Here is a 106,779-nt window from a genome sequence, read left to right as displayed (position 1 = left end):
TTTTTTTTTTTTTTTTTTAAAAAGGGACCTTAAATGAATGGGCTGCTATGCGCGATGACCGCACTAAACAAAAAGCCACAGCACCGGACAAAGAAAACAGCATCCAGCTCGAGGACCAATGAGGGGTTTCTTTCACTTTTCAATCACTTTTAGTCGTGCCCGGGATTAAGAGAGGCTCTTGACTCTCTCTTTCACACAAAACCAAGAGTGCTTGTCAGCAACTTGAAGGAAAAAAAGAAGGGAATAATACGTGAGTCCAGGTATCGTGTTTAATTGGATTAGATGGTGTCATGTTGAAGTCCGGAGCATGACAAACAAGAGATAGACGGCAAGACGGCGAGGATAAATACACCCTCATGCAACTCCAAATATTTCAGAAAACTAATAAAATAATATGTTTTAAAGGAGTTTTATTTCTTTTTTTTTTATTTTTTATTTAGATAGAAATTTTCTCATAAATGTCTGAATCATAGGAATAGTTCATGCCTCGGTGTCCGTCCATAAAAAAAACAGGAGTGAAACACGCTCAGGCTGAGCTCTGTGCCACTTTAGAGGTTTGTATTGATTGGGTTGTGTTGTTGGCTGTGTGCTGCGCTCATCTGTGCGTCAAGCAGCGGCAGCAATAACAAGGTGCGCGCAGCTGTGTGTGCAGGTGCGCGGCCTCCACCTGCTCAACGGCACAGACAGGGAGAGAGGGGAAAAGGGGGAGGAAAAAGAGAGAGAGAAGAGAGAGAGAGAGAGAGAGGAGAGGGAGGGACAAGGGGGAGGCCGGGGCAGATCAAAAGCTTTGGTTTTCGATTGTGCAGTGAATGAAATGGGAAATTATCGCCGAAGTCACATCGGTGTGTGTGGTTCAGATCCACCAGCCTCACGATGTGGGAAAAATAAAAAAGATAAAATAAATAAAAGCAGGTTGACACCAACGTTTTGACGAATCAAACATGTTACAGATCAAACTGATGCAGGTGTTAAGCTGAAGAGGAACCGCGTGCATGTAATATCTGCTTTTAAGCTTTGAACTGTGAAGCCTGAGGTTGACGCACCCGGTTCACGCGCTGCAGCCTATCAAAAAAAAAAAGTTCAGAATGCTCCAACAAAGTTATCCGCCGTTTTGCACAATTCTGCTCAAAACGCATCATGAGAAACTTCGAGTGAACGCGAGGATGCTCACATATTGATGCTGCTCAGGTAGGATACAGAGAGTGGACTGAGGAGCAGGGTGGGTGCGGGGGTGCGGAGGGGGCGGGCACAGGGCACACACATTTTCTTTGCCTGAGAAGTTACAACCGTCCTCAGATGGATATACATTGCCTGTATGAGAATTTGTTATATGTTTAATTCAATTTTGAACAGATGAAAAGTTCGCAGCTCCTTCATTTGGCTTTGGATTTACATTTTACTGACTCTAATGAGCAGCTTGAGGCAGGTGTGAGGTTTGTGCATCGTCTGTATGGCCCTCCTCAGACATGTTCATTTTATGAGGTGCTGCTACTTTTTTTTTTTTCTCTCTCCCTTAAACTGTCTGTGTCAGCCGCGTAAACTTTGTCTGTCTGGTGCGTTCAGGGACAACAAGAGGACAAACAAACAAACAAACAAGACTGGGGCTTTTTTTTTTCTTACGCTGGGACGTTCCGGAATATTGTGACAGATTTAAAGCTGCCAGTCCCTTCCACTGAAGAAGCTGTGAATACGAAAAAAAACTAGGAGGATAAAGTGGGCTGGAAATAAAACAAGAAACTTTGGCTTCAGTGAAGCTGAAAAGCTGAAACAGGAGAAACTTAAAAAAAAGAAAAAAAGGAGCCAGGTCTGACGACAGATGGACACTTGAGGTAAAAAAAAACGAAAAAGTTGCAGAGACTTTTTGTCGCTGTGTAACGAGTCTCATTACCATGCCCCCCCCCCCCCCACCCCCCCCCCTCTCCCCTGCCCCCCACCTTCCCCGACACCCTTCCTCACTCCTGCCAACAGCAGACAAAGCGGGCGGGTTTTTTAGTGGTCTCCGCCGGGGCCGGTGAGCCTTTGATCTGGGCCCGTTAAGGAGAAAGGAGTCTGGGGGGAGTCAGGCCAAGAGGAGGGCTGTGGAGGAAGGTAAAGTCACCTCAAAATATTTTACCTAACTATTTTACGTAGAATCTAACTACTCCTCTTTTTTTTTTTTTTTTTTTTTGAGACGACATAATGATTAATTTGCCAACAGTCAGGGTGACATGTTGCAAACCTAAAAGTCTGTGGGTCTGTTTTATTAGGCTGCGTCATATCTTCTTTAGCCAACTGCAGATCATATTTATCCGCCAGGTAAACACACCCAGACAGTCTGGACCCTCCACTCTGCAAGAGCGCCTTTAAATACAGAGGCCTCAACAACTTTGGTGCAGAGTCTTAAAATTAAATACAATGTATAGACGCCTCCCCGCCCATCACCCTTCAGGACAGGCCTATGGCAGGTGGGCTGCAGCTACTGCGCCCCAATATTTGAGTGAAGAATGAAATATTGTGCAAATTTGCAGTGGTTAAAAAAAAAAAAAAAAAAGTAGAAAATGTATTTTGCACAGAAAAGTGTTATCATTCAGCTTTACATCATGATCACAGGCCAGCATAGGTGTGTTTGGCCGTACTGCATCAAAAAGACACCATGTCCTGATATAAAAGTGGTGGAGAGGGAAAAAAAAAAAAAAAAAAAAAGTTGTGGGTTTAACATCTCTGATCCTGATTCACGCCACGCAGCTCTGTCCCCTCGGACTGGCTTTTGCTGACGGAGACACTCAGACAAAAGGTCTCCTCAAATGAAGTTAGTAATGGTCCACATGTGCCAGATCACTCATGCAGCAAAGACAGGCCGCGGTGAATTTCATATCATGCAAACGAAGTGAATAAAAAAGGGGAGGCTGGACATGCGCCTGTCATCAGTGGGCGAATAAAAAGGTTTTCTGCAGTTTCAGAGGGAAAATATCAAACACATATCCCTCTGACATGCAGGATAAAATAGCTGATAACTGGATGAACACAGAACGCTCGCCTGTCATAGCAAAGTGAAATAAAAAGTAAAAAGGTGGAAGATTTCTATGTTTTTTACTATTAATCCAGTCGTTCAAAAACATGACATGCCACATTTTACTCTCAAATTACATTTCAAAAAAAGGTGCAGTCCGTTTTCTTCTATCTTAATTATTTAACATTTCTACAACGGCAGAAAGGCTTATCTCAGAAGAAAGTAAAAGAACTCATTTCTTTTTTTCATTTAAAGTCTTTTACCATTATTATTTTTGAACGCAATAATTGATAAAGAAGAAAACATTTTGTTGTGTGCCTGAGGGCCATGAAATGCTGAAAATTAAAAAAACTGATTATTATGGTCCTGTCACCATTTTCTCAGCAGATGGAACCACTCTGAAAATGTTCTAATTTATTTAAAACAATGTTCCTAAATATTGAAACAGAGTTAATTAGTGTAAACTAAATGTTTTATGTTGATCAGCTCTGCACACACATTTGTATTTCAAGCCATTTTTTTTTTTTTTTGCTAATGGCTCTACACTTCTCAAACTGTGCTGCAGCTACAATAACGAGGTATATTATTGCTTTAGAATAATCTTTTGCTGCAATTAGTTTGTCATATATTGTCATTAGAAGTCTATTAAAACATCAAGTCATTATTTGGGAATCCCCGGGCGGGGAATTAGAATAAAACCATCTTTGCCACACGGGTCCCATTTAGATTAATGGAAAAATATGTAAAACATTTCGTTTTAATTTTCCTCTGACAGTGTTTTGCATACATGCATTTTCTCCGCCTGCGCTGTCCCTCATAATTTATGAAAGCAATCTCGACCAGCACATTACCGGGCTATGAAGTACTGCTCGCAGCCTAATTGATTCCCGTCACAATTTTGTGAGGTTATAATCGTGTTAATTGTAATTTACTCTCTCAGGGAATACCGGAGAGATGTATTTAAATAAAACCGCCGAGCGGACTCTGAAGATTGTATCAGTTCCACACATAATAGAAATGTCATGTAGAATTACACAGCGGAGGCAGACAGGGATGCATTCCTGTAATCTACACAGATGTCACTGAAATCTTGTACTTTTTAATGTTATTATTATTATTATTCTTCCCAATTGTTTCTGAATTGCAAATTCGTCGAGGTGCAGCGGAAGCTGGGAGAAACGAGCTCTGTAAAGACCAAAGGACAGAGTTTGCTTCACCTTTATCCAGAGAGGGGGAGGGGTGAAAAAAAAAAAAAAAAGGCGTGAGTGGAAGTGGAAATCAAATAAATGCAAGATTATTGGGTGGAACGAGAAAAAAAAGATGATGTAACCTATGTGGCACATAAACACCCAGAGGATGTTGTGTTTTGCTTAAATGTAAGCTGGCCAAATTATTTCTCCTAATCATTCTCAGAAGAAGAAGAAGACGAAGAAGAAGAAGATGCAGTAGCAGAAGAAGAGGAAGCAGAAGAAGAAGAAGAAGGAAAAAGAAGAAGAGTACTTGTCCTTTTTTTGCTTCGTCTCTGCAGGGCGCCCTGAGCTGCTTCCTCCACTTTGAGATCTCCCTTCCTGTCTGTGGGGGGACACCTGTTGGTGCAGAGCAGCTTGGAAAAGCCAAGTTGTCCCATCAGACTGGTCTCCTCCACCACTACCAGGGAGCCTGTGTTCAGCGCTGAGCCGGATATTCACAACCATGTGAAAGTGAATGACTCTGTGCAGCCTTTCAGTGCTGCTCCACTAACAAGGCCTCTCTGAATTATTCTGTGAAACATTTGAGGGGTCAGAACTTTAAAAACGGAAATATCATTTTAATGCCAAAGTATTAAATGTTGAAAAAAAAAAAAAAAAATCTGACAAAAGCTATTTTTCTTTGATTTGAAAAAATATTCCAAAGAAATAGGTCAAATTCAGATTTAATTATTTGATCAAATAAAATACAACTCTGACAGTACTTTAAGTTATTCATGCAAGAATTAAAGTTGACTTTTTTCAGATTGGACTGCAACAAGATTTAGCTGCAACAAATGATAAATTAAATTTAAAAAGTCACAGTAAAGTTTAATCCTCATAGCTTTAATGACAAAACAAAAACAGGATATATTATCATTTCAGCAATAGTACACACTACTCACATTCTATGAATGACAAGCAGTCGAAACATCTCTTAAATATTTTACCATTTACTTGATCCAAGTTCAAGATATTGCATCTATTCTGCAGACCGTCACAAAATGGCTCTGCCCAAATACAGTGTGTGGATTCATTCAATCAAAGTAATCCATAATAGCAGTTTTATCCACCGACCTCGGGGTGTAATAGTAGTTTGGGTGAAAAACAAACAAACAAGCCGCATGTAAATTCACGACAGAAAAAGTGAGCCAGGGGTGAGAGAAACATGTGGCCAAATGCCAAAGAGACAGCTTACTGTTCGAGTCTTTGGCCGGGCGCAGGAGTGGTTTCGATCTTTTTGTCTGGCCTGGCCTGGCACAGACCACAGTCCTGCCCCAGACACAATAGATCATACAGTAGGTGAGGGAGAGAGAGAGAGAGGGAGAGAAGGAGAGAGAGAGAGAGAAAGATGAGTGGATGAGGTGGGTAGGGGAGGTATGGTGCCTTTCATTACCATGGTCACCAATGGCACTATTAACCATTCAACACCCCCCCAATTATCCTCCCATCCACAGTCAGAGAGACAAAGCCTCGGTCCTGGTCTGCTGGAGCAACATGGCCTCTAATCTGTCTCACTCCAACATCACACCCACTTCACTGTCTCTGGAAGTCAGATGTGCACAGGCGCTCCACAGAGCCCCTTTGTTACTTTCATTTGTGACAGTACAACAAACTACTTTACTGAACTCGTCCAGGAGGTCATTTCTATGAATGTGACCATTTATCATTGTTGATAAAAATGAAGGGAACTCACTAGAGACAATAGCTTGAAAAATCCAAGTGAACCGGTTGTGGTAAATGAGAGCTCAGGTGGAGAATCCCGCTGCAGCGTGTGTATGTGTGCGGTGTTTATTTTTCGTACAGGTCATGGTGTGTCTGACGCCACACGCCTTCTCCATCAAGACCACAGGCTCACAGCTGCCACAGAGTGAGCTGCGTGTCTTTACTAAGGAGACGGACACAAAAACGCTAAATCGTGAGTTTACGCACTTCCATCTGTGGCTTTTTTTTTTTTCCAGTGAGCGGGACTTTGATGTTTGTGAGTCAGGCCCTGAGCAGGGGGCTGAGGCCTGACTGGAAGACTGGGGCCCAGTGAATAGAGCCACAACAGTGGCTTGTTGTGTTTGTTTACCCTTTCGCCCAGCTGCCTGGACCGTGGAGATGAGAGAGCATTCATCACGACCTAGGAGAGATGGGAGGCATGGGCACACGCGCACACACGCACGCACGCACGCACACACACACACACACACGCACACACACACACACACACGCACACACACACACACACACACACACACACACGGGAGAGTGACATGATGGCGCACACACTGCAGAGAGTGCCAAGAAAGTGTCCACTCAGGGCAATAATCCTCCACACTCGGCTTCCAAAGGTTTGCCGTTGTTCCTCGCTATGTGCAGAGTTTGTTTTGTTGAACACATCCCAGGGTACAGTGACAGTAAAACTTCACTGCAACTGCCATGACAAATTAATTCAATGAAAATATTTCAACAATGATTAAAACCTTGAATTAAAACCAAAATTCCCACTGTTCTCTTGTGTCAGGCAACAAAGTTAATTTGTTTTTTCAACTTCTACTTTTTGTCATGAGAACCTGCAGCATTTCCGTTTGCCGTGCGGTTCCTCCCGTCTCCTCTCCGGATTCTTGTTATTTCTCTGGCACCGCGTTGGAGAGCGTTATGATGTTCTGTGCCTGCTTCAGCGAGGGCATGTCAATCATGCTGCCGCGGAAGGTGAACGCACCCTGCACAGGTTTGCAACAGAAACGAGAGCAGAGAGAGAGAAACGTTAGACCAGGCAGTCACAGTAACTGCACTTTGAATGTTTGGCAGACACAGGAAGTAGATTACTGTGTGAAAAAAAAAAAAAAACATAACAAACCAATTTATGAGAGAAATCATAACACACATATTGTGTGTGTGTGTGTGTGTGTGTGTGTGTGTGTGTGTGTGTGTGTGTGTGTGTGTGTGTGTGTGTGGTTGTGTGTGTGTGTTGGGATGTAGCATAAAAAGTGTGAATTTCTGACTTTTAAATCTGTCATAAATTCTATGAAACAAAGCCGCAAACAGGATGTTGCAGAGGTAAATGTAATTCAGTAAAGAAAATGTTTGAATTGTAAAATGTACTGGAAGAAAATACTACTTCGACACATCAGGTAAAGTGTCATTTAACAGTGCCATGAATGGGGAAAAAAAATAATAAAAACCTCAGGTCCATATAGTCAATGTCTAGAGGTGAGAATTATGAAAAGCAAGCACCTGTCGTGTTGTAAGACAAAGAGACTGACCCTGCTCACTGTTCAAACCATTACACACACACACACACACACACACACACACACACACAACGGCAGAGGGATGGGTAGGATATGAATCCCTCGGGCGATGCTTAGTCGGAGCAGCCCTGGCAGGGAGAGAGGTGTGGGCAGATTGTGTATTACCTCAGCAGATAGCCCACAGAGCTCAACACACAGGATCCAACCATGCACTAAATTAGGAACAATAATATTGTACACTTAATTTGCCCAGCTCCCCCCCACCATCTCCTATGATGTCTCTGAGAGTCACCCAGGGGTGTACAGTATGTATTCTTTGGAACTACAGAGGTGTGTGAGAGGATACACAAAGGAACAGTCTGAGTCTCGGAGCGGAGAAAGACCCCTGTCATCTCCACACACAGTCAGCACAGATACTGAATAATGCTGGGGACACACACACACTTGAGAAAGTTTTGTATACAAAAAAAAAAAAAAAAAAAAAAATCCTGTAGATTATTCAGGGTCTCCCCCCGCCTCTAAATTTGTGACAGGATTTACAAAAATGTTTTGTGAGGCCAGTGTTTCCTCTAACTGATTTTGGGAGAAACTGATTCTTCTATTTGAGAATTAAAGTAACATTTAAATGAGGTAGTAGCTTCAGTTAAATAACTGGAAATATCCAGTAAACAACTGCAAACAAACTGTAGCAGCAAGTCAGCTGTAGGTATTTCTGAGTTTTCTGCAGTTGCATACAAAGTGAAATTTAAGGCAAATAATACAACTGTCTTTCAAGTTATACATGGTGATATAAAACTCCTTTTTATTCCTGGAGTTTGTTCATAAATTGTCTCAGCAATGAGCTAATGTTTATCTATTTTAGACCTAAATATTACTACAAGAGAGAGGCTAAAATTAATATTTAAATTCTAAAAAAAAAAAAAATCTTTTGGAAGAGGATGTTAATGTTACCTTGCCCTCCTTCTGATGTTGATCAAAATCTGCAATCAGCTCTTTTGCCCACTGGACCCTCTCCTGACTGGGGGAGAACTCTTCCTGTACAGCCTGGACCTGCCCTGGGTGGATAACCTGTTTACCTACACACACATACACACACGCACACACACACAGAAAGTGGAAATTAAATAAATGAAAAAACAATGTTTTTACTTGTTGGCACAGAGCTATTATTCACCCTCCCATATAATAACAAGAAATTGTTTCTAATGAAAACTATTCTGTACAGAACTGGATGGAAAAAAAGAAAAAGTCTGAGAATGAGAGAGGGACTGCTGCTGGCACTTTATCCCCGTTAGAGAGAGCAATAACAACACACAGAGAAACGAGACAAGAGTAACAGGAAATGCAGAAGACTAAACCATATGTGAGTACATGTGTCAGTATGTTCAGTGCCACCGAAGTGAGTCAGAGGGACATCGTGACATCATGAAGGATACTGAGTGTCTGCTGTCTCCTTGCAGCCCCGCTGTCAAGGAGAGACTTTGCTGAACGCTTAGTTAGACTTCGATGTGCGACAGAAGTTAACTAGAACAGCGCGCACACACACACACACACACACACACACACTCAAGTAAATTTTTTTTTTTTTTTTTTTTTTTAAAATGCCAAGGACATCACACAAAACCAAACACCTGTAATTCAGCAAACAAACAACAAACCAATTTCATTTTATTCATTCAAAAAACTGAACAAGTAAATATGAAGAAAATCATTGTCTTTTCTATACATACATTTCTATATTGGTTCTATGTGATTTCTATGTTCAGTATACACCAATATTTCAGTATTGGCACACCTTCCCTCAGACAATTTCAGAAATGACATCTTGTATCCAACTGAAACAGAAGCCCAACATGGAGTTAAGGCTCTGGCACAATCTTCACCCCCCACCCCCCCCCCCCTCCTGCTCCCACTCCCTCTCAGTTAAATGTGGGCGAACGCCACAGACATAATCCCGTGTACATTTGCAGATCAAACTTGTAGTGATAAGTTAAGGTTATGAAACGTCTGGTGAGAACGACGGCTCAGCGGCAGCCAGCAGGAACTCGACACTTTAGGGCTTAGCTCTGTCGCCGACAACAAATCCTTCAAGGTGGCTGAGCAGGCGGGCTGCACGAGCAAAAAAAAAAAAAAAAAAAAAAAAAAAAATTTGGCCCAGGAGAGAGGAGGAGAAGAGGAGATGGGGCGGGGGGGAAGAAGAGGAGAGGCAAGGAGCGGAGAGGAGGAGAAGAGGAGAGGCGAGACAGGGGAGGAAAGGGGGAGGAGAGAATCCACTCCCTTCATCCAGCTCCGCTCACCCCAGTTAACCTCAGAAAAACACACACCACAGTTACACAATCAACACGCTGTAGTTAAGTGCTCCAGCAATTACTGTCAAGAGAACATAATTCATAAACGGCAATTTAAATAGATACCTTTAAGGGATGTGTGCACGCTACAAAATATGTTCAAGAGCCAGTTTGTGTTTGTGTTTGTGTGTGTGTGTGTGTGTGTGTCATTACGAATGCATGATTGCTGATGCGCGTTTGTTTGTGTGAAGCAGACAGACTGTAACTGCACATTTTCTGTTGGACAAACAGCCTGAGGACTCCCCAGGGCCACACTGGAGATGAGTGTGAGAGTGTGTGTGCGTATGTTTGTGTGTGTGAGTTTGTGTGCGCGTGCCTGTGCATCACCTTGTCGGCAGTATTTAAATCAGAAGAGTATTCTGGGTCTCCTACGTTTTCTATCTGAATATTGTGTATTCTGTTTCAACTCAACAACCTCAGTGTGTGTGTGTGTGTGTGTGTGTGTGTGTGTGTGTTGCTTTCTATGAGGAATGAAGCAAGAGGAGTGTGTATTCCCTCCTCTGCCACCTGTTTTACTTCTGGGCTGAAGACAGGAGCATGTTTCCACACTGAAACTGGCAGGCTTAAATATACTGTAAGGGGGTCTCTCTGTACGTGTGTCGGCATGTGCGTGTGTGTGTGTGTGTGTGTGTGTGTGTAGGACAACAGGAGAATGACAGAGCGAAGAAACAAACAGGGTGATTCAGGTGCCCTCCAGTTACAACCCATTGGTTCTCTTAAAATGCATCATTCATGCCCTCCAGCCAATCCCAGCCTGCCATGTGGTGCTGGCATCTCATTGGAGGATTGCTATTTAGCAAAGTGCTCTCAGGCGAATGATGGGCAGGGTCCCGGGGATGGAAGTGAAACATGTTCCCTGAAAGCAGAGAATTTTGTGGAACCGTTTTATATTTTCTGGGAGGCAAACATATTTACTGGGATCATTAAGTCAAAAGCGCACAGTTTATAGTTCATAAAACAAGGTGCTTATAAAAGGAAGACGCTGCACTATTAAATCTCCTAATTAATTACAGTCCTCCTCCACAGATTTGATGTCAGTGTTTTGCAGGATTTTGCCTTCACACCGTCCTGTTTGCCAGCAAGAAGTGCCGGGTGCTTGTGTTTTGTGTTTCACCAGTGCGTTCTCAGTGTCCTCAGTGCTAATGGGTGCTGTATGCGGCTTAGGTAGTGCCAAGGTCAATTACTGCGCAGGTAGAAGCTTTTGGCTGCACCTTATTATTGCTTAAGCACATTCGGGCCAGTAATAGCTACTAAGATTATACTGCACAGAGTGCCCATGGCTTGTAAGCCACTAATCCAGTGCTTTGAATGGTGCTTTCCATATCAAATCTAACCCATTTATTTCATCAAGCGGCTGCTTCCCTTCATTAGCTTTTACCACATGTAAACAACACTGAGTGCTTTCTTTGATCAACTTCTATTTGCACAAGTATTAACAGAAGAAAACATTATATTTAAAATATTGGCATTCATTTTAAGACCCCCCCCCATGCTAAACATATTAAGCAAACTGTCATGTTTCATTGGGTAAAAATGCTATTATAGAACTGCAAAAAAGACAAATGTTAAGTTACATGAAAAGAGCCGAGTAATTCTGATATAAACACACACACACACACACACACACACACACACACACAAGCCTGCAACACCAGAGAATAGAGGTGGCAAATGAGGTCACCTGGAAAATCAGTTTCTGTATGAGACAGCAAGAGGCTCACCTACAAGATGTTTTGATGATGTGAAGTGCAGGTAACACGTGTGTCTGGGCCGGTGCAACATGGAGAGTGTGCTCAGGGATTTTAGGATTTTGAGCCAAGTGCCCATTTTTCTCCATTTCTTTGAGGTGCGAGAGCTGACTAAAGCCTGACACTGTTGTGTTCTTCAGTGATACCACATTGGATGACAAATTACAAGAAACATTACAGCATAGTTAACAAAACAGTATATTATGAAATGTAGTTGATGTGGTTTTACTCCACAGGAAAAACGTCTCATTTTGAATTTATCAGATTTCAAGGGGTGAAAATACCAGGACGTATCATCTGCGTTGGAGGGAAAAAAAATGAGTCAAATATCCACTTTGGAAAAGGCTGTCCTGCCTTCTGTGGTCTGTTCCATGCAGCCGGCAGGGCACAGACACACAGACACACAGACACACAGACACACACAGACACACACAGACACACACAGACACACATTCTGAAAGCGTTGCCTGGCTACAGACACACACAGCACGCTGTTAAAGTAGATGCTACCACACTTTGCTAATAACTCCCTTTAATCATTCTTGCACACACTTACACATTTGCATACGAGCAGGTATGCACACATACACCGGTGCAGACACACACCACTCATGGCAGTCTGAAATGTCAGACAAGCATTTATGACTGCAGTTTTGTTCACAATTCACTTCAGCAGCACTGAAAGGGCTAAAAAAAAGACAAAGACAAGCAGCCACAGGCAAAATGGTCATTTTGAGGTCAGATCATCAATACGATGTGCAATACAAGTATATTCCAAACAACAACAAATGAAAAGCCAGGGGATGTTCTGAATCCGCACAGTTTATGCAATATTTTAAAAAGGTAAAATAATTTATCAACCAACTCATTTCATATTCTCATTTGGAATGAGAGAGAAGAGCAAAACACAGTAACAGAGGGAAGGAGCAGTGATAGTCTGAATGCTGCTTGCAACAGAAAGTTGAGGGAAGTCTGTGACTGTGCCACAGGGAGGAGTGAAGAATATAATACAGACACTGACTGGAAAACTAACACAGACGTGTTGAGATCAGGGATGTTTCTGAATGGAACAGGGGCACGTTTCAGATGCAAATAGTGAGGAAGCTCACCTGTGAAGCCCATGAGAGCTCCCTCTCTGGCCTGCCGCCTCAGCCCTTCCACATCTTTGTAGTCGATGTAGACCAGGTCGATAGCCTGCAGCCCGAATGCTTTGGTGGTCACGACCACCTTCTGCCTGGCGTAAAGGAGCTCCCTGGCATCCTCAGTCCGTGTGGCACCTACAGGAAAATGATGGGGTTACCACACAGCATGCACACTAGGTCACATGTCAGTCACGATCTCAGAGACGCAAGCTGATGTTCAAGGAAATAAGGTGAGGGTGAGAGGAGGTTATGTCAGTCTCTCTTCTTTTCATATCAAACTACACAGCTAAATCTGACATTTGAATGTTTCTTCTGTCATGAGAGAATATGTAAACCTTCCCGGCCGTCAGCTCAAATCTCTGGATTTTGCTGATAAATTCAGTTCACTGTATAAGTCATGGCCATGGAAAATACTTGTTTCTAATGGTTGCCTCTGAGCTGTACTGATATAGAATATAATGGACTTGGTGTCTTCACCTCCATCTGATTTATTATTTCAGGACACCTCAACTTCTACTACATCCACAAATCATCCTAAAAAAATACTACATTTGTAACTACTTCCCTGCAGTCGTCTATGTATTTATAAAAAACACGCAAAGAGTGAGTGACCTGTTCTGTATCTACACACTGGCTGTTAAACTTTTGGATTTTACTATGCAATACAATCTGTTGGGTCTACGCCACAACTCCTGCGGGAGCAAGAGGGAGCATCACAAGTGTGGCAAACAAAGACAGAGGAAGTCAAGCAGAAGGTGTAGCAGCTACCTATGCTGGCACAGAAGTCATCAGAGCCAAACACCACGCCGTCATGGTGAAGACCAGCCCTGGGAGCAAGGCGACGGATTTCCTCGCACACCGCCTGGAGAGAAGAGACGTACAATTAGCATAATGCAGGCTGACGAAAGTGACACGGATGCAAAGAGGGAAAAAAATGTTGGACATCTTGGCATAAATACTGCTGAGTAAATCTAATTATAATATAGTAGTTCAAACAAACTGGGATTCCTTTGCAGGCAGAAAAAAGCATCCAGAACAGACATCAACACATTAAATTATCTGTAACAAACGTCCCAATAAATCCATATCTATCAGAAGCTAACCTTCATTCCAGCTTTCTTTCCATAAAGACTGATATCAATGTACTAACCCACTAAATATGTCATCTGCAGACACATACAGGATACATACATGACAGCAAAACCAACACAGTTAGGAACTGGCCCAAGGCACTCTGTTATGAAGGTGTTCAATACGTTTTAAGAACCATAGCAGTAAAGTGTATATCCTGTCAAGTACAGACCTGCCTGTTTAACTCAGACTTTTAGCTTTGTTTGCTTATTTTACAACCACATATTACCCGATTTAAACGTCATTTTGGCTTATTAGAGACTGTATTTTACTTAGGCAAAGTGTACAGCTACTTTGTGTTAAGATATTAATTACAGATGTCTGTTTTCATTTCTTAAGTGGGAAAAAAAAATGATTTTGCAGGACATTTGGTTCGTGTTTTTCAAAGAGAGACGTTGAAATCGTATTGATACATGTACTGAAAAATGTCAAATAATAAATAATAACAAGCCCTACTGCTCAGATGAGCTACTGGCCACAAGTATTATCCAGTAAGGAATGCAAAATTTGAAAAAAAATAAAATAAAAAAAATAAATCTGGAATGTGATTGTCTGTGGTGAAGAGTGTGAAACAATAAGAACACGTCTCCTGCTTTTGTTGGCCTCCAAATTAATTTCACCACTAGCTGTGCCAGAGCGATTTTTTTCATGCTTGTAACCTGGGGTTCAGTCTGGGCAAAGATACAGGGTGTTCTCAAGAAAGCACACAGAGGCACCCCCTGTCATCAAAACACACATGCACACACACACATGCACACACACACATGCACACACGCACGCACGCACGCACACACACACACACACACACACACACACACACACACACCCTCACCACCACAAACACAGTCACAGAATTAGAGTGGGGAACTAAACGACAAATCAAAAGAAGGAAGGACAGCTTGTTTCTCCCCAAATGCTCAAAACCATGCCCTTTTCCCCATGTAGCTGAAGGTCGTGCTGTACTATAACAGCAACTGCTTTGATGCTTGCCAAAATATCATTAAGAACTTTTCCACTATGATGATATTAAAACAGTTCTAATTAAAAAATGTCAGCGTGTCTGGAAAGGGATAGAGAGAGACACACAGACAGACAGTCACAGAGAAAGGAAACAAAAAAAAAAAAAAAAAAAAAAAAAAAAAAAAAAAAGGCTCAAAAGGCTCATTTTGAGAGACTGTCCGAAAGCTTTGAATCCCTTTCATTTTGGACACGTGGAGTGCTCCGCTCGCTGATGCAGTCTTTAATCTAAAGTGAACAATGGAGAAACAGCAAAATGTCTTAGGCAGGCAGTTTTTGGGGGGTTTTGTTTGTAATTTACCTTAAAATTGAGCAGGCCCACAGCGGTTTCCACAAAGGTGACCAGGCGAATGGGTTCTGTCAGTGCCCGTCCTTTCAAGTTGTGCTGAAACCTGTCAACAAACTTAACACACAAGGACAATCTCGTGCGCAGCTCATTAACAACACCCACTGTTTCTGTGAATAGGAAACAATAAACCTCCAAATAACCACAATGAATTAATTTGTTCTTACTACTTTGTGCAATCACAGTCGTCACATTCATTAGATGTTTTGAGCATTGTTTTGAGCACATACGTATATTCTCTGTGGCGTTTGCTGTTATAAAACATGATCAGCTTGAATCCATTTGATAATGTTCTTAAAGAAAAAATCATGTTTTAGAAGATCATATTTCTGTTCAAGTTCCTGCTTTTCTTTAGTGGTAAAGTGTCAGTGCTGCCCTCAGTAGATTAAATCAACACATTATTAGTTATATGAAGGAGAAAAACAGGAAGCTCACACTGGGATACTGAACGATTTTGTCAAAGTGAATTTAAAACTGGAAGAAAAAATGTTCAGCAGTAACAATGGTAAACGATATGACACATCTTTCAAAATCCACTGTGGGGTAAGACAGACCGAGGAGAAAAAAAAGGAATCTTATTGTTCAAAAAAACTCACTTTTGATACGAATCTTGACACCTTTATTACCTACACTGTTCCCACTGCAGTCCTTATTCAGAGACACATCTATGAGGGTTCAAATAGCAAGAAAAGCGAGCACAGGAGAGCAGCAACAAAAGCGAGTGAAATGAAATATTTTACATTATCACCAGGGTTCCCCCATCGTCTGAAGTCTTCTGCTCTACCTTCCTTCTGAGGCTCTGCGCAGCTACAGCATGTGCTCCCCTGAGAGAGTGTGCACTCATGTAAATGCGCACGTGCATGTGCGAGCACATGCATGCACACGGCAAACCAAAGAAGAAACAAAAACCCGAAAAAAAAGGGGAGAAGAAACAAGATTTGGGATCTCTGTGAGTGTGTTTTACTCCTACATTATTCTGTTTTGCCCACCCCCTCCTCCTCCTCCTCCTCCTCCTCCTCCTCCATGGTAGGGAACAGGGAGACTGGAGCAACAATCAGAGTATGATGTGACACTTTGCTGAGGCCTTTATTCTGCATGACTCCTGCTAATATGCAAGTTCACCTAAGTAGGGCTTTAAAACCAAGTTTAATTCTTTGAAGACCAAAGCATTCCAATTTTTTCCAACAGACCAGTTCACAGCTAGCCCTGGACTGCCAGTGGGGTAGCCCAAATTCCTAAATCTATCATCTGGAAACACACAAAAGCCCCCTTCGTCAGATATTTCCTTTCAAAGCCAGACCAAAAAAAAAAAAAAAGCGAGTTAAAAAAAGCTCAGAGTAGAAATGTCTAACTCCATGTCCCCCCTTCCTCTCCTTTCTCTCACTCCCTCTTTGACACACCAGGAAAAAGACAGATATAAATAACCTCAGGTACAGCACTGCTATTTTTCTAAATGAAGAGCAAAATAACCCCCGCGCTCGCACTCACCACTCTTGTTCTCGACACTGAAAGAGTGGGCCTCCATTGAAGGATTTCAAAAATAGGGGCAATTTTAATCATCTCTCCATTCAATCTCAGTTGGATAAATCATATCTGAGAGATTTGCATAAATACAAACCATCAAAGACTTTTCATCTTCAAAGAGGTTTTCAAGACCCAATAGGCTTTGTACTGTAATCATCTGAGGTCACAACCCTGTGGGAGCAAGGCTGCTATGGCAACATAAAAACTAACGCTGGGGGCTTAGCATAATCCCCCCCCCCCCCCCAACCCCCCGTTCCCCCCTCCTCCTTCGCAAACACAGGAAAGGGTGGGGTGGGGGGGGTGTCCGAGAAGGAGTGTGAAAGGAGGGTGTAGATAAACCTATTTCTGTGACAGAGGAAACTAGGTGTATGTTGCCTAGCTGATGTTACACACAGAGATTACCACCACGACACTGGTGCCACGCAAACCCTGACAGGGCTGCGGCGAGCCGAGCGCGCTGTTTAGATTCTGCTGGAGGAAAACAAATGACGGCTCAATGCCGCACCACCGGCTAAAAAGCCTCCAAGGCTCTTTGATTACATGTTTCTGTCCTTCTGCTGTATTCTCCTCTTCAGCTATTATACACTTTGAGGGCCTGATTTACACTGCATAAGAGCTGCTATAGTCCTCGTTCATTGTTCTTCTGGTGCATACAGCAACCATTAGCTGCCAATGGCTCTCACAACTAGGACCCTTTAAAAGATGTTATTCACTACTGAATTGAAAAAAAGAAAAGAAAAAGAAAAAAGAAGAAATAACACCTCTCCTTTGCCATTCAAAGCCACGCTACAAACAAGCCCTCTGACAATTTCACCACCCAATCATGAAAAGAGAAGGAGGGAGAGATGGAGCTGGAGAAAGGAGGCTATAGTGGGACAAGTTTCAATTAATTTTCTTCAAAAGGGGGCCAGATTAAATGTTTCCGGCCTGCTGAAGTGTTCATTTCACAGAGGGGAAGCGGAGAAAGGGATGAGGGGAGGGGACAGGAGGAGGAGTAGAGGAGGAGGAGCAGGACAGGGTGCGATTCTTTTGGTCCCAGTGCACACCAAATAGTGTGGTGGGCAAAGAATGCACATGGCTCCGAATCTGTGTGAGAATTGTCCTCAGACAAAGGAGGGAGTTACGCCTGTTATAGCCCAATAAGGCCTGTCAGTCACACAAGGGCTGGGGGAGAAGAGAAAGGCAGAGCTAAAGATTTCCACACAAAGGGAAACAAGCAAGTCCATCTTTTAGCAACAAATCAGTCCGGAGGTTCCTGTGCTAATATCAATAAAAAGGGAGAAAAATAAACAAGTGAGGGATTTACTGCACAGCCTTACAAGAGTGGGAAAAAAAAATCTGACACATGCTTACAACACTGACACATGAATACACACACACAGACAGTGAGAGAGGGAGAGGGAGAGAGAGAGAGAGAGAGAGATGCACAGAGAAGCATGTGCAAAGCAGACACAGCAAAAGCAGGGAGGGACAAAGATAAGATTAAATGGGCATACATGAAAGAATCAAGGCCCAGAGCTCCAAACTTGACTTTGTTTCAGGAGCACACATGCACCTGCCGCAAAGCAGTAACACACTGCCAAAACACACTGTAAATCAAATGTGAAAACAGATTTACAGCACACTTCGAAGGGAAACGCAGCAACATGAAGGGCTGACTTCAAGAAACTTAAAATAAACACAAAGTATTTCTTGCCACAAAGCAAGGGTATAAAAAAAAAAAAAAAAAACAATTATCCAGCCAAGCAATTATCCACATTTTAAAGCTCTCAACGTGTTAAAAATAATAATCATGATAATCATGATAACAACAGGAGATGGTTTTTTAAAAAATATTTCATGCAGAACTAAAGTGCCGTCTTTTAAGTGAGAAAAAGTAGCACAAGGAGAAAAAGGGCTAAGCTGAGGGAGAGAATTAGTGAACACCTGTCAGCAATTACACAAGGAAGAAAGAAAGGGCAGCAGGAAATAGACGTGTTCTAATTAAAACCACTAGTTAAAAACTTCCTGCTCCTGCCCAGGACCACGTCTGAGTGTATATTATGTGTATACATTTTATAATACACACACACGCACGTATGTATATGCATGTGTGTGTGTGAGAGACTGTATGTGTGCACGTGTAGACTCGACACCCTCCCATCACCCCTGATAACTCCCCTCTCTCTCTCTCTCTCTCTCTCTCTCTGACCTCTAAACAAATCTTAATTTCTCCTCTTGCTTAATCAGCAACAACTGTATTCACACACACCAACAGTAAAGGAGGCAGACGGCAGCCAGGTTCCTCACGGTAAGTGAACCATATGGAGCTGATCAGAAAGGCCTGCATTAATGATGTCACTGTCTCCTGACCTTTCGGGACCTGACATCCGTACAGCGCCCCTTTATAGAAAGCCAGAGGGATGGCCAAGCCCAGGCAAACACCTCTTAACTAGGGCGCAGGCCCAAGTTAGTATGAACAAATTGCAAACGGTAATTAATAAGAACACAGAATGGGAATAATATTAGTGGACAATCATTACAATAACCACTGCAGGAGAGCAAAATTTGCAATATCTGATGTCAAATCTGGTCAATTAATTTGTGACACGTCTATGTGATCTTTCTCATCACTAGAACCTCAGTAACTGGAACAATTGCCTTTGGACTTTGCAAAATGTGTGGACAGTTGAAATAGATTTCCAGCATAAAGAATGGAATGCAATGCATGTTTGCTGCATATTTTTTTATTCAATATACCTTGTCTGGCTGAGTACTTTTGACTGTGATTAAATCAATTCATAGTCACAACATGACACTGTTCAAGGCAGTCTCAAGTAATTCCAGCAGTGGCTAAAGGCACCTTTGTGTTGTTACAGAAAGCTATCGGGCTTCTGAAGCTAATCCGAAGAAATGTCGTCCGTTTCTTGAGCTGCAGCCAAGAAAAACACTCTGTCTGTCCCTGAGTCCTGCCACAGGGATCGATTCCCACTTTTACTGGGAAATATATGGAAAAGTTTGTTATGATTGCTTTGAAGATTTCCGTGGGTTTCCTATTACTTCATGAGTTTGCATAAGAGCACCACTGTGTTTTTTAAAAGACATCCAGAGGTGAAAGAGAGAGATGTCTTGTGTATTTTTAGTCTTATTTAGTTTTTTTTCATGTGTGTTTTTTTTTGCTTGTTTGTTTTGTGTTTGTTTTTCTGTCACATGTGGTTCTGGCTTTTAAATTATCCCATTCTGAGTACTTTGACTTGTACCTTACCCATTGCACTTCCTGAGCGTCTTCCACTTTGGGTAACATGATGGCTGGAGGGAGAACCTCAGCCTGCAGGATGACCTGCAGGTCAGCTTCAGCTAAGCCACTGGACACCGAGTTCACCCTCACACACTTCTCTGTCCGACCCAGATCCAGTTCCGCGAGCATCCTGGGAATGGTCTCCCTGGCCTCTGTCTGCAGCACAGAAACATAAAACATGGACAGAAATGCTGATTATTGAATATAATGCTTGCAGTTTGGAGTAACTAATAAAGAAGCTCATTCATTCCCACTGTGTGAAGCTTCAGATTCAAAACTATGCATTTTGAAAGCAAGTGTGGTTACTGTCAGTGTACCATGTGACTACTGAAGCAGGAATATACAACATAAAATGATTAATAAAAAACTATCATGAGAGGTTGCCTTATGTGTGCGTGTATTTTTTTTTTTTTAAAAAATGCATGAATTCAAACCACTAACATTCACCGAAGAAATAATTGAAAAATTTGCAAAGAATGCAATTTCCTTCAAGGAAGTGTCCCTTTATGTAAGATATTGGCCATTAAGCATGATCATAAAAATAAATACAGCATTACAGACACAAAATCTATGTAATCAAGGTGGGAAATTGACAAAGCATACACCAATCTGGAATAAATTGCATCAAGATGAAACATTAACATATTAAAAAGGCACAAAATAAGTCAGCACACTTTCCCTTGACTGCGGTTCATCTATACACAGTATGCCACAAATCAACAAAACAGAGGCTGTACACTCAACTTTGTTCTCTCAACGAATGCATTGTATGAGCTGGGAGGGAAGAGAGATGAGGAGGATGAAAAAAAAAATCAAAGAGAAGCCTACAGTCCCAACTTCTATCAGTAACACAGTAGCACACGCCGCTTTATTCAAACCAGATGCTGGGCAGCAGGAATGGAGAGAAAGAGGGATGGAATGGGAAGAGTAGTAGTGAGTGAGAGGAGAGAGGCTCGGGAAGAAATGTGGTCCGAGTTAAGCAGCATGAGGAAATGGTAGCTTAGGAGTTGTCAGGTCAGATCAGAGGCTGGAGCCTTTGAGTGCTTGTATGTGTGTTTGGAGATGCTCAGATTTTGCTCCTGATCCCATTTATGTTACTAAAAAATCCTCTTAAAAAGAAAAATACTCTTAAACTGATACCGGTCACTGTGTGCACCAGAAAGGTTTTTGAAATGCGATGAAATGACGATGAAATGTGGATAATAAAAAATACTGCACCAGTGGATGGTGGCAAATGTGGCACCATGTCGTGTGATGGAGCGCCACGCTCGACGGGACCTGTCGAATGCACCGCATTTGTTGCCTAACAACATCCGAGTGGGTCCAAACTAAGTGATCGCTAGTAGACTGATCACTGGGGTCATGTGTGTGTGCGCATGAGAGAGAAACTGTAGACAGATATAACATGGAGAGCCCATAGATCACAATCTCTTGTAAAAACTATAGTGGACTAGAGTCGACCTAGGTTCAGTTGTATTAGATCTTACGGGGACCCCTCAAGGGTCACGGGACGGCTTCTGAGACAAAACAGCCCCTGCTCTGATCTCCTGGAATGCAGAACTGTACTTGATATTATGAACACCCCTTCAGTATCAATAAAATATGGTATCAAAGTACATATCAAAGATTTGCTCGGATTTAATAGGGGTCATGAGCGGGCTGGACTGCTGCGTGTCATCTGTGTCTCCCTGTTCCCTCATTGAATGAGACATGAGGGATTGTCGCACCATATGATGAGTGCACTGTGATCTTTGACTCTTACTCAAGTTTTGCTGTAACCTCTCTTACTGTCGCTCTCATAAGCCCAGATAGACCCGTAACTGTAATCGTGGTAACTTAAAACGGATGGAGCGATTTACGCAGCCATAATTCACTATTCATAAACCTGCTACTTGGTGGATAAAATTCTGCCCGTCCCTCCGCAGTTCACGGTTACTGGAGAAAATTGATATGTGAGAACCGCTTGCTGCTCCATGTGCCAGGAGTCACACTGATCCCTGACCAAACTAAATAAATAGTGATCCAAGTGATCAAAAAGCATGGTTTATAACATTTGCAGATCAAATAGACGAGAGAGGGCTGAGTCTCGGGCTCCAACCTCAGCCTGACATACAGGCAGCCTGCATGTATAAAATTCTTTTAATGTAACCAGAGAGCGCTCACTGCAAGGATTGTCTGCTGCACTTTTCTCCTTTTGCGACGGCATTTCTGAAAACATGACACCAGGAATGGCTAAGGAGATGGCCAGGTCACTGTGCACTATCCTTTCTTTTATCTCTGCTTCTCTCTCTAAAGTGAGAGAGAGAGATTATTCTGCCAGACACCTTGACCCCTATGGGCTCCGCTACTCCGAGCTTGAATAAAGCCCTTTGAAAAGGAGATATTTTACATTAATGGACAGCCATCCAACAAGTTGCTTCAAAGCTCCCTCCCCAATCACCTGGTGTCCCATGGAGAGCTCGCCCTAACGTCAGCTCCATCTCCTCTTTGATTCCCTCCATCATCCTCATCATTAGAAGCTGACACACGGGCAGGCAGGCGGGCGAGCAGTCGGCCAGGCAGGCAGGGCCGTCGAACGCATATATGCACACATGAGGCTTTTCAAGTGCAGCAAGGCTGACCTTCCAGGAGAGCGAGGGCAGCTCCTTAACACACAGCCTGAGACTTGACGCTCAGGATCCTACCGAGTGCTGTGTATACGTGACCCAGCATGGCTGCAGCCTTGTAGACACCACATCAGACTGGAGCATCCAAACTGATGTGTGTACAGGCCACAGCGGGACCACCTTCCTCTCCAGCATCAGATCATGGATGTCCAGCTCTGCCGTCATGCCGCTTTAAACAAGCAACGTCAAACATCGCCTCTGGACAGACTGTGGGTGTAGACTCACACTCTCTGTCCCTTCATTCAATTTGAATTAGATCTCAGTGCAGTGGTAGTTACTGTACATACTAGATAGAAATTGGGGCAAAAAAAAAAAAAAAAAAAAAAAAAAAGGGGGAAAAAAAAAAAAAAAAAAAAAAAAAAGGGTGCATGACATGACACATTTTAGAAAGAGCATAAGAGGGGCTAGATACATTTTTCTTGTAAAATAAATTGTGCATATAATATTACTAGCCTAAGAAATAGCAATAAAGACGTGGCATAAATAAGGATAATTTTAATATTAACAAATCAGTGTCGTTTGAAAAATCTGCTGATAGCTGTGTGTCAGGACTCTCAAAAACAACTTGTATGTACATCGCACCTTTTATCACTGACATAGAGCCTTCAAACAGTGGCGTGCTGTATCTCTCATTCCCAAAGTATATACATATATGTGTGTGTGTAAAAAAAGTGGGAGATTATAAGTCACCATGAGCATAATTGTTTTTCCATTTTTTTTTTTTTTTAACCTTTTGAGAGCTGGCGTTTTGCACCCTGCTGTGCAACTTGCGATGCCATTTAAAATGAGCAGCAGACTACTGCAGGTGATGGCTGCCTGCCTGAAGTGTGACTGTGTACGCATTTGTTCATCTGCCTTTGTCAGTATGTGTGTGTTAGGGTGTGTGTGTGTGTGTGTGTGTGTGTGTGGTAGCAAGCTTCAAGCTATCGTGGATGGGTTTTGACAAGTGACGTGCTGCACTCCAGAAAGCTGGAGTGAGATGACTGACTAATTCAGGCTAGGTTGATAACTGAGATGTAGCAGAAGGAGATTCAGGCATTCACTCTGTCAGCTGGAAGCACACTGCGTTATCCGCTATCCTGTCAGGGCAGACAACAAGATATAACTAGCAGGACAGAGAGGGAGGAATTTGTAAAATCACTGAAACCTGCTTGTCATAGTTGGTCAAAACTGACAGGCTGAGCTGGAAAAACAGCTAGTTATTACACACTACTTCTACACTTTAATTAGCCATGAAAAGATCTCATTAGAGCTGTTTAGTTACACTTCATCACAAGCTGCATTGCGATGTTTTCAGGGAATAAATTCCCATGGCTTTGTATCCATTTTGCAGGGAAAATGGAGGCATTAGGGCTCATCATTCAGTATCTTACCGTCACCGCTTGTACTCACAAGAACACTAACTAGGACTCACTAACACAGGACTAACTACGCTTACCCTGAAGTCTCTGTAATAGCTTCCTAAATTTGTGCTTGGTTTTAAGATGACTGTGATTATTATTAAGGTGTGAAAGTGACTATCATTAGGCTTTGAAGCTTGTGTTAGTCATAGGTGATCTGCAGATGATGGGCAGGTCAGTGGTTGAAACTGATGTTCATCTGCATTTCATTTGTATGCATTAGATCAGAAAAACCCTACATATGTAAAACAAAGAGCTAAATATAGTTAGCTGAATATCATACAATTAGATAATAAAACTTTATAAAACGATTACACAGTATGATCATATCATCGCAATACAATTCCACAGACAGTCCATTAACAGTAATGTTTAATTATTACCCAGTCCTACCATATGGCAGAGGCTGCTGCTGCATCATAGAGGAGCAAAATTGTGTTTAAGTAGACAAAATAGAAAAAAAAAGAAGCTTTTTTTCAGAATTTCACAAAAATTTGCAAATTGTGCAAAAATGTTAATGAAGCACAAACGGCCATTTAAAATGTGCAAAGAATGCAGTCTGGTGTAACCTAGGAATCTGCCAGAATGTTCTTGAGGCAGTGCAAATGAAACTGAAGCTGTGCGATGTGAGGAAAAAAAATAAATCTTGGCAGATCCTTGTGAGGATGGATTTCCTCTTTCCCAGTTGCCTCGAATTTACTCCGCCTGGTGTCATAATTACTTCATGTGACCAAGGTGCTAATAAGGTGAAGAAAGTGCGAAAACTAAATAAACAAATAATCTGCAAACGTGTCTTGAGGCCTTGTGTAAAAAGTGCAAATACAGGTCCGCTTGGAGGAGCTGTAGCTGTAGCGGGCACACGGATGTCTGCACGGCGCCTTGCGTACATCCACTGATGACAAAATTTACATCACACAGGACGCAGCAGAACTTTAGCTGAAGGCCTGCACACAATGTTGCAATCAATGCTAAATATGGTACTTTTTTGTGTAAATTTTTTTTTTTTAAAAAGACCAGGCCTTTTAAACCTATTTTATTGCCATTTTTTACTATTCTATTTACGTTTTTTACTTGGAATACAATATCTAAAAAAAAAAGTGTATTTAAGTTTTTGTTATTTTAAAGTTTTGATATGATTTAAAACCAACCTTAATGTATCTATTCTCTCTGTTTTGCAATAGTAGCAAGAGTAGAAAATATTTTGAAAATGTTTTCAGATAGCTAGTTGGGGTCTCGCTACTTTAACCTCCTAGGACCTGGCGTCCACATATGTGGACGTCACATTTTGGGTTCTCTAGACCACAATACTAACTTTTTCTCAACAAGGGCCTGGTGACCACATTAGAGGACATTATTCTGCCACTTAGTGGTGGGAGAAGAGTGTAACACATTACAGATTAGATTCTAGATAGCAGACAACACACCCAGATGTTCAAATGGCCACTCCCGATCCCAACCCTGTCCTGGTAAAAAATTCAATCAAATTTCATGGTTGATTCTTGTTCAAATATGTATAAAAGTATTCAATCTTTGTTATGGAAGTAAAATTTTACAAAAGTTAGGAACTGTAATGATTTACCATGCTGCTAAACATGATGTCCACATATGTGGACAAAGGGACTTAGTTTTGTTAGTTAAGAAGCAGATGTATATGACTGGTACAGTTATGAGGCATCGGGTCGCTGCAGCAGTGCAGAAGCTACCAACTGACAAAAAAATGAAAAAGGACGGAAGAGGTACCTCAGCACAAGTTACCACTGAGGATGGAAAGATTTGCGTGGTAAAGTGGTATGACAATAAACCGGTATTGATGATGTCTGCTGTTCATGCTAGAGAGCCAGAAAACACCTGCCAGAGATGGGACAAAAAACAGAAACGATATGTGACCATCCCGCGACCAAGTATTGTCCATGAATACAACTCCAAGATGGGTGGAGTTGACCTTGTTGATGAGTTACTATCGAATGAATGGCCATACAAAGAAATGGACATTGAGGATGCTAATGCACTTTACAGATCTGGCTTTAGCCAACGGCTGGCTACTGTACCGCAAGGACCTCACTGTATGTGTCACACCAAAGAAAAACATCATGCAGTTCCTTGAATTTCGAATGGAAGTGGCCATGACCTTCTTGACTCAGCGTGACAATGACAACAACAATTCTGACTTTTCAGAGCCGGAAGATGACCCAGACATTTTAGTCCAAGGGAAAAAGCGTCCAGTGAAGGCAGTCCCCCATGTCTCAATCCGCAGGAGGGCTAATGCACATCTGCCAGAGGCAGTAAACTTGAAGAATGCAGCGCGCTGCAGAGCAAAAGGCTGCTCAGGGAAAACTCGAGTGCAGTGTGGTACATGCAAGGTTTTCCTCTGCTTACAGGCAGGTCGCAACTGTTACAGAGCCTTTCACACATAGGTGTAAACATGTTCCAATGGGGAAAAAAAATAGTTTGAAAATCTTTGTTACAGACATACATCTTTCTGCAACTGTTTTACAGTACTTCAAATGAGCCATATTGCTCAAAGGGGCACAATTGTTCCGTCTCATTTTGTTTTTGCACTCAGGAAAATGCTGCTGTGTTCTGGCACCAAATAAATAGTTTTACATAATTACTTAACTGTGACTTTATTGGTTTCTATCTAAATTGAAGACGAATGTCCTCATATGTGGACATCATTTTTCTCAGAAACTACATCATGTAAAAACATAATTCTTTGTTGTTACACTCATCAGGTCCCAATCAGCCTAAATAGCAAAGAGAAATTAAAAATGCACGCCATGCAAGAGTTCGGGTCTTAGGAGGTTAACATGCTCAGCCATTTAAACAGAAAATTAAGATTGAATACATTTTGTGCAAAATAAGAGATATAGCTTTGCCCCCACCCCCCCACCCCACCCCCAAGCATCCACATCTGCTCCATTCCTCTCCTCCTCCTCCTCCCATTCTTTCATGTTTTCCTCTCCTCGTCGCCTTCTCCATCATCACTCCTCCTACTAGGGTTACTCTCCAAGTGTTGGGTGCGTTGTGCAGCCCACGTAGCACAGAGCGGTGCGGACGGCGGCTCTGCCAGTGAAAACACAAGTGTGTAACAGGATAATGAGAGAGTGAGAGAGGACCTTTCTGTTCTCCATGTCTCAGCACTTTCTGATCCCTCGCTCGGCCTCAATCCTCACCCCTAGCCCACGGTATCTGGAGCCGCTGCAAGAGTGTGTGTTTCAAAAGACAATCAAAAGACCTGAGAAAGCTGAAATATAATCTGCAAAAACTACGACTTATATTGACAAAAAGACACACATGAGAAATAATTTCTTAAACTTTCAGTCCTTTAAATGCCTCCTGTCTCTATGTGCTCCAACACCAGACAAGACCTCTCCCCTCCTAAGCAATGAATGATAATCGCAGCCGCTGTCATCACTCTCCTGTGCACCCTGACCTCACGTTCGCCTCTGGTACCCTCCCAAAGGACTCCAAATGATGCCTGACACATGACACTTGAAGCAACATTATGCAACTATTTTATGTTAAAATAACAGCTTGAAAATCATTTGGATGCTACACTAACTTGTAACATTCCCACTCCACGCCCCGAACGCCTGTTCTTGCACTCTCTAACTTGGGGTGAGCGGGTACGATCTCCCACGAGAAGTGTGCAACTCGGCACCATGTGACACACCACCAACTCAACTATGGGTCTTCAGCTAGCTATAAAAAGAAACTGTCGCGGTATTCTCAGTACAGACATCATGGCAGAGGCACAGCATCTACATTTTAGCACACAACTGCTGTGGGTTTATCATGTTTTCAGTCAGATTAGCTAAATACTGACTTGACATGAGTGGACAACGTGATTGCTGGTTTGTACCGAGGTGTCGATAGGCTTTTGTTTTCCGTGCATGAGCTTCATCGCTCGGACTCAGAGCCAAACGGAGCCAGGGTCCTATAATTACCACTTGTGGCTGCAGAGGCCGCTGTTGCCACTGCTCAGCAAAAGTTATATAGTCTTGCTTTAACACACACATGCACACACACGCACTATGACAGACAGTAGAGTTAGGAATGGAAGGTCTTTCTCATATGGCTGGAACAGGGTCTATTTTCTGGCTGAGCAGCTCACATCCCGTTTGTGAGTCTTGGCAGCCTGACTGGGAGTTTCTCTCAGGTCTCCTGGGTCTTCTGAAGTGTTGAGCACAAAAGTACATGTGCACGCACGCACGCACGCATGCACCCACCCTTCCACATGTATATACAGAGATGTAAATACAAACACACACACACACAATGACACACACTAAATACAAATGTTCAGTATTCATAATTCAAGTGGCTAACATTATTTCCCAGGAGTTCATTCTGTCAAGAGTTTAGTCATTTGAATCCACTTAAACAGAGAGCAGATCTTTCAGTGTCCTCTGGAATAACACAGTGAGCACTGAACTGAGGTCATGTATCAGTTGACAGTTGGCTGCATAATTTATGTTAAGTTGAAAATCTCTGGTGTCAGACACAGTTCATGCATAGACCATTGCTCATACATTGACTGTGCGACATCCACATAAAGGTAATAGACTGTAATAATGTCGCCCACCCTATGATGTGGCCTCTACTCTTCCCTCAGCTGCTCTCACTACAACCAGAAGAGTTTACCTCCGGACCAGTGGTTGATAGTGTTACTGAGGGAGGGAGGGGAAAATAGAGAGGGAAAGAGAAAGAGAGAGTGAAATAAGAAAAAAAAGAAAAATTATCAGTGTACAAAACTATCAAGAGTAAAAACCCTCGGGATGCCCTTTAAATAAAAGAATTAGAAATATTCTAATGATAGGTAAATGTGAAATCATTAGCTCAATAAGCCAGATGTGATTTTGGCGCATCATCAGCTTTTCTTGTATAAGAAGTTACAGTTACCGCAGGACTACAGGAGATGCTACATGTATCTTATAATTCACCTCAGTGCAGTATACGTATAAGAAACGGTACTGTTATTAGGTTGTAAGGTTCATCTAGATTCTGACAGGAGGGTGTTGATTCAGATTTCTGTTAATTTTCAGGATTAAGTTTGTGTTACTGTATTGGATTAAATGCAAGATGTTAAATGTGTTAAATTACTGGTACTTTTGTAATTAGTAATTTAATACATTCAGTAGCTTCTGTGACACGCAGTATACTTATCGTTGCAGGTACCACTGTTTATGAGCAATTATCTACAAATAAATTCTATTACATATGTAATTTTGCTAAAACGAACCATCAAACAAAGAAATTTTCCACAAATTACATCATTGAAACATGGCAAACATCAAGTATGTTCAGAAGCTGTGATCACACCCACGTACATATAAATAAATCCAGAAGTGACTGATGTCTGGCTTCCACATGGGCCCAATAAAAGCTACTGAGGGTGTGGATCAGTATCAACAGAGGTTATTTTAGAGAGGATACTTTATACTTTCAAAAGAACAAATCATTAATTCACTTATTTTAAGCTCTACCAAAATTGCCCTGGTTCCTTTAATGTAAAAACTCGGGACACTGGTTTGTCATACTTGAGTGATGTACAGTTTGCTGTCAACCATAACAAGTTGTGTATGTGCTTGCATGCTTCTGTGTGTGTGTGTGTGTGTGTGTAAGTAGTGTGTGTATATGTTTGTCTATATGTGTCTACATGTGCACACTTAAGCGTGTGTGTGCGCAAGTTTGTGTTCTGCATGTCTTGTGTGCTTGTGTGCATTTGCAGGCGCGTGCTGGTGTGCAAGAGGTGCTCCCCGTCGTGTCGGCCGCGCCACCATGCCATCTGGAGAGGAAATCGAGTGTGAAGTACAGTATAGTTTGGGACCAAGCTCCGTGGCAGTGGCTCAGCAGTTAGTTCATTAGTTCCAAACTTCCAGGGATTAGGAGAGAATCTCTACGGCAGGGAGGCAGGGGGGAGTCAGGGAGGATGGAGGGACCCATGTGGGGAAAAGAGAGGGAGAGACAGAAACACCAGGAGGAATATTGGACCATAGGGCACTAAGAGGCAGTGAGAGAACACGAGAGAGAGAGATAAACAATCTTAACCCCGAGGACCCTGGAGAGGGGAGACGAGTACGAGAGAGGGACAATGAAAGAACAAGACGGCAAGGGAGAGAGGAGGAGAGAGGACAGGTGTAGCCGTCAGTTCCGCTCCGGGGTTTCAACCTGCCCTCCCTCTTCCTCCACCCCACTGATCATACAGATATGATGATATGTGTAAGAGTGTTAGAGCAGTCAGCCTTGCCTTCCCTCCCCTCTCTCCTCCTCATTCTCTCCCCTCTGGGTCCATGGTGACAGTTAGCAAGCTCTGGGAGGCTTCTACCCTTTACTCCCTTTCTCATCTCCCTGTCTCTTAAGCAGCTAGCATTACTGCCAAGATGGAGCATGGACATTTTGGAGTCAAAGCGGCAGGCAATTAAAGCAGGCACTCCTGGATTTCAATTTTCAAGAGGAGGGGGTGGATTGACCTTCATCGCGTACCTTTTTGTCATGAATATCCTTCCCTGTTTTAAGGTGAAGGTGAAAGATAATGAAAAGAATACATTAATGAACACATAACAGGAGGGTGGTTTTGGGCAGTGGCCCTATTTAAGGCCCACCCATGCATACCCAGTAACTAACCTCGCGTTTCACCTAACCTATTGTTGCCTTCACCACAACAGTGGTTGAGGATGGCATTTAGCAAGCTCAGTCTCTGCTTTGCTCCCATTCTCTCTCCCTAGAAAAGCACCACACATGCATTAAGACTCCATTGTTGAGGTCTGGCATCTCTTGGCAAACACACAGTGCCGACTGTGCGGTTGTCATGGTGAATATAATCACAGCTACTGTATACACTGTAGAAATTGTCAGTGCAAGACACTATAAAGTAAAATCTAAGTTTTCCACAACTACCACTCTCTTAAAATTGACTAATGATGATGACACAGTGGTGATCTTACAGGAACTATATTCATTGATCACACTAAAGCTTTTGGCCATGTGAATTAATATCTCCTTTTAGGTAAGCACTATGCTGTTTGCCTCTTACAACATTTATTGCTGTGGTTTGATTTTTATCTTCATAATAAAAAGCAATGCAAATGTTGTTGTACATGGGTAACTGAGCAGAAATGTGTGCCTCAAGGTTCTACTTTAGGACCACTTCTGTTTTTATTAACAATCTGCCATGATTTTTTTCTCTGATTATCAAGTTCAATTATATGCAGATGATACTATGATCTATAGGAGGGCTCTGCAATATGACCAAAATCTCGTATCCCAATACAGGTCATTTCATATCCATATACAACTCTGAGCTGACTTTTAAACCACATAATGAGCACATTATAAAAGGAAGCTAATTTTGGTGTCAGTGTTCTGTATTATTCCAGAAATTGTTTTCCATTTTATATCAGACACTTGCTTTCCAATTTATGTTACTGTTGCTGAACTGTGCTGACATTGTTTATCAAAACACTTCTACATCCAAACTTATTCCTTTTAATGTCATGTGTAATAAGCTCTGCAGATTTGTATTGGGATGTTTGTTTGTTAAAAGACCAATGTAAAATGCTTGACACACTCAGCCTGCTCCCTTTTTGTATAGGATCACAATTTCATTGGTATAAAATTAGAATATTTCTAAATATATTCATTTTAACTATGCTTATTGTTTAAAACAATGTTTTTCTTCTTTGTTCCTTATAAATTATTTACTAATCATGCTCTGATCAGCCGTTCTTTACTGCCTCCTTTGTCTCCAAGGAAATTGGTAGTCCAAAAAAAAAAAAAAAAAACTTTTATGTTTAGTGCTCCTTCAGATTAGAATAATTTACCTGTACATACTCGTTTCTCTGTCTTCATTTGGCTTATTCAATATTATTTCATTTGGCTTAATATAATAAAGGTGATATTCACAATTCATACTTACAATTCAGCTGATCCTAGAACAAATCTTAATCTGACATAATAGAAGGCAGGTTAGGTGTAATGTATTTGACAAAACATTGAGGGACGTTACAAAAGTCTGAACCAAAGTCAGGAGCTCAAAGTGTTGCGTCAGAACAATTTTTCTATTCATTTCTTTTCACATTTTTAAGCCCAATTGACAATCTCTGTAGTTACGTTCAGAAAATTGAAGATAAATATAATTTATATCATAATAAATGTGATGCAGCTTAAAAATATGCCTTGGATCGAGGTAATGTGCATAAAGTAAGAAACATAAGCCCTTACGCAGCCTTTGTTGACAGTTGTATTAATAAGAAGTTTGTGCCAGACTTGAGTGACCACTCGAGATGAGCCTTTACACCTTTTTCACCCAGATATTAAATTTCAGATATCTATTTACCCACCAGTGATAAATCAGGTTTAGCGATTATTTATATAACAAACACACAATATTTCCTCAATACAACCTTCAAGTAAATATGACCAAATGAAATTTGACAGTTTAGTGCCTAAAGAGGGGTCACAAATCCCAAGTAAATATCCCTTGTGTATGTAATAAATAAGAAAAAAATATTTAATAATATAACAATTATTGTGCCAAATGGATTTCAAAACAACAATTAGTATCCAAAACAAATGTCTTAGTGGTATTACTAGCAACCTACGCACACGCACACATTGAAACACACACCGGAAATACTGTTTATCCAACAGTAAAAAAAAAATTCATCTTAAGGGAAGGTATAACTACACAACAACCCCCATGGATTTCCAATTGCCACAGTGGAGGAAGAAGCTGAGAGTGTGGGAAGTGAAGAAAGGATGCCAGTAGGAAAGGTGCATTTTGTTATTGAGTAAATAACTAATTTTTATATTACACAGTATGACCTAGCAAACACATAATAGGTTACAGGATTTTTGCACACTGTGCCAGACTCTATGGTGGCAATGAATGGCTGAAATCAGTTCTGGTGCCATGCTATGTGTAGTACCGATGTAGCTGGTTCAGAGAGGAAGAAAGTAATGGCATTATAAGGCAGGAAAGCACTGTTTCCTATAATCTATATTTTGATTAGGATTACTAAGAATGCTACTAGCTTAAGGAGGGGTAGCAAGCCAGCTGAGGGAAATTATTCTGCATGTTAAAGGAACTAATGGTATTTTTTCCCTTTATTCTTAATAGCACATACAGGGCCTAATACTATGCTCTACAGGAACAACTTGCCAGCTAATTGCTTACAGAGAGAGAGAGAGAGAGAGAGAGAGAGAGAGAGAGAGAGAGAGAGAGAGAGAGACAGAAGGCCTTTGAAAAGGAAAGAAAATTGAATTATATCATTTTCAAAATTCACAGTTGTTTCTTGCAAATTCAAGCAAAGTTGGAAATAATGTCTTCCGTTTTATGTGAAATGAGCGGGTTGGTGAATGAAATAAGTGGATTAAAGCAGGATACTTTTGTTGGAATGAGACAGAGACATGAACCTGTCACATGCTGAGAGCTCAAGAGTCCAGCGTCTGAATTCTCCTCAAGCCTGAATGGCTGCTTCAGTGCTGCATTCCTCTCCGCATTTCCCACTCTAAAAATGTAATAAAGACAGAGGCTCCGACATCCACCAGCTCCATCGCGGGGTCACAGTTTTAGCCTGTCAGTCACACAGGGCATCATCTTATTGTCTTTGTCTACTACAGGAACAGCCTCCAGCCAAATCAATCATCTTTATTATCATGACTTAAAAACCTTTGTTAGTTAACTTTTTACCCAGGCCCTTTCTTTATCCCACTCTCCAATCACAATTTCATGGGCAGTTCATGAGGGCCAATGGGGAGGTCGAGTGGGCGGGAGGAGAATGCTTTTAACCTGCTGCATCTGGTGCTTTCCCGCTGCTCACCCAGTGGGACATGGTCACCTTGTTTTAAAGGACTCTGATAGGGGGGAACCACTGCCTTTATACCATCATAATGGGGTGAAATGTGCTTGTTTTAAACATGTCATTTAGGTAGTTTTCCTTTCAGTGATTAAGACCGAACACCTGTCTGAAGGAGGGAGATGAAATTAAAATCATTCCGGATCATACAGCTGGGCGTGTGTTTGCGTGCTTCCTTGCCGACCTGTTCAAACAAAGCTCCATTTCATTTATACATGTATCTTTGTCTTTATGTACCTTTTTGCTGAGGGCTACACCATCCTCGCAGTCCAAGACGGCACAGTCGACATCCAACGAGGCCAGTTTCCTCAATTTTCGCTCATCATTGCCAGGGCAGTAGAGAACCGCCCTGCGGGGTATGTAGCGCAGCGAGGGGCCTGCAGAGTGATGGTGAGGACGCCATGCTTCGGCATACAACTGCCAGGCCGTGGGCAGGAGCCAACGGCTCTCCCTTTCAACACAAACATATACATATATAAGCACAGGGTGGCACACAGACATAAACATGTGTTTGTGTACACCACAAAAAGATACACAACACTCCCTGGCAGGGGTACCATGAATGCACATGTCTTTGGTGCATTCATTACACATGAGTACACTCAGTATCAATTGTAAGGGCAACGAATAATTAAAGGTTGCTGCTGCATGCAGATTTCTAATAATATCTACAGTGTTTTTATTACACATGAAGATCCTAGAGGAGGCCACATCCTCCAGATTAGAGTGAAAGTCTGGAAACGTTTCATTTTGGGAGTTCTGTTTGCCCTTCAGCTGTTCATTGAAGTGGATGAGAGACGCTGACCTGTGCTTTGGCACTCTTTGGTGAGAACAAACTCACCCAAACACTGAGCCACTCATATGCTAATGTAGCCACACTGCTGAATATCTAGGCAGGACAGAAAGTGAATGAGCAGGGGTATCAGCGGTGGCTGGAGCTGAGTCATGGAAAAATTTAAGTTTGGGAAAGACAGTTGTAGTTTTTTTTTATTATTATTTATTTATTTATTTATTTATTTTTTAAAAAGGTGAAATTATGTACCTTTATTCTTAGTATGAATACTATAGATGAAGAACCTACTTTATGAACAATTCTGCTCTTTTAGTCACACAATTACTAAATGTATAAACATGTGTAAAAGATGCAGACATTTTAAGATGCAATTATGATTTGAAATGTCAATCACAAAATGCAGCAGTGTAACTTTTTTTGAACATGATTAAAATGGTAATAATAAATTATTCAACACTGCCTTCAGGATTCATAATTGTCAGAGTTGTTTTACTGAATTTTAGTTCAAAATGTAAATAAGCTAATCACACAAATGCAGTCCTTAAAAAAAGAAGTGAATGCCAGAATATTTTATTAAGAGGGTAACTAATAACTAAATATATTGAAACCTTGATTTTTTTATTCATTTAAAAAGTGTTTAGTTTAAATGCTTTCCTCCAATGTTCTGTAGTGCCCTGTGTTTGCTCTTCAGATGACCCTTCTTACAACAATGGAAACAACATTCAACAAGTTGTTTTTAGTAGGTATTTTATATTTACAAGCGTTTCTATTTCCAAGCAGCACTGACTGAACAACTATGTGCCGAAGCAAAAAGAAAGGCAAAAATGTGCATTAAGTTGTTCCACCTTAACAACCTAAAAAAGTTATTTACTTGGATTATCACACTATGAAATATCGCACTGACTAATATTTGCTCATCATCGTATCTGCCACCTCCACGTGCACACTCAAATGTGCATGTGTAAGCTTCACACACACAAGATGACAAAACAGGCAGCAGTGTTTGCATGTGTACCCCCCTCCCATCCGCAAACAGTGCACGCACACACCCACTCAACTGTGTATACCAATAATCACAATCATTGCACATGTCTTAATTATTTGTTACATCAATCTGGCTTCCGAAACAATTGGTCCTAATGAATAGTAAATGTTTAGGATCAGTTATATGTAATTAAAGTGAGAAAAAGCATTTCCCACCACTAACTCTTGCTGGGAATCAGAAGCCCTTCGAGGGACTGTATTGGCAGGAAAAGAAAAGAAGAGGGGGGTATTCCTCCTATTAAAAGAGGGGGCTGATTATTCTCTCTTCTTGTCTTTTGCTCTCTAAAAAGGAGCTAAAGTCACTTCAATAGCCACTTAATCCTGTCAACTACGCTTCCACATGCCCTCCAGTCCCAATAAGGCCTAATCTAAACTGGGATGTTGCGGTTGGAGCAGGCAGTTAAAACCAATTCAGGTTGCTTCCAGCATTTTAGTGCTTCCAGGTAGACAGAGCCTATTTGAGATGGGGACAGTATTCACAAAAGGCTTGGGGAGAAAACAAGGAAGAGGTCGGAGGAGGATTATGGCACACCACCATGCAAACTGTGGACCAGTGAAAATAGCTAGGGCTCACAGTCATTTTAGGGACAAAAAGCTACAGGGTTTAAATTGATGGAAAAGAGATGCAAAAAGAGTAAACGCAAAAATTAGAAAGGAAAATAGTGGGTGAGAGGACGGAAGTGAGAGTGCCGAGTGGTAGGGGTCCAAGAGGGGGGTTGTTGAGATCTAAATGAAATCAGTCTATTCTGTGCATACTGCTCAGGGGGAAATGTTAAAAAGCCATACTAAGTGCCCACTTAAAAGGCAAATAAAGCATAATATAACTGAAGCACAAAAAGATAGTGGCTGTAATTTAAGAGTAGGTTCCATTATAAAGGAGAAAAAAAACTGAAACGAGGAGAGGGAATGAAGCCGCCTTGATGTTGGCTAGAGGAAGTACACAAGAAGCAGGAGTCAATAACAGGGGCCAAAATCAGCATCTCTCTCGCTTAGTTCCACCTTTCTACTTCCATCTAATTTTTAATAGCCTTTTTAATAGGGTATAAATATGAAACCGCATCTAGAAAGATTCTGCAGTCTACAGGAGGCAGACCTTACAGATATACGATATAGTCTACTGAATGTAACACTCCATTGTGGTGCCTTACATATAAGACAAGTGTGAATTAGCAGAAAGCTACAGGACAGCCACAATAAAACTGTGCCTCTCAATTCTACTGACATTATTAGTAACATCATCTACTAACAAGAAACAGCGCTATCAGAGTGCAGGCTCTGTCATTACATGGATGGCCACTGTTAAGACTTGATTCAAGAAAGGTGGTCTGGCCTTATAGTGATAGGGCTGCGATTCACGATTATTTTCATTATCATTACTCTCATTTCATTATTACTAAGCTGTTGATTATCTTCTCAATTAATCAGTTAGTTTGGGCAATAAAATAGGAGAAAGTAGTGAAAAATATCCCTCAGTTTCCTCAAATTCAAGGGGACACGTTCAAATGTTTTGTTTTGTTTGACCAACAGTTCATAACACAAAGGTATTCGGTTCACGCTGATATAAGACTCTCAGAATTAAGAGGCTGAACCTGAAGAATGTTTGGAATTTTCATATGAGAAATTACATTTTAATGATTAATCAGTTATCAATGAATTGCCGAATACTTCTCTGTCGATTGGTAAAGCAATTAATTGATTATTCGATTCGGTTTCACTATACATGTGTCTAATATTACACCTTCCATACTAAACCCACATTTTACATTCAATTTTGTATGTTTTTTTTGTCCCTTTATTCATATGTATAGCCTTGTTTTACTAAAGTTATAACAGCAAATCATTCATTTAACATCAAAGCAGCATATAATTACATGATATGATATGACCAATGTTGCAAAAAGCTAGGAAACCTGAAAATCACTGAATATTTTGTGCTGGCAGGAAAGAAAGAAAGGATTACTTTTAACAATATGGAAAGTAGTGTGTACCTAATTTTCAGCAGCAGTTTGGTTCATACGAGTAATTTCCATTATTCTTACACCTTATTTAAAATCAGAATCTGCTAGAACAATAACAAAGCTTTTTTTTATATTCAATTGACTTACTTTTCATTGGATTAATCTGGTGCCGGTTTTAGTATTAGGGTTTGACAAGTTATACATAAAATGGCAAACCCGGTGGCTATATTAAAAATTTTAATTTTCCCATAAAAACCCAAAGGGGCTGCTTGTATGGTCAAGTAGCCATTAACATCACAATCCAGTGGGGATCTAGGGATCGTCATCAAATACACACATCACTTCCATATACTACATGCAATCTGGAAATTTTTATTTACACCATCCCACATCTGGTTGACATTTTCCCATTATTAGATCACTATATACACTTGTGTTCTATATATTTTACAGTCCACAAAGTTCCATATGCACCTACGTTACCAATTTCTTTTCCTCTTTTCTCTTTTATTTCTTTCTTTCTTTTTTTTTTTTTTTTTTTTTTTTTTTTTTTTTTTTTTTTTTTTACATGAAAGGTTATGATAACACAGGGCTATGTGGCTATATTAGCAGCTATAAAGTGGTGGGACCTGGCCACAGTGACAACATTTACTGGTCTGAGATCAGAGGTAAGTGTGTGTTAGTGGGTTTATATGGTGCTGGATGGGACTGGTTCTCATTAGCTGCGAGGCAGCAGCAGACCCAGGCCTAGTGGCACTGAAATGGGGAGGGACAGGGGGGGGTTGGAATGTGGTGAGAGGGTTGTGAGCTCTGTGTTGGACTAGACATGGGCCTTCCTGAGCCATGTACATTAGTTTCCCAGACCCAACAATGCAGCGTGTCATATCTGGACCTGCTGTCTAACAAGTAATTATCCTGTTCATCCAAAAAAGATTGTTCTTACAAACTGTGCAGCCCTCCTCCATGCTGGCTGAGCAGCATTTTACATGCAGATTTGTGTCTGTCTTCTTCCAACACCAGAGAGTGTCTTGGACAAAGCAGTTCACTGGTATAGAAGTATCAACTGATCTTCAATTCAGCAGAATAGCCTCTGATGATCTGACACCCACCGTCAGTGTCTCTGTAGTGCCTAACTACAATAAATCTACCTTGAACCACGCATCCTTGAACTTCACATCTTATCTTCGCCACTCTCAGACAACTATGTGACTGATGTACACTTTTGCCACATTCAGCTCCTATTTTCCCCAAGTTTCATCTTCTTATCTGTGAAATCCCCTGTCATGTAATCCAGACAGGGTCACCAATATTTCTCAAGGTAGCGTGTCACTAAGAAATGTCAGACTATGGAAGGGACAGACATTCACAAAACTTTGGTCCCGTTTCAGATTATGCTTCTCGCATGTGGGGGTTTTATGAGCATCTAAGCCGAGATGATCCGGACTTGTCATTAAAATATTCCTCAGACTGAATGACTGTATTAAAAGTGTAATGTTATGTTTTTGCTTGACAAATGTTTCACCAGTGCAGCTGTAATTTTGGCGTCATATACAGTCAGTGGTGTCCCTGTGGGCTGGCCACTTGTATGTGAACGACTACAAAAATAAAATTTCTAAAAAAACAAACTAAATGCCAAAGACTTGACCTCCTCAGCCGCAGCACACATTATATTAAATTTTGATACATATTTAATTTGACATAAGATGACTGATTGTGGTCTGGCAGTAAATACTGTATTACAAATAGCCTGTAGTAATTGCTTCATTATCATGACGTGATGATTACCATTTCCTGTAACTCTGCTGGCCTCCACCTGGCAGCATAATAGCTTAATTCAGGTGGTAATATTCATCCTACCACATGAATTACAGCAGATAACAAGTGGCCCACTTGAAAACAGGCCCTGACGATAGCCTCCCTCTAAATATGTAGATTTCCACAATTATCTCCAGCATGGTGGTGCAGGCAGAAGCTGTGTCTAAAATGCACAAAATTAAAGATCTGTGTTTCTACCCCACGATAATCAGCGACTTCTTAATATGCAAACTACATTCTGAGGTCTGCGGTGCTTAAGATTCCAGATTAAATTTGGTGAAAATAAAGATGAATAAAGAGTAGGGAGGAAAATCGATCTTGCTGAAGCATTGACGGGCTCTTTGTCTGGAGAACGCTGTCTGCGGGTGGGAAATAAAATGGTCAAAAAGTCATCAATATTTACCTAGCTTCATGTCCACCTGCCTGTCTGACACTTTTTTTAGAATGAAAAAGAGAGCTGAAGCATTCCCCACACGCGGTCTTCCTCACAGCATGATGCTGTATGTGTATGTTTTTTGTTTTTTTTCTTTTTCACACTGCCTCAGGTCTGAGGACAGAATTGGATAGCAGAGAAATGCTGAAAAATTAAGCAGAGACACCCAAGACAGGGAAAGGAAGGAATCAAACACTTTTCCTCTACTTCTTCTCTTGTCTGCCCCCTGCTTTCATTGCTTGCCCTCCAGCAAATTGGAGCTCGGGATGAGCAATCCGTTCCTCTCCAGATTAGATCAGGAGGGGGCTGCAGAGTTTACTGTGGGCTGGCCTCTATTTTACTAGAAGGAGCAGGACAAACAATAGCACACTGGACCTGCTAACATTTTGTTGATGATAACTGTACTGACTGTACTGTGTTACCAAACAAACAACTGATATTGAGAACCAAGACCAGACATTCAATTCGCTCTGAGAAGTTAAGAAAGCAACACCCTGTTAAAGGAACACACGAACAGCATGTGTTCCTTTATCATCATGAAAGTGTAATACGCTGCTCCAACATGCAGAGGAGATCTGGATTTATCTAAGTCTCCAGCCATTTAACTAAATTCAGCATTTCATGTTTGGCACAGAGATTGGAGCATGCATGTTTTATACTTCCTCAGATTATTTCACCACTGGCCCTACAGCTTCCTTTTCCTCACTATAAAAAAAAAGCTAATTCCAGGGACAGTGTCTCTCACCATCAACAAAACCCCTTACTCATCGTCCCATCCATGTCTTCTCCCCCTTTCCTGTCTCATTAGTTTGGGTTTTATGCCTTAATCTACACAATGAGGATGAAGTCATGGCGGTTATCTTCAGCAGCCAATGTCTGTCTACCTGTAATCCTCCTCAAAGTCCCCGGCTTTCTCCCAGCTCACAAATCGGCACACAATGCCTTTATGCAAGGCCTTTGCCGTAATGCCCAGAGACGACTGCAGACTTTTTTTTTTTTTTTCCTCCTTTTTTCCCCATCCCCTCATCCCTCCACATAAAACTAGTTAAATCCCACTCCTCCTTAGAAGAACCGGAGATGTCTTTATCTAGGTCTCAGGACAGGGAAACGTCAGAATGTAAAGGACATAAGAGCTTTCATTCGCGGGAGTCACAAGCAGGTTTTGATGACTGGCAGTTGTCACTCCAGCGCTCTGTCTGTCTGTCACAGACAACCCGATAAATCCATTCAAGTCAGTACTGATCACTGAGCAGCCTAGGACAGCAAAGGCCAAATCAATTTTAAATAAATAATATAATGCCATTTACATGTGTGTAGATAATAAACTTTACATGACAGTTCAAAAGGGAAAAAAAAAAAAAAAAATCAATGAATTTATCTTTAAAAGTTAATTGAGAGGGGAACTTAAAAAGGTCAAACAAGTCACTCCATTCGAGGAGGGCATAAGGGGGTTAGCTTTTAACTTAGCATTTTTATTGACTCTGGCAAAACAAAATGAGCGGGCTCTGTAGGATTGTGCACTCTGCATTGGCCATTCAGGCCTTCAGAGCCCCATTGTAGTACTTTGAAGAGAATGAAAGGAAACCCCACTGGTGGAAATGCAGTGGAACAGCCCCACAACAGGCCACAACTGTTCCCTTATGCATGAAAGGCAGGGACATAAAAGACAAGATGGACTTCTGAGGTAGGGCCAAAAACAAAGGCAACAAAAGTGCTGATCACGAGGGGATGACACGACTCGTCTCGGCAGAAGGAGCAGGGAGAAAAGGGGCAGGGGACAATAGCACTCCCGGCCAAATGACATGTTGAAGAATTGAAAAATCCACACAAGAAGTGTCTTCTCAATTCACTAAACCCACAAGAGCTGGGTGACTGTCGGCTGGACCCTGGTCAGCCTGAGGGGGGTGGACAATAACAGCCCACAGCTTTTCTCTCTCTAACTTTCTTTCCCAAATCTTTCCCTGTTTTGGCAAACAACTTGGCAAAGGGCAAAGACGGACTGGGGTGACGGCTTTAGTCTGCACACACCAAACCGAAACCAAACCAAACCTAATCAAAGCATGGTGGGTTCCGCTCCCGCAGCTTCCGTTTTGATCTGTTGGCTGTCTGTGTGTCTGATCTGTTTCTGTTTGTGCCCTACACACAATTATGCTACTGCATAACCTCCATGGAAACAGTCAGACGAACAAAAACATGTTTGCTTTCATTCAAAAAGAATCTTTTTTTTTTAGCCACACAGTGTAATGGCTGCTGATATTTCAGCCAGTATTTCAGATGTCAAACTAAATAACACTGCGTTAATAAGAACGCTTCCTGCCGGTTTCTCCCTGTTGGCTTCTAGGCTGAGAACAACTGTGTGTTTCTGATTTCCAATTGTAGGAAATATGTATGAGGAAGCGGACACACAGCTGTGTGTGTGTGTGTGCAAAACCTTAAAATTTATGGTTAGTTTTAATATAAAATCCATCCATAATGTTCCATGCACCCAGGAGAGGAATTTGCGTGAAACGATGGTAATTTTTGCTTACATTAATGAATTGTTTTTCATACAAATCTCATGCACTACATATGGAGAAAAATGTCTTTTCTTGATAATAAAAAAACCTACAGACACCTTTAAAGTAAAGGCGAGGACTAGCTGTTCACCCACATGCTGAACAGTGCACTCCACAGGTAAAGGCCCTCCTCCTCGATAGCCTGAGGCCTATCCCACAATTCTTCACACATACCCACGGGCCCTTTCACTGGCCATCACCCTGTCTGATTAATGGATCGATGTGGTAATTGATTAGTGAAGAGGAGGTGGGAATAAGAACATAGGTCAAACGTCAATAATGTCCCCTGACAAAAGCTGGAAGACGTAAAATGTACCAGTGATAGCCTGCAGCCAGACCTCTACCCATCAAAGCCCTGGCAGGACTAACATAAAGGCCCCGGCCCATTCTCCAGCCTGCCCTGCCCTCCCTCCACAACGCTCCTTTTCTCTTGGTAATTCTGTCTGTTAAAGTGACAGGAACCATTCTGGGAGCTGCTTGTCAGCTCACCTTCATAAAACAAGCCGTAAAGCAGCAAATAACAGGCTTATATGGCTTCATTATACCGGCTATGCAGGATCACAGCCCTGGGCTGGGGGAAGGGGGGGGGGTCGTGCTGGTAGCGGAGAGGCGGGGAGAATGTTGGCAGGACAGCCTGGTTCTCGTGGAGGTTTGTTGTCCCAGCGGCTGTCACCATGTCCATGTTTGCTCAGGATAGAGGACCACTTGACCCCATTCAACCCTGTATTCCCCAAAATCCCAAGCAGGACAAACAAAGAGGTATGACTCACTTTGGAAATGCTGTCACAGTTCAGTCTAAAGAGACTTCTTTAACTTTGATGTCCTGCTACTCACTTCATCCTGATGTTTTTGAATCTATGCCCTGCTACACTTACCACAAGACACATAAAGTTGAAAGATTAATTTGAGCCGTCTAACAAATATCATCCATAATCAAGAACAAACTGTGACGGTGTACCTGAACAGTTAAAAAATGAGGAGAACAGGGCCAGATGGAGCATGCATCTGCGACAGTAAACCTTTGGCCGTGGCAGGGCCGGACGTGAGAAAGATTCTCATTTATTTCATGCAAATATCTTTGGGTCGTTTCACAACCTGACAGTGGGGGTTGCAAGGTGGTCATTATCTCAGGTTGTGTCTCCAAAACATTCCCCCTGTTTTTCCAGAGTCAGCCACGGGTGCCTGGCAAAGAAGTCAGCAGAAGCAGCTGAAGCAGCAGCAGAAGCGAATATGAGCACTTGTGTGCTTACCAGTCCGTGGCACAAATAAGGCAAGTCCCTAGTCTTCCAACACAACTCATGCATTTCCCCACAGACTTTCACACTTCAAATGGAAATTCAGCTCTTTCTCCCCTTAAGTGTTGTTTTCAAAGAGCAACATTTAACATAGAGAATCATCTTATGTACATATATGATGTTTAATTATTATCCTACATATAAAATGACTAGGGCTCCATTAAGGTTCAAAGCTTCAACAAGAACTATAAATAGGCTGTTGATATTAGCAAGTCAAATATGCAGCATAAAGCTTGCAGAACATCTGGTAGCCAAGCTTACACTATGTGCACCAAAGTAACTGTCCCTTTATGTGCTTATCTGTCATGTGCCCAGTCCCAGTCGTGTTGAGATCAGTCACTTATCTCTTTAGCAAGGCTGCGAGGCAGCAGTACAAGCGCCATCACTGTGATCATTGTATAGTTAATTGTCACCTCCATCAACATTAGCACTGTCTAACATGCTTAACAGAGGGGGAAAAGGGGGGAGCTGACTGCACGCTCTATTCTGAGGCTGACACTTGTTCTCTGAGGGGCGGTTTTTGGTGTCAGGATTACAGTGCATGGGAGAAAAGAGGCGGAGGAGAGGTGGGGAGCCTTCTCCACAACTCATGTCACCGAGTCTGTCTGTAATGGCAGCAGAGGGGGAAAGAGAGGAAGAGAGACAGGGAGCCAGGGAGGATTGATGGGTGTTTACTTTTGAGCAGTCTCTCAACCAATGACAGAGCAAAGATACCAGCATGTACTGGGACTATCTTCCCTTGACAGTCTGTCATGGGATAACTAATTAACCCCCCACCTATTATGGCTGGTGATACAAACTCTGACCATATAGTCACATGGCAATACACAGGTCACATGCCTCATATAGGCTTATTTGGATAAACGCCACATTAAAAACACAAACAAGATTGGGAAGGGTTCAGTGTAAAGACAGTGACACACACACACACACACACATTTGGCAAAAGGCCAGAAGGATTCAAATGTGTCGCCACTGAACCATATGGATACACACATCCGAGCCTAATCTAACAAACACTGCAGCACACACATGCATATTCTGGCCTGCACACAGACACACATATCCGGACTGTAAAACAGCATTGCCATCTTGAGCCCCCTGGATCACTGGGGCCATCTGACACTGTGGAGCCTGAATGCATTAAGACTGGCAAGGTGGCTGCACTTTCCATCTCAGCTAGCACAGTTACATAACGCTCCATGATATGAATGCATTAACAGTATTAGTTCTGCAGGTGAGAATACTTCTCACTGCTCATGAATGATAACCGCTTCACATTTACATAACAGATAATGTTGCTGCAGGATGTCAAACCAACTTCCATTAAGTTAATTATCTGAGGTAAAACAACTGCTGTCAGACTGACTGTCATGGGAAAGAATCTGAACTGAATGCAAAAAAATAAAAAAATAAATAAAAAAATAAAAAATAAAGTAGAGCATGCTTTCACTTTTGCATAAACCCACTCATCTAGGATTTGGAGTTGAAGCAGAGGAGATGATGCCTAGTTGAATCTACAAGTGTCAAGGATCCTCTCATGGGGAAAAATGAATGGAAAGAGGAGGTAGAGAATAATGAAGGGCTGAAGCTGAGAAAGGATAAAGCACCTCTTAAGTTTGAGGTGGAAAAAGAGAGCAAACAAGGAATGGAAAGGCGTGGTTGTACGGGCAAGCTAAGAAAATAAAAAAAAAATGGCTCATAACATCCACTACATGGGACAATCTGGGCTGGGGTGTGCCTGGATATGGATATGACTGGAACAGCAGATCAGTCGGTGGATCAGACTATTAGGATATTTGGCCTACGATGTGATATGTACTGCGTCTGGTCTATTGCCCCCACCGATCCACCCATCCGGGCCCAGACACAAACACGCCCCCGTACCCCTCCTCGGACCTCAGAAAAAAGTCTGACAGATGGGTGTACTGGAAAGATCCACTCAGGAGACCAAAACATACTAAGGCACTGTCTGTCCAACATTTGGATTTGGAGGAAAACTACAACAAGAGAAAAACAGGACAGAGAAAAAAGGGACATCTGTGGCATTTGTCTTATTTCCTCTCTTGTGGGACATGATGTGTCATGAGTGAGCACAGAGTCTTTTGGATCATATTCCATTTAATTAATGAACCCCCCCACCCCCACCCCACCCCACACATGCACGCACACACATACACACACACCATTCACACCCCAACTCATAGCACTTCATCTCTTCCCTGCAAGTTGCCTGTGCCCCCAAGTGGCTGAACATGATAACTGCACCTATTTTACAGATGAAAAAAACTTGTGAAACAACTGTGCATCAGTAGTCAAGGCCATTGAAAACTCACTCACTCACTGAAAATTTACTTTTAAACTTAAGCCTCTAACTCTCTTGTAGCATTGTACTATTTAACAAGCACTGAGAAGAAGTGACTATAAAAAGATCCTCCTGTGACTCAAACATATTTACATAACAAACTTAAGTACACTACAAAAAATACTGCAAGTAGAGCTGAATGGAGATTTCTCACAAAAGGAGTGAGCATTACTTTTCTTTCATGGTCGACTGCTCGAGATCAACCCAGCCTCTTCACAATGTGTGTGTGAATAGAGGTGCTCCTGAATGCATAAAAATCAACTATGTCAACTATGTGTTACAAGATGGCAGAATGATATATGATATACAAGTGGGCTAATAATCACTTTTCTTGTCTTCACAAATCTCCCTCTGTTTTGTCAACACTTTTTTCCTATAGCTGAACCACCATTTGTGCACGTCATCACTGAACAGTAAGAGTTATTAAAAGAGGAATTTTAAATAATGAAGCGGATGCTCCCTATAGGGTTTAAATGACAGACGCTTCATTCTCCTAACCAACAGGGATGCCTTTTGCCCTCGACTTCTGCCCAGCCCCAAGCCTTTAATTAAGACTGGCTTAGACCCGATTGATCCTGACACACCAGGAAGTTTCTTGAATATCTGACCATGGAAGTATTATATAGGCCACAACCCCCCATAGCAGCCCACACCCCCTACCCACACCCACATGAAAAGGACTGTAAGCTGAAAGCCCTTCTGGTCGGTCCGTGGGACATTACAAAATTGAGGTATGCTTACACATTCTGCATTGACCCTTAGCTACTATATCAGGCTTGTTTCTTGTCTATTTATATCTATTATCAGATTTTTTTTTGCACTTACTATACACATTATAACAAAAATACAAATGTCTGTACTGTATGTTTGCACTTAGTCTACGCCAAAGAATGGCCTGACAACAGTAATTCCATCATTAACTCAGGTAAAATTGGTTGTATCCAAGTTTCAAACCTCACATCAAACTTTGGTATGGCTCTGTTAAGTCAAATATGATGGGAAAAAAAATACAGCAAGTCGTCTCCACAACAACAGGCCTGCACACCACATCATTAAATCAACAGCACATTTCCTGCAGCAAAAGCAGTGATGCAAATAGGAAGCTGCGATTGTCAGATTGTCGGAGCTCTGTGTGCTGCGGGTGTTGTGCACCACATGGAGAGAATTCTTGTACCAGCTTTCACCGCAACACAGCCACTGATGAGTCAGTGAGCCCCATGAAAGTGCAAGAGCTTCACAAACACTGCCTTCGCTTCACTGTGTTCCAGGATTCCCCTGGACCAGAACTGTTTGATAATGTTAATACAATGTTAAGAATACAGGACACAAAATAAACATATGTGACTTATATTTATTAGCAGTTGAAAAAAAGTTGAGATAAAATCGTAAGGTAAGGTGAAAAATATGATTTGTTGGACCACTGGCACCTGACTCTTTGTCAACATCTGATTTAAGTAAACTGCCAAAATGCCAAGTGGATGCAAATTTTAGACAAACCACGCTGTCTCTTCACAGTTTGACACAGGTTCCACATGACAACCTGAAGGGCTTGGACATGTCCGAGGGGAGGAGCGAGGTGTTGCAGTTGAGAGGAGAGGAGTTTACAGTTCAAGACTCTGATCTGCTGGAGGAGAAATCCAACCAACCTGCCAAGCTGTTACCTCCAGGTGTGGGCACAATAAAAGGCAACACTTGTACAATGTAATGCAAGCAAACACACCAGCTATTCAGTAATTACTCCATTTGAAAATGAACCAAAACCATACAGTGATGGGGTACAGACCTGGGTCAGATAATGTGTCTTGTCCCATTCACATCAACAGAGAACATGTTCCTACAACCTGTTTGCTATTGATATCAATGGGTCAATGACCCTTCTCCTGACCTAAGCCTAATGAGGTTCTGGGTAACTTCATTCAGTGATACCAACCATAGAATTACTGTAATAACACTATGGTATTTACACACCTTTAAGCCCTCTCAGCCAGAAACTTCACTCTTGTCTTTTACAAAGATACTTGGCACACTATAACAACAAAATTACTATTAATCTCAACAATTCCCTGACATTGGATTGTATTGGAAATATTGCACAACACACTGAGAATTGAAGTCCATGCACTACTGTGCGATAGTTCTAGAAAGAGGCAAATAAAAATGTTGGTCTAATGGTGAACTGACACTGTCATATTGGCTGTAACGGCTGATGTAGCAAACCTAATGATGGTGTGTTAGTAGATGAAACATCCAGAAACATAAACACAGACACGGCCGCATGGTGGAAAGTGACAGGGAAAGTGCAGGACCCTCACCTTGGCCTGTATTGGGTGTGGTGGAGGTGGGGTGGGCAATAACCAGTGCCCCTTCCTTCCCTTTCTGGGAGGATCATGGAAACTAAACTCAGTGTCACATTTTCAACTTATCTGGCACCAACTCATTTCAGAACGAGCCTGAAATAATGTAAACCTTGATAAACTGTAACTATAGCCTGGCAATCAAGAGGTTTAAAAGACAGAAGCAAATATTACTTTTATCAACAAAACCTACCATACGTTACTAAAGATGCTGAAGCAGTTATGCATGAGTAAAATCCCTTTTACACTAACAACCCAGGTTGTTGGGCTCAGGAGTTTAATTCTGTACACAGAGATCAGGATCTTGCAGGATCACTTGCTGCTACAAAGTTGCTTTTCTACAAAATGTCAGAGGTAGCACAAAAAAGTGTAAATTTGCCGTATTTAAATTTTTGTATTCTTATGAAAAGTCAGAGCAACACTTTACACTAATAACCTGATCTGAAAAGAATGTAATTTATGGCTGAAAGCTCTAGGACTGACGGCTAATGCCCACCAGTAGGTTGTTATAATAACCCTATAAGCACTATATCTTACCATCTTGTTTGCCCATTTATAGTAAAGCCACATGCAGACCCTTTCGCCTGTTAAGGCTATAAATGTGAAGGCAACAAAGGTAAATATAATTATGTTTTTCCATCTTAATCCCAGTAAAAACATATTAGAATTTGAAAAGATCACTTACATTTTATCCACACTTATACAGAGATTTGTGAAAACCTGAATGGTGGCTCTGCTCCGTTTTAATAGAGTGAAGGTGGCTACAGGATGATTGGGCTATTATAGAATTATAACAGTAAACCTATAATTACCATAAACACACTGTAAGTTATTAGAAACAATTTCCATCCCTCTAAGCCATACAAACATGAACATAAATGTAAATCTTGAGCCAATGCACATTTCATAAAGTGTCTGAGAAAAAGTAAGCACCAGACTGTCCACCACACCGTTAGCTAATACATCTCTACACTACAAAAACAGCACTGCAAAACCAAAGCCAGCTAACTAAGCTAGCTGTTTGGCAATTTTTCTTTAATGATGCCAAAACATATGAAAACCATTACCAAAAAGTATTAGACTATAGGATTACACAACAATGTGCAATTCTCTAACAGTGATACTATAATTTATACAGAAGCACTCGTTAGTTGAATGGGGGTTCACTCTGCCGTATTATGCACAGGGCATTGAGCTGACCTTGGCATTGGCATTGACATTATTCTGAGTGGTCATGAAAGCAACACAAATGCAACGTCAAGGTCAAAAGTCAGGAGTACAGTCACACTGACCCATTGCTGAAATGCAGATAGCAACAGCAGGCATCAGGTACAGGAAGTCATTAAGAAGATTCCATTTGGAGTTACTGAAAGGTTTCCTGAACAGAATGCAGAGTGGGTGTTGGCATATTGTTAGTGGAAATGTCTGCTGATTGACACAGGGCATGAAGGCTGACACGCTGCAGACTGTTTTGACTGGAGTGCAGCCTAATGACCAAAGTGTTTTTGAAATGTTACGATATGGAAATGTTTATTAATCCACACAAAAATATGGTCATTTTAGAAATACAAACACCTCAGAGTCCTATCCAACTGCACACAGGAGGAGATTCTGAATCATGAGGTAAAGATATCAGGAACAAATCTAGAAATGTTTGAGTAGAAATGTGGACCTCTTAAATCTCAAACTCTGAGCTCTGAAAAGTAAATAAATCTGGCTGAGTTTCTCTTCACTTTAGCACCTGGCTGCTGGCTTTGTTCCTCTGTAGAGGGCCTGTAGTAAAGCTGGACTTCAAAAGAGCCTTATCACCGTCACATTTTCTCAAAAGAGAACACAGTAATGGAGACCGGATGCACAGGCTTACACTAGGTTAGGCTAACACAAGCAGAGGAGTGAAGAAATGCTTTGAATGTAGCCTTGTAAAGGGAAGAGCTCCCGTACAGGCCTCCTGACCTTCCCACTCCACTTCCTTCCCGAGAAGTAAAGGAATGCTGCGTCAGGTTTTATAAATTAGTACGGACGTGCATTTTAGCTTTCCCCTCTACAGTGATATTTCCAGTCGTCATAACTTCAGTCATTTTTATTCTGTGATGTGACCACACATAAACAAGTATCAACAACAACTAAATGGAATGAAGAGGAGTCACAACATCCAATAACAGTTGTTATCTGTAACATAGTCAACATATTCAATTTGATTAAATAACAATAACACATCAGTTTTGTTTTGTAATTGTTTCTATAGATATATTTTGGTAGATTTCAGTGTCAGTTGACACAAAGTTAAAGCTGCAACTATTTTTATAAATCCATTAATCATTTCAGTAAAGACGCCAAAATGATATGATGGTTACAGCTTCTCAAATGTGAGGCTGCTTTTCCTGAAGTTATATTATAGTAAATTGAATATTTCGATTTTAGACTGTTGCTCAGATAAAATAAGACATTTGAAGACATCATCGTTTTCTTTTTAAATTATGCTTTCATTTGCCTCGGTCAGCTCAGAGCACGGAGTTGATGCTCTTGGGACTCGGTTTGTCCTTAAAACTGTCGCATAAATAAACCTGAACTTGAAACTTGGGTGTTACTCTATAAAAGCTAACACTGCCAAGCAAAGCATTAATGTGGGGTGTGACAATGTGAGACTTACTTTGTTAATGTTAAACCCTTATATCTTGTTTGCAAATGATTTCTTATTCCACATGAACCGCTTTTGTAGACAAGTATAGGACACAGTTTGCACACAATGGAATGGAATATAAAGAGAAAACGTATATGTATTTGAGTCTTCCTTCAATGTCTTTTTGTACACCTCTCCTCCTCCATCTTGGCTATGGCTAACACAAGGTCCCAACTTTGACTGTGGCTTCATCCTGTATTTTCCAATTATCACCTTTTAAAGGCCAGCTGGGTGCATTCCAAACCATCGGGGGGCAATTCCATTTGCATTGCTCTGAGACAAAGTCATGCCCAAGTACTTTCATGCTAAAGTTCATAGCAGACAGTCTAAAAGGACAGTATAGCTACAGCTAAAAAGTCACAACTATAGAATACCTTCAGCCAGATGAATTATATCAAACTGAGAAAAAGGTTGTTTTTTTTTTCTTTAGAAATCTCACGATTTAAAATCTTTAGTGAAAGAGAACCTGAAAATCGGAGAGTTTTGAGGAAAGTTGGTGGAGAACTTTCCTCGGCTCTAGGGTAACAAGTTTGCTTTACAGACACGGCGAGCAGTTTGGCCAGACTTTCTCATTTAAGACTGATCGATGTGACGATCCTTTGAGTGCTCGGCTCTGTTTACAGTTTCAGCTCATTATGCTGATTTTATTCTTCTTTTTCATTAACTTGGTTTTTAAGCAGCTCCAGGAATATTTTACATCTGTTTTATTTAGGTCAATTTAGTTTGCCCGTTGAAATTCCCCACAATCAAAGGGTACTGAAATGACCATTGCGTGTGTGTGTGTATGTGTGTTGTTTGGAGGGGCAGGGGGGAGTAACTGTTCCATTTACTTTGCACATTAATGAGCACTGCCTTCTCTGCCTGCCTTTAGGCTCTCTTTCTTAATGCTAGGGCTGTTCACTAGTGTAAACCTGTGTTTGATTTCTCTTCTCCTCTCCCTCTCGGACTGCATATAGCAGCATTTAGCTGTGAATTAATTTTCATGTTTGGATATACCCTGCTGAGGTGTGATGCCGGTGGTGCATAATCAAAATCTGCAACACTACATATGGGTAGATAGGCCTTGTGGGTATTTTCACAGTGCAGATCTGTAGCTGGGCGGGGGAAATTAAAAGCAGAGAGAGGGGTCAACGGCCAACAGACAGAACAGAAGTCAGCAATAGGACAATGGGACATTTAACACAAAAGAATAAATCTGTTGTCTTAAAGAAGACTATGGAGAAGAGGATACCTTTTGCAGTATGTTGTGCAGCTGTGAGTGTGTGTGTGTGTGTGTGTGTGTGTGTGTGTGTGTGTGTGTGTGTGTGTGTGTGTGTGTGTGATAATGCGCATGTCTCTGGCCATGGGACAAGACACGCACCCACAGCCACAGCTCAAACACCAGCAGCCCTTAACATGGTGTGTCTAATGCTCCTATTTAGTGTTTGGGGTGCAGCGGCGCGTGGCCTGAGGTTTTTGGGAGGGGAGCGTGGATAGCACCTAGCCTGACAGCTGTGCCCCAAACTGGAGACAAAAGCCTGAGGAAGTACCGCATCATCGAAGACGGGACTAAAAGGCACGGCAGTTTGCTTGTGGTCTGGCCTATACTGCCGTCTGATTCAGTGCACAGTCCACCTTTCATGGTGAATATGGCCCCATAGCAAATACTACTCTGAAAAACGTGAGCTTACAAACTGGAAGGACATCTTTAAACAAATTCCACTATAAAAAGGACAAGGCATCACGTGGTGCATTTAGATCAAAAGCAGAAACATAAACTACTAATTCATAACAGTCTTTATTTCAAACAAACACAAACAGAAAGAACATAGGCCACCTTTTGTGCAACAGTCTTTTCAATGGAGTTTATTTGTAATCCTTTGATAGGTGGGAGTCTCTTTGTCAATCGGTGTACATCAAAGATAAGCTAACTTACCATGCTGCTTGTGCTTGTGTTTTTGTGTGTGAGAGAGTGTGCGTATGTGTGTGTGTGTCCGAGTGCGTGTGTGTGTGTATTCTTGGCTTTAACAGCACAGCAAGACATGTTTTTAATCTATTGATTTAATAAGCTTAGGTAGCATGCTGTTGGCTAAACAAACGTACCAGTTGTGAGCATATAGGTGATACATCTTCAGCCTAAAAACCTCTGTAAAGAACACAGATTGCATTACAGCTGATGCATTTTCATGAGCACAAATTCTTTGTCTAATAATTTTCTAATAATTTCTTAGTTGTTTAATCACTGCACGAACACACACTGGGACAAACATCTGGTGGATACGGGAGAGAGAATACTGCCACAGCAAGTAACCGAAATTCTGAAGTCAGGAAGGATCAAGCTAAAATCCAAATGAAATCTACAAAGTATTGAGCACCCAGGGTCAATTTTCATCAACAAAAACCCTTTATTACCATATGCAGAGGTGCCTCCATTCATGGGCCAGGCTAGAGATAATAGAAGCAAAAGAGATAATAATTACTTGTTTGTTGCCACATCAGCCATTAGGTGATAATTAGGCCAAGGTGAGAATTTTAACTGTTTTAAATGGATTCTTTGATCTGAACACATGTTCCCAGATGGATGCATCCTGCATCAATTATTATTTCAAATTAAAAGCCAATCAAACCTCTGCAAAACTGGATGTCATTCTTCAATAAGCAGTTCCCCTCATCACTGAGTGAACACAAATACTAGTTGGAAAACGCACTTACAGACACATCTGCCATCTACAGAGTATGCGTTATATTACCATGAGGTGAATTGTAAGAGGTCACAAATTTTCTTTTATGTTTCATGACTGTGCTGGTTTTGGGGTGAATGGATACCGACTGTGTGCTTTACTTGGAGCCCAGCAAGGCTGATGAAACATAAGTAAATGTGAACTGTGGATCAAGAGGTACGCACTAAAGGGTGGTGCAGCCATTCCTGGCATCCATATCAATGACTAGCTTTGTTATAAAATGGAAAACTAAATATTTAGAATTACTTTTTGACAGCAAAATAGGAAAACTATCCATCCCTCGCATAATGGAACTTCCCTTATTACACCCCTGTGTCCTGACATACACACACGCACAGACGTCAGGGGATTGAAATGGCTCAAATATATCCACTGGTTTAAATTAGACCTGTGTGTGGGGTTTTGTGTGTGTGCCTGTGTGTGTCTGTGTGTTGTGTGTGTGTGTGTGTGTGTGTGTGTAGTGGTTGGATGGTGAGTTGAAGGAGAGGACTGAGCAGGTTTCTGACCTCCCGTGGGTGCAGCAGAGTGAGTGCAACAGTGTCAGCTCACTAAAACAACACAATGTGTATAACAGTGGGTATTTCACAATGGAGAACCACAAACAATCCTTTAATACAACCTGCTATCAGTAAAATTAACTTAAAGTAATAATTTGAGTATCAAATTTGAATTTCTTTGATAATGTTTTTACAAGGTATTTGCATTTTAGAATGACAGCAAACAGCCTTAACTTTATCCACAATTTTACAATCGAGTGTTCAGACCAAAAAGAGTTCTGTGTTACAACAACGCAAGAGGCTGCGTGCTCAGTTTGCCCAACACGTTCTCCAACCTAAAAGACCATAAAGGTAATTTGTCCCTACTCTCTGTACTGGAGCTACATCATCACAGTTACAATAATAAACACATGGTTAAGCTTATGGTTTGGTTAGGTTTAGGCACAAAAACATTCTGGTTAGGTTTAGGGAAAGATGTTCACTATCAGTTTCACACAAGAAACGCTATTTATAAACTATGTCACCTAATTTCCTCCGTTGCTCCTGTCATAATTACTACAGCCACTAGAGGTCACCAACAATGAAATGTAACTTTGGGTCATATTAAGGTAGACGACCTATGTTTTTTCTTTTTGTTTATTTTTATTTTTTTTACATTAGGACAGTCTCAAGATGACGTAACACTGCACAGATGTTTACAATACTCTGACACAGGGTTTCTCAGCTCTGAAAGGTTATCACAGTGACAATTATTTTATCTAGCTTTGGGACGATGACAAGGTTAACAGCAGAAATACTTTTCTCATGTAGGGCTGAGTTCAGCCTGAATGTGGCATTAATCATAACTTTCTGCTAGCTGCTAACAGCTACGATATCAACACTCCAGTCCTACCAAATTCCCTGCGATAAATCTTATTTTTGAGAAGCTTATAATGTTCAGACACGATTCACAGTTGGACCGATTACAATTCAACTCTATCATCATGCCTGAAAACGTAGATAGGGATGCTCTTGCACTGGCCTGCATTATGTAAAGGATATGCAAGTGATGTCACTGCATTCATAGCCACAGCTTTTCCTCAGGAGTTATGTCATCAGTAAAACAGTGAAGAGACTCAAAAATAACTCAGGTAGAAACTTTTACAGACTGCTGAAGGTGAAATAGAAAAGATGCAATGTGCCATGAGGCTTTCTAAGGGGCTGCGTGACGTTAAGAATCCAAGCACACCGTTTTCTAAATGGAACATAAGAAAATCAAAATATCTGATTTGTTCACAAGCAACCAGAAGTGTTATTGTTATTAGTGTTACTAATGTTAATGTGTTATCATATAGTTGCAAAGAATCTGGCATGTTGAAAAAGAGCAGACTCTCCTATAGTGAGAGTGGCTGGGTCCTTAGAGGGCATTAGTACAGGCTTTATCTTGTTGTGCCAGACAGTTCAGTAGTAAACACTCTGGCAAAGGGCCTCGTAGTAAACTCTGATGGAACTGCACTGCAGAGCCGGAGTGTTGTAGCCATCCTGGCATGGAGATATGGGTCATTCTGGGCTGTCCTCTCGCTCACCCCAGCACCAGAGCCCAAACCCTGATGAGATTAGCTGGCCAGCCAGGCGCTCAGTGGTGGTAAAACACAAACACCACTGATTACGTGAACATTAAAGTCAGATCCCCTCACACTTCAGCCTTGGATCCCCTTGTGCAGGGTCAGGATCGGGTTAGTGTAATGACTGTGTCACCATCCCAGACTTATACGGCAGTACTACCTCTGTCTTGGCACACACCATGGACCCTGACAGATAGTAAACAAACACATAATTATCCTGTGATTAGAGCTGACGTCATCTGAGACGCGTGCTCTGACTTTCAGTGCATGAAGAAGGCGACAGCGATACAGCTGGCTCTCTGGAATCCTCCGAACTGCTTTAAACTAACAAATGGTGTCTGCTTGCTCCCTTGCTTTGTTAATATGTGATAGAAGAAATATGACACAAAACAGGTTGACATTTCCTTCCCGTGGCTAGCTTTTGGGGGGTAGGTCAGTGATTTCAGTGCCTTGTCCACTACTATTCTGTGTTAAATCACTGCTAGAAATGGGATTAGGCAGGTTGGAATGCCAGGGTAATCACTCATTCAGCAGCAGCCAGAAGAAAAGGCCTCCTTAAGGAGAAGGGGTGGGTTTTATATAGCTGAGAGCTTTGATTACTGCTCCGTCTTAAAACCGCATCCGATGAGTAAAGACATGCACTGGTCCTCCCCCACATTTACTGGGTGAGTCGCCCTCCTGGGTTCCTGTAAATAAGTGATGTCACAGTGCTTAATGATGCCCAGACTAGACTCAGCAAGGCCCTGAAAACAACATACTACCAGCTTCATCACCACTGTGAGCACGCTGCCTAACCGTCATGTCAACAAAGAATTAGTTTTGCACATTTCATCCCATTTCTCTGTGGGATTGCCGATGATGCAGTTGAACTGCAGAGTAGTGAACAAGATCAAGGGTATTCTCTCTTATTCTATGAAGCCAGTAAAGTTCACCCTCGGGGAGAAAAAAAAAAAAAAAAAAACCATTGTCCTTATCTGTGGATCGACTGCTCTGTCACTAATGAAGATGTTCAGATGAAGAGCACAAGAAGAAAAAACACTTTCCCTGGGCTTTCTCCTGTTCCCCCTGATGCAGACTGGTAGTGACAGTTGTTTCCAGTTGCTACATATAAAGGGCCCATCATAAAGCCTGGCTAGAGGAAACAGGATAAGCGCTTGAGCCAAGGCAGTAAAAAGCTCTCTGGGAACTTGAAAGCCACACAAATGAAGTCTGCATCTGCCATCTGGAAACAATAAACAAACAAAACCCAGCAGCCAAACAAACACCACGAAAGGCAGAGGGGGAGAGTGAGAGAGGGGGAGAGTGAAAGAGGGAGAGAGAGCGAGACAGACAGACACACAGAGAGAGAGAGAGCGAGAGAGAGAGAGAGAGAGAGAGAGAGAGAGAAGCAGTGATTGAGAGTGTGAATGAGTGATAGGGAGAGGAGGGTGTCAATGTTACAAACGTGTGCAGCATGCATCATTAGCAGACACTGATGGGAAGACAGACACAGAGACAACCCTTTGTATAAAATCTCCTTTGATGCTAGGGAGATGGCCCTGCTGTTTGAATGTGTGTGGTACCACTGAAACCTGGTTCTAATGAAGTGTAGTGCTAACAGGAGGCCGCCTGTCTGCAACTTGTGCCAGTGATGTGATGAGAAGTTATAAGCCACTTCCAAATATGGCAAAATACCAAAAGCAACCAGCCAACTCTTCTCTGCAAGCCCAGATAAATCAGAAATATGATTTGTCTTTATTTTTAGAATTTCAGAGAGAAGTCACATCACAGTTGTCCTGTTTTCAGTGGAGCGTTTTGTGCGTTACTAATCATCTAGCTGTCCAATATAGACTGGTCTATGAGACAAGTTTTCTTACTGTGCAGAGGCTGCAAAACACTGTGGATTCAGTGGAGAAATATAATGCCAAGATCAATTACATGATAAAACTACAGGAAAGTTGAAGGGATTTCTCCTTATGGATGAAGGACAAATGCACATGAAAAGGATCCTCAGGGTCTTTTACATCACTGTCACCACCATATCTCCACATTTGCATTACCCACTTGCTTAGGTTTTTTTTATATGAGCCATTTATTTCAGCATGTAATATTATATCTTTAAGCATTTAATATCAATTTATCATTACAACACAACTACCCTTTGCCACCAATAGTGCCTCTAGTTCTACTACTACTACTACTAATAATAATAATAATATTATCAAATATTACTAATACTATTTGTTTTCCAGTGACAAGATGTCTGGGCAGCACCATTTTATTATGCAGACAGAGCGAAGTTCTCTGCAGAATGACTCAGCGACAGTGTGGAACTGTTTAAAAAAAAAATAATAATAATAATAATGTGAAGCTTCAGTTGGTACTAGAACAAGCATCATAAGTTGCTCTCAAAGCAAAGACCTCGTCACAAGGCTCACCGTCAACACTGACACCGAGGGGTTAAACCAAGAACTGCAGCCACGTGGCTAAAGCATGGACCCATGTATTACCACAGATAATCCCACCTATAGGTGCACATACACTTAAAACAAATAAATTAGGGCAGAAAAAGAAAGATAATCTCTCAGCCTCTTTCTCCTTCTCTCACACATTCTTCTATCTTTGTGAGGACCCTCAATGACATAATGTATTCCCTTGCCCCTTACCCTAACCTTAACCATCACAACTTAAGTCCTAACCCCAACCCTTACCCTTACCCTAACCAGAACCTTAAAACCAAGTCTTAACCCTCAAACAGCCCTTTGAAGTGAGGACCGACCAAAATGTCCCCACTTTCCCAAAATGTCCTCTATCTATAATTCAATGTGGTCCTCACAAAGACAGAAGTGAGCATGTGCAAACACACACGCAAACACACACACACACGCACGCACGCACACACACACACACACACACACACCCCTGCTGTGCCTGGTTAACAAACACTCTGCTATAAAAGCAGGCCTCTTACTCATTAGGATGCTGTGTATCAGACAGGAAATGCTGGGTAAATTACACCTCATCGCCCTGAAACTAGCCGACCATCACCATGGCAATGAGCCAACCTCAGTGCCGTGAGAAGACCAAAGCACCATCGTGGTAAAGGGGAAGGGAACAGGACAACACACAGTTTCCCCAAACAACTGCAAAAAAAAATTATCACATAAAAGTAATGACAATGCAGTCCTACAGGTTTTCTGAGGTGTAAACTGAACCTAAATCTTTATCTATTTAACAGCCAAAAGAATCCCTTTGGCCTTTTGACAGAGTTGGTGACTACAAACCTGGAAGCAATATCCTGCCCACACATGCAACTCTGACTGCTACCCAATTAATGCTACATGGGCTAAACTGTACCAGACCAACACACTCTTTATTTATTAGAAATTGTTAGTTATTCCTACCGTAACTGCTCTAATACTGTTCAATAAATAGATCAACAAAGGCTGCAACTTGTCATGACAATCATAGAATATTGGGTGGTCTCTGTACGGAGGTCTGTGGGTAATATTTGAAACAATTTGATGGCTTTGATGATCATATGTAAATAGATTAAGGATAAGTAGCTTGAACACCTACACTGCAGACACCAATGACCACAAAAAGAGTTTCGTAAGAATCTGTAAAAAATACAGCAGAGCAATTTGATGCAAATGCAATTTCATCAAATGTTACAACAGAAGTTACCTAACACTGCTCTGTCAAAATCTTTCGGACACCGTGCATTAGTCTTAAAAAAGGATCATTTCATCACAGCACTTGTATTGGCTTACAACTGTAAAAAGCAGAAACACAAGTGTGTTATCATTAAAAACAGAGGATATTTCCCCAGCTTCTCATTCAATCCGACCACCACGCTCAAGCTCTAAACCACATAAACCACCCGTTAGCCAAGTCCACCCCACGTTTCTAGAACAAAATTCTTTTGTTGCATTGTTCACACATTCCTCCCAGGCCGTGTTTATACAGATGCGATTCCATGTGCGCTCTGGGGTTTAAGAAGTCCTACTCCAAAGCTGAAGATGTGCTGTTGATCAAAGGCTTCAGTCCTAGAGCAGAGACACTTGTTTTGGTTGTTTTTTCTTCTATGGGGATACAGGGTAACATATCCATCTGTTGGCCGTATGGATCCACCTTGGTCAGCTCTAGGACAAGTGTAGGCTTCTCTTCTCTGCCACCCCACACTGCTCCCCCAACCACGTTTACTCAGCTGGTCTCCACGCCAGTTACCAGAGTTTTGTTTTCACACAGCAACATGTGTTAACTTAATGCTCTGTAACAGATTTCAAAGGCAAGATTACCTGGGTCAACAACAGGTAATAGAGCGATTTATTGATTCAATGGCTCAAAAAAAGGCAATGTGCAAAAAAGAAAAAAGTACTTTGGTAGGCACTGGTAAACAGATCCACAGGCAGTGATGTTGTGGTTTGGTTTACTTGAACCCCATCACGTGTTTCGCTCTTATTTGACGCTGAAACTAGATGTCTCATACATAATGTAAAGGCCAAAGAGGGCGATGGTTTTCAAAAGCATTAAAAAAATGTCAAAACTTTTGTACCATGAAGCAACAGCCAAGAATGTGTTTAGGACATGATTAGATGAATCGTTAAATAGTTCTAGAAAGGCATAAAGCTCAGGGGGTGAGTTTACTTGGCCAACCTGCTCACCCTCCAGTAGCAGCAGAATTTGGTTACACAGTCCCCATGGTTGTTTTCTTGCTTGATTGGATTATGGCCACACACCTCAAGCTCGGCTTCCACCACCAATCAATGAGGAAATGAGGTGTCAGCACACCGGTGTTTATTCAACACTCATTTATTTTTCTACCAGCAGCCAAAGCCAGTTGGACCACAGAAGACACCAGATGAGTGAGGGGATTTTCTTTAAAGACTGCTTATTTCTAATAGTATTACAAACAGGAAATTTGTTGTGTACAAGAGCTAATTGTGTTGACAAATAATCAGCTCAGTTTTATTTCATTTTCTTCAGTCACATTACAAGTAAATTCCTCTGGTATCATACGACAGTTTACAATTAGCCAATTTACTGTGAAATGACAAATGCATTTAAAATGACACTTTGCACTAATAAAGAATGTATAATATTACAAGTGTATATTAAAATTCCGTCTAGTCTTCATTCTAATCTCTTTTACAACTGAGAAGACGAGGCTTTTAAACTTCAGGCTGTGCATCCATATGACCAAGCTAAAAGGAACTAGTAATGGGAAGACACCAGGAAGTCAGTAATGCTTCCAGTCAGCATGAAGTGCCATCAAAATAAAATTCTGCACAGTAGCTGCTGCGTTAAAACAACTGGAGCAATTGAAAATTCCCCTGCCAATTTATGCCAAATGCCACTTTATAAACATTCTAGCTTGACTGCCAAGTGTCTGCACTGCTTTATGCCCCTTCTCTTAATTGAAAACGTTATAGGGGTGCATTACACTTGGGGGTTTTATAAGCTGTGCTATAAAGCCCTAGCAGGCCCTGAGAGGGGAAACTGCCCATTAACTTATAAGGTCCAGGCCTTGGCTCTCTTAATTGACAACCTCTAGGCTACTTTCATCACTTGTCGACTTCATAGCAGCAGTCAATGCTTCCTCCAGGATGCTGTTGCATCTTTGACACGAGGGTGTTTGTGACAAAGAGCAGTCTGCCGCCAATGCCAGGGCGAGGGCTCTAGGCTGTCCATAAAACAAGCACACACATTCCTCCCTAGTTCCAGCCATCTGAGAGGGCTGCATTTAACCATGTAGGTACTGCTTCTCAGTAAGGCCAGCCAAAATTAAACATGAATCTCATTGTAATGGTACATATTTTTATATGCTAATGCTATACACAAGTCTATGCATCACATATCATAAAAGATTTTTTCCAGATATTGGAGCTTTCACTTTATAAAAATCACTGCAACATACTACAAGAAAAATGCGAGAGGATAAGTTAAAAGAGGGATTACTGAGAATCTAGAAAATAGTATATTTCTAATCTGTCCAAGCTATCACCACAAGCACACAAGCACACACACACACACACACACACACACATACACAAACACACATACACTGGCGTGACAGTCACTTCACACTCTAATTTGGCAGGATCGTCAGCTTTGTGCCTCTGGAAATTCATGGACCTTGAATTAGAGCCACATGTCACACTGTTGTTGACCAGTTCAGACACATTGCTAGAATATTAAACTAGCTTAAGTTCTTTGTAACTAAAACTTTCCAACTGGCCACTGTCAGTCCAACAACCGGCGATTACCAATATATTCACGTAGGTGTGTGTGCTGCATGCGCACGTGGCAAGAGAGTCCCCAATCCCCACACGCCATTTTCACCTATTTGGATTTATTTTGGTTTCAAATCAGACACAACCGGCAAGCCGAAGGACCAAAACAAAGCAATTCGCTGTGTTTGCAAACGTATAGTGCCAGGCCAGCAAAAGACTCCAACACTACCAATATGCACGAGCACTTGTGAATGTATCATCCTACTTAGCATGCTACGCTGTCACAGAGAGCAGTGGCCCTCAACTACTGCGGGACAAACCCCACTTCACCAGTCCAAAATCACCCCAAAAAAACCATAGAGCGATGGAATCAGCAAATCACCAATAGCCAATATATTGGTAAAATCTCCCAATCTTGAGACTGTTCTCAAACTCAAGACTGTTTGAAGTTTCTAATTATACTTCTAATGAGACTCACATGACAATTTACAAAGACAGAGGAGTGTGAGGCAACTTTAAATACTAAGCATCTGTCACTGTCTCATGACCTTAACTTGCAGAAATACACATAGGATTAATATGCATGTAAGTATTTATATTTCTTGGTATTCTTAAAAGGGGAAACTCCAGCAATTTAGTGCCGTCATTACATCAAGTTGTGGGACTTGAAACAGACTTTTAAAAGAATATTCAAAATTGAAGCATCAAAGGCCGTATTCTGACATTTATTCCTTCATATGAGTCAACCTACTCCCTCCGATTAAGTACACCACTGACCTTTGCTTCAAGTTACAGGAATGAATCATGTCACAGACCTATGTTTGTTTCAATTGTTCAGATGTTTTAATCTTAGCTTTGGCTCAAATCACACATGTAAGCAACACCTATAACCTTCATTATCATAATGCTAATAAGTTTGATCAATTAACAACAAAAAGTCACCTGGGGGCTGTAATTATGTAAACATTAGACACCGTTGATAGGAAAGATTTGGACTACAATGTTACTACTTTAGATGGCTGGAAATTTGTGGGTGTGCAAAATGAACAAGAGGTGATCTAAAGGTGAACAACAAGAGCTGTGAGGCTGCTCAGTACTCAGCAGAGCAGGAAACCTGTCGCTGCACTAAATGGCTTCCATAAGAGACTGCCAGTACTTTCTGAAATATAACTACAACCAAAAGTATAATCATAAAAGGAATTTAAAGATGATATAATGATATTAATGTGTAAAGAACATGTTAATCTGACGATACAGATCAATATAGGTAATTTCTTCAGAATAAGCACTTTGGATATTTAAGTAATATTCTTACTGTAGAGATGTATCTAATGTTTTGTCCATTTATATGAGTGACTGTAGATTAAATATTAGAAACACCACTTACAGTATGGCATAAAGCAATACAACTCTATAGCACCAAAAACTACAAGCCAAAAAAACACCATGAAATTGAATAAACACCTCTCTACAACTCTACAAACTGAACATTATAACCTTGGGCACTACAAATACTAAAAATACAAATGCTGAAATGATGCAAGTCATACCAAAAACTACAGAACTTTCTGTCAGACACTCAAAACTGATGATAATGCTTGTAATGAGTAAAAGGCTACCATAAGGTGTCACTAGTATCTTTAGTAATATCGCAATCAAGCAGTAAGAAAATAAAGTAAAGTACAACGTGGCAGCGCCTTCCTGGACTCTAGACACCATAGTGAGGTTGCCAGGCAACCATAACAACAGCCGGAGACGCTCTGCACAGAAGTATTGAGCGGATGGAAAGGAAATGGTTACAGAATACAAAACCCTAAAACCACAAACTGCCATTAGGCTTGGGCGTTACCTATTCTTTCATACCTTAATACTTTCAGAACACTTGACTGAATTATACAATGTCTGATGATATTTGTTGTAAACACTGTGGTAGGTTAAAATCCTGTCTAATACCAATTACCTGAAATACTCATGTGGCAAAAATAAGAATGCGGCTGATTCCTGACATTTTAGCCAAAAGAAAAAAAGCCTAGATGATGTAATTAAATAATTCAGCTTTCTAAAGTAAATTGCTCAACATGTTTTTGTGTGCTCTAAACTGACTTGACTCTATTTGTATTTCTATTTCATGCATTGGGCATTGAACATTTTGCAAAAAAAAAAATCTATGTGAAACATAGAAGTTGCAAGTATTTATTTATTTATGGAAGAAGACATTTTTGTGTTTCCAATGGCATTTAATATTTCACACTTTTCTGGTGTTTTATTTGAAGTTTTGACATTCACACGAAAATATCTGTGATTTCAAGGAACAAAAACCATGCCAACAAAGTTTTTCCATTTCCTCTCTAATGCTTCTAACTGGAGCTCTAGTAAGAACAGGATGTTTAAAGTGAGTCTCTTCTGATTGGATTGAGTTGAGTTGCGTGACATACAATCAGGCCAACCATATTTGTAGCCGGCTGTCTTAAAACTCATTGGAAAATACAAATGGTGATGGTTAGCGATCAGTGAAATGAGCCGAATAGAAAGTCAAAAGCTATCCTATCCTTAGAAAGGCTGCGCAAATGATAAACTGACTTCCTGACATCGACATTTTTCGGTCTTATAGTTTGCTAGCTCACTTATGGAATGATTGCTTGGTATTGTCAATAAAGTTTAAACAAAAAAAGGTTGGACAGTACTGGGGGCATGACTTCAGGTGGTGACTGTATAGTTGTGGCATCACAAAATGACAGAAGTCCTGATGGCTCGTTTTAAAGCATAATTTCTGAATACAGGTTGTGTGTATTTCTCCATGGATTGAGCCCTTTGATACTTTCACAGCATTTATACAGCACCCAGACATGCTTTATAAACAAAAAAGACACGGAAATCTCACTTTCTTCAACATGGAACCTTTAACTTTAGTCACAGTGTTGCAATAGGCCTAGGCTGTAGGTGAAAAGTATTTAATCCCGGCAAGACTTGTCCATGTAACTGGTATTAGGCAGCAGTGTGACAATGACTTCTCCTTTTCAAAATTAATGAAGACAAACACGTACCGTCATTTGCCTTATACACCAATGAAATGTTGGGAAAGTATCAAGGGGATAAAAGTATAAATACCGACTAAGCCTAATTCAGAGCCACTGGAGCTCAGTGGAGCACAGCTGTGTTAAATTAATGCACATTTTGAGCGTTTCTCAACTCGTTCAACAACAAACAAACAAGAAGCCTGCATTCCTTCACATTTTGGGAAACATGACGGAGATGACAAACAGATTTAAAACTGCTGCAGCCACTTCTCCCCAGCCTACAAGAACAAGTCGCATTTAACCGACAGCTGTTAACGTGATATGGAGGGAAATGCCACAGGGTGAATTTTCCACAAGAAACATTGCACATTCAAGAAAGGGCGACATTAAAAAAGAAACATAAACTGACTCACTGTGGAAGAAGTCGTTTCACAGCTCTGGTTATGTGCGCCGCCATGTTTCCTTCGATGACGCGCCAAAAGAGCAAGCAGCAATTGGCTGCGTAAATGGGTCTCCGGTGCAGCTCGAGTCATTTCATTGGCCACGGTACGGAGAGGGGCGGGCTCTGGGGGAGTACAAGCACATGGGAAGGTAAACAGAGACGAAGCAGTGGGGCGGTGCTGCTGTGAAGAGGGGAGGGACGGCAGAGGGTGGAAGCGTTTGTGAGAGAGAAATCACCCACACATTTATAATACAATGCAATTTATTTTAAAAGATAATTCAAGTAAAAGAGTTAATGACTTAAAAGAAAAGTTACAGTTGGTAAACAGTGATTAATCAGGGATACTCTGTGTGGTTTGAAATATTCTAGAGATTTTTTTGTGTCACAGATGGTCTCTGCCTACAATGACTCTGGTGTCCTTCTGCTCTATGAGACAGAAGGGACAGAGACAGGCTGAAGCTTGCAACAGAGAAAAACGACAGGAATAAAAGGAAAGAGAGAAGAGAGATCTGAGCACAAGGAACGTCACCCCGGGAGTTCTCTCTCACAGCAGTGGTGAATTACTACCACTACCATCAGCCAGGTCCAAGTGTGGTGCACAAATGACACGCAATATTTGCCATGATTAAGTCAGCAGGGGATTTGCTCCAAATGTCAGCATTCAGGACAGCCATTGGCCTGTGGGTGTATTTAAATGTTGAATGTGCTGCTGGACTTACTGTATTCCATGAAGGTTGTGGAGCCAAATGTAGTTCATGGCAGACCTTGAGTAAAAACAAAAAAGAGGATAAGTGTTAAGTCCATGATGTTCATTTCTTGTTCTTGTTTCAACAGGAAGTTTCCTGCCCTGACATCACATATCAAAGAATTAAAAAAAAAAAAAGTCATGCAGAGCAAATATTGTTTTCCCACTTTTGCATGGGCCAGAAAGTGTACATTCATGGCTCAGTGAATTCATCTATATAATGCAGTGTTTCCCAACCTGGGGTTGAGGCCCCTCCAGTGGGACACTGGATGAATCTATAGGGTCACAATATCCTAAAAAAGCATGCTTCTCTTAAACAAGTTAACTGCTATTTTAATTTTTCTGACTTTTATCTGGTGTTTGCTGTTTATGTTTGAATTACTGCTAAATGGCCTCTAAAAATGATTGATTTTAAACTATCTGAGAAGGAAACATCAGTCTGTGGTTGAACTGCTTGCAACTCATAGACACATGCGACCTATAACAAGGGGTCATGTGTAGACATTGCATCATTTTTAAGGGTCACTTGCCAAAAATGTTATGAACCACTAATGGGACTATTTGCCATTATTTACTGTCCAGTTCATTTTTGTTGTATAAGTGATTTTCTACCTTTACTCTCTTCCAAAGGCTGAATACATGAAAAACATATTTCATCACAAATAAGGCATGAGTGATCATTACATCTGAAATAACCTATACATATAAATAGGTCACTGTCTATGAGACAATAAATCTGAAATACATCTCATTGTGCTTCTCCAGTTCATCCATGATCAGGTAAGAAATCTTGGACTTTTTCCAATATAGATTTTTCTCCTAAACAAAGCTGGCTTATGTGCACATCCATTCCTACATGGGATAAAAATGCAATGGAGTTGGAAAATTCCATCCATGGGTTACTTGGAAACTACTTCTTTCCCTCCCCCTTCCGTTCATCGAACACAATTGTTGTCTACTAATCCAGTTTTGATAGCATTTGGCACACTTTCTTTGGATCACAGCAAGATGCTCAACTTCCATTCTGGTCTCCCCTAGGAACCTCTGAGCCCAAGAAAGCAGCCGACACCAGGTCGCGCCAGAGCAGGGGGGTTCTCTGTGTCCTCATAAAGCACAGAAAATTATTTTTTGATTCAAGTCGCCCCTTGCCACATGCACACACAAATTAACACTCACTCACACATACACCCACACAAACACACAAACACACACACACACACACACACACATACACACAAGATCATCAGTCTGGCAGCTAATTCCAGATATATGCTGAATATGTGTTTATTCTTGTCAATCTGTTATGTTGTTAAATGTTGCAGTCACCTAATGACCCCCCTGTAAGGCAATAGAATATAAAATATTATGTCAAAGGCAAAAGCTTTTTGCCTTTGTCCCCCCTCTGTACACCCTGATCCAAATGGACAATGCATCACTAGGCCTTGATGCCTCAGAAGTCTGGGTTCATTAAAATCTTGAACGAGTGCCAAAGCTGTAGTCATAGATAAAAGGAATATGAAAGGATAACGAAATTTATGGATGGCAAGTCACCACCTCACCCTGGCATTTATAATAAACAAATGGTTTCTGTTTCCAATTTAAATTTCTCATTATACTGTGACTTTTGGAAAATGTGTTTTGATTTACCAACATTTTATCTGAAAAACTGTATAATTGATTAGATTTACATGGCTCTGATTTTAATGCTGATCGCCTGCCTTCCTCAACAGCCCCCACCCCCAGCCCAACACTCACCAAAAAAGAATGATCTGAACAGCTCCTGAGGCACATTAACATCATATAAAACAAACCTACATATCAAACAGTTTTTTTTCTGATAAAATAATTGGCTTTAACCAGCATAGAATCCAATTCATCCCTTTGAAAGAAACTTCTGTGAGGGCACCAAAAAAAAAAAAAAAAAAAAAAGAGAGAATGGTGAGATAGACTTCACAGCCCGAGTGAGATGGACATCAATGCAGTGTGCCGGCAATGGCTATATTAACCCATGGCTAAATCCCATCACACAAATGTCAGTGTATCCGTTATGAAACCATGACATTTAGATCCAAGGTCTCCATTGTGGTTTTAGAGGGAGCTGATGTTTGTCCATTCTTTGCATCCATCAAACCTGCACACACAGCCTCACAGCCAACTGTACTCTCAGCACAGAAAGGTTAAAGATCATAAGGGTTTATCTATCTAATTTTATTGCATAATACATTATGTGGTGTACATACATTTTTTTTATGATAGCCTATTACTTTTTTCTTTCTTGAATATTATTACACAATATACAAGATTTGAATTATTTCTTTACTTATTTCTTTAATCTAAAATATGGCAAATGTACAGAAATAATAAAGATTTTGGTTAATAACTGACACAATTTGGCAATAAACAATGGATATTCTGAAATGTTTTCGAATAACTTTTGGTTATTTTATTTAAATCTTTTCCTTTAAAACCAATTTCTGTTAAAAAATATTTTTGAGCAGCTTTTTGTTTAGCATATAAGTGAATATATGTCTTTGAAAGATTGCTTTTTATAATACAGTTCACTGCATGTTGATATTTTAGCTCTTATTTTGTAAAAACTGTTAAAAGCCTCCTGCTCTTTATTACGTGCTCAGCAGCTGTATTACCTCTAGTGTGATATTGCTAAGACCTGACAACATTTGACTAACTCCTTACCCTGTATTTCCTCCCCTAACATCATCACTACCACCGCAACACACCAGGACAGGTCCAATCTGACACATCACGACCACTCATGAGTCATGTGTAATGAGGAGCAAAAGCCACATTGAAGAACAGGACAACATGTCATAAAGCCCTCATGTTAAGAGTGCAACACCTATAAGCCACTTGGCTGAGGATCACGAGATGTTTAATTATTGCCTCTTTACATTAGCTTGGACCTCCCCCCTCGGGCATCAGTTTGGGGGTAAGGCTGTGGGGTGGTGGGGAAGAGAGGGGCAGAGACTGGTGGAGATGGTGAAGAAGAATAAAACCCCTTCATTATCAGATCTCTCTCTCTCTCTCTCTCTCTCTCTCTCTCTCTCTATCTCTCTTTCTCCTACCAACGGCAGTCCAGATCAGGAATTACAAATGATATCATGACAATTTTTCACGCTCTTCAAACCAGTGATGTTTTACCGACTCATTTGCTATGATACCTTGTTACGGATCCAGCTGTGAATCAGGGACGTGTCATGGGGCTAGAAGCCCACCTCCTGCTGAGCCTGGCCAATGACCTGGAAGGCAATAGGGGATGCCAGTGCCTGCAGCATGTGCTGCACTGACAAAGCAGCAGGGCACCGTCAAAAACCCTCTCATACAAACTTTGCAGATCACTCCGTTTTTAACAGATGAGTAAGCACTGGTGCTGACTTTTTTTCTCTGCCCTTACACAAGGTTTATGGATTTCTCTTCGCAAGTCTGTGGCTCTGGTTGACGCATAGCAAAACCCTTGCCCACGAGGGGAATAGTGCAGTGGTGGATCTGGGGTAGAAGGATGTAGATAGCATGTGGCAGGGTCACTGCGCAGGTTAAGCAACAATTCAGTTGAGTGCCTGTAAAGGAAGTGGAGTATGGTTGGAAAAGACCAGCACACCAGCTACAGAGGCCACACAATCCAGATTAAACTTTGGCCTTTGAACAGAAATTACAACATCCCCTCAACTGCCTCTCTACTGTCTGTCTGTCTACTTTAACATGAGCACATTTTTTTTACTATTCCCTATCTTTAACATTTTAGAGAGATTCTTCAAAAACACATCAGTCCCACACAATAAGGTGTAATCCAATGAGACAAAGCAGCAACTTAATCCATTAATTAATTTTTGCATTCTTCAACAGGAATTCAATGAGGTTAAGGTTGTTTGGGTTTCCAGATGAGAGCCCTCACGCAATCCCAGGCCCTGATGACTTCTGCATTACTAGAATGATGCGGCCGGGACTGATGGAGCTGAGAGTGTCAGGAGGCATTAGCCTTTACAGCCCAAAGCTGGTGGACAAAAAATGACTGTGCCCCCTGACCCAACCCACCGTCAAGTTACTGACCCAGCAATCATGAGAGAAACACGGAGAGAGGGAGAGAGAGAGAGAGAGAGAGAGAGACAGAGAGAGAGAGGGGAAAGGAGCGGTGCTTATAAAAGAAAGAAACATGTTGGGGAAAGTGAGAAAAATAAGATGAATATGCATTAACAATGCAAGAGAAGGGAGGGAACAAGAGAAAGGAAAGACAAATACTGAGCCTGTGACTTTTCTGCATGTTGCCCAAATCACAGGAAATGGTTTTAAGGGCTTTTTTTCCCGTTCGGTTCACTCTGATTCCCCCTCTCTCACTTCATTTAACTGAATTAATGAGCAGGTCCAGCCAGACCTCAGAATATTAACATCTTGAGCATCTGTTATTTTGTTGAGGGATGGAGTTTCTGTCGTTCAGTGATTGTAGGGGGAATTCTTTTTTTTTTTTTCAACAAATAAACATGTTTACTTTAGTTGCATTTGAATGGATGCAACTTTCAAAGCCAAACATGAGCTGCAACAAAGTTTAGGATGCAAAAGTACTAACAAATCCAATGTGGGCAGTTTGCTGAATGCAAGCTTATGAATGAATGTTCCCAATAGTACTCCTCTCAGCACACTGACGCGGAACACCCACAGTGGGGATGGTGGCCTCGTAACACGACACTAGCAGATCGAGAAACACCTACATCAGAGAGGACCTAAAGCTGTGTACACACGGTTCACCTCAGGACAGATCTGCTCACAGCACAATGTCAATGTTGGACTCCCTCTGTGCACTCTGTTGAATGCACCTCTGTGATGGTACAGTAGACGGTGTTCTCATGGCATGCTGCGGGCTATACCATACAGGATACAGTATTGTGGCAGTAAATCTAGCGTTTTGATTTAACACTGAGGCTCCCGAGCAAGAATCCGCCTGCTTATTTCCATATGCTGTACATCCCATCTGATTTATGAAATGATATGAGTTCATTCATTATTCATATTGGTTGTGGGGTTATTACCATTTTCCCATCAGGCTTGCCACTGACACCATAAACATTATGAAATCACAGTTCGCCCAAGGCATTGCTGCTGCTGTGAAAAGTGGTCACAATTGACTAGTTAGCAGGGGCACGCAGTACACTGGAGACAAGCACTAAATGCCATACAAGTGACCCGTGAATTTTTAATACAAGCAAAGTGGTGACAATAAGACAAGTGACGGGGAAGAAAAATGGCTGTGGAACTGAATATTACTGAGGCATGCTCTGCTTAAAACTTTAGGTTATTACTCAGCCCCAAGCGGCACATGAGCTGCAGTGTATCCCACCATGCCCCCAGTCTTAATGCCGTCCAGGTCCAAAGCGTGCTGCTGTCACACCAGGACCCAACATGCAATCAGCAGGTTCCATTTGTAGATGTCCCACTTTGATTATAAAGCTAAATTCTTTTGCAGTGAATAAGAATTTCACACCACAGCAGACTTAGTTGTAAGCTAATTTGTCACAGGCTTATCAAGGCCTATTCATCACTGATCTAGTAATTACCAGAATGAGCTACAGGATAACCCCCCTTTGTCGCCCTCTTTTCTCCCCCCAGCGATGGTCAGCCTGTAAAACCAGGATGTGTTGGCACCTTTATGATATAAATACTCACACACCCTGGGCATAAGAAAGCTGTCAACAGAACATTTGTTTTCCATTTTTCACCACCCAAAGCACTTCAAGCTGAGGGGGAAAAAAGGAGACAAGGCGTTAAAATTGTACCGCAACACTAACTATTTTGCCCCTTGGTGAATTTCAGTGCTTAAACAGATGGGGCTTGAATTGGTTCCCTTTTGTTTTTTTTTAAGTGCAAAAGGATTGTCCAAATTTCCATCCACACATGCTTGGTGGCGGTTGGCACATGCAGATTTAAAAAGGCATAAACACACATGGAGTGCATTCACATACGCTTGATTATGTATGTGTGTTGACACGTACATCTACACACACACACACACACACAGGCACGCATGCACGCACGCACGCACGCACACACACACAAACACACACACGTAGCAGCTGCTATCGTTGCTCTCTCTTAATGCCCATTCATCACACAACTTGAAAAACACAAGTGCATGTCAAGTGAACTGAAAGACAAGGGATGTCAGAGGTGCGTGATTTGACCCACGCATGGAAGTAAGCTGTTATGAGCCCCCCGTCCACCGTACCGTAAATAGATCAAAGCACATCTGTTTCTGTGTCCAGCAGCCACACATCTATAATTGCAAACTGGCCTTAATGGCTTAGAGCGACCCATCAGATGCTAAGCAGTTTGGACACAGGAGATGCTAAAGCATATGAACGGAGTGCTACCATCAATAATCACTGGACAGGGAATTCTCTGGAGCCACAGTGGCGGCTGTCTGGTCTCTAGCGGACTGAAATAGATATCACAACTTCAGCCCAGGGACGGAGGTCCTGAGGGGCCAGAGCTGACCACACAGCTGGGATTGAGAAGCAGGGGCTGACCAGTGGTCAGAGGCAGGGATACCACTGGGGGTCAAAGTTAGGTGTGGGGAAAGAGTTGGTTAAAGATTCAGAGGAATGTTGTGGCTGGAGATTATGTATTCAAGGGATGTTAAAAAAAAGAGTTTCTCCAGTGTAGCAGACAGCTAACCTAAAAGATCTTGTTTTAGGCAAAAGAGAGAAGCCAGAACAGTTAATAGTTTCAAATGAGGTCTGGGAGAGTCCGAGCTGGTCTTGGCTGAATGGAGTAAGCACTGAGTGACGAGAGAAGCCTCAAGTTGGCCAGTTGTCACAGTGTGACACTGATTCGGACTAATGAGCGTAGTGCTGTCACCACACATCTGCCTCTCATTCACTTGTAGAATCTGGCAGACTCAAAACCTGCTGGAGTCACTGCTAGATGCTGGAACTCGAGACACTGCCACCTCACTGCATCAGCGCTGGTTGCCAGATTACATGGAACCTCACAAACTAATATGTTCTATAAAACCACAGAATCGAACGTAGCAACAAACACACGCAAACATGTCTTGTCAGCCACCTAGAATGATAATGAATGACACAAAGTTGACAAACAGCAAAAAAAGTTTAAAAGACAGCAATTTCTATCACATTAACTTGATAATGTTTGCCCTCCTAAATAATCTTCTTGTCAAACTGCTATTGATATTGTAGGTTTTTTCAAACATTTTACTTTCATTCATCGACATTTGTTCATTTGTAATCGCAACAAATCATATAATTTCTTATGCAGAACATATATTTTTTCTTAATTCATTATCTTTTTACAACCCACATCGTCATTAAACCTAATTTGTTGATGAATATGACTCTTGGATGTCGCAGAAACACGATGGGTAAGTTCTATCTCAAATGACAGCTCTTATATTGGTTTAGAATAACAAATGCCACATTGTTTTTGACTCACTCTATGTAATTCAATGGATGAAATGTAACAGTAATGACACTGGAGTGTATGTGGTGGATATTACCCTTTCTGTTGATCAGAAGAGACAAGAAGACATTGAGAAAGACTGTATGTCCTTTAAGGTGATAATGATGATTAGGTCGTGGTGTCTCTGATCTGCAGAGGACAGCAGTCCTCCCATCTGTCCTGACTCTGAGGGCGTCTCTGCAGACGGAGCAGCTACACATAAATTCCTCATGGGCACCCTCCTGGAAAATAGCACAAAGGTTTACTAAACATCATTGTGGCGGTGGCACCAATTATTGTTAATATACATCAAATAGCCTCAGCCGAGTCCAAGAAACAGACTGATCACTCCAATGACGGCAACTGTCAGTCTACTCCCCAATGAAGAGAGCTGTTGAAATAATTAGTCCATGCTCTGTGAATAAAACAATAATGCAACAGCAGAGATGACATTCAAAATATGCACATCGCCTCAGATGACCTGAAAACCTGCCACGGCACAGACCGCGGAACAAGGCCACATCTTCACACGCAGCCCGAGCCACTGGCCGCAGATGAATACAGGCTTTGTTTAAGTGCAGTATGTACATATTGGGGTATAACAGCAGTGAAGAGGAACAGTGACCAAACACAGCAGTCACTGGGACGTCTTTTGTTTGACCTTATGTTCACGGGTTTTGATCTTTACACACTGTGGTCATGAAGCAACGTGTTAAAAATCTGCTGCACTTTAAGCTTCAATACATTTGACAACAGAGTGAAACACTGACCATAAGATACACACATAACCTTGAACACCAATTCAAACAGAAAGCACAAAGGCACAAATAGAAACCGGGATCATATACTGTATGTACAGTGGAAGACAATAACATTAAGATTAAAGACAATGCAAAAAAATGCTGCTTTAAAGTTCCTGAACAACTCACTAAATCATTAACAGCCCCAGGGGTGCTGTACTGACCTCTGACCTCTGCTTCACCTACGGAGGGGAGGGAGTTAAGTTGACAGGAGGATCACTAATTTATCACTTTATTTTTAATAACAAAGCAATCTAAAACTGATGAAGCCGATCAGACTGAAAGCAAGTCATCTGTCTGTGACTGCTGTATGTGTTTTGTTCTCACTGTGATTATAACTATCAGGGTTTGTTTGTGTTGAGTACAATTTCAGCCCTGTATTCATTATTCAGTATTCAACCATTCAAAATTCAGCACTCAATATATGCAATATATGCATGGGTTCATAGTAAACACTGTAAATGAACTGTGCGTGTAGGATTACAAGTATTTTGTTTTTGCAATATGAACATTTTTGTTTCATACAAAAATGTAGCAGCTGCTGCAGCTCTGTGGATGTTATGTGAAGCAAGTCAAAGTGTTAAGCTTACACCACACCTAAAATAGTAGAGTGCTGTACAGAGTGTGCCATCCATGATTTTTCTAGTCAGGAGTTGTTTGTGTTTTTGAATATTAGTTCATAAGAAATGTCTGATTTAAAATGGTTTTATCCATGTTTTGTTGACCTGAAGCAAACCCCTGAATTAATCATTTTCCGTTTTGACCAGTTTCAGTGCACACACTCATAATTCCTATGATAGCAAAAGCTTAATTATTTTTTAAACCCACAACACTTAAGAAATACAGTGACATGATTTGTAAAAACAGCACTGAACACTGTAAGAAATAACTTTTAAACATAGATTTTTGCTATGCACCGCTCTCTATGCTTTCAATGTACTTTAAAACAATTTTTTTTACAGCATCATTAAATGACAGTAACACCATGTTTTGGTTTTGCAGTGGTGTAACCTTAAATGCTGCATCATCGAAGTTACAACAAAGCTTTTTCTGTCCCAAGGTTTTTTGATGAAATGCCCAAAACCCCAGAGCAACTTCTGAGGCAGCCTATTAAAAATGATGCCTCTGGCACCAATGATCAGACCACTAAAAGTCACTGAACTCAATCACTTTTTCAAGTTTAAGCAATCGAGAAAGCACTGAATCCCTCAGTGTGGGTGCAGGCCAATCAGGGGTTACATCTGTGGGTGCTCTGGTGAGGTGTGTATGAGTGTGATGAGCCCATTATACCAATGAGTTTATGTACCATGAGACTTTCTGGGAGAAGGATGGCATTCACAACATGGTGATGGGTGTGAAGTCATGGACAGTTCAAAAGGACACCAGGCCCAGTGAGCTGGCGTGTGTTTTTCACAACCAGCAACACTAGACATGCCAGATTAAGAAAGACTCGCTATGAAATGAATGGGAGTGTAGACGTTCTCTAAGATGCCACCCATAGACACCTGTGACAGCATATAACGACAGTTCTTCACACTTACACTGCCTCAGTCAGTCAGTGCAACAGCACTTCCTCTCTTCATCTCATTGCTCTCGTTTTATGCTTTCATATATATCAAATGAGGCGTGCGGGGTGGAGCAGGGCACTTGCCTGGGTGAAGCGATGGGTTTAAAGGTGTTAGCTGAAAAACAACAAGTAGCTCATCAGTAGTAAAGGTGACAAGCGTGAAGCAAAGTGTGAACGGAGAGTCTTCACGCGAGCGTGGTGGAGCAAGGGACAGGCCCAGAGCGGGGCAGGCGGCGGCTGATGCATGGTGGGAGATGGTGATGATGAGAACAGACACGAGCCACATGAGGCCCCCTGACAATGCAGGAGTCCCCTGCGGTATGTCCAGCAGTCCACTTATACACACACACACACACACACACACACACACACACACACACACAGATGCACAAATGCACACAAGCACGCAATTTTAACACTACTAGACTGACTTTGTAAAAACAGTATAATACAAAAAATGTAACACAGAAATGTAAAATTTTAATAAAAAACTAATTTAACCCTGAATCATTTTGGTCAAATTAATTTTGTTCTTTGATTTTATCAGTGCTGGATTCTTTTCTGTGTCTGATTTGTAATGATTGCACACCCTCTAGTGGTGTTATGTTTTATAGCAGTTAACTCTGGAATTCTGAATTGCAACTGTATACATACATACTTTTTATTTTGTTTAGGTGCGTTTGCTTTTCGGTTGGTTTGCTGTGTTTTTTGCATGTCTTTGTACATGTAAAAATATCACTGTTACTAAAAAGCCCTAATGCATCAGTGCACGCCATCAACGCTCTTATTTAGCTGCCGAATGGGTCAACAGCAGCACAGCGAAGTTGTCCTTGATAAACCAGACTGAAATGTAAACTGTGTGGGGGAAGTTTCATACACAATTCATTTTGGCAGCGAAAAACATCCCAAATTTGGTTAGGCACCATTTGCGGAACCATGCTGGCTATTCCACACATGTAGACACCAGAAGTCGTTCCCAGTTTGCCTCACCAACACACCACTGGTCCCCCTCCACCATGAGGGTGCCTTTAAAACGATATGCCTTCTGGGGTGTTCTTTTATGGGCTGCAGTTTCACCATTGACGATTGTATAATTCTCTTCAAATCAGTTTGTTCCCCCCCCTCTCCTTCCCCTCCCCTCTTTTTTTAGCCCACCCCTGACTTAACAACCAGAAAAAGGTCACATTTCTGAGAAGTGACTTCCATGCATGTTCCATGCTGGGTCGTCACTTTCAATTTCCTAAGACCTTTCATGTCACACACCCATCAACCCAGAAAACTACAAACACACTACTACACACTACCACGTGCGCCATTCTAACTTTTCGTGGTGCTGGTGTGATATATGAGTTATGCTGTAAAAAATAAAAAGCATATTTTTAGCTATCATTTTGACTTGATTAAGACAGAATGCAAAACACCATACAGATGTACAGATGTCATGTTTTATTTTTTGAGGTCAATAGAAAGGTGAGAGTCAATGATGTTCCTTTCGTAAACCATGATATTCACAGTTAAAACCACTACATGCATGGACACCGCTGAAGCAGATTTAGGGGCGTTAGCGGAGGGCATGCATGAGCAGAAATGATCATCTCCTTCTTTCCATGTCCTCTCGTGCTCCTGCAGTATTTAACACCGAGAGACCCTCAGGGCACCCCAGTGAGCGCTCAACAAACGACTGTCTTTTCCTTTTCCAGCGCACCATTTCAGATGGTACGAGATGTTTAACTCTGTGCGCAAAATTAATGGAGCATGAAATGTAGGCCTGAAGTGCAGCAGGCTCCGAACCTGCAGGTGACATTGTCTACATGAAGCCCTTATTGTGACCTAAGCGAGCTGTATTATAACCGCATTTGACTGGTGACAATTAGTGACCTTTTGCCTATCCAGCAGCCATCCATTTCAATTACACCAACCTGGGAGGCTTTGGTGGACAATCACACTTCTACTGTACTTCTACTGTTAGCCCGGCAACCGCACTGTTCTGCTAATCCTGCACTAGTTTGATATGATTCAGCAAACCACTGGAACATGTGGTATTGTATTAAATTTGAGTTTTGAAGTGATCCTTATAAAGCGTCATAGTTATTATGTTGTGTTTGTATTTTATTTATTATCATCTTTGAAGAGTGGTTTCTTTGTGCATAGCCATCATTAAAATAACAGATCCATTGTGAGAATGTTGATGCTTTAGATTGGAGCCTGAAAAATGACAATGAAAATACTTATGTACAAAGTATCAGTACAGTTCTCACTGGGTACATATACCAAGACAAAGAAGAAGTATTATTATAGTAAGTAAGTAATATTTATAGTATAATGTATCTTTAAGTCCCCAGTTGCACCTAACTGGCAGCAAATAGATTGTCAATGTGGTTGGTTGTTTGAAGATCTGTGGCCCTGAAGTAAAGATGGAGTCCTCGGGATGAAGCTCAAGAAGCCTGGCAAACACGGTAACCAGACTCCTGCACACACACGCACGCACACCAGTACTGAAACTCATACTGAGCATCCGTGGCAGAGATTTACTAGCATGGTCCTCACTAACCACATAGCAGGAATCCTCATACCCAGAAAGCAGCACTCTTTAAATGCAACAGTCCAGCGAGGTTGTGTTTCAAATAATGGTATTTTGGTTGGATTATTATTATTATTGTTCTTATTGAGGGAGAATGAGAAGATTTCTATAGCTGTTGTAGTTTCCCCATTTGAATGTGTGCACACTGAGAGTCAATATGTCCCGATGTATATCAGAGTGCTTGTTTGTTTTGCTAAGTGAATGTGCCACACATAGTTTAGTTCCCTTTTTATGAGATACATATAATGAAAGCACCCTGTCGGCCCCCTGTATGTCATTATTTAACATGTACTGGGTGTGAGAGTTCTTAAAGAGCATTTTATTTCTAGGTCCCAAAACACACATTTGTCACCCTCTCATTCTCCGTTCTTCTATCCTAGTCCTTACTGCTCTGTATCCAGTTAGTACACTAGCTGGTACTATTCACTGTGATTTGCAGGCTGAAATCTGAAGCATTTTGCAACATGCAAATCAAATTGAGTGTGTTTTGTTTGCTGAAGTGAAGCTGCTGCATTTTTCCTTTGCTTGAAGCAGCCGTATGTCGCCACATTCTTACCACCATGACTATTCTCAGAATCTAACACCATGAGTTTTTTCAGTTGAGACTGTACGTTTTTTAATCTTTTTCAGTGGTTGAGATAAATGTAGATGTGACATTCTTCAAACTGTTTGTGATTCATCCACACATCACAGCACTCTAACAGGCTTCTTTTTTTTTATAGGCACCAGAATTGCTTCAGTTTCCTCCTATATCTTCCATCAGCTCCACCTCAGGCCTGCCTGCCTTCACCTCAGCTACACAGAGTACAAACTTAAGAAACCTCAGAGGCAGGAACATGATATAAAGCCTCACAGTCTATCACTTCATCTAACCTTTCTGAAAAGCATGCTGCACTCACTCCTAGTGTAAATATGTGGACTGTTTTATTAACTTGTAGCCACTGTAATGTCACATTACGGACACTTTTGTCAAAGGCAACTTGCATTGACGTGCACATGCATTTAGCATCTATAGTTAGATGTCAGATCATCAGTTGTTGGATATCATCATACATGTGTATGTGGAAGAGAGCTTCACTGGAATGGATGTGTCCATGCAGAAAACAAACATTAATACAATCTGCATTTCCTTTTTTTCTCTCTATGTCTCTCCTCCACACAAACTCACCCACAAACACTATCACACACTGACCATTATCATAAACCACATTGTAGAAACAACAGTATGGAAACAGAAAGTTCTAGAGAGAACTCTGTCTCTCACAAACACAAACACACACAAACGCACGTTCATATATAGAGTGTGAAGATGAGGTTTCTGCTTGGAGTTACAGTTAGTATTGTAACAATAACACTTTGCAGTGAGTGTGTGTGCATGGGAGCCACTTGTGCTCATCATGAAGTTGTTTAGATCATATGTGACCAACAGCCCAGATGGAACAATACATTATACATGTAAATGTCCGCGACTAAACATATAATGAAAATGTACATTAATCAATTTGTTAAGATTTACTGTATAGGGTATTTTTTGAATAGGATTTATATAGGAGCTTAGCAAGTCCTTTACAAGTGACAGACAAGCTTTTAATAAGGATGATATAGAGAGAGATGTCAGATTAAAATGTAAATAGTGATCCAAGTGAAACAATAGAAAGAGTGCAATAGAAAAAAGACAATAAAACAATACATGATATTGTTTTATGAAACACACACTGTATTTTTCTGATTTTCTATATCTATTTAGTTAACACTGAACTACTGAAGGGGCTCTAAGTCTCATCTGTTTCAACATTGTCAAATGACAAAGCTCCTGCTGTGCTCAGAGCATCAAGTACTAGGGTTACAGTGTGCCAGACATGATGTCAAAAAGGAGAGGTGGGATTTGAACACTTCATACAACTTTTTCAGAGTGATTTCAAGTATCGCAGCTCAGTTTACAACCACGACCAGAAGACTCAGCAGCATTAACAGTAAATTAACTTGGCTATTGCGTCTCTTATTGTAAGTACTCTACACAGTATGATGATCTTCAGTCATTGCTCAGTGGGCTCTTGTTCCATTGCTTATGCACACTTCTTTCCTGCCTGAGATGATTTATGATTTACAATGTGACCTTTTTTCTCAGAGTGACAGGTGGGATGGCTGTTGATAACATCACCATGGACTCAGCTGAAAATTTTCCGAACCAGAGCAGCTGCGACGTGTTTGTCTACCAGAGAGCTGCAGTTGTCCTTTTCCCTATTTTCTACTCTGTGGTTTTCATAATCAGTGCGTGCGGCAACAGCTTGGTTCTCTATGTGATCTGTCAGAGGAAACAGAAGTTCAACTCCACCTCCATCTATCTGGTCAACCTCGCTCTCTCCGATACCCTCTTCACACTGGCGTTGCCGGGCAGAATTATTTACTACATCCGTCACTTTGACTGGCCCTTTGGTGACCTTCTCTGCAGACTGACCACGCTTCTCTTTTTTGCAAATACATATGCAGGTAATATCAGTGCTTCTGTTTCCAAAATGCTATGATATCTTTGAGTGTGTTTTAATCTGTGTCTACCCACATGCAACCATATCTGTACATCAGGTTCAGACACTTTTATTTTTCCATTCTGAGCTACGTATGTGTGTGACTTCTGCATTTGCATAGGTCACAATAACAGAATGGGAGTGGGTCTCTCCCATCTCTCTGCATTTGTTTTACCAATCTGTTCTGTATGATTTAAACATAAACTGTATTGCATATCCATCATGTTTCCACCAGGTATTGGGTTCATGACCTGCATCAGCTTGGACAGATATCTGGCCATGGTGCATCCACACCAGCTGCAGTGTTTACGGAGTGTGAGGGTTGTTCGCCGGGTCTGCTGCCTGGTCTGGGCTCTGGTATCCCTGCAGATAGCTCCCCTGCTGTTCCGCAGCATGCTGCATGAGCGGCAGGACAGGCGAACCTGCATGGAGTACTTCAACTTTGAGGGCTCCCGCTTCACTCCTTATCTCCTGCTCCTGGCCTGTGCCATCTCCTTCTGCTGCCCGCTCATCATCATCATGGGCTGCTACGCCAAGATCAACCTGAAGCTGCGAGCTGCAGCCAAGCAGAACTCTGTGACTGGCCGATCAAGGAGGAACCATAGGGCCAACACCATCATCCTCCTCATCCTCCTCACCTTTATCTTATGCTTCAGCCCGTACCACGTCAACGTTATGCAGTTTATGTCCAGGAAGATATACCACCAGCCAGCCTGTGAGGAACTGAGGGCCTTCAAGATGTCTTTACAGGTAGGAGCTGTAGTTTTGCATTTGATTTCAAACATTCACCATCAGTTTTTCCTTTTCACAATCCATCCTCTCCCTGCAGATCACAGTTTCACTAATGAACTTCAACTGCTGCTTGGACCCAGTCATCTACTTCTTTGCCATTAAGACCTACAAGAAGCGTGTGATGAGCCTCTTTAAGGACTATCTGTACACATCCGGTGCATCCTCCAAAATGACAGCTGAGAACAGCAGCAGCAACACCTGAGAGAAACCACAGCTGAGCTTACAAGAGACATGCCAACAACCATTGTCACAGAAAAGACCTAGTTTACTCTGGTAAAACCCAAAAAGGCCTATTTCAGTTTATTGTCGTTTTCATTTCTTAAGAAATGACTAACAGGTCTTTCATTAAAGATGTTGTGACAGCTGTGTATATACATATGTAGGAGAAATTCTAATTTGCTAATTTCCTGTCCTCTTCAATAAGTCTCTTCTCCTTGTTAAAGTGTTTTTTTTTTTAGAACACTGTATAAAATGTATTGCTCCATATCTTCTTTTTATATGATGATGTATCTTGTTGCCTTTTTTATATTCTTTTTGCATTTCTTGTTAAAATGTATTTGCCACAGTGGTGTCATACAGCGATGTCAAATATTTTGTTTATCAATATTTGTATCCTGAGAGGCTGTTTGGTTGTGTATGTGCAAAGGGTGAAGGAAATGTTCTAACCTAGATAAATAAGCTGAACTCGTTTCTCTCCCTCTCTGTGTGTTTGTAAAAATGTTGTGGTCATTAATGCAGTACAACTTTCACTTCCTTCGAGTTTTAAAACACATGTGAATCAAGTGAGGCAGAAATCTAAATCTATCAAATTTTGTAGGTGAATATAATTGGTTTATTATTGGACCATTGAACTATTATTATAAAAATCTGTAGTCTCCTCTCCTGCTATCAAAAACATCATTCCTATGAACCTCAGAGTATTACATATTTTAGAATTTGCTAGAACTTTGGGTATGCCAGAACAAGAACATGCCATGAATCTCTCTCTTTCATACCCACATCTGTCTTCTGTGTGGGAGTGAATAGATAAGTAGCAGCACCACTTCCTCACCCACCTTTCCTGCTCCCCCTCACAGGCCTCATTGCTCCTGGGTCCCACATCTTGTGGTAGAGCTGCTGTGTGTGTGTATGTATGTGTGTGTGTGTGTGTGTGTGTGTGTGTGTGTGTGTGTGTGTGTGTGTGTGTGTGTGTGTGTGTGTGTTTTGCACATTCAAGCAGGTGCAGGTTTTCTGTTTATAGTGCAGAGTCCCATATCTAAATTTAACTTTTATCATTTCCTGGGTTTTTGGAAAAACTGCCCTATGATCTTGTGTAGAAAGAAATATGCGCAAATAGCATCATAAAGAAGTAGTTGTAGTGGTTTGAACATTTACTGATGTGTTGTGATATCAATTCATTTATCTGTCAAGACTCTGAATGCAAATGCAAGTAAACACAACAAATCATAAGGATTATTAATTTAAGGGTCTTTGAATGTCAGTTACTGAGTCAATAAGAGACAAAAATATTTATTAAACAGCAAAGGTGGAACCACTAGGAGAAACTTAACATCCTCTGATCTGAGAGTGGATGAAATCTGCTACGCAAACTGAAACTAATCTGGTTCTACTTCACATGTTATAGGTATCAGCTTAAATAAGATCTGCCTGAGATGTGGATCCAGGGTTTGGGTTAGATGAGGATTGATGCTATATGCTCTATTGTATGACATTGCAGTGATCTAGTCTAAATGACAGAAATGCAGGAATAAGGGTTTCAGCATCTGGCAGTGTTATGCCAATGTGTATGTCTTTTCTTTGTTTAAATCAGGCAGTGGTGGAAAGTAACTAAATCCATTTACTCAATTACTTCAGTACAATTTTGAGGTACTTAACTTGAGTATTTCCATTTTATGCTACTTTATACTTCCATTCCACTATATTTCAGAGGGAAATATTGTACTTTCTACTCCACTACATTTATTTGACAGCTTTAGTTACTAGTTACTTTTAAGATGAAGATTTTACACAATTCATCATAAAACACGATTTTAAATTACGACACATTGTTACAGATTAAATCAGTGGTTTTCAACGTTTTTGGCTTCTGTGTGTAAAGCTGTGTGTAGTCAGAGTCACATTTCAGATCAAAACTTTGTTTTTTCTTCTTACTTTTTCCATTTATCATCTCACAACCCCTGAGATTTATCTGGTGTCCCTGTAGTTACAACTAGTTCCATCAGCTTCAACTTTGACGTGCTGCTTTCACACTGATCTTCAGTATCAAGTGCTCCAGTATCAATAATCTAATGATGTCATATTTAATAATATGTCAGACAGGGGGACCAAACCAGTATCTTTACTTACTTTAACTGCATTTTGCTGCTAAAATGATGTACTTTTAATAAGGTAGAATTCTTCATGCAGGACTTTTACTTGTAGTGGCTGTTTTACTTAAGCAAATCACTGAAAGCAGGTAGTTGTTGCAAGGATAAGGAGTTATATAAAAGTAAACAGGCTTTGGAGAGACATAAATATAAATCAGGATATCATCTTCATAAAGACTTAATATGACCTATTCAAAGTTAATATTGCCAAGTGTAAATATTTAAAGGACAAAAAACAATGGACCTAACACAGAGCTTTAAGGTACCCCAGACATAAACATTGTGACAAAGACAGAATCGTGTTCTACCTGGTGAAAATGACCTGAACCTCTCCTTCATACCATTTCCTTCACTGCCTTCAGTGATAATTAATACTAGGTTGAACTGCACAATTTAAAGTATTTTGGAGACAAAAGGGAAGTGGTTTCTTGTAGAGAGGTATGATAATGACATCTGTGAAGACAAAAAGCATTTACCCAGAGGAGACTGAGTTGTTCTGAGAGACAAAAAGAACCAAAACAAGGTAAGTCCTAAAAAAAAGAAAATTCTGATTGAAAATGCAAGTTGCAGGTTTAGAGGATAAACAATGTGACTCGCTTGGACCACTTGGGTGCAGCACAGCACACCTTAAAAGCATCGACATATACTCAGTTGGCAGTTTACCAGGTACATCTAGCTGAAACTAATGCAGTAATACAACAGTGCAATAAATCCTACCTTCATGAAGGTTATAATGCTCCCTTTTTATTGAACTTGTTTTAGGAAGGTGTTGATTCAACTGTATGATCATTTTGGAGGATGTAGTTTGTGGTTTTGTTCAACTGTACTTTACATATTGAGCAGACACAGAACAACATTAACATTCATTTGGAGTTGCGTTTACTTACTGACTCTTTATCTAGCTCAGTTTTACTATCCACCTCTTTAGTTGCTGAATGCTCCACTATATTCACCATCTAAGTTAGTCTGTCTGCTGTTTTCTGATGGGCGGAGAGAAAACAGTCTTTTCTTTTTCTTACCGAGAACAGCTGAACTGTGGCTGAAAACAGCACTGACAACAGTGGTGAGAGTGAGTCAACTCAGAACAGATGAAGGCCTAAAACCAAAACAACTGATTAAGAGAGGCTAAAAAGCTCTGGAGAGCTGGAAGGAACTGCAGAGTTGAGTGATAACTCTCTGTGGATTTGTCACCATGTGCGATCCCTCTCACATAGCCATTATCCATATCCAATCCATATCCATTGTTAACATAAAAATATTGAATAGAGCAGATTTAAGTTCTGTCATAAATTGGATTCTAAGAATAAGGCCAAAAAAAGTCCTTCCTATTGATGTGATGACCCTTCTACATATTCTTTGTGAGCTCCACCTCAACCCACCTTGTGGATTGCATTTTTTTCAATGTTCTGTAAATGCTTCCTGGGAGGCTTGCACATGTAATATTGGCCCTCAAAATTACATAGAAGGGTGCCATGGTTGATTTCACAGCCCCTAAACAGACCTTAGATCTTCAGCACAAAACTTCAGAATCCTCACGAGAGTCATTCTTGAGAATCAGGAGCCACACTTTAGGCAAAAGTATCTATATAGTGGACTCCAACATCTTCTACCAACCTTAACAACAGAGTTGTTTACATTGCCTAACACATGTTAACAACAGTTTGCCATAATTACAACCTTTCCTTAACCTCAATCACGCCGTTGTTGCCATGCACATTATTGAGTGTCAAAAATTACATTGTTATGATGAAAGTAATCCTGGTATTTGCAGAATCACCCAGTGCCAACATTCTGAATTGGAAAGGTTTGACACTGAAATATGATGTTTTTCCTGGAGCAGTTCAGAATGGTGAAATTTCATCTCATCTGCGTGAGAAACTGCATGCACTTACAAGTAAAATGGTGCAAAAACAACCATGACCTCACACAGTATCAGTCAAATCAACCCATGTTTAATCAAACCACAAACCAATTAGTTTTCCTTTACACAGACCAAACTTCAGTGCAACACATCAAAGTTCATGCCAGACACAAGATAATGAGACAGAACACTTGTCACTGTCTGAACTTCAACTCTTGTCTGTGCTCAGTACCCTTTTGGTCGGAGTCAACTTTGTTATTGACGCACAATCATAAGTTTTTGTCGGACTGCAACATTTCCACTTTGTCACTGTGGAGATAGTCAGTTTGTGCCTTCTCATTCTGTCATCGACCATCAGCTCCTTTTTTCAAAACCTTCTTCTGCTTTTCTGTGCTACCCCTAATGGCCCCTCCAATGAGAAGTTGTCAAATGATGCCCAGAGGTGGTGGGAACGACTCAGGGCTGCATCCTTTGAGAACTGTTTACCTTAAAATACACCTTATCATTTCAAATGAAAATTAAGCAGAAATGTGAATGGAGGAAGTAACTTTTAAAAGCAAAACAAACTTTTAAATTGTCAGATTGACATCAGGTCAAACCCTAAATGTTGCCTGTGCCTGCCCCTCACCAAACAGAATATTGATATGGAAATATGACAGAATTGTTCAGTATCAGTGTCAACATTTTAAATGCTCAGTGCCAGCAATTTCTAATGAGCTATTTCCTCAGTATTTACATGCCATCTCCAGAAGGGTACACGTTGGCATGACTGTGTGGTTATAGAGCAGATTGGTAACATTTCTCAGGTTGTTTATTTGGTTTTCAACAGGAAACAGGATGTCTGACATCTATGTAATTATTCATTAACTACCACAATTATACATCTGTCAGTAGATCTTTCTTTTTTGCTCTGTTCAGAGAAGTTGTTCAAAAGGTGTAATTTCATCACATCAGAATGCTTCCAACTGTTGAGAGTTGATAAGCAGTGTGTGTGTTTACCATCTTCAGGCTTTTTGTATAATATTTATATTAACATTTATATAACATTGGGTAAAAAAATCCACCCCATGAAGAGACAATTGTTGTTTTTTGTGATACCTCCTCATGTTAAAACCCCAACATCACCTGTTGGTCGATGGGACAGGAAACTCAAACTCAGCATGACAATCAAACATGTTACAGGATGAGGCTGCATGGTGTTATTCTGCATTTCCTTATTGTCAACAGATCTTGTTAAAAGTGGGTTAGTTAATTTCTTCAATACTATAGGCAAAAAAATGTAGTATCAAAATGACATTAAAATATGACGTATGAATTTAAAAAGATTTTTTTACAATCCCAGCCTCTCAGAATAAACCTGCAGAAAGCCTAGTACTGCATATCTTCTCAGGTGGATGGTTCATGGTGAGACAGAGGACAAGTGCAGATTGGGATGGGGCTGTTGTGGGGCAGACACAATGTTGTTGTTCAAATAATTGTCAGGGTTCATCTTTCATCTTTGTGTGTGTGGAGATACTTGAAAAGCATGTATTAATATATGGCTCACAAGAATAGAGATAGTGATTTTTCTGGTTTTTGGTTTGGTACCGTTACTTTCAGTAAACCAAAGTAACCAATATGCTTTGTCAGGCAAGCAATAGAGCTGTTACCACATAACCACTAGACACAGGTAAAGCCGAAAGCTACATACAATAAACTGCTTTCTTTTTCCTTATGACATCTAATGTCATACAGCGTTACAGAGTGTACAGGGTTATTGTACAGAGTTAAATATTTTACATTTGCATTTTTTATATGAATTCAAATTTAATTCAGATGATGAGTATGGACTTGCAATCTATAGTATAAGTTTCAGTTACATGGAGTTGGCTGCAGTTATAGTTGGTTAACACTGACAGAAACTCTATCAGTTTTTACTTTTGTCTGCAGAAATGTTTAGGAGTTATTTAGAGGAGAATTTGCCTCTGACAGAGCAGTTAAGACATTGCTGCCATCCTGTGACTTCCTGAAGTTCCAACACAAGACTGTGTACTGTAAACAGGTGCCAAACACAAACCTTTGACCTCTTTTGTTCTCCATTACTCCAGTATGTGTGATCTGAACCTCACCAGCTGCAGTTCTCTTTTCTTGCCAGAAGAGAGAACTGTTCCTCTGAGAAGAAGTTTTAGATGATAATGATTTTAAAATGTTATAAAAGGAGGAAAAAAGGATATTTTTGTCAATGTGATATTTTAAATGTCCAGATACAGTTTTGAACAAATTCTTATGGCGAGGCCCAGCGGCAATAAGTGGAATAATGGCGATAACATAATCATTACAACAACGCCTCCGCTGTAAGTGGAGCTAGATTCCACTGATCCACAGTAAAAGGTCACTGCATTTACATGAACGCTGAGACGTTGACAGGGCAGTTGCAAAGCTTTAGGACAGTGATATGTTTGTCATTGCTTAAGGTTTGTACACCAACACATAGGATTTTAAATGAAACCCTCATCAAGATGATAAAGTGCTGATTTTAAGGGCTCTATTCTAACAGTCCAATGCGCATGGTCTAAAGCATGTGGCCCAAATGTCTGTCTCAAGATAGTAGATAGAATGCTGAAGATAGCAATGTGCCAACAATGCGCCTGACCACACCTCATTTTTAAGACCCACACACCCATGGGCGCAAGTGTATTTGTTATTTAAACAATGTGGGTGCTGGATGGGAAAATGACAACTGTGTTGCTCTGAAACTAGCAAAGGCACGGGTAACACTCTCAGTGGTTTAAAGGAGAATTCATAGCTCTTTGTATAAAAGGGGCTAGATCTCTGCACAGTTCATCAGATGTAGATGTTGCCAATAACTTTTTATTTTTTTTATTTTACATGTGCTGGAGTGCAGAGCCAGCACAACAACAATGTGTCACTGTCCTTACATTCTGTGTGTTGCATCATTTGGTCTGAATGTTTGCCCAAAACTGCTGCATAAGAATGAAAGTGGAACCCAAAGTAAAATATAGAAAGAAAATATCATAAAACAGTTATTTAATATAATTGCAGTCCTAAAAACAGAAATACTTGATGATGCATTCATTAATTAACTGATTTGCTGTAAACTGTTCTTTCAAATCCTATCAATAAAATCGAGCAATGCAAACTTCCATACGTCAGTAGTCTCAATTTTGTTACCTAACCAATGTTTTTCTAAAGAACAACAGCCACAGAAGTTTCCTGTGCCACTGTTGCAATCTTATCTTAACTGTGTATTGAAAAACAGGACAAGCCTGTAATCACGCTATGTGATGCTCCGTTCATCAACATGTAGTCAGCACACAGTGGTACACCGTAAATACACTGCGTGACATTTAGAGGGTTTACTGCAACTTTGTGGTAGAGATTAATTCAGCCAGCAGAATCACAGAGCGATCGGACTGGGAGTATTGACAGCAGCTGTAAAACCATAGGCATATCAACAAACTATAAATGTACAGAAAAAAACAAACAAACAAAGGGCTACACAGCAACAGTACCACGAGAGCACTTCAGAACAGATCTCTTCCATTCACCCACCTCCTATATAAACTACATGCAAACAGCATAGAAATGAGAGCATTAGCTAAAAGCTACAATAGTTCCAAATTATACCACATTTCAACGGGAACAGATAAAGAGGATTTCCTCTTGAAGTTTCTCTCTCACAATGTCCTTATACACAGGATGTATACGAAAAACTGATGAGTATCAAATGCTTTGCTGCAATGCCAGTATCTCACAGTCCAACCCACAGTCTTTAGTCTATGCAGTATCATCAATATTATTATTATTATTATTATTATTATTATTATTATTATTATTATCATTATTATTATTGGCTGGTATCTCTGTTTGAGTAAATGTAAAGACATTCTGAGTGTCTTTTCTTTGGTATTCAGGCCCATTGTCTTCTATGAATAGCCATGGCAGAACACCATGCCTGTTGTCTGTCAGCGATGGGTGTGATCAGGCCGTCTGAAGCCCAGTGAGTCAGACCCACAAGGCCAGGCCATGAGGAAGTTACACTGCTTCCTCTGCTTGTTTTGAACAAAGGAGAGTTGTGGCCAATATAATACTTGTAAGTATACTTTATTTGTTGTTTTGTTGCGTTTAACATGTGGGCACAAGTCTTCACATTCCTCTTACAGTAAGATTTCTCTTGTGTTTGTTGCACTGTCTTGATTTCAGCTGGAAAGTGGATACTGTGCATATCCATCCATTTAGATAACTGTGCAGGTAAATGTTTACACATGCCATCATGCTTGTGTTATCATACTGTATATCCCGAAGCTGAAAATGCTTTCAAGTAGTGAGCAGTACCCGAAAGGGCGGGAGTTATTCAGACGCGTGAAACCACAGGAAAAGAGTCCGTGTACAAAAGTTATGTATGCATGTAGAAACTTCTGATGCAAATACTGTCAGTCTGCTTATTGGGAACATGATCATCTTTTTTCTTTTTTTTACTTTTTAACTTAATAAAGTGAATGAGATTTTTGTATGTATGTATAATTTTTTTGTAGTAACATTCTCTTTAGGTTTTTTTTTCTAGAGCACAAATTATATCTGAATTTGTTTTTGATCTCCACTCCAAAGCATATTTCTGTTTTTACACAGTGGTTCTGCTCTTACACCTATAACCATGGCCTGTAGTTGTACATGGAGGCCTTTTGACTGCAAGAAACTCTCACCACAGAAAGTAACTGTGGCGTTTGGGCAGCAAAATCTTAAGATAGATACCTAAAATCACTTCTGCTACGTCAGTGGCTTGAATGGCACTCAATAGTTCAAAGCAAATGATCACATAAGAAATCTTTGTTTGGAGTGGAATTAGTCAGAACTGAGCTCCAGGCAGCAAAATAAAAGGTGTTTCTGGAGCAAAGGGGGAGTTCCTGATTTTGGTCTTAAGGGAAATTTCAGAGTTAAAAAAAAAGACAAATTTGAATTCTGGACGATCTGAGAGAATCTTGTGATGTTAATATTGAGCAAAAAATTAGCAACTGTGGCATTTGTAAAAATGGTCTCTTGCTAGGTGTCACCTGAAGCCACATCCTCCCATGAGTACACACATGGCACAGCATACTATATGAAACCTTTTACTGAAATATGTCACAGATGTCTCAACCCCCACCCCCGTCCTCACCCCCACATAATTATCAATCACAAAGGCCAAATGAAATTTTACATACATCACATGATGATTGTTTTTTCCTTTTTTTGGGTGCAGTCAGTAGGTGTTTCAAAAGTGTGTGCTGAGAGATAGAGAGTTTGAAAAGGGTTAGCAAACAAAAGTGAGAGAGGTAGAGAGACACAAACACATGCATGGGCAGAGAGAGAGAGAGAGAGAGAGAGAGAGAGAGCTACAACAGGATATTTTGTCACTATAGTTACCGGCAGCAGATACAGATCTTGATTTCTGTATGTCATACTGTTCTCAGTCAGTGCAGTGGGGTTGTAGTGCTGTCAGGGCAGCTCTTATAATTGAGATAAACTTTGCACAAGAAGTTTGATGCCTTCTGGATCAATGTGGCTTCAGTAAATCTGAGGAAATACATATTCTGTGAGGTAAGTGCTTCAAGTATTTGGATTACATATAAACGTGTTTGTGAGTGTGCGTGTGTGTGTGTGTGTGTGTGTGTGTGTATCTGTGTGTGTGTTCTTTGACTTTTAACAAAAAGATAACTGTTCAGTTTTGCAGTTTACCTTGTGATGGATTTATGTTGTGAAAAATGTGCTGTATTCCAGAGTGAGAGTCAGACCAAGTCATTTTTCAATGGTACATCATCATCACACCTTTACTATAGTTTAAAGGCAACGAATACTGGAGTATGAAATAACATTGGTGCTTAAAGAGGGAAATTCAGTGCTAGACATACATATTAATACCAGAGTGAAAGAAATCAGTCCCAGTTGTGACACCCACAGTTTGAAGGACACCACTCTGATACCTGTTTGTGTCTTATTGGAAAAGTATGTTACTGATTGATAAGAAACGTGTTTTGAAAAATACTGTTGTTGCATGTTTGAGCCAAATATCCCTTCACTTGTGCCGATAGGCCAGGAAATGTGTTTCTCCGCTGCGCAAGAAGGTTGCCAAAGCAGGAGGGGATTAGAATTTCGTTTCAAACAATATAACTTTCCAACTGCCTACCACTCTTAAGGCAGAGCACCCTGGGGAAGCAGACTTCCTCATTTACAAGGCCGTCTCTCAACACCACGTTGTTTTGCAGTATGAGTGTGAGAGTGTTGCAGCTGCGTTCAGAATCACAGTAAAGCTGTTATTGTTCACAGACTTCCTTCATGTCACTTTAAGGTACAAACATCATCCAAAAAAAAAAAATAATAACTGAAAAATAACCTATCCATGTCCTGTGAGTCAGATATGAACACCTGTGTGTGAAGGTGCTAATAGTAAATTTTGAAGGATGGTTACTTTGATTCTCCCAACACATCAACACTTTCTTTACTGTCATCTTAAGTCAAGTTGGAAATTTAATCTCAGTGATCAAAATTATGATTTTGATTTAATCATGCTCTGTTTTTTCCTATGTCAAACTGCAGAGAAAAAGAGCTTTGTGCATGTTGCCCAATGATCAGTGACAAAAAAAAAAAGTTTAGGTGCTTTACAGCTTCAGTCAGATGTCAGTGAATATCAGCTTTTTTCTTTTCACTTTCACCTTCTGTTTTACTTGTTTTGCTTCACTTTACAATCCCTGGTTGGTGAATCTAAGGCAAAAGTGAAGGTGGAGTTTGGTCTCTGCTGCGCTTTGCTTGAAAACGGCCACAAGGTGGAACCACACTCCACAAAAACAACCTCTGCTTGACAGGACAGGTTGTGTCACCTTATCCGACTGAGTTATTAATCATAAATGAGCTCAGAGTTCACCTGCATGAGACACGAGTCAGGTTTGGTTAACAGAAGGTCAAAAAAATAAAATTACAGTTACTGTCTCCATCATCTTTTGAGAGATGATGATAAAGGCATCAAAACATGTTTGGTCGAATTATTTCATAATTAGTTTTAATTCAAAGAAATCATTTATGTTAGTACAGGTCATGTTAATATTGTCATAATTTTTTAAAATGACATGTCACTTCTAACTATTACTATATTAGTTGACATGAAAACACATTTAAGGAAACAGCTGTTAAATATCATGTTGTCTGGAAAGGAGTAATGTGAAATACTGTAACTTTTTTTACTTCCTTTTTGAAAGTAATGTCTAGTACAACTATGGCACAAGAACATATGCAGGGTCAAGACAAGTTTCATTTCAACATAGACTAGCATTTCATCATATTTCTTTTTTTTTTTTTTTTTTAATTTAAAAAAAAATGAGTTGTAAATCCCTGAGTTTAACCAAAGCATTGACACATTTTATTTTCCTTTTTGCAGTTACTGGTTTCTAAAATATCAAGATGAGTTCTACCACCATGCCTATGACTTCAACCAACAATGTCTCTACCTGTGATGGCCTGTACAACCACCGGGACTACGCCAGGGTGTTTATGCCCATTTTCTACTGCACTGTGTTCATCGTGGGGCTGCTCGGTAACTGCCTCGCCCTCCACGTCATCCGTCCCAATCTGAAGAAGATGAACTCCACCACCCTGTACTCTCTCAACCTGGTCATCTCTGATATCCTTTTCACGCTGTCCCTGCCTGTGAGGATTCTCTACTATGCTCTGGGCTTCCACTGGCCTCTGGGCGAGCCGCTCTGTAAGATCTCCGGCCTCATCTTCTACATCAACACCTACGCGGGGGTCAATTTCATGACCTGCCTCAGCGTAGACCGTTTCATCGCTGTGGTCTTGCCTCTGCGCTTTTCCCGTTTCAGGAGGGTTAGCAACGTGCGCTACATTTGTGTTGGTGTGTGGCTGCTGGTCCTGGCACAGACCCTCCCCCTCATCGGCATGCCTATGACCCACAGGGAAGACGATGGCTCCATCACCTGTATGGAATACCCCAACTTTGAGAGTGTCGACCATATTGCCACTATACTGATCGGCGCAGTCGTCCTGGGTTATGTCATCCCTGTGGTCACCATCCTGGTGTGTTACTCCGTCTTGTGCTCCAAACTCCACTTAACAGCCAAGACCAACCATTTGATGGAAAAGTCCGGTCGCAGCCGCAAGGCCATCGGCGTGATCTGCTGCGTGTCCCTGGTGTTTGTCGTCTGTTACAGCCCCTATCACATCGACCTCCTGCAGTACATGATCCGCAAGCTGGTGTCGACCCCCGACTGCACTGAGCTCACAGCCTTTCAGGTGTCGCTGCACATTACAGTGTGTCTGATGAACCTCAACTCCTGCCTGGATCCATTTATCTACTTCTTTGCCTGTAAGGGCTACAAGAGGAAACTCAGGAGGCTGCTGAAGCTGCAGGTCAGCATATCCTTCTCCAGCGCAGTGAGGACGTCACCTGAAGGCTCCTCCAAGGATATAATTGATGGCAACAAGATCCAACTCAACAGTACTACTATAGGTACAACCAGTGAGAGACTCACAGACAGGAGATTACACAGGTATGAGCAAGCTCAGGAGTCACATTAGAAGTGAGAAACTTTTACGTCTCAGTGGGCCGACTCCAGTCAGGACAGTGTCCCCGACAAGCCGATCTGAATGTTGAAATGGACTCAGTCATGCCATCATGGACTCCAAGCAGCTACTCAGCATCTGGATCTATAGGAATTCAGTTCTATTGGACCAGATTAGTTTACATAAGGGAAGAACATAAACAAAAAAAAAAAACAAAAAAGAAGGAAAATACAGCATCTTTTCTGTTCATGTTTTCTTATCAATTAGTGAAACGCTCAGGAACACAGAAATTATTACAACAAAAGAAAGAAAGGAGGATCCTTTTTTTTTGATAAAGCATGTTTGTGTCCTGCCAATAAACTGATGAGGCACAGCACAAAGCAGAGACTGGCAGAAGTGGACAGTCAACTGATAAAGAGCTGAAGGAGACACTGATGAACATCTACAAGCCGACACATGAAGACTTATACATGAAGACTTAATATTTGCAGTCAGACAATAACCTCTCAACATATCTCATCCACACAGTGTTTCTTTAAGGAAGTGAGACGTTAGAGTGGAAGTAGAGACTCACAATCAGACTCACAATCTCAGTTTCAGTTCTGCGCATAGTTGTAAAACTGATAAACTTCACACTCATTGTCTCAGCCATTTTAGCATTCATTGACTTATGCTAAAACTGGACATTAAATATTATGTAATTTTATTTAATAGCTTGTGGATTGAGCTTTTTTTAAGAGTTCTGTCAAAATAGAAATACTATCAAAACCAATTAAAAATTGTCAGTTTGAATTTTATATCAGTTAAGACAACTGTAGAGATATCAATATAGGCTATATTAAAAATCAGATGTCATTTCATTATTTTGGGATTTAGTTTTCATTGCTCTGTAATTCCACAAGTGATCGGCAGAGCAACACATGTGAAAGGTCACGTGGAAAACAGTCCTGACTGAACGTGTAAGTATGTAGTAATCCTCAAATTAAGATAATAATGTAACATACCAAAAATGTAAAGGAGCTCACAATGTCGAATGCAAACTGCAGTGAAATGGATTGAGCAGGAAATAGTTTCACATGTTTCTCTGATAGTTTACTGTGTGATGAGCTTTTATCCCCCCTGATATAGTTTAGACAGTGAGGGGCCGTGGATTTAGACAGTGAAGGACCGTAATGCATCGTAAACGTATCCAGTATACATTTTTTGCTGCAAAATTGACAGTTCTTCACTGATCATCCCTCTCAACTCCTGTCACAAACATTTAGTCATTGTTGTTCAGCTCTGAGAGATGTTGAGGAATTTAAAATTATCTAAATGTTTAAAAACATGTAGAAACTGTAAGTGAAACTTGCTTTGTTTTTTCCATATTTGTTCTAAAGTTTAAAGAAAAATTCTAAAAAAGAAAAATGAAAAAGTTGAGAGAACTCAAAATTTTCAAGGCAACAAACTTAAGCAAAGTTCTGAGTTTGGCATTAATTTAATTTCTTAAGTTTATGCATTGATTGTTTACCTCTGTTAACTTATTCCAGACAAAACATATTATTTTACATCAACACAACTCACAGTTTTTAGTTCTGTGAATCTACTCGTCTAAAATCTAGACAGGTCTACATGTATAACAAGACACGCAACTGTCTCCATCATTTTTTTCATGTGAGAAAAAAAAGGATTTCTGGGGAAGTCTTACCTTAATGCAAAACATGCTGGGAAGTAGGCCATATGCAAATATGCTAAACAGATTGCTGTTCTTGATTTCTGTTCTGAAAGTGATAATTACATGAACTAATAGAACTTTCTTGCTTTGTGATGAATCACATTTCAAAATTCAACCTTTTCAGGTCTCAGGACTTTCAGGACCTCTTGGCACAATTTAATTTTTTTATTTTAAATGTTGATAATAATTGTAATGAGGCCTGGTTATTGTTACCCTGGTCATGCTTCAAGTGTCTATTCTGGGTTCTGTGCCATTCATCTAGTTAAGTCAACTCTACTGTGACCAGTGTAGGTAATGCAGGACGCATACATTTTTGTAACTTTAATTAAAACACACTACTGGTCCAAATTAAATTAAATAATATACAAGAACTACACAAAACTGTAGTATAGACAAAACTTTTGGCAGAATAGAATATTTGATGATTCCAACATTTTTAAGTTAAGTATTTATCTCTGCAAAACAGCTACTATAGGCATAGTTAAGGTGAAGTGCGAAATCATGGTTGTGAAATATAAAATATAGTTTAGGCACACATTTGGTTTGGGGTTAGTGGAAGTATGTGGTTATGGTTTTAAAAGGCCGTCTGTTGGTGTTCGGCAGGGTGTAAACTTTTTTTTTTATCTACAGTAGACATCACAGACAGTACTTCCGTTCACTCTCCACCAATCATCTTGACCATCCAATATGAACGGAATTGCCTGTAAAGTCCTAAACTGCCAAGAGAAATACTTACTGTCAACCTTTACATTACATACAGAATGATATTTGTTTCTTCCCTATGTGAATGTCAGATACTTCTTTATGCAGATGATACGGTTTATATCTATGTATTTAAATCAGGATATGGTGAAAATAAAATAACATTCTTTTTGTACTTGAGATCCAGAACTACAGGTCACACACAAATATATTGTCACATAAATAAATATATTGACTGGCTTTTATTGAAAGAGTCACAGAATATATTAAGCTTGAGATGAAATCTAAATCTGGACAATGTCAGCAAAGTTTAAGGAAGTCATTCATAGACATGGCGCTGCCTCACATTCATTGCAAAACTCACCATTGTGTTCTTTATGATACTGTTGATTTGTTTGTCTGAAGGATTCAGTCGTTTACCATCAGAAAATTATTCACAACACTTTAGAAAATGACTGGCAGGCAAAACAGAAACAATATTTGTATCAACCATTCTTCACACATCATCTGATTCATACATCTGGCAGGCCTCAACAACACACTGAAAAAAGACACAAGTTCAGCAGCATTCATTTCACTCTGTTGCAGCATTATGCAACACTTCCAAGGCTTGAGCAAAACCACAGAACAAACATGTGTTCACAGTGAACAAAATGCAGTGCAGAGTGCACTCTGTTATATTCCTGGTAATAAAAGTTTGAACTGTACAACAACAGTTATTTCTCCTCATGTTTATTGTCCTTTTCTTTGTTGAAGGTTATTAAACAAAATGAATTTAAGTCCTCAGTTCGCAGGAACTTTGTTGATGTGGCATTTGTGGAAATATGAGCATGATGGTAAAAACACAGTATACAAATACTGTGAATCTGAGGTGATCAGCTTTTTGATAATCAGATAATTGTCTGTGTCATTTTCTATTTACCCTTTTTCACTATTTTCTGACATTTTATGGAAAGTAATAGATTAACAGGAAGATTACACAGTAACTCCTCTGGCTGGTACTTTGTTTGTAAAGCTCTGGTCCATCACCCTTTGATACCCTTTTCTTTCTTGGCGAATTGGCCCATTTGGCTGAATGAATGTAGTTATTACTGAGAATAACTATTTGGCAAGCAGCCATAACTCATACATAACTTGATATTCTTTATTTTACACTTTATCACATTTTTACGATTTTATTTCACTGAAACATGTCCCTTGCTGATCGTGTAGCTACTTATATCACAGTAAACACTGTATTTCACTCATAATTGCCTTCTGCTTTACATTGGCTTTTTTTTGTCACCCGATTTCTTGGGGATTTTTAAAAAAGTGCTTGTTTTAAAGGGATGGGCTCACTACTATGTATCCACATCTCTGAAACATGAATCACAGGCATAGATACATTCAAATTACCTCATTAAGACTTTGTGGCTTGGAAATGTTAAGTTATTTTCTGCAGCAGTTACTACAGATAAAATGTTATCCAATAAATTCATGTTTTTAATATCCTGGTATTATATGCAGTAACAAGCCACTAATAATTCCAAAGACAAAAATGGTTATTGGGCACAGACTCAGTTTTGTAGTGTTTCTTTTCAGCCTCTAGAGGACAGTGTAAAACAGGGAAAAGAGGTGATGGTGAAGAAAGTAAAATGGGCTTTTTACAGGAATCGTACACATGATCTCAATATTGACAGGCTTGATAAAAGGGATCAATTAATCCTTTTGTTGAAACTGTTCTTTTGACTGTTTGACATTGAAAAAGAATGGGTATCAAAGAGTATAAAATGATTTAAGGGAAGAGACAACAAAAGACAGAACCCAGCACTGTCTAGATATCTGTAAGCCAAACTGCTGTGTTTATGGATACTGTTTAAAAGGGATTTATTATGGTGTGGGGAACTTACTGAGGCAACCACATGACAAGTATCAAGGAGAGGAAAACATCACACAGACTGTTGTCATAACAACATATTGCAATGAACACAAAGTACCATCTGGTATGAGATTTTTAAGACACATTGAGAGGACAAGCCGATAGATAATTATTTCCCGGGAATAAGAATTCGACTGAATGAGCAGCTGAAAATACAGGGGTAAAAATAACGTAGCCACCGTGGAAAAAGGCTTCAACATCAGAGATGACCAAATGAAAAATCTGCATCGTCAAAACAAAATATGTGACAAATACATATCATCCTGTGCGGAGGTTGAAAAGACAGTCAGAAGGCACAAAGAAGAAATGCTATAAGTTGTGAGAAAGTATGATTTTCTTCCTGTTTCACAAGATCTATAATGAAAGCGAAAACCACCAGTTAGGAGATCAGGTGGAAGAAGTTTTGATTGCACAATGTTCTTTGAGCCAAATGTCCTAATTCATAGTTGTTACCAGCTCACACACACATTAATCACACACATTCATCTGTATTCAATCCAGGTCCAGACTGACCTTGAGCGTTTCACCTGAGGTATGCGCTTTGCATCCATTAAGTCGACGTGGTGTAAAACCATCTCATAGCATCAGCGTGAAGTGTCTATTACCACCATCTTATTTCCTGTTTATATGGCAACTGCCTCAACATCCTGTTTTTAATTACTTCTCTCCAGCAGCAGATGCTTCTCACAGCAACCTGCTGTGGATTACTCCCCTGAGAACTAATGTGCTGTGACAGACCCCACTTTTCCAATCAATAACTCGCCCTAAATCTGCCATCTCTCTGCCTGCCAAACACACTCCCACTTCTAATGGCACATCATTTTCTTTAAGGGGGTGTAATTGCAGACAGTGGAAAGCTGTAGCCCTTTGTGTTCCAACTACGTAGATACTGTAAAGGAATCTAAAGAACAGAAACTACAGCCCACGGTCGACACAGGAAGTGATGGGGGCTTTATACTGCGCCGAGTCTCGCCACCATTTCCATCACATTGCCCTATGAGAGAGCATTCACTTCCCTGTTTTGGCTGTTAGAGCAAAGTGCTCAGATAAATCGCTGTGCCGCTTCATAAACCTGTTGGTGCAAGCTTGACAAGATGTTTGTTTGATTTCTGTGGTAAGTGCAGTGTTTTATTGTCCAGGCAAGGCTACCCGATCACTTTGACCTTTAAGATGAAGGGAAAAAGTCAATTTGGCTGTCATGTTTTATAGCTACCTGCTGTACTTGTGTGTTGGCGCTGTGTTTTGGGACAAACTGATTTAAAATCACCTTGATTGTTTTATTCCTCAGCTTCACAGTAATTGTTTTTTCTCTTAATGATCACCCACATTTCACATTATCTACAGTAGACATCACAGACAGTAGTGTATCAAGGGGGAAAAAAATTCTTAATTGTGAAACACAGAAGTCACATGATTTCTTATCAAGAAATGGCATCAGAGTCTCTAGGATAACAATCTCATTTCCACATTTTACCCTCACAACAGATACTGGTTCTCTGTTCTTTCTACATTCTTTCTATATTGTAGTGGTTCACATTTTTTTGGACCAGCTATGTGACATTTATGTAATATGTAATAATGAAATGACAAATCTAGACCCATGCAGTCTATTTATCTTCATCTGTATTTCACTGTGCAGCTGCACAGCATTTAAAAATAAGTATTCAAATGATCAAGCAGCAGGTTCTGCAAACTGTAAAACACAGACATGTCCATATTTAGAAGCTGCCTCTGGCTATTTCAACCCGTATTGCTTCTGGAAACCTGGTTGTTTCACACATTTCTTTCTCCCAAACACAGGACTCTGCTTATGTTTTATCTTGCTGAAAGGAAAATCAGAATTTTATGAATTTTTGTTTGTTTGTTTGTTGGTTTGTTTTTTTTTCTAAGATTTGAAACTAACTTGGACCAATGAGGGATTATCTCCACATGATGTTCAAAAGTAAGTTGCATTACCTAATATTGCTCCTCACATCACTTGTAATTTGAAACTTGAAATCTTACAAGCCATTTCAGTCAAACATTTAATTAAAGCAGACATCTTTAACTTTTCTGTACTATTTTTGTACCTGACAGTGAGTTACAGTTGCTCAGATTTGATTAATTGTCTTCCAAAGAGACACCATAGATGACCAAAAATACCCCTTTTTTCCTTGCTAAGACCTTCCTTGAAGCTCATGACCTTTCAAAATAAGTGACTTCAACTTCATGAAGACAAATGATCAATACTGAGGAGAAATTTGTAAAATAAAAAATTTAGTTTAATGGAAACAAACAGCAGTGACTCACTGTATAATAATTCACCAAACAATGTTTTTTTTCTGCTGAATTTTTTACATTTCAGTATGAACTTGGATCTGAATATCTCCAACATGTCTGTGGAGTTTGGTGCTGAAAGGCCTAAGCAGGGACCGGTGGAGTACCGCATGGCAGGCCTGATCTTCTACTGCTTCGTCTTCATCATAGGAGTCATAGTCAATCTCACTGCTCTGTGGGTGTTTGCTCTCACCACCAAGAAGAGGAACTCGGTCACTGTCTACATGATCAACGTGGCAGTGGTAGACCTAACCTTCATCCTGCTACTTCCCTTCAGGATGGTCTACCACCACCAGGACTACTGGCCCTTTGGAGATCTATTCTGCCGGATCATTGCTGCTCTCACCATTTTCTACCCCTGCATCGCTCTGTGGCTGTTTGCTCTGATCAGCGCTGACCGCTACATGGCTATCGTCCAGCCAAAGCACGCCAAGGAGCTGAGGAATATCCCCAAGGCCGTGGTGGCGAGCTGTGGGGTGTGGTTCATGACTTTGGGCAGCACTGTGCCCCTGCTCTTCACTCAGCATGACCCTGATCGCATCTCCAACTTCACCACCTGCATCAAGATGCAAGACATCATCCACTTGCGTCATGACAACTCTGTTAACTTTGTGCGACTCATCTTCTTTTTCCTGGTTCCCATATTTATAATGATCGTCTGCTATATCGTCATAGTTGACAATCTGATCCACGGACGCACCTCTAAACTCAAACCTAAAGTCAAGCAGAAGTCTATCCGGATTATCATCACACTCATTATCCAAGTGTTAGTGTGTTTTGTGCCTTTTCACGTGAGTTTAGTGCTTCGTTTGCTGGGGGACGGCAGAGACGGGGGGTTTAGCACATGGGCAGTCTTCACCACATTCCTAATGAACATGAGCACAGTGTTAGACATTATTCTGTACTACATTGTCTCCAAACAGTTCCAAGACAGGGTGATCAGTGTGATTCTGTACAGGAACTATCTGCGAAGCGTGAGACGGAAGAGCAGGCACACACACACGGGCAGCGTCCGATCATTGAGCAACCTGACCAGTGCAATGATATGAAACAGCCACCCAAAACTTTCATGTCAAACGACACACCTACATGTACTGTGCACAAAGTAACACTGGATGCATCACAGTGTACACGGTTCATCATCAAAAGGATCAAAACTTGCAATTAATTTCCGAGGTGTAATTTACACTCACAGTATGGGAGTGCTGCTGTTGTGGCAAAAACATCTGTGTTCAGAGCTGATTGACTCACCCATGAGACTTGAGATGTTTTCTGTGCATCTTTGCTCTGGCAGACACAGCACGGTTGTCTGTGGCTCAGGTGTAATACATGCAGGCGAAAATAAAGCGGCTAATCATTTAAAACATAGCCCACAGTATCTCCGCGTTTGGCTTGTTATTATGTAAAAATAGTGAAACTCTTCTCAGCCTTCTCACAAGGTCACCCAACAACCTTAAAGAATGTGGCAGCCTCAAGGGGGTGGGGTGGGGGGCTTACAGGAAACGACGGTGGTTTCTGAAACGTTGCTGCTTTCTTTTGGTCTGTAACATCGCCTCTGCAGAACCTCAACGCTGCATCATCACCAAGTAAATATGACATAGAAAATATATAATTATAGCACACACTTCACAAGCGTCCTGAAAGTTGCTGAAAATTTATTGACCAGGTGATGGCAGCATGGCACAGCTAGATCACATCCACCTGCACGAGCAATACAAAACAGAGCTTTCTTACTTTTCAAGTGGGCAGTGCTGGGTTTTTGTGTCTCTCCTTTAGAGCTCCTCATATATATATATATATATACACATATGTATAAACATTTGCTTCTTCGTGTGATTACATTTCAGCTGTACTTACTAAAGCAAACTATTTCAGTTTTTATTCTGTGAAATAACCATTCCACCTCCTCGCAGAGAAGTTGTTAACTGCAGTCATAACAGCTTCCTCAACCAGGAATCAGACTGAAGTGTGTTTATGGTGCAGTGCGAATCATATTGATTAGATGTTAAATGATTCAGTCACTTGAAGTGCATTTACAGTAACATCCTCAAGATATGTCAAGCAGGCTATTTACTAGATTTAAAGCAACCTTAACCTTAAAAAGAGAGAACCTTTTCTGCTCAGGGATACTTTAATGTCAAGTCTCTGCTGTGAGTATAAGCACCACATTTCAAGATCCTGCAATTTATCCTCAATTTATTCCTCAAATGACAGACAAGTGATGAGTTAGAAGGTACTGAATGTGTGACAGTTCTATCTCTGTGAAGGGACTGTTTAATTTAAATGAAGGAAAAAAAAAACACTCATGTTTGAATGTGACGGTTTTGATAGGTGTCCTGCACAAACATCACCCGAGCTACAAACTGATTTGGTGTTGCCAATCGCTAAAATAATCAAGTTAGTGTGTCTGTCACACCAACACAGTCTTAACTGGATTAGACAGTGAGTCAGTGTAGCTGAGTAACTATGTAATGCCTCATACAATTAGACAGGCAATGCACCCTGTGGTGTAACCACATCTACCATAGCAGTTCTCTGAATAGTTATCGTATGGCAAATCAATTGCAAACACAGCGAAATAAACAGCATCATACTGCGCTATTCCTTTAAGAGATTCTGGTTTTATTCATGTTTTCTCACATTTTCACAAGCACGCCCAGTTAAATTTCCACCGAGATGAGTTATTGAACCACAGTGGTAAAAGGATAAACTGCACTGAGAGTCCATATGGTTCTTGGTTGGGTTGTGTAGTGTTCATTTTCAAGAAATGGCCACACTGACATATAGAAGAGGTAGATTTACACTGTGTTTAACAAGAAGAGGCAGACTACAAGATTTCCATCTCACACAGAATTCTGGGAACTGCAGTTCATCACATGATGATAGCTTTATTGGTCGGTGGACTACAAGTGGATTTATAACCAAGAGGTCAAAGGTCAAATGAAACATCAGAGGGTCATCTATCTGTCCCACCTGTTAGACATCAAAGAAAAACCAGTCACGCTGCTCACAGCAACTGGCATTTAAAACAATTAAGTTTCCTGTCAAGTCCCTGTGATGAATTATCCGGAAGCTTTACCGGCTGTAATTCTAAATCTTCCCAACAAGTGCCTTTGTTGTAGAGAAATTAATGAAAACAAGATTGTCTTTCATAGGAGCTGATCTAACAGCGCGACAGCCAGCTGCTCTTCTTTGGGAATAAAAACAGTCAGCATTAAACACAGCTCAGACAAAATACTTCTTTTTTTTTTTTTCTCCTACCACTCGTGTGGAAAACAAATCAGGCGACGAGCGCAGTGGCCATCTGTTTTGTTATTTGATATGTGTGAATACATGTTGTAATGACTTTGTTTGTGAATCACTCTGCGCGGCAGAACACACGAGAGCTCTCGAAGTGCTGGAGTGTTCAAAGCTAATCATATAATTGGACACAATAGTCGATGACAAATGGAGACGCTTGGAGCCAGCCAGCTGGGGAAGTGAATATGTAATCATTGTAAAATCATATCATTTTTGCATATTTGAAGACAGCTTAATAGAGTTTGCATGTCAGCACAGTATCAAATGATGATCAGAGACAGTGTTGCTGTATTTGTTTTTCTAAATTGCGTTCTGCCGGACTATTTATCTTTATCATGATTAAAAGTGTTTCTCAACAGTTTGTTTCTTATATGTTCATTTATGTTTCATGCTATTATGAATGTTGAACAAATTTGGGACAAATGACCCTTCTGAATATGAAAAAAAAAGGGAATATGGTACAGCAGTAAACAGCCTTTAGCTATGATTGCCAATTTATACCCCAGGGGTATTTCTGCAGTTGCCAGGAGGTATGTGATGACTACTACATGCTGTAGTGACTGTTGAGAGAGAGAGACAGAGAAAGAGAGAGAGAAGACTAAATGGCTATATGAATAAATAAATGGTTGAAACTGATAACTGCCAGTAGTGAATAAACAATTCAAATAGTAAAAGTAACTACGTACAGTTGTGGATTAATGGTTGAAATAGACAGTCAAAAGTAATGGGTAAATGGCGAAAAGTAGTAGATAAATGATTTAAATAATTACCTAACGAATAAATAGTTGAAATAGTTAGCTAATTAAAAGTAATTACGGATTAATGGTTGAAATGTCCAGCTTCCGCCAAACCAAGTGATGCAAACTTGAAAAAATTGTATGAAAAAATTATTGTAACAATACAACTTTATATAATTAAAAGTGTTAAATGACATCCAGTTTAAAATCAGTTCATATGAACATACTCGGAACATTACTGGCGATGACAATGGAAGGATACTTGAGTTAATTTGTCCGATCATAAAGGTAGGGAAGCACTGGTCTACAGTACAGAATACTGCCAAAGGTAATCTGCTACCTCAACACAACTGAATATCGATAATGCTTTATGTGACCTAATTGACCACACAGATTTATAGTATAATGTCAAAAACACACACCTGAAGCAGTGTCTGCCACCCAAAGGTGTTGTTGTATTTGAAACAACAGCAGAAATACAGTACCAGAAGCACAGTTTCCTACACTTTTACTATACCATTAGTCTTCATATTGTTCCCATTAGAGAGCACGAGGACATGAAAGAGAGCCTATAATGTTATATAGATACTGTACACATCCAGCCTCGCCTGGGCCTCTTCGTCTACTGTACGGCATTAGCAACAAGCAGCTGCCTGCATTTACATCGTTTAGCGTTTCTCTCTGGGCGCTTTAATACACCGAACCTCTCCCCTGGTAAACTTTACAATAGGATGTTGAAGGATACTCCTGGACTGCCATAGGAAATGAGAGGCACATGTGCGTGGATGTAGCAGTGGGTCCCCCCCTGTGACGCTGAGCTTTAGGGCTGCACAATAAGACTAATGGATTCCTTTTGTGGACAAAACTAGGTTAAGCACATGAGCTATTGTTCTTATCTGTGGTAGATGTACAATGATATCTTATGTATGTTAGGAACAGTGTGAGGTATTCCCTTTGTACACATATTTAGCCGGGATAGCTTCACAGCGGTAATCTTTTCCTTTGGCAATGGCAATCTACTCCTGTATTGTCTTTCGTCTCCATTAAAAGGGGATAATCTACTGCAAGAGTTTCGAATGCTACTAAACTGACTCCAATTGACCCTGTAGTTAGCTGAGAACAGTGGAGGGAGCGGAAATGT

At 40.8% G+C, this 106,779-nt stretch overlaps 4 protein-coding genes across 5 annotated transcripts; 3 read left to right on the top strand and 1 right to left on the bottom strand.

The window, feature by feature from the left end:
* Positions 1–6,425: 6,425 nt before the first annotated feature.
* clybl (citrate lyase beta like) lies at positions 6,426–65,715 on the bottom strand. Its single transcript, XM_022740711.1, has 8 exons — positions 65,672–65,715; positions 34,151–34,364; positions 19,955–20,143; positions 15,142–15,243; positions 13,461–13,554; positions 12,660–12,827; positions 8,406–8,530; positions 6,426–6,923 (listed from the first exon to the last, which is right to left on the bottom strand). The coding sequence occupies exons 1-8, from the start codon at positions 65,713–65,715 to the stop codon at positions 6,828–6,830; spliced, it is 1,032 nt and encodes a 343-aa protein (XP_022596432.1). The 3' UTR covers positions 6,426–6,827.
* Positions 65,716–80,998: 15,283 nt separating this feature from the next.
* LOC111218026 (G-protein coupled receptor 183-like) lies at positions 80,999–82,732 on the top strand. Its single transcript, XM_022740111.1, has 3 exons — positions 80,999–81,347; positions 81,618–82,132; positions 82,212–82,732. The coding sequence occupies exons 1-3, from the start codon at positions 80,999–81,001 to the stop codon at positions 82,374–82,376; spliced, it is 1,029 nt and encodes a 342-aa protein (XP_022595832.1). The 3' UTR covers positions 82,377–82,732.
* Positions 82,733–90,424: 7,692 nt separating this feature from the next.
* On the top strand, positions 90,425–98,096 carry LOC111218530 (G-protein coupled receptor 183-like). 2 transcript variants are annotated; one of them, XM_022740871.1, is made up of 2 exons: positions 90,425–90,494; positions 93,810–98,096. In XM_022740871.1, the coding sequence occupies exon 2, from the start codon at positions 93,833–93,835 to the stop codon at positions 94,964–94,966; it is 1,134 nt and encodes a 377-aa protein (XP_022596592.1). In that variant the 5' UTR covers positions 90,425–90,494; positions 93,810–93,832; the 3' UTR covers positions 94,967–98,096. The 2 variants fall into 2 exon arrangements, with proteins under 2 accessions (XP_022596592.1, XP_022596591.1); XM_022740870.1 differs by lacking the exon at positions 90,425–90,494 and adding an exon at positions 91,757–91,978.
* Positions 98,097–100,292: 2,196 nt separating this feature from the next.
* gpr18 (G protein-coupled receptor 18) lies at positions 100,293–105,252 on the top strand. Its single transcript, XM_022741272.1, has 3 exons — positions 100,293–100,399; positions 101,176–101,227; positions 101,630–105,252. The coding sequence occupies exon 3, from the start codon at positions 101,631–101,633 to the stop codon at positions 102,648–102,650; it is 1,020 nt and encodes a 339-aa protein (XP_022596993.1). The 5' UTR covers positions 100,293–100,399; positions 101,176–101,227; position 101,630; the 3' UTR covers positions 102,651–105,252.
* Positions 105,253–106,779: the final 1,527 nt, after the last annotated feature.

The sequence above is a fragment of the Seriola dumerili genome, unplaced genomic scaffold (assembly GCF_002260705.1).
Source record: "Seriola dumerili isolate Sdu_G_001 unplaced genomic scaffold, Sdu_1.0 BDQW01000052.1, whole genome shotgun sequence".
Lineage (NCBI taxonomy): Eukaryota > Metazoa > Chordata > Actinopteri > Carangiformes > Carangidae > Seriola > Seriola dumerili.
The sequence above is the reverse complement of the archived record's forward strand: the minus strand, read 5'-3'. Positions and strand labels throughout refer to the sequence as shown.

Coding starts and splice junctions, on each gene's coding strand:
- LOC111218530 (XM_022740871.1), top strand. CDS start 93,833: ATGAGTTCTACCACCATGCCTATGACTTCAACCAACAATGTCTCTACC.
- gpr18 (XM_022741272.1), top strand. CDS start 101,631: ATGAACTTGGATCTGAATATCTCCAACATGTCTGTGGAGTTTGGTGCT.
- clybl (XM_022740711.1), bottom strand. CDS start 65,715: ATGGCGGCGCACATAACCAGAGCTGTGAAACGACTTCTTCCACA. Junction 20,144..34,150: donor GTGTAGCCCTCAGCAAAAAG/GTACATAAAGAC, acceptor TCTGTGCTGCAG/ACAGAGGCCAGGGAGACCAT. Junction 8,531..12,659: donor AGCTCTCATGGGCTTCACAG/GTGAGCTTCCTC, acceptor ATGTGTGTGTAG/GTAAACAGGTTATCCACCCA.
- LOC111218026 (XM_022740111.1), top strand. CDS start 80,999: ATGGCTGTTGATAACATCACCATGGACTCAGCTGAAAATTTTCCGAAC. Junction 81,348..81,617: donor TTTTGCAAATACATATGCAG/GTAATATCAGTG, acceptor TGTTTCCACCAG/GTATTGGGTTCATGACCTGC. Junction 82,133..82,211: donor CCTTCAAGATGTCTTTACAG/GTAGGAGCTGTA, acceptor CTCTCCCTGCAG/ATCACAGTTTCACTAATGAA.